We start from the raw sequence: 144179 nt of genomic DNA on the forward strand, positions 1-144179 counted from the left end.
CCTCCAGTTGATCGAGTCGGTTACCGAAGCTTGTGCATTTGTCACGTATTTCTCGTGTCATGGTTTTCATCTCTCATTTCGTTTATGATCTTCTCTGCATTAATTAGTCTAGCTGTCAATTCTTCCACTTTTTTTTCAAGATTTTTAGTTTCTTTGCGCTGGGTATGTAATTCCTCCTTTAGCTCTGAGAGGTTTGATGGACTGAAGCCTTCTTCTCTCATCTCGTCAAAGTCATTCTCTGACCAGCTTTGATCCGTTGCTGGCGATGGGCTGCGCTCCTTTGCAGGGGGAGATGCGCTCTTATTTTTTGAATTTCCAGCTTTTCTGCCCTGCTTCTTCCCCATCTTTGTGGTTTTATCTGTCTCTGGACTTTGATGATGGTGACGTACTGATGGGGTTTTGGTATAGGTGTCCTTCCTGTTTGATAGTTTTCCGTCTGACAGTCAGAAGGACTGTCTGTTGGTCTGTTAGAGATTGCTTGAGGTCCACTCCAGACCCTGTTTGCCTGGGTATCAGCAGCAGAGGTTGCCGAAGATAGAATATTGCTGAACAGCGAGTGTACCTGTCTGATTCTTTCTTTGGAAGTTTCCTCTCAGGGGTGACGCCATCCTGTGAGGTGTGGGGTATCAGACTGCCCCTAGTGGGGTGTCTCCCAGCTAGGCTACTCAGGGGTCAGGGACCCACCTGAGCAGGCAGTCTGTCCGTTCTCAGATCTCAACCTCCGCGTTAGGAGATCCACGGCTCTCCTCAAAGCTGTCAGACAGAGTCGTTCGGGTCTGCAGCGGCCCCGCTCTTTCCCCTAATGGACTGCAGGTGTGCGCTGTCCACAGCGGTAGAGTCTACAGAGACAGGCAGGCTTCCTTGAGCTGCTGTGAGCTCCACCCAGTTCGAGCTTCCCAGCGGCTTTGTTTACCTACTTAAGCCTCAGCAATGGCGGGCGCCCCTCCCCCAGCCTCGCTGCTGCCTTGCGGATAGATCGCCGCAGACGGCTGTGTTAGCAGTGAGGGAGGCTCCGTGGGCGTGGGACCCTCCCGGCCAGGTGTGGGATATATTCTCCTGGTGTGCCTGTTTCCTTAAAGCGCAGTATTGGGGTGGGAGTTACCCGATTTTCCAGGTGGTGTGTGTCTCAGTTCCCCTGGCTAGGAAAAGGGATTTCCTTCCCCCTTGTGCTTCCAGGTGAGGCGATGCCTCGCCCTGCTTCAGCTCACGCTGGTCAGGCTGCAGCAGCTGACCCGCACCGATTGTCCGGCACTCCCTAGAGAGATGACCCCAGTACCTCAGTTGAAAATGCAGAAATCACCGGTCTTCTGTGTCGCTCGTGCTGGGAGTTGGAGACTGGAGCTGTTCCTATTCGGCCATCTTGCTCCGCCCCCCTAAAAGGCATTTTAAATAGATCCAAAAGATTCATTTTTACTTTAATTGCAGCAATTATGGGATTAATTGCAGTCACATCTACAGCCACTGTGGCAGGAGTCGCATTGCACTCTTCTGTTCAGACAGTAAGGTTTGTTGACAATTGGCAAAAGAATTCCACAAGGTTGTGGAATTCACAATCTGGTATCGATCAAAAATTGGCAAATCAAATTAATGACCTTAGACAAACTGTCATTTGGATGGGAGATAGACTCATGAGCTTGGAACATCGTTTCCAGTTACAATGTGACTGGAATACTTCAGATTTTTGTATTACACCCCAAATTTATAATGAGTCTAAACATCACTGGGACATGGTAAGACGCCATTTATAGGGAAGAGAAGATAATCTCACTTTAGACATTTCTAAATTAAAACAACAAATTTTTGAAGCCTCTCAGAGTCACTTAAATATTGTGCCTGGAGCTGAGGCGTTAGATCAAGTGACAAAAAATCTTTATGGATTAAACCCCACGACTTGGATTAAGTCTATTGGAAACTCTACTGCAATAAATTTTGGAATTATGTGTTTCTGTTTAATCGGTTTCTTTTTAGTGTGCTGGACCAGTCGAAGAATCCTGCGCCAAAATCGAGAGAACGAACAAGCCTTCATCGCCATGGCACATTTATATAGAGGGAAAGGGAGAGAAAATGTTGCGGGAAGTCAGGGACCTTAAACGGAGGGACTGGCTGGAACTAGAACAGAAAAACATAAAATATGAATATTTCATGGACATTTTATTACTTCTCCAAAATTTATACTTTTGTAATTTCTTATGTCTGTCTTTAATTTCTTAATCGCACCATTTTCTTTGTAAGCTGAGGAGGATATATGTCACCTCAGGACCCTGTGATGATTGCCTTAACTACACAAATTGTTTGTAAAACATGTGTGTTTGAACAATATGAAATCTGGGCATCTTGAAAAAAGAACAGAATAACAGCGGTGTTCAGGAAACAAGGGAAGTAACCTTAAACTGGCCGCCAGTGAGCCGGACGGAACAGAGCCATATCTTTTCTCCTTTTGCACACAAATAGGAGAGATATCGCTGAATTCTTTTTCTCAGCAAGGAATTTCCCTGAGAAAGAGAATGCGCTCTAAGGGTAGGCCTATAAACGACCCCCTTGGAGGCGTGCCGCCTTTTACAGTTGAAGCCGAAGGGATGAAATAAGCCCCGACCTCCTGTAGTGCTCTCAGGCTTATTAGGAAGAGGAAATTCCCACCTAATAAATTTTTGGTCAGTCAGGTTTTCTGCTCTCAAACCCTATTTCCTGATAAAATGTTATCAATGACTATGCGTGCCCATAATTTCATTAGCAATTTTAATTTTAATTTTAACACCATCCTGTGATCTCATCCTGCCTCCACTTACTTTGTAATATTCTATTACTTTATAAAGTATATAATCTCAGTGTCATGATGACAATGGTAGTTTTGTTGAAAAGAAAAGGGGGAAATGTGGGGAAAAAAGAGGTCAGCTTGTTACTGTGTTTATATAGAAAGAAGTAAATTTAAGAGACTCCATTTGCCTCTGTATTTGAGATGCTGTTAATCTGTGACTCTACCCCCAATCTTGTCCTTGCTAGAGACATCGCTGTGCTAATTAAAGTTGAAAAGATTTTGGGCTGTAAGGAATGTGCTTTGTTAGGCAAATGCTTAAAGCCTGCTTGTGGTTGAAGGTCGGTACCATTCTCTTAAATCTCAGTAAAAGAAAGACATCTGTCTCCTGCCCGTCCCTGGTAAATGGAACATCTCCGTGTATCTGTATGTCTTACTGCTGATTTACTCCCTTATCTTTTGGCAGTAAATACTGAGGGAACTCAGAGACCGGTGCCGGTGTGGGTCCTCTGTAAGCACAGCACCGGCCCCCTGGGCCCCGCTTTTCTTTCTCTATACTTTGTCTCTGTGTATTATTTCTTTTCTCAAGTCTCTCGTTCCACCTAACGAGAAGCACCCACAGGTGTGGAGGGGCAGGCCACCCCTTCACATAGTTAAAACTTTAATTATATTACAAAGGTTGAAAACTCCGTCATGCACAGATCCGTGAAGGGACATTCAGGCACATTTAGGGCTACGCTAAAGAGGAGGTATCTTCAGATAAAAACTGGATAGAAGCTTTGTGAGAAACTACTTTATTTCACAGAAACAAAAGTAAAAAAAAAAAAGCAAAAACAAAAGTAAACCAAAAAAAGTGTTGGGGAAACCCTTTTGGAGAAACAGGTACCAAGGGATATTTGGGAGCATGGTGATGCCGATGGTGGAAAGGGAAATGGCCTCAGACAAAAACTGGATAGAAGCTTTCTAGGAAACTGCTCTGTGATATGTGTAATCATCTCACATAGAAAAAGCTTTCTTTACATTAAGCAGCTTGGAAACTGTCATGGACGGATCCACGAAGGAACCTTCGGGAGCACATTGTGGACTATGTTGAAAAAGGAAATAACTTCAGATAAAAACTGGAAAGAAGATTTCTGTGAATCTGATGTTTGCTCTGTTTACTCATCTCAGATAGATGAAGCTTTCTCTACATTACACAGCTTGGAAGCTCCCTCGTGGATGGAATCTGAGGAAGGACATTTGGGAACGATCCTTAGAATATGGAGAAAGAAATATCTTTAGGTATAATCTAAAAGGAAGCTTTCTGTGAAACTGCCCTGTGTCGTCTTAATTCCTCTCACTCACATAAGCCTCTCTTTTCATTGAGCAGTTTTCTAGCCCTGTGTATGTTTAGTGTGTGCTGGGATATTCGGGAGCACTTTGAGGCTAACAGTGAAAAAGGAAATATGATCAGACCAAAACTGGAGGGAAGCTTTCTGTGGAACTGCTTTGTGACGTGTGCATTCGTACCACCATGTTATACCTCTCTTCTCATACAGCATTGGGGAAACCCTTTTGGAGAAACAGGTAGCAAGTGATATTCGGGAGCATGTTGATGCCTTGGTGAATAGGGAAATAGCCTCAGACAAAAACTGGAAAGAAGCTTTCTAGGAAACTACTCTGTGATACGTGTAATCATCTCACATATATAAAGCTTTCTGTACACTACGCAGCTTGAAAACTGTCATGGACGTATCCACGAATTAACGTTCGGGGGCTCATTCTGGACTATGGTGAGAAAGGAAATATGTTCATAAACACTGGAAAGAAGCTTTCTGTGAATCTGCTTTTTGCTATGTTTATTCATCTCACATAGATGAAGCTTTGCTTACATTACACAGCTTGGAAACTCCCTCTTGGATGGATCATCCAAGGGATATTTGCGATGACATTTGTGCCTATGGTGAAATAGGAAATATACTCAGATAAAAATTGGAAAGAAGCTGTCTGAGAAACTGCTTGGTGATGTGCACATTCCACTCAGGGAGTTATAACTTTCTTCTCATAAGGCACAGTTTGAACACTGTTCCTGTGAAACCAAAAGAGTGATATTCGGAGCACATTGAAGACTATGGCAAAAAGTGAAATGTCGTCCAATAAAAAACAGAAAGAAGCACTCGAAGAAACTGCTCTCTGACATGTCCATTCTTTTCACAGGGTTGAAGCTTACTCTGCATTTCCTAGTTTGAAAGTCGGTCTTTGAGGGTTCTGTGAAGGGATAATAAGTGGCAAACGGAGGCCTGTGTGAGGCAAGGAAATGTCTTAAATCGAAAATCAGGGAGAATCTTTCTGCGCAACTCTTTTGTGATGTTTGTATTCATCTCATAGAGTTAAATCATTGTTGGGATTGAGCAGTTGGAAATCACTGTTTCTGTGGAAGCTGAGAAAGGACATTTGGCAATCCTCCTTAGAATATCCTGAAAAAGAAATAACCTCAGAAAGAAACCAGAAGGAAACTTTCTGTGAAACTGCTCTGTGTCACGTGAGTTCTGCTCACACAGTTAAGCTTCTCTTTTCATTGAGCTGTATCATAACAATGTTTTTGTTTAGTCTCTGAAGGGATATTCAGGAGCACTTTGAGGCTTAAAGTGAGAAAGGAAACAACTTCAGATAGAAACTGGAGAGAAGCATCTGAGGAACTGCTTTGTGACGTGTGCATTTCACTCACAGAAATACACCTTTCTTCTCCTAGAGGATTCCAGAATCCCTTCAGGAGAAAACGCTACCAAGAGATATTCTGGAGTATAGTGACGACTATGGTGGAAAAGGAAATATCCTGAGACAAAAACTGGAAAGAAGATTTCTGTGAAACTGCTTTGTGTTAGATATATTTATTCATCTCACGTAGTTAATACTTTAATTATATTACTCAGTTTGGAAACCCCGTCATGCACAGATCCTTGGAGGGACATTCGGGAGCACATTCAGGCCTATGGTGAAAGAAGAGATATCTTCAGATAAAAAATGGATAGAAGCTTTCTGAGAAACTACTTTGTGATGCATGCATTCCACTAAGGGAGTTTTACCTCTTTTCTCACAAGGCAGTGTTTGATCACTATTCCTATGAAAATGAAAAAGTGATATTTCAGAATGCATTGATGACTATGGCGAATAGTGAAATATCCAGAAATAAAATCAAGGAAGAAGCGTTCCAAGAATCTGCTCTCTGATATGTGCATTCACTTCACAGAGTTAATGCTTAGTCTCTGTTGCCCAGTTTCAAAACTCTGTTTTGAAGAATCTGTGATGGGATATTTATTGACTCCCAGAGGCTTGTGGTGAGCAAGGAAACGTCTTCCGATGAAACCTGCAGAGAATCTTTCTGAGCAACTGCTTTTGATGTGTGTATTTGTCACAAGGAGTTAAACCATTCTTTGGATTGAGCAGCTTGAAGTCACTGTTTTTGTGGAATCTGCGAAAGGACACTTGAGAAAGATCCTTAGAAAATGGAGAAAGGTATATACTCAGGTAAAATCCAGAAGGAAGCTTTCCATGAAACTGCTTTGTGTCATCTGAATTCCGCTCAGTCAGTTCAGCCTCTCTTTTTATTGATCAGTTTTCTAACCCTGTGTATGTTTATCGTGTGATGGCATATTCAGCAGCACTTTGAAGCTTACAATGAAATAGGAAATATGTTCAGAAAGAAACTGGAGAGAAGCTTTCCAAGGAACTGCTTTGTTACAGGTGCATTTCACTCACAGTGTTATACCTCCCTTCTTATACAGCATCAGTGAAACCCTTTTGGAGGAACAGGTACAAAGTGATATTCAAGAGCATGTTGATGCCGATGGTGAAAAGGGAAATAGCCTCAGACAAAAATTGGAAAGAAGCTTTCTAGGAAACTACTCTGTGAGATGTGTATTCATCTCACATAGATAAAGCTTTCTTTACATTACGCAGCTTGGAAACTGTCATGGACAGATCCATGAAAGGACCATCAAGAGCACATTGAGGACTATGGTGAAAATGGAAATATCTTCAGAAGAAAACTGGAAAGAAGCTTTCTGTAAATCTGCTTTTTGCTACGTTTAATCATCTCACATAGCTGAAGCTTTCTTTACATTACACAGCTTGGAAACTCCCTCATGGATGGATCCATGATGGGATATTTGGCATCACATTCGGGCCTATGGTGAAAGAAGAAATATGGTCAGATAAAAAATGGAGAGAAGCTTTCTGAGAAACTGCTTGGTGATGTGTGCATTCCACTCAGGCAGCTATAACTTTCTTCTCATAACGCACAGTTTGAACTCTGTTCCTGCATTGAAGACTATGGCAAAAATCAAATGTCACCCAATGAAAAAGAGAATGAAGCACTCGTAGCAGCTGCTCTCTGACGTGTCCATTCTTTTCACAGGGTTAAAGCTTCCTCTACATTCCCCAGTGTGAAAGTCAGTCTTTGAGGTTCCTGTGAAGGGATAGTAAGTGGCAACCGGAATCCTGTGTCAAGCTAGTAAATGTCTTCCATCGAATATCGGAGAGAATCTTTCTGTACAACTCTTTTGTGATGTTTGTATTCATCTCATAGCGGTATAAGATTCTTTGGATTGAGCAGTTTGAAATCACTGTTTCTATGGAATCTGAGAAAGGATATCCGGAAACGCTATTTAGACTATCCTGAAAAAGGAGTAACTTTGGAGAAAACCAGAAGGAAACTTTCTGTGAAACTGCTCTGTGCCATGTGAATTCTGCTCACAGAGGTAAGCTTCACTTTTCATAGAGCAGTATCATAACACTGTTTTTGTTTAGTCTGCAAAGGTATATTCTGGAACCCTTTGAGGCTTACGGTGAGAAAGGAAACGTCTTTAAAGAGAAACTGGAGAGAAACTTTTTGTGGAGCTGCTTTGTGACATGTGCATTCAACTCACAGAAATATACCTTTCTTCTCATATAGGATTCCGGAATCCCTTTTGGAGAAAAAGCTACCAAGAGACATTTGGGAGTATAGGGAGGGCCATGGTGAAAAATGAAATATCCTCAGAGAAAATGGAAAGAAGATTTCTGTGAAACTGCTTTGTGTTAGATATATTTATTCATCTTGCATAGTTAAAACTTTTCTTATATTACACAGTTTTGAGACTCCGTCATGCACGGATCCACAAAGGGACATTTGGGAGAACATTCAGGCCTATGGTGAAAGAGGAGATATCTTCAGATAAAAAATGGATAGAAGCTTTCTGAGAAACTACTTTATGATGTGTGCATTCCACTCAGGGAGTTATACCTCTTTTCTGACAAGGCAGTGTTTGCACACTCTTCCTGTGAAACCGAAAATGTGATATTTCAGAACACATTGAGGACTACGGCGAATAGTGAAATATACTGAAATAAAATAGAAGAAGAAGCGTTTGAAGAATCTGCTTTATGATATGTGCATTCACTTCACAGCATTAATGCTTACATTTTGTTGCCCAGTTTTGAAACTCTGTCTTTAAAGAATCTGTGAAGGGATATTTATTGACGCCCGGAGGCTTGTGGTGAGCGAGGAAACGTCTTCCGATGAAACCTGCTGAGAAGCTTTCTGAGCAACTGCTTTGCGATCTTTGTATTTGTGTCATACAGTTAAACTGTTCTGTTGATTGAGCAGCTTGAAATCACTCTTTTTGTGGAGTCTGAGGAAGTGTATTTGCGAACGATCCTTTGAATATTGAGAAAGAAATATCCTCGGGAAAAATCCAGTAGGAAGCTTTCTGTGAAACTGCTCTGTGTCGTGTTAATTCCTCTCACTCAGAAAAGCCTCTCTTTTCATTGAGCAGTTTTCTAGTCATGTGTATGTTTAGCCTGTGATGGGATATTCGGGAGCACTTTGAAGCTAACGGTGAAAAAGGAAATTTGTTCAGACCGAAACTGGAGAAAAGGTTTCCGAGGAACAGCTTTGTGACGTGTGCATTTCAGTCACAGTGTTATAACTCTCTTCTCATACAGCGTCTGGGAAACCCTTGTGGAGAAACAGGTACCAAGTTATATTCGGGAGCATGTTCATGCTGATGGTGAAAACGGAAATAGCCTCAGACAACAACTGGAAAGAAGCTTTCTAGGAAACTGCTCTGGATATGTGTAATCATCTCACATAGATAAAGCTTTCTTTACATTATGCAGCTTGTAGACTGTGATGGACGGATCCACAAAGGGACCTTCATACAACATCGAGGAAACTCTTTTGGAGAAACAGGTACCAAGTGATATTCGGGAGCATGTTGATGCTGATGGTGGAAAGGGAAGTAGCCTCAACATAAACTGTATAGAAGCTTTCTAGGAAACTACTCTGTGATATGTGTAATCATCTCACATAGGTAAAGCTTTCTTTACATTACGCAGCTTGGAAGCTGTCATGGACGGATCCACGAAGGGACCCTCGGGAACACATTGTGGACTAGGGTGAAAAAGGAAATGTCTTCAGATAAAACCTGGAAAGAAGGTTTCTGTGAATCTGAGTATTGCTATGTTTATTCATCTCACATAGATGAAGCTTTCACTACATTACACAGCTTGGAAGCTCCCTCATGGATGGAATCTGAGCAAGGACATTTGGGAACGATCCTTAGAATATGGAGAAAGAAATATCTTCATGTAAAATCCAGAGGGAAGCTTTCTGTAAACTGCTCTATGTCGTCTTAATTCCTCTCACTCAGGTAAGCCTCTCTTTTCCTTGAGCAGTTTTCTAGCCCTGCGTATGTTTAGCGTGTGATGGGATATTCGGGAGCACTTTGAGGCTAACGGTGAAAAAGGAAATATAATCAGACCGCAACTGGGAGAAAGCTTTCCGAGGAACTGCTTTGTGACGTGTGCATTCCAATCACCGTGTTATACCTCTCTTCTCATACAGCGTCAGGGAAACCCTTTTGGAGAAACAGGTACCAAGTGATACTTGGGAGCATGTTTATGCTGATGGTGAAAAGGGAAATAGCCTCAGACAAAAACTGCAAAGAAGCTTTCTAGGAAACTACTCTGTGATTTGTCTAATCATCTCACATAGGTAAAGCTTTCTTTACATTACGCAGCTTGGAAACTGTCATGGACGGTTCCATGAAGTGACCTTCGGGAGCACATTCTGGACTCTGGTGAAAAAGGAAATATCTTCAGATCAAAACTGGAAAGAAACTTTCTGAGTCTGCTTTTTCCTATGTTTATTCATCTCACATAGATGAGGCTTTCTTTACATTACCCAGCTTGACAAATCCCTCAAGGATGGAACCTCCAAGGGATATTTGGGATGACATTCATGCCTATGGTGAAATAGGAAATATAGTGAGATAAAAACTAGAGAGAAGCTTTCTGAGAAACTGCTTGGTGATGTGCATATTCCACTCAGGGAGTTATAACTTTCTTCTCATAAGACACAGTTTGAACACTGTTCCTGTAAAACCAAAAGATTGGTATTTGTCCACATTGAATACTATTGCAAAAAGTGAAATGTCGTCCAACAAAAAACAGAAAGAAGTGTGGGGAAAAGAACGAGAGATCAGTTTGTTACCATGTCTATATAGAAGGAAGTAGACATAAAAGACTCCATTTAGTTCTGTATTTGAGATGCTATTAATCTGTGACCTTACCTTCGACTTTGTCCTTGCAAGAGTCATATGCGAAGGTGACTTAAGGTTAAAAGGATTTTGGGCGGTGCAGAATGTGCTTTGTTAAACAAGTGCCTAAAGGCTGCTTATGGTTAAAGGTCATCACCATTCTCTTAAATCTCAAGAAAGAGAAAAACATTTGTCTCCTACCCCTCCCTGGGCAATGGAACATCTCTGGGTAAAACCCATTTTGTGTTTTGTTTACTGAGCAAGGAGAAAACCACCTTTAGGAATAAGGTGGGGATTGCTGGAGCAATACTGCTAAAAGGTTTATGGAGATGTTCGCATATGCATCTCAAGGCACAGCATTTTCCTTTAAACTTATTCATGTTACAAGGATTTTTTGTTCATATGTCTTACTGTTGATTTCCTCCCTACAATGATCCTATTGTCCAGCCTCTCCCTTATCTTTTTGATGGTAAAGATAATTATCAATAAATACTAAGGGAACTCAGAGGCTGGTGCCAGCGTGGGTCCTCTGTAAGCTGAGCGCCGGTCCCCTGGGCCCCGCTTTTCTTTCTCTACACTTTGCCTCTCTGTTTTATTCCTTTTCTCAAGTCTTTCGTTTCCACCTAACGAGAAACACCCACAAGTGTGGAGGGGCAGGCCACCCCTTCAAAGAAGCACTCGAAGAAGTTGCTCTCTGACATGTCCATTCTTTTCAAAGGGTTAAAGTTTACTCCACATTTCCTATTTTTAACGTCGGTCTTTGAGGGTACTGCAAAGGGATCGTAAGTGGCAACCGGATGCCTGTGTGAGGCAAGGAAATGTCTTCCATCCAAAATCCGAGAGAATCCTTCTGGGCAACTCTTTCGTGATGTTTGTATTCATCTGATAGAGTTAAATCATACTTTGTATTGAGCAGTTTGAAATCACTGTTTCTGTGGAATCTGAGAAGGGACATTTGGAAACGCACTTTAGAATATCCTGAAAAACAAATAACCTCAGAGAGAAATGAGAAGGAAGCTTTCTGTGAAACTGCTGTGTGTCACGTGAATTCTGCTCACACACTTAAGCATCTCTTTTCATTGAACTGTATCATAACACTGCTTTTGCTTAGTCTGCGAAGGGATAGTCTGGATGGCTTTGAGGCTTATGGTGAGAAAGGAAACGTCTTCAGATAGAAACTGGAGAGAAGCTTTCTGAGGAGCTGCTTTTTGACGTGTGCATTCCACTCACAGAAATATACCTTTCTTCTCCAGAGGATTCCTTAATCCCTTTTGCAGAAAAAGCTACCAACAGATATTCGGGAGTATAACGACGACTACGGTGAAAAAGGCAATATCTTCAGAGAAAAACTGGAAAGAAGATTTCTGTGAAATTTCTTTGTGTTAGATATATTTATTCATGTCACATACTTTAAACTTTCATTATATTACCCAGTTTGGAAACTCCATCAAGCACAGATCCGTGAAGGGACATTTGGGAAAAATTCAAGCCTAAGTTGAAAGAGGAGATATCTTCACATAAAAAATGGATAGAAGCTTTCTGAGAAACTAAATTGTGATGTATACATTCCACTCAGGGAGTTATACCTCTTTTCTCACAAGTCAGCATTTGAACACTGTTCTTGTGAAACCACAAATGTGATATTTCGGAACGCATTGAGGACTATGGCGAATATTGAAATATACTGAAATAAAATGGAGGAAGAAGCGTTCCAAGAAACCGCTCTCTGATATGTGCATTCACTTCACAGAGTCAGTGCTTACTCTATGATGCCCAGTTTCGAAACTCTGTCTTTGAAGAATCTATGAAGGGATATTTAGTGATGTCCAAAGGCTTGTTGTGAGTGAGGAAACATCTTCGAATGAAACCTTAAGAGGAACGTTCTGAGTAACTGTATTGCGATGTGTGTATTCATCTCATAGAGCTAAACCATTCTTTGGATTGATCAGCTTGAAATCACTGTTTTTGTGGAATCTGAGGAAGGACATTTGGGAACGATCCTTACAATATGGAGAAAGAAATATCCTCAGGTAAAACCCAGAAGGAAGCATTCTGTGAAACTGCTCTCTGTCATCTTAATTTCTCTCACTCAGATAAGCCTCTCTTTTCATTGAGCAGTTTTCTAGCCCTCTGTATGTTTAGCGTGTGATGGGATATTCGGGAGCACTTTGAGGCCAACGGTGAAAAAAGGAAATATGTTCAGACCGAAACCGGGGAGAAGCTTTCTGAGGAACTGCTTTGTGACGTGTGCATTCCAGTCACAGTGTTATACCTCTCTTCTCATACAGCGTCGGGGAAACCCTTTTAGAGAAACAGGTACCAAGTGATATATGGGAGCATGTTGATGCTGATGATGATAAGGGAAAGAGCCTCAGACAAAAACTGGAAAGAAGCTTTCTCGGAAACTACTCTGTGATATGTGTAATCATCTCACATAGATAAAGCTTCCTTTATATTACGCAGCTTGGAAACTGTCATGGACGCATCCATGAAGGGACCTTCAGGAGCACATTCTGGACTATGGAGAAAAAGGAAATATCTTCAGATAAAAACTGGAAAGAAGCTTTCTGTTAATCTGCTTCTTGGTATCTTTATTGATCTCAGATAGATGAAGCTTTCTTTACATTATGCAGCGTGGAAACTCCCTCGTGGATGGATCCGTCAAGGGATATTTGGGATCACATATGGGCCTACGGTGAAACAGGAAATGCAGTCAGATTAAAACTGGAGAGAAGCTTTCTGAGAAACTGCTTTGTGACGTTTGCATTCCACTCAGGGAGTTATAAATATCTTCTCATAAGGCACACTTTGAACACTGTGCCTATAAAACCAAAAGAGTGATATTCGGGGCACATTGAAGTATATGGCAAAATTGAAATGTAGTCCATTAGAAAACAGAAAGAAGCACTAAAAGAAACTGCTTTGTGACATGTCCACTCTTTTCAGAGGGTTAAAGCTTACTCTGCATTTCCCAGTTTGAAAGTTGGTCTTTGAGGGTTCTGTGAAGGGATAATAAGTGGCAACCGGAGATCTGTATTAGGCAAGGAAATGTCTTCCATCGAATATCGGAGAGAAGCTTTCTGCGCAATTCTTTTTTGTTGTTTATATTCATCTCATAGAGTTAACTCATTCTTTGGATTGAGCAGTTTGAAATTGCTGTTTCTGTGCAATCTGAGAAAGGACATTTGGAAACGCTCCTTAGAATATCCTGAAAAACAAATAACCTCAGAGAGAAACCAGAAGGACGCTTTCTGTGAAACTCCTCTGTGTCAAGTGAAGTCTGCTCACACAGTTAAGCTTCTCCTTTCATTGAACTGTATCATAAGACTCTTTTTGTTTAGTCTGCAAAGGGATATTCTGGGGGGCTTTGAGGCTTATGGTGAGAAAGGAAACATCTTCATATAGAAACTGAGGAGAATCTTTCTGAGGAGCTGCATTGTTACGTCTGCATTCCACTCACAGAAATATACCTTTCTTCTCCTAGAGGACTCTGGAATCCCTTTTGGAGAAAAAGCTACCAAGAGATATTCGGGAGATGACTATGGTGAAAAAGGAAATATCCTCAGACAAAAACAGAAAAGAAGATTTCTGTGAAACTGCTTTGTGTTAGATATATTCATTCATCTCGTACAGTTAAAACATTAATTATATCATGCAGTTTGCAAACTCCGTCATGCACAGATCCGTGAAGGGAGATTCGGGAGCACATTCAGGCATATGATGAAAGAGGAGATATCTTCAATTACAAACTGGACAGAAGCTTTCTGTGAAACTAATTTGTGACGTATGCATTCCACTCAAGGAGTTATACCTCTTTTCTCACAAGGCAGTGTTTGAACACTGTTCCTGTGAAACCAAAAAGGTGATATTTCGGAATGCATTGAGGACTATGGCGAATAGTGAAATATACTGAAATAAAATCGAGGAAGAAGTGTTCCAAGAATCTGCTCTCTGATATGTGCATTCACTTCACAGAGTTAATGCTTACTGTATGTTGCCCAGTTTCGAAACTCTGTCTTTGAAGAATCTGGGAAGGGATATTTAGTGATGCCCGGAGGCTTGTGATGAGGAGGAAACGCCTTCCGATGAAACCTGCAGAAAAACGTTCTGAGAAACTGCTTTGCAATGTATGTTTTCATCTCATAGAATTAAACCATTCTTTGGATTGAGCAGCTTGAAATCACTTTTTTGGTGTAATCTGAGGAAGGACATTCGGGAATGATCCTTAGATTATGGAGAAAGAAATATCCTCAGGAAAAATCCATTAAGAAGCTTTCTGTGAAAATGCTCTGTGTCATATTAATTCCTCTCGCTCAGTTAAGCCTCTCTTTTCATTGAGCCGTTTTCTAACCCTGTGTATGTTTAGCATGTGATGGGATATTCGGGAGCACTTTGAGGCTTACGGTGAAAAAGGAAATATGTTCGGAGCGAAACTGGAGAGAAGCTTTTGAAGGAACTGCTTTGTGACGTGTGCATTCCATTCACCGTGTTAGACTGCTCTTCTCATACAGCGTCTGGGAAACCCTTTTGGAGAAACAGGTACCAAGTGATATTCGGGAGTATGTTGTTGCTGAAGTTGGAGAGGGAAATAGCCTCAGACAAGAACTGGAAGGATGCTTTCTAGGAAACAATTCTGTGTTCTGTGTAATCATCTGACATAGATAAAGCTTCCTTTACATTATGCAGCTTGGAAATTCTCATGGACGGATCCATGAAGGGACCTTCAGGAGCACATTGAGGACTATGGTGAAAAGGAAATATCTTCAGATAAAAACTGGAAAGAAGATTTCTGTGAATCTGCTTTTTGCTATGTTTATTCATCTCAGACAGATGAAGCTTTCTTTACATTATGCAGCTTGGAAACTCCCTCCTGGATGGATCCACGTAGGGATATTTGGGATCACATTTGGGCCTATGGTGATTGAGGAAATATAGTCAGATTAAAAACTGGACAGGAGCTTTCTGAGAAACTACTTGATGATGTGTATATTCCACTGAGAGAGTTATAACTTTCTTCTCACAAGGCACAGTTTAAGCACTGTTCCTGTAAAACCAAAACAGTCATATTCAGAGCACATTGAAAACTATGGCAAAAAGTGAAATATTGTCCAATAAAAAACAGAAAGAAGCACTCGAAAAAACTGCTCTCTGACATGTCCATTCTTTTCACAGGGTTAAATCTTACTCTGCATTTCCCACTTTGAAAGTCGATCATTGAGGTTTTTGGGAAGGGATAGTAAGTGGCATCCGGAGGCCTGTGTGAGGCAAGAAAATGTCTTTAGTAGAAAATTGGAGGGAAGCTTTCTGTGCAACTCTTTTGTGATGTTTGTATTCATCTCAGAGTTAAAACATTCTTTGGATTGAGAAGTTTGAAATCACTGTTTCTTTGGAATCTGAGAAAGGACATTTGGAAACGCTCTTTAGAATATCTTGAAAAAAAATAACCTCAGAGAGAAACCAGAAGGAAGCTTTCTGTGAAACTGCTCTGTGTCACGTGAATTCCGCTCACAGAGTTAAGCTTCTCTTTTCATTGAGCTGTATCATAACACTGTTTTTGTTTAGTCTGTGAAGGTATGTTCTGGAGGGCTTTGAGGCTTACGATGTGAAAATAAACTCTTCAGATAGAAACTGGAGAGAAGCTTTCTGTGAAACTGCTTGGTGATGTGAGCATTTTAATCGGGGAGTTTTAACTTTCTTCTCATAAGGCACAGTTTAAACACCGTTCCTGTAAAACCAAAACTGAGATATTCAGAGCACATTGAAGACTATGGCAAAAAGTGAAATGTCATCTAATACTGAAAAGAAAGAAGCACTCGAAGAAACTGCTCTCTGACATGTCCAGTCTTTTCAAAGAATTAAAGCTTACTCCACATTTCCCAGTTTGAAAGTCAGTCTTTGAGGGTTCTGAGATGGGATACTAAGTGGCGACCAGAGGTTGTGTGAGGCAAGGAAATGTCTTAAATCGAAAATCGGGGAGAAGCTTTCTGCTCAGCTCTTTTGTCATGTTTGTATTCAAGTCATAGAGTTAAATCCTTCTTTGGATTGAGCAGTTTGAAATCACTGTTTCTGTGGAATCTGAAAACGATATTTGGAAACTGCCCTGTGTCACGTGAATTCCGCTTACACAGTTAAGCTTGTCTTTTCACTGAGCTGTATCATAACACTGTTTTTGTTTAGACTGTGAAGGGATATGCTGGAGGGCTTTGAGGCTTATGGTGAGAAAGGAAACGTCTTCAGATAGAAACTGGAGAGAAGCTTTATGAGCAGCTGCTTTGTGATGTGTGCATTCCACTCACAGAAATATACCTTTCTTCTCCTAGAGGATACCGGAATCCATTTTGGAGAAAATGCTATCAAGACATATTCGGGAGTATAGCGATGATTATGTTGAAAAAGGAAATATCCTCAGACAAAAACTGGAAAGTAGATTTCTGTGAAACTGGTTTGTGTTAGACATACTTACTTGTCTCGCATAGTTAAAAGTTGAATTATATTACGCAGTTTAGAAACTCCATCATGCACAGATCTGCGAAGGGACATTCGCAAGCACATTCAGGCCTATGGTGAAAGAGGAGATATCTTCAGATAAAAACTGGAGAGAAGCTTTCTAAGAAACTACTTTGTGACGTATGCATTCCACTCTCAGAGTTTTACCTCTTTTCTCAAAAGGCACTGTTTGAACACTGTTCCTGTGAAACTGAAAAAGTGGTATTTCAGAATGCATTGAGGACCATGGCAAACAGTGAAAAATACTGAAATAAAATCGAGGAAGAAGGGTTACAAGAATCTGCTTTCTGATATGTGCATTCACTTCACAGAGTTAATGCTTACCCTATGTTGCCCAGTTTCGAAACTCTGTCTTTGAAGAATCTGTGAAGGCATATTTTGTGACATCTGGAGGCTGGTGGTGAGCGAGAAAACGCCTTCCGATGAAACCTGCAGAGAAAGGTTCTGAGCAACTGCTTTGCAATGTGTGTATTCGTCTCCTAGAGTTAAACCATTCTTTGGATTGAACAGCTTGAAATCACTGTTTTTGTGGAATCTGAGGAAGGACATTTGGAGGCGATCCTAGGAATATGAAGAAAGAAATATTCTCAGGTAAAATCCAGAAGCAAGCTTTCTGTCAAACTGCTCTGTGTTGTCTTAATTCCTCTCATTCAGATAAGCCTCTCTTTTCGTTGAGCAGTTTTCTAGGCCTGTGTATGTTTAGCGTGCGATGGGATACTCGGTAACACTTTGAGGCTAACGGTGAAAAAGGAAATATGTTCAGACCGAAAGTGGAGAGAAGCTTTCCGAGGAACTGCTTTTTGACGTGCACATTCCAGTGACTGTGTTATACCTCTCTTCTCATACAGCGTCGGGAAAACCCTTTTGGAGAAGCAGGTACCAAGTGATATTCGGGAGCATGTTGATGCTGATGGTGAAAAGGGAAATAGCCTCAGAGAAAACTGGAAAGAAACTTTATAGGAAACTACTCTATGATATGTGTAATCATCTCACGTAGATAAAGCTTTCTTTATATCACACAGGTTGGAAACTGTCTTGGGCAGATCCACGAAGGGACCTTCAGAAGCACATTCTGGACTATAGCGAAAATGGAAATATCTTCACATAAAAACTGAAAAGAAGCTTTCTGTGTATCTGCTTTTTCCCATGTTTATTCATCTCACACAGATGAAGCTTTCTTTACATTACACAGCTTGGAAACTCCCTCGTGGATGAATTCACAAAGGAATATTTGGGATCACCTTCGGGTCTATGGTGAATTATGAAATATAGTCACATAAAAACTAGAGAGAAGCTTTCTGAGAAACTGCTTGGTGATGTGTGCATTCCACTCAGGGAGTTTTAACTGTCTTCTCATAACGCAGAGTTTGAACACTGTTCCTGTAAAACCAAAAGAGTGACATTTGGAACACATTTAATACTATGGCAAAAAATGAAATGTCGTCCAATAAATAACAGAAAGAAGCACTCCAAGAAACTGCTCTCTGACATGTCCATTCTTTTCACAGGGTTAAATGTTATGCTACATTTCCCAGTTTGAAAGTAGGTCTCAGAGGGCTCTGCAAAGGGATAGTAAGTGGTGACTGGAGGTCTGTGTGAGGTAAAAAAAAATGTCTTCGATCGAAAATTGGAGAGGAGCTTTCTGCACCACTCTTGTGTGATGTTTGTAGTCATCTCATAGAGTAAAATAATGGTTTGGATTGAGCATTTTGAATTCACTGCTTCTGTGGAATCTGAGAAAGAACATTTGGAAACGCTCTTTAGAATATCCTGAAAAAAAAAATAACCTCAGAGAGAAATCAGAAGGAAGCTTTCTGTGAAACTGCTCTGTGTCACGTGAATTCCCTTCACACAGTTAAGCTTCTCTTTTCATTGAGCTGTATCATAACACTCTTTTTCTTTAGTCTGCGAAGGGATATTCAGGAGCACTTTAGGCTTAAGGTGAGAAAGGAAACAGTTTCAGATACAAGCTGGAAAGAAGCTTTCTGAGGAGCTGTTTTGTGACGTGTGCATTCCACTCACAGAAATATACCTTTCTTCTCCTAGAGGATTCTCCAATCCCTTTTAGAGAAAAAGCTACCAAGAGATATTCGGGAGTATAGAGACAACTATGGCGAAAAAGGAAATATCCTCAGACAAAAGCTGGAAAGAAGATTTCTGTGAAACTTCTTTCTGTTAGATATATTTTTCGACTCGTATAGTTAAAACTTTAATTATATTACGCAGTATGGAAACTGTCATGGACAGATCCAAGAAGGGACCTTCGGGAGCACATTCTGGACTTCAGTGAAAAAGGAAATATCTTCAGATAAAAACTGGAAAGAAGATTTCTCTGAATCTGATTTTTGCTATGTTTATTCATCTTACATAGATGAAGCTTTATTTACATTACACAGCTTGGAAACTCCCTCATGGATGGATCCCTCAAGGGATATTTGGGATTACATTCGGGACTATGGTGAAAGAGGAAATATAGTCAGATAAAAAATGGAGAGATGCTTTCTGAGAAACTGCTTGGTGATGTGTGCATTCCACTCAGGGAGTTATAACTTTCTTCCCATAAGGCACAGTTTGAACACTGTTCCTGTAAAACCTAATAGTGATGTTCAGAGCACTATGAAAGCTATGGAAAAAGTGAAATGTCGTCTAATAAAAAAGAGAAAGAAGCACTCGAAGAAACTGCTCTCTGACATGTCCATTCTTTTCAAAGGGTTAAAGCTTACTCTACATTTCCCAGTTTGAAAGTCGGTCTTTGAGGGTTCTGCGAAGGGATAGTAGTGGCGACCGGAGGCCTGTGTGAGGCAAGGAAAAGTCTTCCATTGAAGATCAGAGAGACGCTTTCTGCGCAACTCCTTTGTGATGTTTATATTCGTCTCACAGCGTTAAATCATTCTTTGGATTGAACAGTTTGAAATAACTGTTTCTGTGGAATCTGAGAAAGGACATTTGGAAACGCTCTTTAGAATATCGTGAAAAAGGAATAATCTCAGAGAGAAACCAGAAGGAAGCTTTCTGTGAAACTGCTCTGTGTCACGTGAATTCCACTCACACACTTAAGCTTCCCTTTTCATTGAGCTGTATCATAACACTGTTTTTGTTTAGTCTGCGAAGGGATACTGCAGAGGGCTTTGAGGCTTACGGTGAGAAAGGGAATGTCTTCAGATAGAAACTGGAGAGAAGCTTTCTGAGGAGCTGCTTTGTGACGTGTGCATTCCATGCACAGATATATACCTTTCTACTCCTAGGGGATTCCAGAATCCCTTTCGGAGAAAAAGCTATCAAGAGAAATTCGGGAGTATAGCGACAACTATGGTGAAAAAGGAAATATCCTCAGAAACAACTGGAAAGATTTCTGTGAAACTGCTTTGTGTTAGATATAGTTTTTCGTCTCACAAAGTTAAAACTTTAATTATATTACGCAATTTGGGAACTCCGTCATACAGAGATCTGCGTACGGACATTCGGGAACACATTCAGCCCTACGGTGAAAGACGAAATATCTTCTGATAAAAACTGGATAGAAGCTTTCTGAGAAACTACTCTGTGATGTGCGCATTCCACTCAGGGAGTTATACCTCTTTTCTCACAAGGCAGTGTTTGAACACTGTTCTTGTGAAACCAAAAAAGTGATGTTTCCAAACGCTTTGAGGACTATGGCGAATAGTGCAATATCCTGAAATAAAATCTAGGAAGAAGCGTTCCAGGTATCTGCTCTCTGCTATGTGCATTCACTTCACAGAGTTAATGGTTATTCTATTTTGCCCAGGTTTGAAACTCTGTTTTGAAGGATTAATGAAGGGATATTTATTGATGCCCGGAGGCTTGTGGTGAGCGAGGAAACGTCTTCCGATGAAACCTGCAGAGAATCTTTCTGAGCAACTGCTTTCGATGTGTGTATTTGTCTCAATGAGTTAAACCATTCTTTGGATTGTGCAGGTTGAAGTAACTGTTTTTGTGGAATCTGTGAAAGGACATTTGTGAATGATCCTTAAAATATGGAGAAAGAAATATCCTCACGTAAAATCCAGAAGGAAGCTCTCTGTGAAACTGCTTTGTGTCATCTTAATTCCTCTCAGTCAGTTCAGCCTCTCTTTCCATTGATCAGTTTTCTAACCCTGTGTATGTTTAGCGTGTGATGGCATATTCAGGAGCACTTTGAAGCTTACGGTGAAATAGGAAATATGTTCAGAACGAAACTGGAGAGAAGCTTTCCAAGGAACTGCTTTGTGACAGATGCATTTCACTCACAGTGTTATACCTCCCTTCTCATACAGCGTCTGTGAAACCCTTTTGGAGGAACAGGTACCAAGTGATATTTGAGAGCACATTGATGCCGATGGTGAAAAGGGAAATAGCCTCAGACAAAAATTCGAAAGAAGCTTTCTAGGAAACTATGCAGTGATATGAGTATTCATCTCACATAGATAAAGCTTTCTTTATATTACGCAGCTTGGAAACTGTCGTGGATTGATCCACGAAGGGACCATTGAAAGCACATTCAGGACTATGGTGAAAATGAATATATCTTCAGAAAAAAACTGGAAATAAGCTTTCTGTAAATCTGCGTTTTGCTATGTTTAATCATCTCACATAGCTGATGCATTCTTTACATTACACAGCTTGGAAACTCCCTCATGGTTGGATCCATGATGAAATATATGGCATCACATTCGGGCCTATGGTGAAATAGGAAATATAGTCAGATAAAAAATGGAGAGAAGCTTTCTGGGAAACTGCTTGATGATGTGTGCATTCCACTGAGGCTGGTATAACTTTCTTCTCATCAGGCAGAGTTTGAACACTGTTCCTGTAAAACCAAAAGAGTGATATTCCGAGCACATTGAAGACTACGGCAAAAAGTGAAATGTCGCCCAATAAAAAAGAGAAAGAAGCCCTTGAAGAAGCTGCTCTTTGACATGTCCATTCTTTTCACAGGGTTAAAGATTCCTTTACATTCCCCAGTTTGAAAGTCGGTCTTTGAGGTTCCTGAGAAGGGATCATAAGTGGCAACCGGAATCTTGTGTCTAGCAAGGAAATGTATTCCATGGAAAATTGGAGAGAATCATTCTGTGCAACTCTTTTGTGATGTTTGTATTCATCTCATAGCATTATATGATTCTCTGGAATGAGCAGTTTGAAATCACTGTTTCTGTGGAATCTGAGAAAGGACATCTGGAAATTCTCTTTAGAATATCCTGAAAAAAGGAATAACTTCAGAGAAAACCAGAAGGAAGCTTTCTGTGAAACTGATCTGTGTTATGTGAATACTGCTCACAAAGTTAAGCTTCAGTATTCATAGAGTAGTACCATAAAACTGTTTTTGTTTAGTCTGCAAAGGGATATTCTGGAACCCTTTGACGATTACGGTGAGAAAGGAAACGTCTTTAAATGAAAACTGGAGAGAAGCTGTCTGAGGAGATGCTTTGTGACGTGCGCATTCCACACACAGAAACATACCTGTCTTCTCCCAGAGTATTCTGGAATCCCTTTTGGAGAAGAAGCAACCAAGAGATATTCGGGAGTATAGTGATGACTGTGGTGAAAAAGGAAATATCCTCAGACAAAAACTGGAAAGAAGATTTCTGTGAAACTGCTTTGTGTTAGATATATTTATTCATCTCACATAAATAAAACTTTAATTACATTACGTAGTTTGGAAAATCCATCATGCACAGATCCACCAAGGGACATTCGGAAGCACATTCAGGTCTACGGTGAAAGAGGAGATATCTTCAGATGAAAACTGCATAGAAGGTTTCTGAGAAACTACTTTTTGATGTATGCATTCCACTCATGGAATTCTACTTCTTTTTTCACAATGCAGTTTTTGAACACTGTTCCTGTAAAACCGAAAAAGTGATATTTCGGAACACATTGAGGACTATGGCGAATAGTGAAATATACTGAAATAAAATCGAGGAAGAAGCGTTCCAAGATTCTGCTCTATGATATGTGCATTCACTTCACAGATTTAATGCTGACTCTATGTTGACCAGTTTCAAAACTCTGTCTTTGAAAGTTCTGTAAAGGGATATTTAGTGACGTCCAGAGGCTTGCGGTGAGCGAGGAAACATCTTCTGATGAAACCAGCAGAGAAATGTTCTGAGTGACTGCTTTGCAATGTGTGTATACGTGTCAGAGAGGTAAATAATTCTTTGAATTGAGCAGCTTGAAATCACTGTTTTTGTGGAATCTGAGGAAGGACATTTGGGAATGATCCTTAGAATGTGGAGAAAGAAATATTGTCAGGTAAAATCCAGAGGGAAGCTTTCTGTGAAACTGTTCTGTGTCGCCTTAATTCCTCTCACTCCGATAAGCCTCTCTTTTCATTGAGCAGTTTTCCAGCCCTGTGTATGTTTAGCATGTGATGGGATATTCGGGAGCACTTTGAGGATAACGGTGAAAAAGGAAATATGATCAGTCCGAAACTGGAGAGAAGCTTTCCGAGGAACTCCTTTGTGACGTGTGCATTCCAGTCAACGTGTTATACCTCTTTTCTCATACAGCATCGGGGAAACCCTTTCGGAGAAACAGGTATCAAGTGATATTTGGGAGCACGTTGATGCCGATGGTTAAAAGGGAAATAGCCTCAGACGAAAACTGGAAAGGAGCTTTCTACGAAACTACTCCATGACATGTGTAATCATCTCACATACATAAAGCTTCCTTTACATTATGCAGCTTGGAAACTGTCATGATCAGATCCATGAAGGGACCTTCCGGAGCACATTCTGGACTATGGTGAGAAAGGAAATGTCTTCAGATAAAACTGGAGAGAAGCTTTCTGTGAATCTGCTTTTTGCTATGTTTATTCATCTCACATAGTTGAAGCTTTCTTTACATTATACAGCTTGGAAACTCCCTCGTGGTTGGATCCGTGATAGGATATTTGGGATCACATTCGGGCCTATGGTGAAAAAGGAAATACAGTCAGATAAAAAATGGAAAGAAGCTTTCTGAGAAATTGCTTGGTGATGTGTGCATTCCACTCCGGCAGCTATAACTTTTTTCTCATAAGGCACAGTTGGAACACTGTTCCTGTAAAACCAAAAGAGTGATATTCGGAGCACATTGAAGACTACAGCAAAAAGTCAAATGTTGCCCAGTAAAAAACAGAAAGAAGGATTCCAAGAAGCTGCTCTCTGACATGTCCATTCTTTACACAGGGTTAAAGCTTCCTCTACATTCCCCAGTTTGAAAGTTGGTCTTTGAGGTTCCTGCGAAGGGATTGTAAGTGGCAACTGGAATCCTGTGTCGAGCAAGGAAATGTCTTGAATGGAAAATCGGAGAGAATCTTTCTGTGGAACTCTTTTGTGATATTTGTATTCTTTTCATAGCATTATATAATTCTTTGGATTGAGCAGTTTGAAATCACTGTCTCTGTGGAATCTGAGAAAGGACACCTGGAAACGCTCTTTAGAATATCCTGAAAAAGGAGTAACCTCAGAGAAAACCAGAAGGAAGCTTTCTGTGAAACTGCTCTGTGCCATGTGAATTCTGCTCAAAAAGTTAAACTTCACTTTTCATAGAGCAGTATCATAACACTGTTTTTGTTTAGTTTGCAAAGGGATATTCTGGAACTCTTTGAGGCTTACGGTGAGAAAGGAAACGTCTTTAAATGAAAACTGGAGAGAAACTGTCTGAAGAGATGCTTTGTGACATGTGCATTCCACACACAAAATCTACCTCTCTTCTCCTAGGTGATTCCAGAATCCCTTTTGGAGAAAAAGCTACCAAGGGATATTCGGGAGTATACCGACGACTATGGTGAAAAAAGAAATATCCTCAGACAAAAACTTTAAAGATTTCTGTGAAACTGCTTTGTGTTAGATATATTTATTCATCTCACATAGTTAAATCTTTAATTATAGTACGCAGTTTGGAATCTCCCTCATGCACAGATCCACGAAGGGATATCAGGGAGCACATACCGTCCTACGGTGAAAGAGGAGATATCTTCAGAGAAAAACTGGATAGAATTTTTCTGAGAAACTACTTTGTGATGTACGCATTCCACTCAAGGAGTTATACCTCTTTTCTCACAAGGCAATGTTTGAATACTGTTCCTGTGAAACCGAAAAAGTGACATTTCGAAACGCATTGAGGACTATGGCGAATAGTGAAATATACTGAAATGAAATAGACAAAAAAGAGTTATAAGAATCTGCTCTCTGATATGTGCACTGACTTCACAGCTTTAATGCTTACTCTATGTTTCCCAGTTTTGAAACTCTGTAGTTGAAGAATCTGTGAAAGGATGTTTAGTGAGTCCCGGAGGCTTGTGGTGAGCTAGGAGACGTCTTCCAATGAAAGCAGCAGAGAAACGTTCTGAGCAACTGCTAAGTGATGTGTGTATTCGTCTCCTAGAGTTAAACCATTCTTTGGATTGAGCAGCTTGAAATCACTGTTTGTTTTGGAAGCTGAGGAAGGACATATGGGAACGATCCTTAGAATATGGGGAAAGAAATATCCTGAGTTCAAATGCAGAAGGAAGCTTTCTGTGAAACTGCTCTGTGTTTTCTTAATTCCTCTCACTCAGTTAAGCCTCTCTTTTTATTTAGAAGTTTTCTAACCCTCTGTATGTTAAGCGTGTGATGGGATATATGGGAGCCCTTTGAGTCTAACGGTGAAAAAGGAAATATGTTCAGACCGAAACCGGAGAGAAGGTTTCCCAGGAACTGCTTTGTGATGTGTGCATTCCACTCACAGTGTTATACATCTTTTCTCATACAGCATCAGGGAAACGCTTTTGGAGAAACAGGTACCAAGTAATATTCAGGAGCATGTTGATGCCGATGGTGAAAAGGAAATTAGCCTCGGAAAAAAACTGGAAAGAAGCTTTCTAGGAAACTACTCAGTGATATGTGTAATCATCTCACATAGATAAAGCTTTCTTTACATTGTGCAGTTTGGAAACTGTCATGGATAGATCCACGAAGGGACCTTTGGAGCACATTCTGGACTATGGTGAAAAAGGAAATATCTTCAGATCAAAACTGGAAAGAAGCTTTCTGTGAATCTGCTTTTTGCTATGTTTAGATGTTTAGATCACCTCACATAGATGAAGCTTTCTTTACTTTATGCAGCTTTGAAACTCCCTCGTAGATGGATCCAAGAAGGGATATTTGGGATGCCATTCGGGCCTATGGTGAAAGGGGTAGTATAGTCACATAAAAATTGGATAGAAGGTTTCTGAGAAACTGCTTGGTGATGTGTGCATTCCACTCAGGGACTTATAACTTTCTTCTCATAAGGCACAGTTTTAACACTGTCCCTGTGAAACCAAAAGAGTGATATTCTTAGCACATTGAAAACAATGGCGAAAAGTGAAATGTCATCCAATAAAAAACAGAGAGAAGCACTCGAAAAACCTGCTCTCTGACAGGTCAATACTTTTCACAGTGTTAAATCTTACTGTACATTTCCCAGTTTGAAAGGCAGTCTTTGAGGTTTCTGTGAAGGGATAGTAAGTGGCGACCAGAGGCCTGTGTGAAGCAAGGAAATGTCTTCCAACGAAAATCGGAGAGACGCTTTCAGAGCAACTCTTTTGTGATGTTTGTATTCATCTCATATCATTAAATCATTCTTTGGATCGAGCAGTTTGAAATCACTGTTTCTGTGGAATCTGTGAAGGGATATTTGGAAATGCTCTTTAGAATATCCTGAAAAAGATATAACCTCAGAGAGAAAGCGGAATGAAGCTTTCTGTGAAACTGCTGTGTGTCACGTGAATTCTGCTCACACAGTTAAGCTTCTCTTTTCATTGACCTGTATCATAACACTGTTTTTGTTTTGTCTGAGAAGATATATTCAGGAGCACTTTGAGGCTTACGGTGAGATAGGAAACGACTTCACAGAGTAACTGGAGAGAAAATTTCTGAGGAACCGCTTTGTGACGTGTGCATTCCACTCACAGAAACATGCCTTTCTTCTCGTAGAGGATTCCAGAATCCCTTTTGGAGAAAAAGCTACCAAGAAATATTTGGGAGTATATCAACGACTATGGTGAAAAAGGAAATATCCTGAGAAAAACTGTAAAGAAGATTTCTGTGAAACTACGTTGTGTTAGATATATTTATTCGTCTCGCATAGTAAAAACTTTAATTGTATTATGCAGTTTGGAAACTGTCAGGCACAGATCCGCAAAGGGAAATTCGGGAGCACATTCAGGCCTATGGTGAAAGAAGAGATATTTTCAGATAAAAACTGGATAGAAGCTTTCTTAGAAACTACTTTGTGTTGTATGCATTCCACTCAGGGAGATATACCTCTTTTCTCACAAGGCAGTGTTTGAACACTGTTCTTGAGAAACCGAAAAACTAATATTTCATAATGCCTTGAGGACTATGGTGAATAGTGAAATATACTGAAATAAAATCGAGGAAGCAGCGATCCAGGAATCTGCTGTCTGATATGTGCATTCACTTCACAGAGTTAATGCTTACTCTATGTTGCCCATTTCGAAACTCTGTCTTTGAATAATCTGTGAAGGGATATTTATTGATGCCTGGAGGCTTGTGGTGAGCCAGGAAACGTCTTCCGATGAAACCTGCAGAGAATCTTTCTGAGCAACTGCTTTCAATGTGTGTATTCGTCTCCAGGAGTTAAACCATTCTTTGGATTGTGCAGGTTGAAGTAACTGTTTTTGTGGAATCCGTGAAAGGACATTTGTGAACGATCCTTAGAATGTGGAGAAAGAAATATCCTAAGGTAAAGTCCAGTAGGAAGCTTTCTGTGAAACTGCTGTGTGTCATCTTAATTCCTCTCAGTCAGTTCAGCCTCTCTTTCCATTGATCAGTTTTCTAACCCTGTGTATGTTTAGCGTGTGATGGCATATTCGGCAGCACTTGGAAGCTTACGGTGAAATAGGAAATATGTTCAGAACGAAACTGGAGAGAAGTTTTCAGAGGAACTGCTTTGTGAAAGGTGCATTTCACTCACAGTGTTATACCTCCCTTGTCATACAGCGTCCGTGAAACCCTTTTGGAGGAACAGGTACCAAGTGATATTTGAGAGCATATTGATGCCAATGGTGAAAAGGGAAATAACCTCAGACAAAAATTGGAAAGAAGCTTTCTAGGAAACTACTCTGTGATATGTGTATTCATCTCACATACATAAAGCTTTCTTTACATTACGCAGCTTGGAAACTGTCATGGATGGATCCACGAAGGGACCATTGAGAGCACATTCAGTATTATGGTGAAAATGGAAATATCTTCAGAAAAAAAACTGGAAAGAAGCTTTCTGTAAATCTGCTTTTTGCTATGTTTAATCATCTCACATAGCTGAAGCATTCTTTACATTACACAGCTTGGAAACTCCATTGAGGATGGATCCGCAATGGGATATTAGGGATTACATTCAGGCATATGGTGAAATAGGAAATATAGTCAGATAAAAAATGGAGAGAAGCTTTCTCAGAAACTGCTTGGTGATGTATGCATTCCACTCAGGCAGCTATAACTTTCCTCTCATAAGGCACAGTTTGAACTCTGTTCCTGTAAAACCAAAAGAGTGATATTCGGAGCACATTGAAGACTATGGCAAAAAGTCCTATGTCGCCCAATAAAAAAGAGAAAGAAGCCCTTGAAGAAGCTGCTCTTTGACATGTCCATTCTTTTCACAGGGTTAAAGCTTCCTCTACATTCCCCAGTTTGAAAGTCGGTGTTTGAGGTTCCTGCGAAGGGATAGTAAGTGGCAACCAGAATCCTGTGTCGAGCAAGGAAATGTCTTCCATCAAAAATCGGAGAGAATCTTTCTGTGCAACTCTTTTGTGATGTTTGTATTCATCTCATAGTGGTATAAGATTCTTTGGATTGAGCAGTTTGAAATCACTGTTTCTGTGGAATCTGAGAAAGGGCATCTGGAAATGCTATTTGGAATATCCTGAAAAAGAAATAACCTCAGAGAGAAACCAGAAGGAATCTTTGTGTGAAACTGCCCTGTGTCACGTGAACTCCACTCACGCATTTAAGCTTCTCTTTTCATTGAGCTGTATCATAACACTGCTTTTATTTAGTCTGTGAAGGGATATTCTGGAGGGCTTTGAGGCTTATGTTGAGAAAGGAAACGTCTTCAGATAGAAACTGGAGGGAAACTTTCTGAGCAGCTGCTTTGTGACTTGTGCCTTCCACTCACGGAAATATACCTTTCTTCTCCTACAGGATTCCGGAATCACTTTTAGACGAAAAACTACCAAGAGATATTCGGGAGTATAGCGATGACTATGGTGAAAAAGGACATATCCTCCGACAAAAACTGGAAAGTAGATTTCTGCGAAACTGCTTTGTGTTAGACATATTTATTCGTCTCACATAGTTAAAACTTTAATTACGTTACGCAGCCTGGAAACTCCGTCATGCACAGATCCGCGAAAGGACATTCAGGAGCACATTCCAGCTTACGGTGAAAGTGGAGATATCTTCAGATAAAAACTGGAGAGAAGCTTTCTGAGAAATTATCTCGTGATGTGTGCATTCCACTAAGGTAGTTATATCTCTTTTCTGACAAGGCAGTGTTTGCACACTTTTCCTGTGAAACTGAAAAAGTGATATTTTGGAACGCATTGTAGACGATGGCGAATAGTGAAATATACTGAAATAAAATCGAGGAATAAACCTTCCAAGAATCTGCTCTCTGATATGTGCATTCATTTCACAGAGTTAATGCTTACTCTATGTTGCCCAGTTTCAAAACTCTGTCTTTAAACAATCTGTACAGGAATCTGCTTTGTGATTTTTGCATTCACTTCACAGGCTTAATGCTTACTCTATGCTGCCCAGTTTCGAAACTCTGCCTTTGAAGAATCTGTGAAGGGATATTTAGTGATGCCCGAAGGCTTGTTGTGAGTGAGGAAACGTCTTCTCATAAAACGTGCAGAGAAACGTTCTGAGCAACTGCTTTGAGATGTGTGTATTCGTCTCTTAGAGTTAAACCAGTCTTTGGATGGAGCAGCTTGAAATCACTGTTTTTGTGGAATCTGAGGAAGAACATTTGGGAACAATCCTTAGAATATGGAGAAAGAAATATCCTCAGGTAAAATCCAGAAGGAAGCTTTCTGTGAAACTGCTCTTTATCGTTGTTATTCCTCTCACTCAGTTAAGCATCTCTTTTCATTGAGCAGTTTTCTAACCCTGTGTATGTTTAGCATGTGATGGGATATTCGGGAGCACTTTGAGGCTTACTGTGGAAAAGGAAATATGTTCAGACCGAAACTGTAGAGAAGCTTTCCGAGGAACTCCTTTGTAACGTGTGCATTCCAGTCACGTTGTTATACCTCTCTTCTCATGCAGCGGCAGGGAAACCCTTTTGTAGAAACAGGTACCAAGTGATATTTGGGAGCATGTTGATGCCAATGGTCCAAGGGGAAATAGACAAAAACTGGACAGAAGCTTTCTATGAAAATACTCAGTGATATGTGTAATCATCTCACATAGATAAAGCATTCTTTACATTATGCAGCCTGGAAACTGTCATGGACGGATCCACGAAGGGACCTGCGGGAGCACATGCAAGACTAGGGTGAGGAAGGAATTTTTTTCAGATAAAAACTGGTAAGAAGCTTTCTGTGAATCTGCTTTTTGCTATGTTTATTCATCTCACATAGAAGAAGGCTTCTTTACATTATGCAGCTTGGAAACTCCCTCGTGGATGGTTCCATGAAGGGATACTTGGGATTACATTCAGGTCTATGTTGAAATAGCAAATATAGTCAGATAAAAACTGGAGAGAAGCTTTCCGAGATACTGCTTGTTGATGTGCATATTCCACTCGGAGTTATAACTTTCTTCTCATAAGACAAAATTTGAACAATCTCCCTGTAAAACGAAAAGAGTGATATTCGGAGCACATTGAAGACTATGGCAAAAAGTGAAATGTCGTCCAATAAAAAACAGAAAGAAGCACTTGAAGAAACTTGTCTCTGATATTTACACTCTTTTCACAGGTTAAAGATTACTCTACATTTGCCAGTTTTAAAGTCGGTCTTTGAGGGTTCTGGGAATGGATAGTAAGTGGAGACCGGAGGCCTGTGTGAGGCAAGGAAATGTCTTCCATCGAAAATTGGAGAGAAGCATTCTGCGCACCTCTTTTGTGATGTTTGTATTCATCTCATAGAGTTAAATCATTCTTTGGATTGAACAGTTTGAGATCAGTGTTTCTGTGGAATCTGAGAAAGGACATTTGGAAACACTCTTTAGAATATCCTGAAAAAGAAATAACCTCAGAGAGAAATCAGAAGGAAGTTTTCTTTGAAACTGCTCTGTGTCACTGAATTCCGCTCACACAGTTTGCTTCTCTTTTCCTTGAGCTGTATCATAAGTGTTTTTGTTTAGTCTGAGAAGGGATACTCTGGTGCGCTTTGAGGCTTATGGTGAGAAAGGAAACGTCTACAGATAGAAACTGGAGAGAAGCTTTCTGAGGAGCTGCTTTTTGACGTGTGCATTCTAGTCATAGAAATATACTTTTATTCTCCTAGAGGATTCCAGAATCCCTTTTGGAGAAAAAGGTACCAAGAGATATTGGGGAGTATAGCGACGAGCATGGTGAAAAGGAATCATCCTCAGAGAAAAACTGGAAAGAAGATTTCTGTGAAACTGCTTTCTGTTAGATATATTTATTCATCTCGCATAGTTAAAACGTTAATTTTATTACGCAGTTTGGAAACTCCGTCATGCACGCATCTGTGAAGGGACGTTCAGGAGCACATTCAGTCCTATGGTGAAAGAGGAGATATCTTCAGAAAAAAACTCTAAGAAGCTTTCTGAGAAACGACTTTGTGATATGTGCATTCCACTCAGGGATTTATACCTCTTTTCTCACAAGGCATTGTCTGAACACTGTTCCTGTGAAACCGAAAAAGTGATATTTTGGAACACATTCAGCACTTTGGCGAATAGTGAAATATACTGAAAGAAAATCGAGGAAGAAACGTTTCAACAATCTGCTCTCTGGTATGTGCATGCACTTTACAGAGTTAATGCTTACTCTATGTTTCCCAGTTTTGAAACTCTGTCTTTGAAGAATCTGTGAAGGGATATTTAGTGACACCTGGAGGCTTGTGGTGAGTGAGGAAATGCCTTCCAATGAAACCTGCAGAGAAACGTTCTGAGTAACTGCTTTGCGATGTGTGTATTCGTCTCATAGAGTTAAACGATTCTTTGGATTCAGCAGTTGAAATCACTGTTTTTGTGGAATCTGAGGAAGGACATTTGGGAACGAAACCTACAATACGAAGAAAGAAATATGCTCAGGTAAAATCCAGAAGGAAGCTTTCTGTGAAAATGCTCTGTGCTGTCTTAATTCCTCACACTCAGATAAGCCTCTCTTTTCATTGAGCAGTTTTCTGGGCCTGTGTATGTTTAGCATGTGATGGGATATTCAGGAGCGCTTTGAGCCTAAGGGTGAAAAATGAAATATGTTCAGACCAAAACTGGAGAGAAGCTTTCTGAGGAACTGCTTTGTGACGGGTGCATTTCAGTCACAGTGTTATATCTCTCTTCTCATATAGCATCGGAGAACCCCTTTTGGAGAAACAGCTACCAAGTGATATTCAGGAGCCTGTTGATGATGATGGTGAAAAGGGTAATAGTCTCAGAAAAAAACTGGAAAGTAGCTTTCTAGGATACTACTCTGTGATATGTGTAATCATCTCACATAGATTAAGCTTTCTTTACATTACACAGGTTGGAAAATGTCATGGACGGATCCATGAAAGGACCTTTGGGAGCACATTCTGGACTATGGTGAAAAAGGAAATATCTTCAGATCAAAACTGGAAAGAAACTTTCTGTGAATCTGCTTTTTGCTATGCTTATTCATCTCACATAGATGAAGCTTTGTTTACATTAAGCACTTGGAAACTCCCTCGTAGATGGATCCACGAAGGGATATTTGGGATCAAATTTGGGCTTATGGTGAAATAGGAAAGATAGTCAGATAAAAACTGGAGAGAAGCTTTCTGAGAAATTGCTTGGTGATGTGTACATTCCACTCAGGGAGATACAACTTTTTTCTCATAAGGCACAGTTTGAACACAGGTCCTGTAAAACCAAAAGAGTGATATTCGGAGCACATTGAAGACTATGGCAAAAAGTGAAATGTCTTCCAATAAAAAACAGAAAGATGCACTCACAGAAACTGCTCTCTGACATGTCCATTCTTTCCACAGGGTTAAAGCTTACTCTACATTTCCCAGCTTGAAAGTCTGTCTGTGAGGGTTCTGTGAAGGCATAGTAAGTGGCAACAGGAGGCCTGTGTGAGGCAAGGAACTGTCTTCCATTGATAAACGGAGAGAAGCTTTCTGTGCAACAATTTTGTGAAGTTTATATTCATCTCATAGACTTAAATCATTCTTTGGATTGAGCAGTTAGAAATCACTGTTTCTGTGGAATCTGAGAAAGGACATTTAGAAACGCTCTTTAGAATATCTTGAAAAAGAAATAACCTCAGAGAGAAAACAGAAGAAAGCTTTCTGTGAAACTGCTCTGCGTCACGTGAAATCCACTCACACCATTAAGCTTCTCTTTTCATTGACCTGTATCATAACAGTGTTTTTGCTTAGTCTGAGAAGGGATACTCTGGAGGTCTTAAGGCTTACGGTGAGAAAGGAAACGTCTTCAGATAGAAAGTGGAGAGAAGCTTTCTGAGGAGCTGCCTTGTGACGTTAGCATTCCACCCACAGCAATATACCTTTCTTCCTCTAGAGGATTCCGGAATCCCTTTTGGAGAAAAGGGTACCAAGAGGTATTCAGGAGTATAGCAACGACTATGGTGTAAAAAGAAATATCCTCAGACAAAAACTGAAAAGAATATTTCTGTGGAACTGCTTTGTGTTAGATATATTTATACATCTTGCATAATTAAAACTTTAATTATATTATGCTGTTTGGAAATTCTGTCATGCACAGATCCGTGAAGGGACATTTGGAGCACATTCTGGCCTACGGTGAAAGAGGAGATATCTTCAATTAAAAACTGGATAGAAGATTTCTGAGAAACCTCTTTGTGATATATGCATTGCACTCAGGGAGTTTTAGCTCTTTTCTCACAAAGCAGTGTTTGAAAACTGTTCCCCTGAAAAAGAAAAAGTGATATTATGGAATGCATTGAGGACTATGGCGAACAGTGAAATATATTGAAATAAAATCGAGGAAGAAGCGTTCCAAGAATCTACTCTCTGATAGGTGCATTCACTTGGCAGAGTTAATGCTTACTATATGTTGCCCAGGTTCGAAACTCTGTCTTTGAAGAATCTGTGAAGGGATATTTAGTGATGCCCGGAGGCTTGCGGTGAGTGAGGAAACGTCTTCCGATGAAACCTGCACAGAAACATTCTGAGCAAATGATTTGCGATGTGTGTATTCGTCTCCTAGACTTCAACCATTCCTTGGACTGAGCAGCCTTAAATCACTGCTTTTGTGGAATCTCAGAAGGATATTTGGGATCGATCCTTAGAATATGGAGAAAGAAATATCCTCAGGTAAAATCCAGATGGAAGCTTTCTGTGAAACTGTTCTGTGTCATCTTAATTCCCCTCACTCTGACAAGCCTCTCTTTCATTATCTAGCCCTGTGTATGTTTAGCCTGTGATGAGATATTTGGGAGGACTTTGAGGCTAATGGTGAAAAAGGAAATATGTTCAGAATGAAACTGGAGAGAGCTTACTGAGGAACTCCTTTGTGACGTGTGCTTTGCAGTCACAGTGTTATACTGCTCTTCTCATACAGCATCGAGGAAAATCTTTTGGAGAAACAGGTACCAAGTGATATTTGGGAGCATGTTGATGCCGATGGTGAAAAGAGAAAAAGTCTCAGACAAAAACTGTAAAGAAGCTTTCTAGGAACCTACTCTGTGATATGTGTAATCTTTACACATAGATAAAACTTTCTTTACATTACGCAGCTTGGAAACTTTCATGGACATATCCATGAAGGGACCTTCAGGAGCACATTCTGGAGTATGGTGAAAAAGGAAATATCTTCAGATGAAAACTGGAAAGAAGACTTCTGTGAATCTGATTTTTGCTATGTTTATTCATCTCACAGAGATGAAGATTTCTTTACAATACACAGCTTGGAAACTCCCTTGTAGATGGATCCGTGAAGGGATATTTGGGATCACATTCGGGCCTATGGTGAAATAGGAAATATACTCAGATAAAAACTGTAGAGAAGCTTTCTGAGAAACTGCTCGGTAATGTGTGCATTTCACTCGGGGAGTTATAACTTTCTTCTCATAAGCCATAGTTTGAACACTACTCCTGTAAAACCAAAAGAGTGATATTCGGAACACATTGAAGACTATCACAAAAAGTGAAATGTCGTACATTAAAAAACAGAAAGAATCACTTGAAGAAATTTCTCTCTCACATGCCCATTTTTTTCACAGGGTTAAAGCTTATTCTACATTTCCCAGTTTGAAAGTCGGTCTTTGAGGGTTCTGTGAAGGGATAGTAAGTGGCGACCAGAGGCCTATGTGAGGTAAGGAAATATCTTTCATCGAAAATCGTAGAGAAGCTTGCTGCACAACTCTTTGGTGATGTTTGTATTCATCTCATAGCGTTAAAACATTCTTTGGATTGAGCAGTTTGAAATCACTGTTTCTATGGAATCTCAGATAGGATATTTGGAAATGCTCTTTAGAATATCCTGAAAAAGAAATAACCTCAGAGAGAAACCAGAAGGAAGCATTGTTTGAAACTGCCCTGTGCCACGTGAATTCTGCTTATACAGTTAAGCTTGTCTTTTCATTGAGCTGTATCATAACACTGTTCTTTTTGGTCTGCGATGGGATATTCTGGAGGGATTTGAGACTTACAGTGAGAAAGGAAACGTCTCCAGATAGAAACTGGAGGGAAGCTTTCTCAGGAGCTGCTTTGTGACGTGTGCATTCCACTCACAGAAATATACATTTCTTCACCTAGAGGATTCCAAAATCCCTTTTGGAGAAAAAGCTACCAAGAGATATTCGGGAGTATAGCAACGACTATGGTGAAAAAGGAAATATCCTTAGACAAACACTGGAAAGAAGAGTTCTGTGAAACTGCTTTGTGTTAAATATATTTACTCGTCTAACATAGTGAAAAACTTTAATTAGAGTACACAATGTGGAAACTCTGTCATGCACAGATGTGTGAAGGCACATTCGGGAGCACATTCAGGCCTACAGTGAAAGAGGAGATATCTTCAGATAAAAACTGGATAGAAGCTTTCTGAGAAACTAATTTCTGATGTATGCAATCCACTCAGGGAGTTATATCTCTTTTCTCACAAGTTTTTGAACACTGTTCCTGTGAAACTGAAAAAGTGATATTTCACAACCCATTGAGGACTATGGCGAATAGTGAAATATACTGAAATAAAATCGAGGAAGAAGCGTTCCAATAATCTGCTCTCTGATATGTGCATTCACTTCACAGAGTCCATGCTTACTCTATGATGCCCAGTTTCGAAACTCTGTCTTTGAAGAATCTGTGAAGGGATATTTAGTGACGCCCAAAGGCTTGTGGTGAGTGAGGAATCGTCTTCCGATGAAACCTGCAGAGAAACGTTCTGAGCAACTGCTTTGCAATGTGTGTATTCGTCTCATAGAGGTAAACCATTCTTTTGATTGAGCAGCTTGAAATCACTGGTTTTGTGGAATCTGAGGAAGGACATTTGGGAACGATCCTTAGAATATGGAGAAAGAAATATCCTCAGGTAAAATCCAGAAGGAGGCATTCTTTGAAACTGCTCTGTGTTGTCTAAATTTCTCTCACTCAGATAAGCCTCTCTTTTCATTGAGCAGTTTTCCAGCCCTGTGTATGTTTAGCATGTGATGGGATATTTGGGAGCACTTTGAGTCTAATGGTGAAAAAGGAAATATGTTCAGACCGAAACTGGAGAGAAGCCTTCCAAGGAACTGCTTTGTGACATATGCATTCCAGTCACAGTGTTATACCTCTCTTCTCATACAGCGTCGGGGAAACCCTTTAGGAAAAACAGATACCAAGTAATCTTCGGGAGCATGTTGATGCCGATGATGAAAAGGAAAGCGCCTCCGACAAAAACTGGAAAGAAGCTCTAGGAAACTACTCTGTGATATGTGTAATCATCTCACATAGATAGAGCTTTATTTATATTACGCAGCTTGGAAACTTCCTCGTGGATGGATCCACGAAGAGATATTTGGGATCACATTCCGTCCTTTGGTGAAAGAGAAAATATAGTCAGATAAAAACTGGAGAGAAGCTTTCTGAGAAACTGCTTGGTGATGTGTGCATTCCACTCAGGCAGCTATAAGTTTCCTCTCATAAGGAAGGCACAGTTTGAACTCTCTTCCTGTAAAACCAAAAGAGTGATATTCGGAGCACATTGAAGACTATTGCAAAAAGTGAAATGTTGTCCAATAAAAAACAGAAAGAAGCACTCGAAGAAACTGCTCTCTGACATGTCCATTCTCTTCACAGGGTTATAACTTACTCTACATTTCACAGTTTGAAAGCCGGTCTTTGAGGGCTTTGCAAAGGGATAGTAAGTGGAGACTGGAGGCCTGTGTGAGGCAAGGAAAAGTCTTCCATTGAAAATCAGAGAGAAGTTTTCTGCGCAACTCTTTTGTGATGTTTGTATTCATCTCATAGCGTTAAATCATTTTTTGGATTGAGCAGTTTGAAATCAGTGTTTCTGTGGAATCTGAGAAAGGACATTTGGAAAGGCTCTTTAGAATATCCTGAAAAAGAAATAAACTCAGAGAGAAACCAGAAGGAAACTTTCTGTGAAACTGCTCTGGATCACGAGAATTCCGCTCACACAGTTAAGCTTCTCTTTTCATTGAGCTGTATCATAACACTGTTGTTGTTTAGTCTGTGAAGGGATATTCTGGAGGGCTTTGAGGCTTACGGTGAGAAAGGAAACGTTTTCAGATAGAAACAGGAAAGAAGCTTTCTGAGGAGTTGCTTTGTGACGTGTGCATTCCACTCACAGAAATATACATTTCTTCTGGTGTTTTAGACATTAAGTCCTTGCCCATGCCTACGTCCTGAATGGTACTACCTAGGTTTTCTTCTGGGGTTTTTTATAGTATTAGGTCTACCATTTAAGTGTCTTATCCATCTTGAATTAATTTTCGTATAACTAGTAAGGAAAGGATCCATTTTCAGCTTTCTAGTTATGGCTAGCCTATTTTCTCAGCACCATTTATTAAATAGGGAATCCTTTCCCCATTTCTTGTTTCTCTCAGGTTTGTCAAAAATCAGATGGCTGTAGATGTGTGGTATTATTTCTGAGGACTCTGTTCTGTTCCATTGGTCTATATCTCTGTTTTGATACCAGTACCATGCTGTTTTGGCTACTGTAGCCTTGTAGTATAGTTTGAAGTCAGGTAGCGTGATGCCTCCAACTTTGTTCTAAATCATGCTGCTATAAAGACACATGCACACGTATTTTTATTGCGGCACTATTCACAATGGCAAAGACTTGGAATCAACCCAAATGTCCATCAGTGACAGACTGGATTAGGAAAATGCGGCACATATACACCATGGAAAACTATTCACCCATAAAAAGGATGAGTTTTCATCCTTTGTAGGGACATGGATGCAGCTGCAAACCATTATTCTTAGCAAACTATCACAAGAACAGAAAACAAAACACCACATGTTCTCACTCATAGGTGGGAATTGAACAATGAGATCACTTGGACTCGGGAAGGGGAACATCACACATCGGGGCCTATCATGGGGAGGGGGGTGGGGGTAGGGATTGTATTGGGAGTTATACCTGATATAAATGACAAATTGATGGGTGCTGAGGAGTTGATGGTTGCAGCACAAGAACGTGGCACAGGTATACATATGTAACAAACCTGCACTTACTGCACATGTACCCTAGATCTTAAAGTATAGTAATAAAAAAAAAAAGAAATATACCTTTCTTCTTCTAAAGGATTACGGAATCCCTTTTGGAGAAAAAGCTACCAAGAGATATTCGGGAGTATAGTGATGACTATGGTTAAAAAGGAAATATCCTCACTTAAAAACTGGAAAGAAGATTTCTGTGAAACTGCTTTGTGTTAGATATATTTATTCATCTCACATAGTAAAAAGTTTAATTATATGACGCAGCTTGGAAACTTTGTCATGCACAGATCCGCAAAGGGACATTCGGGAGCACATTCAGGCCTACGGTGAGAGAGGAGATATCTTCAGATAAAAACTGGATAGAAGTTTTCTGAGAAACTACTTTGTGACGTATGCATTCCACTGAAGGAATTATATCTCTTTTCTCACAAGGCAGTGTTTGAACTCTGTTCCCGTGAAACCGAAAAGTGACATTTTGGAATGCAATGAGGACTATGGCGAACATTGAAATATACTGAAATAAAATCTAGGAAGAAGCGTTCCAAAAATCTGCTCTCTGATATGTGAATTCACTTCACAGAGTTAATTCTTACTTTATGTTGCCCAGTTTCGAAACTCTGTGCTGAAGAATCTGTGAGAGGATATTTAGTGATGCCTGGAGGCTTGTGGTGAGGGAGGAAATGACTTCTGATGAAACCTGCAGAGAAACGTTCTGAGCAACTGCTTTGCGATGTGTGTATTCGCCTCATAGAGTGAAACTATTCTTTGGATTGAGTAGCTTGAAATCACTGTTTTTGTGGAATCTGAGGAAGGACATTTGGGAACGATCCTTAGAATATGGAGAAAGAAATACCCTCAGGTAATATCCGGAAGGAAGCTATCTGTGAAACTGCTCTGTGTCATCTTAATTCCTCTCACTCAGATAAGCCTCTCTTTTCATTGAATAGTTTTCTAGCCCTGTGTATGTTTAGCATGTGATGGGATATCTGGGAGCACATTGAGGGTGACCTTGAAAAAAGATATATGTTCAGACCGAAACTGGAGAGAAATTTTCCGATGAACTGCTTTGTGATGTGTGCATTTCAGTCACAGTGTTATACCTCTCTTCTCATACAGTGTCAGGGAAACCCTTTTTGGGAAACAGGTACCAGGTGATATTCAGGAGCATGTTGATGCCGATGGTGAAAAGAGAAATAGCCTCAGACAAAAACTGGGAAGAAGCTTTCTAGGAAACTACTTGATTCGTTTTTCTAAGAACCACCAGAGCGAGCACAAAAGAACCAGCAGGTAGGCAAGGCTAAAAGCAAAACTGCAAGTTTATTCTTTGGTCATCTAGCTCCAGGAAAAAAAGGTGTGTAAAGTGAAATCTGTCATCCTCCGGAAAAGGAGGCCAAGAGAGTCGCCAGACGGAGTGCCTAATGAAGTCCCGACAAGAGTAAGGGCAGAGGAATCCCACGCAGCACGCTTGCCGGGAGCGACTTTTCTAGGAGTGGAAGGGCAATAGGTGGAGCATGGGCGTGCCGGGGGGGAAGGCTCCGCAGGTGCCACCAGGTAAATCTAGGTCTCTTCGGATTGACATCACCTGGCACATGCCTGGTTGGTCTGCACCTTCCTGGGCACCAGCTGCATTTTCACGCACACGGGAAGAGTTGGTGATGAAGAACCCGGAAATGTGCCATCTTGCCTTCATTCGTCCAAACAGTCCAACGTTTTATTGGTAATAGTGATAAAGGGGCACCGTGATCTGTCTGGCTACTTCCTGCTCTTAAGGGGCATCGTTAAGGTTGAGGCCTATGGTTGGTGTTTGGATGTATGCATGAAGAAGCGTTTGGTTGAAGGTGACACGAGTGATTTCCTGTATGTTGCCATGGAGAAATTTGATCAAAATGGAGGCAAAACATAAAATAAAACACAGTATTAGTATAAGAATGAGGAATGGAAACATTTTTTGGAATATAGACAAAACTCAAAAGGTTGGTCCTGGCAAGGCTGGGGAGTATGAAATAGTTAAGAAAATTTAGTAAGTTTGAGGCGAGTGGGGGAAAGTTGAACTGATTTCCACTGATTGCTTTTGGTGGGGGCCCTTTCCAGCTGGGAATGAGGAACGAGTGCGCAAAGGAGTTGTTGACCAGGCAGCAATTAAGGTGTGGATTGGATGGAAGGCTAGGTCCAGAGAAGGATGGCAAAATAGAATAGATAGCCCCACTGTCAATTAAAGAATTAATTGTCTTACCCACTACCAGGAGAGTTACCCACGGCTCGGCAAAGGTGATGGGGTTCCCCGAGTCTCGGCACCTTCAGTTGTTGTTGTCCAGATGTAGGAGCTGGAAGGAGCTCCCAGGATCCTGGGAAAGGGAGTCACGTCAAGATGTGACACCTGTTCCCAGGGTGGGGCAATCAGACTTCCAGTGTCCTTCCTGTTGGCAAATAGGGCAGGGGCTTGCTGGTGGACGAGGGTTAGGACATTCACTGGCCCAATGTCCTGACGTCTTGCACTTATAGCAAGGCTGCATTGGGGGTCGAGGACCCCGTGGACACCTGTTGGCACAGTGTCCTGCCTTGCCCCACCTGTAGCAGGCCCCTTTTGTAACCTTGGAGTCTGCAGGGTGTGTACTCTCTGATGTGGCGTTACGACTGGGCTGTAAAGCCGCTGCTAGGAGCTGTAACTTCTGTTTGAGGCAAGCCTGTTACTGTGCTTCAGTCATCTCCTCTCTGGAGTTATAGACCATAAAGGCTAATTTAAACAGGTCTTATATTGGTGCCTGAGGACCATCCTCTACCTTTTGAAGTTTTTTACAAATGTCAGGAGCTGATTGCAAAATGAAGGAGGAGTGTGGGGCATGGGTGAGGGTACGTAGACAGAAGGAAACCCTAGGTTCCTTTCTGGCTGAACAGAAAGGATTAAAGACTCCTCTTTTTCGGGTTCCTGTGAGCCAGCGTCCTTGGCAAGTATAACCTAAACTAAAGATCACCAGCTACACAATTCGGGTTGAGAGGGTAAGGCCCAAAAGCCTTCTATGTAATTAATTTCGGACGACTTGCCTAGCCGCTGGCAGAAATTGCTGAGGTCAGTCAGAACATTACGGTCTAAAGTGCCCTCTGGGTCCAATGAGACTGTTTATCTAGTTGGTATTGGGGCCATGCCACAGTGGAAAGGAAAATTAACCGCTGTAAGGTTTTTAAATTGGCTAGGAGGCACCCTAAGGGGGTGCTCTTTGGAAATTTGGACTGGAGGTTTCCCATTTGTTTCTTCCTTACTTACACAATGGAGATCTCTGCCTGGCTTCAAAGCGTCCTTTGAAATCACCAGAGACATACTGGAGGCTCTTGGAGACATGGAAGAGATTACCTTCAGGTGACAGATGTCTCCGTCCTGAACGGGTCTCCTGAGCCACTTGGTGGCTCAAAAGTAAGCCTCGGACCTGTGCAGGATTTTTAGCCGAGGGATGTAAAGAGGAGACAAGGACACTTACCCCAGAGAGGCCATGAGAGTAAGGGAAGCGGGTCTCAGGTCCTGGTCCGTCTGCGACGTGGTGCAGGAGGAGGTTCCTCAACCCTTAGAGGCCAGAAGAGGGGTCCCCTCATGGGTTTCGGCACCAACAGATTTGTTTTTCTAAGAAACACCAGAGCGAGAATGAAAGAACCAGCGAGTAGGCAAGGCTAAAACCAAAACTGCAAATTTATTCTTTGGTCATCTAGCTCCAGGAAAAAAAGATGTGTAAGGTGAAGTCTGTCGGCTTCTGGCAAAGGAGGCCAAGAGAGTCGCCCAGGCGGAGTTCCTAATGCAGTCCCCACAAGAGTAGGGGCAGAGGAAGCCCACGTGGCACGCCTGCTGGGAGCGGCTTTTCTAGGAGTGGAAGGATAATAGGCGGGGAATGGGCATGTCGGGGGGGGGGTAAGGCTCCGCAGGTGCCACCAGGTAAATCTTGGTCTCTTTGAATTGACATCACCTGGTGCATGCCTGGTTGGTCTGCACCTTCCCGCGCACCAGCTGCATTTTCACGCACAGAAGAGTTGGTGATGAAGAACTCGGAAATTAGCCATGTTGCCTCCGTTCATCCAAACACTACTCAGTGGTATATGTAATCATCTCCCATGGATAACGCTTTCCTTACATTATGCAGGCTGGAAACTGTCATGGACAGATCCACGAAGGGACCTTCGGGAGCACATTCAAGGCTAGGGTCAAAAAGGAAATATCTTCAGATAAAAACTGGTAAGAAACTTTCTGTGAATCTGCTTTTTGCTATGTTTATTCATCTCACAAAGATGAAGCTTTCTTTACATTGCACAGCTTGGAAACTCCCTCCTGGATGGATCCACGTAGGGATATTTGGGATCACATTCGGGCCTATGGTGAAACAGCAAATATAGTCATATAAAAACTGGAGAGAAGCTTTCTGGGAAACTGCTTGGTGATGTGTGCATTCCATTCAGGGAGTTGTAACTTTCTTCTCATCAGGCAGAGTTTGAAAACAGTTCCTGTAAAATCAAAAGTATGATATTCAGAGCACATTGAAGACTATGGTAAAAAGTGAATGTTGCTCATTAAAAAACAGAAAGAAGCACTCGAAGAAACTGCACTCTGAAATGTCCATTCTTTTCACAGGGTTAAAGCTTACTCTACATTTCCCAGTTTGAAAGTTGGTCTTTGAGAGTTCTGCGAAGGGATCGTACGTGGCAACCGGAGGCCTGTGTGAGGTAAGGAAATGTCTTCCATCAAAAATCAGAGAGAAGCTTACTGCGCAACTCTTTTGTGATGTTTGTATTCATCTCATAGAGTAAAATCATTCCATAGATTGAGCAGTTTGAAATCACTGTTTCTGTGGAATCTGAGAAAGGACATTTGGAAACACTCTTTAGAATATCCTGAAAAACAAATAACCTCAGAGAGAAAGCAGATGGAAGCTTTCTGTGAAACTGCTCTGTGTCACGTGAATTCCGTTCAGACAGTTGAGCTTCTCTTTTCATTGAGCTGTATCTTAACACTGTTTTTGTTTAGTTTGAGAAGGGATATTCTGGAGGACTTTGAGGCTTGTGGTGAGAAAGGAAACGTCTTCAGATAGAAAATGGAGAGAGCTTTCTAAAAGTGGCTTTGTGACGTATGCATTCCACTCACAGGAATATTCCCTTCTTCTCCTAGAGGATTCCAGAATCCGTTTTGGAGAAAATGCTACCAAGAGATATTCGGGAGTATAGCAACAACTATGGTGAAAAAGGAAATATCCTCAGACAAAAACTGGAAAGAAGATTTCTGTGAAACTGCTTTGTGTTAGATATATGTATTCGTCTGGCATAGTTGAAACTTTAATTATATTACGCAGCTTTGATAGTCCCTCATGCACAGATCCGCGAAGGGACGTTTGGGAGCACATTCAGGCCTACGGTGAAAGAGGAGATATCTTCAGATAAAAATTGGATAGAAGCTTTCTTAGAAACTATTTTGCAATGTATGCATTACACTCAGGGAGTTATACCTCTTTTCTCACAAGTCAGTGTTTGAACACTCTTCCTCTGAAACCGGAAAAGTGATATTTCAGAACGCATAGAGGACTATGGCAAATAGTGAAATATACTGAAATAAAATCGAGGAAGAAGCGTTCTAAGAATCTGCTCTCTGATATGTATATTCACTTCACACAGTTAAGGCTTATTCTATGTTGCCCAGTTTCAAAACTCTGTTTTTGAAGAATCTGTGAAGGGATATTTAGTGATGCCTGGAGGCTCGCGGTGAGCGAGGAAACGTCTTCCAATGAAACCTGCAGAGAAACGTTCTGAACAAGTGCTTTGCGATGTGTGTATTCGTCTCCTAGAGTTAAACCATTCTTTGGATTGAGCAGCTTGAGATCACTGTTTTTGTGGAATCTGAGGATGGACATTTGGGAACGATCCTTAGAATATGGAGAAAGAAATATCCTCAGGTAAAATCCAGAAGAAAGCTTTCTGTGTAACTGCTCTGTGACGTCTTAGTTCCTCTCGTTCAAATAAGCCTCTCTTTCATTGAGCAGTTTTCTAGCCCTGTGCATGTTTAGCGTGTGATGAGATATTCGGGAGCACTTTCAGGCTAACATTGAAAAAGGAAATATGTTCAGACCGAAACTGGAGAGATGGTTTCCCAAGAACTGCTTAGTGACGTGGGCATTCCAGTCACCGTGTTATACCTCTCTTCTCATACTGTATCAGTTAAACCCTTTTGGAGAAACAGCTACCAAGTGATATTCAGGTGAATGTTGATGCCGATGTTGAAAAGAGAAATAGCCTCAGACAAAAACTGGATAGAAGCTTTGTAGGATACTACTCTGTGATATGTGTAATCATCTCACATAGATAAAGCTTTCTTTACATTACGCAGCTTGGAAACTGTCATAGAGGGATCGAAGAAGGGACCTTCGGGAACACATTCTGGACTATGGTGAAAAAGGAAATATTTTCAGATAAAAACTGAAAAGAAGATCTGTGAATATGCTTTTTACTATGTTTATTCATCTCACATACACGAAGCTTTCTTTACATTACACAGCTTGGAAACTCCCTTGTGGATGGAACTGTGAAGGGATATTTGGGATCACCTACAGGCGTATGGTGAAATAGGAAATGTAGTCAGATAAAAAATGGAGAGAAGCTTTCTGAGAAACTGTTTCATGATGCGACCATTCCCCTCAGGGAATTATGACTTTCTTCTCATAAGGCACAGTTTGAACACTGTTCCTGTAAAATCTTAAGAGTGATGTTCAGAGCACATTGAAGATTATGATAAAAAGTGAAATGCCTTCCAATAAAAGAAAGAAGCACTCGAAGAAACTGCTCTCTACATGTCCACTCATTTCACAGGTATAAAGCTTACTCTACATTTCCCAGTTTGAAGGTCGGTCTTTAAGGCTACTGTGAAGGGGTGGTAGGTCTTGAACGGAGGCCTGTGTGAGGCAAGGAAATGCCTTTCATCAAAAATCGGAGAGAAGCTTTCTGTGCAACTCTTTTGTGATGTTTGTATTCAGCTCGTAGAGTTAAATCATTCTTTGGATTAAGCAGTTTGAAATCACTGTTTCTGTGGAATCTGAGAAAGGACATTTGGAAACATTCTTTAGAATATCCTGAGAGAAAAATAACCTCAGAGAGAAACCAGAAGGAAGATTTCTGTGAAACTGCTCTGTGTCACGTGAATTCCACTCACACAGTTAAGCTTCTCTTTTCTTTGAGCTGTATCATAACACTGTTTTGGTTTAGTCTGAGAAGGGATACTCTGAACGGCTTTGAGGCTTACAGTGAGAAAGGGAACGTCTTCAGATAGAAATTGGAGAGAAGGTTTCTGAGGAGCTGCTTTGTGATGTGTGCATTACACTCACAGAAATATACCTTTCTTCACCTAGAGGATTCCGGAATCCCTTTTGGAGAAAAAGCTATGAAGAGGTATTTGGTAGTATAGCGACAACTATGGTGAAAAAGGAATTATCTTCAGACAGAAACTGCAAAGAATATTTCTGTGAAACTGCTTTGTGTTAGATATATTTATTTGTCTCGTATAGTTAAAACTTTAATTATATTATGCAGTTTAAAAACTCCATCGTTCACCAATCCATGAAGGCACATTCGGGAGCACATTCAGGCCTACGGTGAAAGAGGAGATATCTTCAGATAAAAACTGGATACAAGCTTTCTGAGAAACTACTTTGTGATGTATGCATTCCACTCAGGGACTTTTACTTCTTTTCTCACAAAGCAGTGTTTGAACACTGTTCCTGTGAAACCGAAAAAGTGATATTTCAGAACGCATTCAGGACAATGGCGAATAGTGAAACATACTGAAATAAAACCGAGGAAGAAGCGTTCCAAGAATCTGCTCTCTGATAGGTGCTTTCACTTCACAGAGTTAATGCTTACTCTATGTTGCCTGGTTTCGAAACTCTGTGTTTGAAGAATCTGTGAAGGGACATTTAGTGATGCCTGGAGGCTTGTGGTGAGTGAGGAAATGTCTTCCGATGAAATCTGCAGAGAAACGTTCTGAGCAACTGCTTTGCGATGTGTGTATTCGTTTCCTAGAATTAAACCATTCTTTGGATTGAGCAGCTTGAAATCACTGTTTTTGTGGAATCTGAGGAAGGACATTTGGGAACGATCCTTAGAACATGGCGAAAAAAATATCCTCAGGTAAAATCCAGAAGGAAGATTTCTGTGAAATTTCTCTGTGTCATCTTAATTCTTCTCACTCAGTTAAGCCTCTGTTTTCATTGAGCAGTGTTCTAGCCCTGTGTATGTTTCACGTTTGATTCGATATTTGGGAGCACTTTCAGGCTAACGGTGAAAAGGAAATATGTTCAGACCGAAACTGGAGAGTAGCTTTCCGAGGAACTGCTTTTTGACGTGTGCATTCCAGTCACCATGTTATACCTCTCTTCTCATACAGCATCGGGGAAACCCTTTTGGAGAAACAGGTACCAAGTGGTATTCGGGAGTGTGTTGATGCCGACGGTCAAAAGGGAAATGGCCTCTGAGAAAAAAATGGAAAGAAGCGTTCTAGGAAACTACTCTGTGATATGTGTAATCTTCTCACATAGATAAAGCTTTCTTTACATTACACACCTTGGAAATTGTCATGGACGGATCCACGAAGTGACTTTCTGGAGCACATTCTGCACTATGGTGAGAATGGAACTATCTTCAGATAAAAACTGAAAAGAAGCTTTCTGTGAATCTGCTTTTTGCTATGTTTATTCATCTCACATAGATGAAGCTTTCTTTACATTACGCAGGTTGAAAACTCCCTCTTGGATTGATCAAAGAAGGGATATTTGGGATCATATTCGGACCTGTGGTGAAATTGGAAATAAAGTCAGATAAACACTGGAGAGAAGCTTTCTGAGAAACTGCTTGGTGATATGTGCATTCCACTCAGGGAGTTATAACTTTCTTCTCATAAGTCACAGTTTGAACTCTGTTTCTGTAAAACCGAAAGAGTGATATTTGGAGCACATTGAAGACTATGGCAAAAATTGAAATGTCGTCCAATAAAAAACAGAAAGATGCACTCGAAGGAACGGCTCTGTGACATGTCCATTCTTTTCACAGCGTTAAAGCTTACTCTACATTTCCCAGTTTGAAGGTCGGTCTTTGTGGGTTCTGCGAAGGGATAGTAAGTGGCGACTGGAGCCCTGTGTGAGGCAAGGAAATGTCTTCCTACGAAAATCGGGGAGAAGTTTTCTCCACAACTCTTTTGTGTTGTTTGTATTGATCTCATAGCGTTAAATCATCCTTTGGATTGAGCAGTTTGAAATCACTGTTTCCGTGGATCTGAGATAGGACATTTGGAAACACTTTTTAGAATATCCTGAAAAAGAAATAACCTCAGAGAGAAAACAGAAGGAAGCTTTCTGTGAAACTACTCTGTGTCACGTGAATTCCGCTCACACAGATAAGCTTCTCTTTTCATTGAGCTGTATCATAACACTGTTTTTGTTTAATCTGCGAAGGGATACTCTGGAGGGCTTCGAGGCTTATGGTAAGAAAGGAAACATCTTTAGATAGAAACTGGAGAGAAGCTTTCTGTGGATCTCCTTTGTGACGTGTGCATTCCACTCACAGAAATATACCTTTCTTTTTCTAGAGGATTAGGGAATCCCCTTTGGAGAAAAAGCTACCAAGAGATATTCGGGGCTATAGTGACAACTATGGTGTAAAAGGAAGTATCCTCAGACAAAAACTGGAAATAAGCTTTCTGTGAAACTGCTTTATGTTAGATATATTTATTCATCTCGCATAGTAAAAACTTTAATTTTATTACGCAGTTTGGAAACTCCATCATGCTCAGAACCGCAAAGGGACATTCGGGAGCACATTCAGGCCTACAGTGAAAGAGGAGTTATCTTCAGATAAAAACTGGATAGAAGCTTTCTGAGAATCTACTTTGTGATGTATGCATTCCACTAAGGGAGTTATACCTCTTCTTGAGGTATAACTTTTCGAGGTAAGAAGTGATATTGGGGAGCTTGTTGATGCCAATGGTGAAAAGGGAAATAGCCTCAGACAAAAACTGGAAAGAAACTTTCTAGGATAATATACTGTGATATTTGTAATCATCTCACATAGATAAAGCTTTCTTTATATTATGCAGCTTGGAAACTGTCATGGACGGATCTACAAAGGGACCTTCGGGAGCACATTGTGGACTATGATGAAAAAGGAAATATCTTCAGATACAATATGTAGAGACGCTTTCTGTGAATCTGCTTTTTGCTATGTTTATTCATCTCACATAGATGAAGCTTTCTTTACATTACGCAGCTTGGAAACTTCCTCGTGGATGGATCCCCAGTCACAGTGTTATACCTCTCTTCTCATACAGCATTGGGGAATCGCTTTTGGAGAATCAGGTACCAAGTGATATTCAGGAGCATGTTGATGCCAATGGTGAAAAGGGAAATAGCCTCAGACAAAAACTGGAAAGAAGCTTTGTAGGTATTCTGTGATATGTGTAATCATCTCACAAAAATAAAGCTTTCTTTGCATTACGCAGCTTGGAAACTGTCATGGAGGGATCGAAGACGGGACCTTTGGGAACACATTTTGGACTATGATGAAAAAGTAAATATCTTCAGATAAAAACTGGAAAGAAGATTTCTGTGAATATGTTTTTGATACCTTTATTCATCTCACATAGATGAAGCTTTCTTTACCTTACTCAGCTTGGAAACTCCCTCATGGATGAATCTGCAAAGGGATATTTGGGATCACGTTTGGGCCTATAGGAAGCTTTCTGTGAAACTGTTCTGTGCTGTCTTAATTCCTCTCGCTCAGTTAAGCCACTCATTTCATTGTGCAGTTTTCTAACCCCGTGTATGTTTAGCGTGTCATGGGATATTCGGGATCACTTTGAGGCTTACAGTGTAAAAGGAAATATGTTCAGATCAAAACTGGGGAGAAGCTTTCCGAGGAACTGCTTTGTGACATGTGCATTCCACTAATAGTTTTATACCTCTCTTCTCATACACCGTCAGGGAAATGTTTGAAGAAACAGGTGCCAAGTGATATTCGGGAGTATGTTGCTGCCTTTGGTGAAAATGAATTAGCCTCAGACAAAAATTGGAAAAATTCTTTCTAGGAAACTATTCTGTGATATGTGTAATCATCTCACATAGTTTAAGCTTTCTTTGCATTACGCAGCATGGAAACTGTCATGGACGGATCCATGAAGAGACCTTCGGGATCACATCCAGGACTAGGGTGAAAAAGGAAATATCTTCAGATAAAAACTTTAAAGAAGATTTCTCTGATTCTATTTTTTGCTTTGTTTATTCATCTAACATCGAGGAAGCTTTCTTTACATTACGCAGCTAAAAACTCCCTCGTGGGTTGATCCACGAATGGGTATTTGGGATCACATTCGGCCATATGTTGAAATAGCAAATATAGTCACATAAAAACTGGAGAGAAGCTTTCTGAGAGACTGCTTCGTGACGTGAGCATTCTACTCAGGGAGTTTTAACTTTCTTCTCATAAGGCAGAGTTTGAACAATGTTATTGTAAAACCAAAAGAGTGATATTTGGAGCACATTGAAGACTATGGCAAAAAGTGAAATGTCCGCCATTAAAAAACAGAAAGAAGCACTTGAAGAAACTGCTCTCTGACATGTCCATTCTTTTCACAGGATTAAAGCTACTCCATATTTCCCACGTTGAAAGTCCGTCTTTGAGGTTTCTGCGAAGGGATAGTAAGTGGCGACCGGAATCCTGTCTGAGGCAAAGAAATGTCTTCCATTGAAAATAGGAGAGAAGGTTACTGCGCAAATCTTTTGTGACGTTTGTATTCATCTCATAGCGGTAAACCATTCTTTGGATGAAGCAGTTGGAAATTACTGTTTCTGTGGAATCTGAGAAAGGACATTTGGAAACACACTTTAGCATATCCTGAAAAAGAAATAATCTCAGAGAGAAACCAGAAGGAAGCTTTCTGTGAAACTGCTCCATGTCACGTGAGTTCTGCTCATACAGTTAAGCTTCTCTTTTCATTGAGCTGTAGCATAACATAACATAAGTCTGTGAAGGGATACTCTGGAGGTCTTTGAGGTTTATGGTGAGAAAGGAAATGCCTTCAGATAGAAACTGGAGAGAAGCTTTCTGAGGAGCTGCTTTGTGACGTGTGCACTCCACTCAAAGAAATATACCTTTCTTCTCCTAGAATATTCCGGAATCCCTTTTGGAGAAAAAACTACTAACAGATATTCCGGAGTATAGTGAGTTCTCTGATGAAAAAGGAAATATCCTCAGACAAACCTGGAAAGAAGATTTCTGTGAAACTGCTTTGTGTTAGACATATTTATTCGTATCACATAGTTAAAACTTTAATTATATTACTCAGTTTGGAAACTCCGTCATTCACAGATCCATAAAGGGACATTCAGGAGCACATTCATGCCTACAGTTAAAGAGGAGGTGTCTTCAGATAAAAACTGGATGGAAGCTTTCTGAGAAACTACTTAGTGATGTATGCATTCCACTCAGTGAGTTTTACCCCTTTTCTCACAAGGCAGTGTTTGCACACTGTTCCTGTGAAACCGAAAAGGTGATATTTTGAAACGCATTGAAGACTATTGTGAATAGTGAAATATACTGAAATGAAATCGAGGAAGTAGTGTTAAAAGAATCTGCTCTCTGATATGTGCATTCCCTTCAGAGAGCTAATGCTTACTCTACGTTGCCCCGTTTCGAAACTCTGTCTTTGAAGAATCTGTTCAGGAATCAGCTCTGTGATTTGTGCTTTCACTTCACAGGGTTAATGCTTACTCTATGTTGCCCAGTTTGGAGAAACAGCTACCAAGTGATATTCGGGAGCATGTTGATGCCGATGGTGAAAAGGGAAATAGACTCAGACAAAAACTGAAAACCCTTCGCAGAACCCTCAAAGACTGCCTTTCAAACTGGGAAATGTAGAGTAAGCTGTAACACTGTGAAAAGTATGGACATGTCAGAGAGCAGCTTCTTTGGGTGCTTCTTTCTGTTTTCTATTGGACGACATTTCACTTTTTGCCCTAGACTTCGATGTGCTCCGAATATCACTGTTTTGGTTTTTCAATAACAGTGTTCAAACTCTGCCTTATGAGAAGAATGTTATAACGCCCTGAGTAGAATGCTCACATCACCAAGCAGTTTCTCAGAAAGCTTCTTACAGTTTTTATCTGAGTATATTTGCTATTTCACCATAGGCCTGAATGTGATCCCAAATATCCCTTTGCAGATCGATCCACGAGGGCGTTTTAAGCTGTGTAATGTAAAGAAAGCTTCATCTACATGAGATGAATAAACATAGCAAAAAGCAGATTCAAAGAAATCTTCTTTTCACTTTTTATCTGATGATATTTCCTTCTTCACCATACTCCTGAATGTGCTCTCGAAGGTCCCTTCATGGATCCGTTCAAGACAGTTTCCAAGCTGCGTAATGTAAAGAAAGCTTGATCTATTCGAGATGATTGCACATATCCCAGAGTACTTTCCTAGAAAGCTTCTGGGGATAGTAAGTGGTGACCGGAGGCCTGTGTGAGGCAAGGAAATGTCTTCTAACGAAAATCGGATTGAAGCTTTCTGAGTAACACTTTTGTGATGTTTGTATTCATCTCATAGCGTTAAATCATTATTTGGATTGAGGAGTTTGACATCAATGTTTCTGTGGAATCTGAGAAAGGACATTTGGAAACGCTTTTTGGAATATCCAGAAAAAGAAATAACCTCAGAGAGAAACCAGAAGGAAGCTTTCTGTGAAACTGCTCTGTGTCTCGTGAATTCCGCTCACACAGTTAAGCTTCTCCTTTCATTGACCTGTATCATAACACTGTTTTTGTTTAGTCTGCGAAAGGATATTCTGGAGGGCCTTAAGGCTTAGGGTGAGAAAGGAAACGTCTTCAGATAGAAACTGGAGAGAAGCTTTCTGAGGAGCTGCTTTGTGACGTGCGCATTCCACTCACAGAAATATACCTTTCTTCTCCTAGAGGATTCCTGAAACCATTTCAGAGAAAAAGCTACCAACAGATATTCGGGAGTCAACTATGGTGAAAAAGGAAATATCCTCAGTCAAAAACTGGAAAGAAGATTTTTGTGAAGCTGCTTTGTGTTAGATATATTTATTCGTCTTGCGTACTTAAAACTTTAATTATATTATGCCGTTTGGAAACTCCATCATGCACAGATTCACGAAGGGACGTTCGGGAGCACATTCAGGCCTACGGTGAAAGAGGAGATATCTTCAGATAAAAATTGGATAGAAGCTTTCTTAGAAACTACTTTGTGATGTATGCATCAGTGTAAACTCAGGGATTTATACCTCTTTTCTCACAAGTCAGTGTTTGAACACTCTTCCTCTGAAACCAAAAAAGTGATATTTTGGAACACATTCAGGACTTTGGCGAATAGTGAAATATACTGAAAGAAAATCGTGGAAAAAACGTTTCAACAATCTGCTCTCTGGTATGTGCATGCACTTCACAGAGTTAATGTTTACTCTATGTTGTCCAGTTTCGAAACTCTGTCTTTGAGTAATCTGTGAAGGGATATTTAGTGACGCCCAGATGCTAGTGGTGAGCGCGGAAACGCGTTCTGATGAAACATGCAGAGAAACATAATGAGCAACTGCTTTGCATTGTGTGTATTCGTCTCATTGAGTTAAACCATTCTTTGGATCGAGCAGCTGGAAATCACTGTTTTTGTGGAATCTGAGGAAGGACATTTGGGAATGATCCTTAGAATATGGAGAAAGAAATACCATCAGGTAAAATCCAGAAGGAAGCTTTCTGTGAAACTGCTCTGTGTCGTCTTAATTTCTCTCACTCAGATAAGCCTCTCTTTTCATTGAGCAGTTTTCTAGGCCTGTGTATGTTTAGCGTGTGATGGGATATTCAGAAGCACTTTTAGGCTAATGGTGAAAAAGGAAATATGTTCAGACCGAAACTGCAGAGAAGCTTTCTGAGGAACTGCTTTGTGACGTGTGCATTCCAGTCACCATGTTATACCTCTCTTCTCATACAGCGTCGGGGAAACCCTTTTGGAGAAACAGGTACCAAGTAACATTTGGGAGCATGTTGATGCCGATGGTGAAAAGGGAAATAGCCTAAGACAAAAACTGGAAAGAAGCTTTCTAGAATACTTCTCTGTGATATGTGTAATCATCGCACATAGATAAAGCTTTCTTTACATTATGCAGCTTGGAAACTGTCATGGAAGGATCCACAAAGGGACTTTTGGGAGCACATTCTAGACCCCGTTGAAAAAGGAAATATCTTCAGATAAAAACTGGAAAGAACCTTCCTGTGAATCTGCTTTTTGCTGTGTTCATTCATCTCTCATAGATGTAGCTTTCTTTACATTACACAGTTTTTAAACTCCCTCATGGATGGATCCGTGAAAGGATATTGGGATCACATTCGGGCCTACAGTGAAATATGAAATATAGTGAGATAGAAACTAGAGAGAAGCTTTCTGAGAAACTGCTTCATGATGTGAGCATTCCACTCAGGGAGTTGTAACTTTCTTCTCATAAGGCACAGTTTGAACACTGTTCCTGTAAAACCAAAACAGTGATATTCAGAGCACATTGAAGACTATGGTAAAAAGTGAAATGTCATCCAATGAAAAATAGAAAGAAGCACTCGAAGAAGCTGTTCTCTGACAGGTCCATTCTTTTCACAGGGTTAAATCTTCCTCTACATTTTCCAGTTTGAAAGTCAGTCTTTGAGGGTTCTGCGAAGAGATATTAAGTGGCCACCGGAGGCCTGTGTCAACCAAGGAAATTTCTTTCATCAAAAATTGGAAAGAAGATTTCTGCACAACTATTTTGTGATGTTTGTATTCATCTCATAGAGATAATCATTCTTTGGAATGCGGAGATTCAAATCACTGTTTCTGTGGAATCTGAGAAAGGACATTTGGAGATGCTCTTTAGAACATCATAAAAAAGAAATAACCTCAGAGTGAAATCAGAGGGAAGGTTTCTGTGAAACTTCTCTGTGTCACGTGAATTCTGCTCACACAGTTAAGCTACTCTTTTCACTCAGCAGTATTTTAACCCTGTTTTTGTTTAGTCAGTGAAGGGATATTCAGGAGCGCTTTGAGGCTCATGGTGAGAAATGAAACGTCTACAGAGAGAAACTGGAGAGAAGCATTCTGAGGAGCTGCTTTGTGACGTGTGCATTCCACTCACAGAAATATACCTTTTTTCTCCTAGAGGATTCCAGAATCCCTTTTGGGGAAAGAACTACCAAAAGACATTTGGTCGTATAGGGAGGGCTATGGTGAAAAAGGAAATATCTCAGACAAAAACTGGAAAGAAGATTTCTGTGAAACTGCTTTGTGTTAGGTATATTTCTTCGTCTTGTATAGTTAAAACTTTTCTTATATTATGCTGTTTGGAAACTGAGTCATGCATGGATCAACGAAGGGACATTCGGGAGCACATTCAGTCCTACGGTGAAAGAGGAGATATCTTCAGATAACAACTGGATAGAAGCTTTCTGAGAAACTACGTTGTGATGTATGCATTCCATTCAGGGAGTTACACCTCTTTTCTCACAAGGCAGTGTTTGAAACCTGTTTCTGTGAAAACGGAAATGTGATATTTCGGAATGCATTGAGGACTATGGCAAATAGTGAAATATACTGAAGTAAAATTGAGGAAGAAGCGTTCCAAGAATCTGATCTCTGATATGTGCACTCATTTCACAGAGTTAATGCTTACTCTATGATGCCCAGTTTCGAAACTATGTCTTTGAATAATCTGTGAAGGGATATTTAGCAACGCCCAGAGGCCTGTGGTGAGCGAGGAAACGTCTTCTGATGAAACCTGCAGTGAAAAGTTCTGAGCAACTGCTTTGCGATGTGTATATTCGTCTCATAGAGTTAAACCATTCTTTGGATGGAGCAGCTTGAAATCACTGTTTTTGTGGAATCTGAGGAAGGACATTTGGGAACGATCCTTAGAATATGGAGAAAGAAATATCCTCAGGTACAATCCAGAAGGAAGCTTTCTGTGAAACGGCTCTGTGTAGTCTTAATTCCTCTCACTCAGATAAGCATCCCTTTTCATTGAGAAGTTTTCTAGCCCTGTGTATGTTTAGCATGTGATGAGATATCCGGGAGCACTTTGAGGCTAAAGGTGAACAAGGAAATATGTTCAGACTGAAACTGTAAAGAAGCTTTCCGAGAAACAGCTTTGTGACGTGTGCATTCCAGTCACAGTGTTATACCTCTCTTCTCATACAGTGTGGGAAAACCCTTTTGAAGAAACAGCTACCAAGTGATATTCTGGAGCATGTTGATGCCGATGATGAAAAGGGAAATAGCCTCAGACAAAAACTGGAAAGAAGCTTTCTAGGATACTACTCTGTGATATGTGTAATCATCTCGCATAGATAAAGCTTTCTTTACATTAGGCAGCTTGGAAACTCTCATGGATGGATCCACGAAGAGACCTTCGGGAGCACATTCTGCACTATGGTGAAAAAGTAAATATCTTCAGATAAAAACTGGAAAGAAGCTATCTGTGAATCTGCTTTTTGCTATGTTCATTCATCTCACATAGATGAAGCCTTCTTTACATTACGCAGCTTGGAAACTCTCTCGTGGTTGTATCTGCAAAGGGATATATGGGATCATATTCGGGCCTATGGTGAAATAGGAAATACAATCAGATAAAAACCGGAGAGAAGCTTTCTGAGAAACGGTTTGGTGATGTGTGCATTCCACTCAGGGAGTTATAACTTTCGTCTCTTAAGGCACAGTTTGAACACTGTGCCTATAAAACCAAAAGAGTGACATTCAGAGCACATTGAAGACTATGGCAAAAAGTGAAATGTCATCCAATAAAAAACAGAAAGAAGCTCTCAAAGAAACTGCTCTCTGACATGTCCATTCCCTTCACAGGGTTAAAACTTACTCTACATTTTCCAGTTTGAAAGTCGGTCACTGAGGGTTTTGCGACGGGATTAGTAAGTGGAGACTGGAAGCCTGAGTGAGGCAAGGAAATGTCTTCCATCGAAAATCGGAGAGAAGCTTTCTGCGCAACTCCTTTGTGATGTTTGTATTCATCTCATAGAGTTAAATCATTCTTTGGATTGAGCACTTTGAAATCACTGTTTCTGTGGAATCTGAAAAAGGACATTTAGAAATGCTCTTTAGAATATCCCAAAAAAGAAATAACCTCTGAGAGATACCAGAAGGAAGCTTTCAGTGAAACTACTCTGCGTCACATGAATTCCCCTCACACAGTTAAGCTTCTCTTTTCATTGAGCTGTACCATAACACTGTTTTTGTTTAGTCTGTGAAGGGATATTCTGGAGGGCTTTTAGGCTTACGGAGAGAAAGAAAACGTCTTCAGATAGAAACTGGAAAGAAGCTTTCTGAGGAGCTGCTTTGTGACGTGTGCATTCCACTCACAGAAATATACCTTTCTTCCCCTGGAGGATACCGGAATCCCTTTTGGAGAAAAAACTACCCATAGGTAATCGGGAGTATAGCTATGGCTATGGTGAGAAAGGAAATATCTTCAGACAAAAAGTGGAAAGAAGATTCCTGTGAAACTGTTTTGTGTTAGATATATTTATTCATCTTCCATAGTTAAAACCTTAATTATATTACACGTTGGGAGACTCCGTCATGCACAGATTTCCAAAGGGACATTCGGGAGCACATTCAGGCCTACGGTGAAAGAGGAGATATCTTCAGACCAAAACTGGATGGAAGCTTCCTGAGAAACTACTTTGTGATGTATGCATTCCACTCAGGAAGTTATACCTCTTTTCTCACAGGGCAGTGTTTGAACACTGTTCCTGTGAAACCGAAAATGTGATATTTCGGAACGCATTGAGGACTATGGCGAATAGTGAAATATACTGAAATAAAAAGGAGGAAGAACCATTCCAAGAATCTGCTCTCTGATATGTACATTCAGTTCACAGAGTTAATGCTTACTCTATGTTGCCCAGTTTCGAAACTCTGTGTTTTTTAAAAATCTGTGAAGAAATATTGAGTGACGGCCAGAGGCTTTTGGCGAGCAAGGAAACATGTTCCGGTCAAACTTACTTAGAAACGTTCTGAGCAACTGCTTTGTGATGTGTGTATTCGTCTCATAGAGTTCAACTATTCTATGTATTGAACAGCTTGAAATCACTGTTTTTGTGGAATCTGAGGAAGGACATTTGGGAACGATCCTTAGAATATGAAGAAAGAAATATCCTCAGGTAAAATCCAGAAGGAAGTTTTCTGTGAAACTGCTCTGTGTCATCTTAATTCATCTTACTCTGGTAAGCCTCTTTTTCATTGAGCAGTTTTCCAGGCCTGTGTATGTTTAGCGTGTGATGGGACATATCGGAGCACTTTGACGCTTAGGGTGAAAAATGAAATATGTTCAGAGCAAAAGTGGAGAGAAGCTTTCGGAGGAACTGCTTTGTGACGTGTGCATTCCAGTCACAGTGTTATACCTCTCTTCTCATACAGACTCAGGGAAACCCTTTTGGAGAAACAGGTACCAAGTAATATTCGGGAGCATGTTGATGCCGAAGGTGAAAAGGGAAATAGCCTCAGACAAACACTGGAAGGATGTTTTCTAGGAAACAACTCTGTGATATGTGTAATCATCTCACATAGATAAAGTTTTCTTTACATTACGCAGCTTGGAAATTCTCATGGACGAATCCATGAAGGGACCTTCGGGAGCACATTCAGGACTATGGTGAAGAAGGAAATGTCTTCAGATAAAAACTGGAAAGAAGCTTTCTGTGAATCTGCTTTTGGCTATGTTTATTCATCTCACATAGATGAAGCTTTCTTTACATTATGTAGCTTGGAAACTTCCTCATAAATGGATCCGCGAAGGGATATTTGGGATCACATTGGGCCTATGATGAAATAGGAAATATAGTCAGATAAAAACTGTAGAGAAGATTTCTGTGAAACTACTTAGTGATGTGATCATTTTAATCAGGGAGTTTTAACTTTCTTCTCATAAGGCACAGTTTAAACACTGTTCCTGTAAAACCAAAACAGTGACATTCAGAGCACATTGAAGTATATGGCAAAAAGTGAAATGTTGTATAATACTAAACAGAAAGAAGCACTCGAAGAAACTGCTCTCTGACTTGTCCATTCTTTTCAGAGGGCTAGGCATACTGTATGTTTCCCAGTTTGAAAGTCGGTCTTTGAGGGTTCTGCGAAGGGATAGTAAGTGGCAACTGGAGGCCTGAGTAAGGCAAGGAAATATCTTCCATCAAAAATAAGAGAGAAGCATTCTGCACAACTCTTTTGTTATATTTGTATTCATCTCATAGCGTTAAATCATTCTTTGAATTGAGCAGTTTGAAATCAGTGTTTTTGTGGAATCTGAGAAAGAACATTTGGAAACACTCTTTAGAATATCGTGAAAAAGAAATAACCTGAGAGAGAAACCAGAAGGAAGCTTTTTGTGAAACTGCTCTGTGTCACGTGAATTCCGCTCACACAGTTAAGCTTCTCTTTCATTGAGCTGTATCATAACACTTTTTTTGTTTAGTCTGCGAAGGGATACTCTGGAGGGCTTTGAGGCTTATGGTGGAAATGAAACATCTTCTGATAGAAACTGCAGAGACGCTTTCTGAGGAGCTGCTTTGTGATGAGTGCATTCCAATGAGAGAAACATACCTTTCTTCTCCTCAAGGATTCCGAAATCCCTTTTGGAGAAAAAGCTACCAAGAGATATTCGGGAGTACAGAGACGACTATGGTGAAAAAGGAAATATTCAGACAAAAACTCGAAAGAAGATTTCTGTGAAACTGCTTAGTGTTAGATATATTTAATCATATCGCATAGTTAAAACTTTAATTATATTACATAGTTTGGAAACTCCGTCATGCACAGATCCACGAAGGGACATTCGGGAGCACATTCAGGCCTACAGTGAAAGAGGAGATATCTTCTGATAAAAACTGGATAGAAGCTTTTTTAGGAACAACTTTGTGATGTATGCATTATACTCAGGGAGTTATACCTCTATTCTCACAAGTCAGCGTTTGAACACTGCTCCTGTGAAACAGAAAATGTCATATTTTGGAACACATTGAGGACTATGGCGATTAGTGTAATATACTGAAAGAAAATCGAGGAAGAAGCGTTCCAAGAATCTGGTCTCTGTTATGTGCCTTCACTTCCCAGAGTTAATGCTTACTCTATGTTTCCCAGTTTCAAAACTCTGCCTTTTAAGTATCTGTGAAGGGATATTTAGTGTCGCCCAGAGGCTTGTGGTGAGTGAGAAAATGCCTTCCGATGAAACCTGCAGAGAAACGTTCTGAGCAACTGCTTTATGATGTGTGTATTTGTGTCATAAAGTTAAGCCATTCTTTGGATTGAGCAGCTTGAAATCACTGTTTTTGTGGAACCTGAGAAAGGACATTTGGGAACAGTCCTTAAAATATGGAGAAAGAAACATCCTCAGCTAAAATCCAGAAGGTTTTCTGTAAATCTGCTCTGTGTCATCTTAATTCCTCTCACTCAATTAAGCCTCTCTTTTCATTGAGCAGTTTTCTAACCCTATGTGATGGGATATTCAGGAGCACTTTGAGGCTAACGGTGAAAAAGGAAATATATTCAGACCAAAACTGGAGAGAAGCTTTTGGAATAACTGCTTTGTGACGTGTGCATTCCAGTCACAGTGTTATACCTCTCTTCTCATACAGCATTGGGGAAATGCTTTTGGAGAAACAGGTACCAAGTGATATTCCGGAGCATGTTGATTCCGAAGTTGAAAAGGGAAATAGCCTCAGACCAAAACTGGAAGGATGCTTTCTAGGAAAGTACTCTGTGATATGTGTAATCATCTCACATAGATAAAGCTTTCTTTACAATATGCAGCTAGGAAATTCCATGGACGGATCCACGAAGGGACCTTTGGGAGCACATTCAGGACTATGCTGAAAAGAGAAATATCATCAGATAGAAACTAGAAAGAAGCTCTCTGTGAATCTGCTTTTTGCTATGTGTATTCATCTCACATAGATGAAGCTTTGTTTACATTACGCAGCTTGGAAACTCCCTCGTGGATGGATCTGTGAAGGGATATTTGGGATCACATTGGGCCTATGGTGAAATAGGAAATATAGTCAGATAAAAACTGGAGAGAAGCTTTCTGTGAAACTGCTTGGTGCTGTCAGCATTTTAATCAGGGGGTTATAACTTTCTTCTCATAAGGCACAGTTTAAACACTGTTCCAGTAAAACCAAAAGAGTGATATCCAGAGTGCATTGAAGTCTGTGGAAAAAGTGTTATGTCATCTAATACAAAACAGAAAGAAGTACTCGAAGAAACTGCCCCCTGTCATGTCCATTCTTTTCACAGGGTTAAAAGTTACTCTACATTTCCCAGTTTGAAAGTCATTCTTTAAGACCAGAGACAGATAATACCACAAAGATGGGGAAAAAGCAGGGCAGAAAAGCTGGAAATTCAAAAAATAAGAGCACATCTCCCCCTGCAAAGGAGCACAGACCATTGCCAGCAATGGATCAAAGCTGGTCAGAGAATGACTTTGGCGAGATGAGAGAAGAAGGCTTCAGTCCATCAAACTTCTCAGAGCTAAAGGAGGAATTATGTACCCAGCGCAAAGAAACTAAAAATCTTGAAGGAAGAGTGGAAGAATTGACAGCTAGGCTAATTAATGCAGAGAAGGTCATAAACGAAATGACAGAGATGAACCATGACACGAGAAATACGTGACAAATGCACAAGTTTCAGTAACCGACTCGATCAACTGGAAGAAAGAGTATCAGCGATTGAGGATCAAATGAATGAAATGAAGCAAGAAGAGAAACCAAAAGAAAAAGGAAGAAAAAGAAATGAACAAAGCCTGCAAGAAGTATGGGATTATGTAAAAAGACCAAATCTACGTCTGATTGGGGTTCCTGAAAGCGAGGGGGAAAATGGAACCAACTTGCAAAACACTCTTCAGGATATCATCCAGGAGAACTTCCCCAACCTAGTAGGGCAAGCCAATATTCAAATTCAGGAAATACAGAGAATGCCACAAAGATACTCCTCGAGAAGAGCAACTCCAAGACACATAATTGCCAGATTCACCAAAGTTGAAATGAAGGAAAAAATCTTAAGGGCAGCCAGAGAGAAAGGTCGGGTTACCCACAAAGGGAAGCCCATCAGACTAACAGCAGACCTCTCGGCAGAAACTCTACAAGCCAGAAGAGAGTGGGGGCCAATATTCAACATTCTTAAAGAAAAGAATTTTAAACCCAGAATTTCATATCCAGCCAAACTAAGTTTCATCAGTGAAGGAGAAATAAAATCCTTTACAGATAAGCAAATGCTTAGAGATTTTGTCACCACCAGGCCTGCCTTACAAGAGACCCTGAAGGAAGCCCTAAACATGGAAAGGAACAACAGGTACCAGCCATTGAAAAAACATGCCAAAATGTAAAGACCATCAAGGCTAGGGAGAAACTGCATCAACTAACGAGCAAAATAACCAGTTAATATCATAATGACAGGATCAAGTTCACACATAACAATATTAACCTTAAATGTTAATGGACCAAATGCTCCAATTAAAAGACACAGACTGAAAAACTGGATAAAGAGTCAAGACCCATCAGTCTGCTGTATTCAGGAGACCCATCTCACATGCAGAGACATACATAGGCTCAAAATAAAGGGATGGAGGAAGATCTACCAAGCAAATGAAAACAAAAAAAGCAGGGTTGCAATACTAGTCTCTGATAAAGCACACTTTAAACCATCAAAGATCAAAAGAGACAAAGAAGGCCGTTACATAATGGTAAAGGGATCAATTCAACAGGAAGAACTAACTCTCCTAAATACATATGCACCCAATACAGGAGCACCCAGATTCATAAAGCAAGTCCTTAGAGACTTACAAAGAGACTTAGACTCCCATACAATAATAATGGAGACTTCAACACTCCACTGTCAACATTAGACAGATCAACGAGACAGAAAGTTAACAAGGATATCCAGGAATTGAACTCATCTCTGCACCAAGTGGACCTAATAGACATCTATAGAACGCTCCACCCCAAATCAACAGAATATACATTCTTCTCAGCACCACATCGCACTTACAGAAATTATAACAAACTGTCTCTCAGACCACAATGCAATCAAACTAGAACTCAGGACTAAGAAACTCAATCAAAACCGCTCAACTACATGGAAACTGAACAACCTGCTCCTGAATGACTACTGGGTACATAACGAAATGAAAGCAGAAATAAAGATGTTCTTTGAAACCAATGAGAACAAAGACACAACATACCAGAATCTCTGGGACACATTTAAAGCAGTGTGTAGAGGGAAATTTAGAGCACTAAATGCCCACAAGAGAAAGCAGGAAAGATCTAAAATTGACACTCTAACATCACAATTAAAAGAACTAGAGAGGCAAGAGCAAACACATTCAAAAGCTAGCAGAAGGCAAGAAATAACTAAGATCAGAGCAGAACTGAAGGAGATAGAGACACAAAAAAACCCTCCAAAAAATCAATGAATCCAGGAGTTGGTTTTCTGAAAAGATCAACAAAATTGACAGACCGCTAGCTAGACTAATAAAGAAGAAAAGAGAGAAGAATCAAATAGATGCAATAAAAAATGATAAAGGGGATATCACCACTGACCCCACAGAAATACAAACAACCATCAGAGAATACTATAAACGCCTCTACGCAAATCAACTAGAAAATCTAGAAGAAATGGATAATTTCCTGGACACTTACACTCTCCCAAGACTAAATCAGGAAGAAGTTGAATCACTGAATAGACCAATAGCAGGCTCTGAAATTGAGGCAATAATTAATAGCCTACCCACCAAAAAAAGTCCACGACCAGATGGATTCACAGCTGAATTCTACCAGAGGTGCAAGGAGGAGCTGATACCATTCCTTCTGAAACTATTCCAATCAATAGAAAAAGAGGGAATCCTCCCTAACTCATTTTATGAGGCCAACATCATCCTGATACCAAAGCCTGGCAGAGACACAACAAAAAAAGAGAATTTTAGACCAATATCCCTGATGAACATCGATGCAAAAATCCTCAATAAAATACTGGCCAACTGGTTTCAGCAGCACATCATAAAGCTTATCCACCATGATCAAGTGGGCTTCATCCCTAGGATGCAAGGCTGGTTCAACATTCGCAAATCAATAAACGTAATCCAGCATATAAACAGAACCAAAGACAAGAACCATATGATTATCTCAATAGATGCAGAAAAGGCTTTTGACAAAATTCAACAGCCCTTCATGCTAAAAGCGCTCAATAAATTTGGTATTGATGGAACGTACCTCAAAATAATAAGAGCTATTTATGACAAACCCACAGCTAATATCATACTGAATGGGCAAAAACTGGAAAAATTCCCTTTGAAAACTGGCACAAGACAGGGATGCCCTCTCTCACCACTCCTATTCAACATAGTGTTGGATGTTCTGGCTAGGGCAATCAGGCAAGAGAAAGAAATCAAGGGTGTTCAGTTAGGAAAAGAAGAAGTCAAATTGTCCCTGTTTGCAGATGACATGATTGTATATTCAGAAAACCCCACTGTCTCAGCCCAAAATAGTGAAATGTACTGACATAAAATCAAAGAAGAAGTGTTCCAAGAATCTGCTTTCTGATATGTGCATTCTCTTCACAGAGTTAATGCTTATTCTATATTGCGAAGTTTCAAAAATGTGTCTTTGAAGAATCTGTGAAGCGATATTTAGTGACACCTGGAGGCCTGTGGTGAGCAAGGAAATGCCTTCTGCAGAAACCTGCAGAGAAACGTTCTGAGCACCTGCTTTGCAATGTGTGTATTCATCTCATAGAGGTAAACTATTCTTTGGATTGAAAAGCTTGGCTTGAAATCACTCTTTTAAAGGTATCTGAGGAAGGAAATTTGGGAACGATCCTTAGAATATGGGGAAAGAAATATCCTCAGGTAAAATCCAGCAGGTAGCTTTCTGTGAAACTGCTCTGTGTTGTATTATTTCCTCTCCCTCAGTAAGTCTCTCTTTTCATTGAGCAGTTTTCTAACCCTGTTAATGTTTAGCGTGTGATGGGATATTCGAAAGCACTTTGAGGCTTATGATGAAAAAAGAAACATGTTCAGAGCGAAACTGGAGAGAAGCTTTCTGAGGACCTGCTTTGTGACGTGTGCATTCCAGTCACTGTGTTATACCTCTCTTCTCATACAGCATCGGGGAAACACTTTTGGAGAAACTGCTACCAAGTCGTATTCGGGAGCTGAAGGTTGATGCCGAAGGTGGAAAGGGAAATAGCCTTAGACAAGAACTGGAAGCATGCTTTCTAGGAAAAGACTCTGTGATCTGTGTAATCATCCCACATAGATAAAGCTTTCTTTACATTACACAGCTTGGACATTCTCATGGACGGATCCATGAAGGGACCTTCGGGAGCACATTCAGGACTATGGTGAAAAAGTAAATATCTTCAGATAAAAACTGGAAAGAAGCTTTCTGTGAATCTGCTTTTTGCTACGTTTGTTTATCTCAGATAGATGAAACTTTCTTGACATTGCACAGCTTGGAAACTCCCTCGTGGATGGGTCGGCGAAGGGATATTTGGGATCACCTTAGGGCCTATTATGAAATAGGAAATATAGTCAGATAAATACTGAAGGTAGCTTTCTGTGAAACTGCTTGGTGATGTGTACATTCCACTCAGGAAGTTATAACTTTCTTCTCATAAGGCAGAGTTTAAGCACTGTTCCTGTAAAACCAAAACAGTGATATTCAGAGCACATTGAAAACTATGGCTAAAAGTGAAATGTTGTCCAATAAAAAACAGAAAGAAGCACTCGAAGAAACTGCTCTCTGACATGTCCGTTCTTTTCACAGGGTTAAATCTTACTCTACATTCCCCAGTTTGAAAGTCGATCGTTGAGGTTTCTGTGAAGGGATAGTAAGTGGCAACTGGAGGCCTTTGTGAGGCAAGGAAATGTCTCAAAAAGAAAATCGGAGGAAAGCGTTCTGCGCAAATCTTTTGTGATGTTTGTATTCATCTCATACAGTTAAAACATTCTTTGGATTCAGAAGTTTGAAATCACTGTTTCTGTGGAATCTGAGAAAGGACATTTGGAAATGCCCTTTAGAATATCCTGAAAAAAAAAAAAAAAACCTCAGAGAGAAACCAGAAGGAAGCTTTCTGTGAAACTGCTCTGTGTCACGTGAATTCCGCTCACACAGTTAAGCTTCTATTTTCATTGAGCTGTATCATAACAAGATTTTGTTTAGTGTGCGAAGGGATATTCTGGAGGGCTTTGAGGCTTATGGTGTGAAAGGAAATGTCTTCAGATAATAACTGAAGAGAAGCTTTCTGAGGAGCTGCTTTGTGACGTGTGCATTCCACTCACAGAAATATACCTTTCTTCTCCTAGAGGATTCCAGAATCCCTTTTGGAGAAAAAGCTACCAAGAGATATTCGGGAGTATAGCGACGACTATGGTGAGAGAGAAAATATCCTCACACAGAAACTGGAAAGAAAATTTCTGTAAAACTGCTTTGGGTTAGATATATTTATTCGTCTAGAATAGTTAAAACTTTAATTACATTACGCAGTTTGGAAACTCTGTCATGCACAGATCATCGAAGGGACATTCAGGAGCACATTCAGGCCTACAGTGGAGAAGGAGATATCTTAGCTGCTTTGTGACGTAGGCTTTCCACTCACAGAAATATACCTTCCTTCTCCTAGAGAATTCCAGAATCCCTTTTGGAGAAAAAGCTACCAAGAGATATTCAGGAGTATAGCAAGAACTATGGTGAAAAAGGAAATATTCTCAGAAAAAACCGGAAAGAAGATTTCTGTGAAACTTCTTTGTGTTAGATATATTTATGTGTCTCGCATAGTTAAAACTTTAATTATATTATGCAGTTTGGAAACTCCGCCATGCACAGATCTGTGAAGGGACATTAGGGAGCACATTCAGGCCTACAGTGAAAGAGGAGGTATCTTCAGATAAAAACTGGATGGAATCTTTCTGAGAAACTACTTTGTGATATGCATTCCACTTTGGAAGTTTTACCTCTTTTCTCACAAGGCAGTGTTTGAACACTGTTCCTGTAAAACAGAAAAAGTGATATTTCAGAACACATTGAGGACTATGGCGAATAGTGAAATATACTGAAATAAAATCGAGGAAGCAGCGTTCCAAGGATCTGCTCTCCGATATGTGCGTTCACTTCACAGAGTTAATGCTTACTCTATTGCCCAATTTCAAAACTCTGTCTTTGCAGAATCTGTGAAGGGATATTTAGTGACGCCCAAAGGCTTGTGGTGAGCGTGGGAACGTCTTCCGATGAAACCTGCAGAGAAACGTTCTGAGCAACTGCTTTGCAATGTGTGTATTCATCTCATAGAGGTAAACCATTCTTTCGATTGAGCAGCTTGAAATCACTGTTTTTGTGGAATCTGAGGAAGGACATCCTTAGAATACAGAGAAAGAAATATCCTCATTTAAAATCCAAAAGGAAGCTTTCTGTGAAACTGCACTCTGTGGTCTTAATTCCTCTCACAAAGAGGAATGTGAGGAAGGACATTTGTGAACGATCCTTAGAATTTGGGGAAAGAAATATCCTCAGGTAAAATCCAGAAGATAGCTTTCTGTGAAACTGCTCATTGTCGTCTTAATTCCTCTCACTCAGTTAAGTCTCTATTTTCATTGAGCTGTCTTCTAACCCTGTGTATGTTTAGCGTGTGATGGGATATTCAGGAGCACTTTGAGGCTAACGGTGAAAAAGGAAATATGTTCAGACCGAAACTGGAGAGAAGCTTTCCGAGGAACTCCTTTGTGACATGTGCATTCCAGTTACAGTTTTATACCTCTGTTCTCATGCAGCATCGGGGAAATGCTTTTGGAGAAACAGGTACCAGGTGACATTCGGGAGCATGTTGATGCCGATGGTGAAAGGGAAATAGCCTCAGACAAAAACTGGAAAGAAGCTTTCTAGAAACTACTCTGTGATATGTGTAATCACCTCACATAGATAAAGCTTCCTTTACATTACATAGTTTGGAAATTCTCATGGATGGATCCATGAAGGGACCTTCGGGAGCACATTCTAGACTATGGTAAGAAAGAGAATATCTTCAGATAAAATCTGAAAAGTAGCTTTCTGTGAATCTGCTTTTCACTATGTTTATTCATCTCACATAGATGAAGCTTTCTTTACATTACGCAGCTGGGAAACTCCCTCATGGATGGTTCAACGAAGGGATATTTGGGATCACCTTTGGGACTATGGTGAAAGAGGAAATATGGTCAGATAAAAACTGGAGAGAAGCATTCTGAGAAACTGCTTGGTGATGTGTGCATTCCACTCAGGGAGTTATAACTTTCTTTTCATAAGGCACAGTTTGAATACAGTTCCTGTAAAACCAAAACACTGATATTCGGAGCACATTGAAGACTATGGCAAAAACTGAAATGTCGTCCAATAAAAAACAAAGAAGCACTCGAAGAAGCTGCTCTCTGACATGTCCATTCTTTTCACACGGTTCATGTTTACTGTACATTTCCAAGTTTGAAAGTCCGTCTTTGAGGGTTCTGAGAAGGTATAGTAAGTGGCGACCGGAGGCCTCTGTGAGGCAAGGAATTGTCTTCCACCGAAATCGGAGAGAAGCTTTCTGCACACCTCTTTTGTGATGCTTGTATTCATCTCATAGAGTTAAATCATTCCTTGGATTGAGCAGTTTGAAATCACTGTTTCTGTGGAATCTGAGAAAGGACATTTGTAAACGCTCTTAGAATATCCTGAAAAAGAAATAACCTCAGAGAGAAATCACAAAGAAGCTTTCTGTGAGACTGCTCTGTGTCACGTGAATTCCGCTCACACATTTAAGCTTCTCTTTTCATTGCGCTGTATCATAACACTGTTTTTGTTCAGTCTGCGAAGGGATATTCTGGAGGGCTTTGAGGCTTACGGTGAGAAAGGAAACGTCTTCAGATTGAAACTGGAGAGAAACTTTCTGAGATGCTGCTTTGTGATGTAGGCATCCCACTCAGAGAAATATACCTTTCTTCTCCTAGAGGATTCCAGAATCTCTTTTGGAGAAAATGCTACAAACAGACATTTGGGAGCATAGGTAAGGCTATGATGAAAAACGAGTTATCCTCAGACAAAAACTGGAAAGAAGACTTGTGTGAAACTGCTTTGTGTTAGATGTATTTTTTCATCTCGCGTAGTTAATACTTTAATTACATTATGCAGTTTGGAAACTCCATCATGCACAGATCCACGAAGAAATGCTTGTGAGCACATTCAAGCCGACGGTGAAAGAGGAGATATCTTCAGGTAAAAACTGGATAGAAGCTTTCTGAGAAACTACTGTGTGTTGTATGCATTCCACTGAAGGAGTTATAACTCTTTTCTCACAAGGCAGTGTTTGAACACTGTTCCTGTGAAACAGAAAAAGTGATATTTCGCAATGCTTTGAGGACTATGGCGAATAGTGAAATATACTGAAATAAAATCAAGGAAGAAGCATTCCACGAATGTGCTCTCTGATAGGTGCATTCACTTCAGAGAGTTAATGCTTTTCTATGTTGCCCAGTTTGGAAACTCTGTCTTTGAAGAATCTGTGAAGGGATATTTAGTGACACCTGGAGGCTTGTGGTTTGCGAGGAATCATTTTCCAATGAAACCTGCAGAGTACCGTTCAGAGCAACTGCTTTGCTATGTGTGTATTCATCTCCTAGAGTTAAACGATTCTTTGGATTGAGTAGCTTGAAGTCACTGCTTTTCTGGAATCTGAGGAAGTACAACCTTGGAATATGGAGAAAGAAATATCCTCATGTAAAATCCAGAAGGAAGCTTTCTGTGAAAATACGCTGTGTGGTCTTAATTCCTGTCACAAGGTTAGCCTCTCTTTTCATTGAGCAGTTTTCTAGCCCTGTGTATGTTTAGCATGTGATGGGATATTCGGGAGCACTTTGAGGCTAACGGAGGAGAAGGAAATATGCCTTTCTTCTCCAAGAGGATTCCGGAATTTCTTTTGGAGTAAAAGCTACCAAGAGATATTCGGGAGTATTGCGACGACTATGGTGAAAAAGGAAACATTCTCAGACAAAAACTGGAAAGAAGACTTGTGTGAAACTGCTTTGTGTTAGATGTATTTTTTCATCTCGCGTAGTTAATACTTTAATTATATTATGCAGTTTGGAAACTCCATCATGCACAGATCCACGAAGAAATGCTTGTGAGCACATTCAAGCCGACGGTGAAAGAGGAGATATCTTCAGGTAAAAACTGGATAGAAGCTTTCTGAGAAACTACTGTGTGTTGTATGCATTCCACTGAAGGAGTTATAACTCTTTTCTCACAAGGCAGTGTTTGAACACTGTTCCTGTGAAACAGAAAAAGTGATATTTCGCAATGCTTTGAGGACTATGGCGAATAGTGAAATATACTGAAATAAAATCAAGGAAGAAGCATTCCACGAATGTGCTCTCTGATAGGTGCATTCACTTCAGAGAGTTAATGCTTTTCTATGTTGCCCAGTTTGGAAACTCTGTCTTTGAAGAATCTGTGAAGGGATATTTAGTGACACCTGGAGGCTTGTGGTTTGCGAGGAATCATTTTCCAATGAAACCTGCAGAGTACCGTTCAGAGCAACTGCTTTGCTATGTGTGTATTCATCTCCTAGAGTTAAACGATTCTTTGGATTGAGTAGCTTGAAGTCACTGCTTTTCTGGAATCTGAGGAAGTACAACCTTGGAATATGGAGAAAGAAATATCCTCATGTAAAATCCAGAAGGAAGCTTTCTGTGAAAATACGCTGTGTGGTCTTAATTCCTGTCACAAGGTTAGCCTCTCTTTTCATTGAGCAGTTTTCTAGCCCTGTGTATGTTTAGCATGTGATGGGATATTCGGGAGCACTTTGAGGCTAACGGAGGAGAAGGAAATATGCCTTTCTTCTCCAAGAGGATTCCGGAATTTCTTTTGGAGTAAAAGCTACCAAGAGATATTCGGGAGTATTGCGACGACTATGGTGAAAAAGGAAACATTCTCAGACAAAAACTGGAAAGAAGATTTCTGTGAAACTGCTTTGTGTTAGATATATTTATTCGCCTCACATAGGTAAAACTTTACGTATGTTACACAGTTTGGAAACTCTGTCATGCACAGATCTGCGAAGGGAAATTCGGGAGCACATTCAGGCCTACTGTGAAAGATGAGATATCTTCAGATTAAAACTGGATGGAAGCTTTCTGAGAAACTACTTTGTGATGTATGCATTCCACTCAGGGAGTTTTACCTCTTTTCTCACAAGGCAGTGTTTGAACACTGTTCCTGTGAAACCGAAAAAGTGATATTTCAGACGCTTTGAGGACTTTGGCAAATAGTGAAAAATGCTGAAATAAAATCGAGGAAGAATGGTTACAAGAATCTCTTCTCTGATATGTGCATTCACTTCACAGAGTTAATGCTTACCATATGTTGCCGAGTTTCAAAACTCTGTCTTTGAAGAATCTGTGAAGGCATATTCAGTGACACCTGGAGGCTGGTGGAGAGTGAGAAAATGCCTTCCATGAAACGTGCAGAGAAATGTTCTGAGCAAATGCTTTACGATGTGTGTATTCCTCTCACAGAGTTAAACCATTCTTTGGATTGAGCAGCTTGAAATAACTGTTTTTAGGGAATCTGAGGAAGGACATTAGGAGACAATCCTAGGAATATGGAGAAAGAAATATTCTCAGGTAAAATCCAGAAGGAAGCTTTCTGTGAAACTGCTCTGTGTCATCTCAATTCCTCTCACTCAGATAAGCCTCTCTTTTCATTGAGCAGTTTTCTAGGCCTGTGTATGTTTAGCGTGTGATGGGATACTCGGGAGCACTTTGACGCTTACAGTGAAAAAGGAAATATGTTCAGACCGATACTGGGGTGAAGCTTTCCGAGGAACTGCTTTGTGACATGTGCATTCCAGTCACAGTGATATACCTCTCTTCTCATACAGCGTTGGGGAAACCATTTTGGAGAAACAGGTACCAAGTGATATTTGGGAGCATGTTGATGCCGATGGTGAAAAGGGAAACAGGCTGAACAAAAACTGGAAAGAAATTTTCTAGCAAACTACTCTGTGATATGTGTAGTCATCTCACATAGATAAAGCTTTCTTTACATTACGCAGCTTGGAAACTGTCATGGACAGATCCACGAAGAGACCTTCAAGACCACATTCTGGATTCTGGTGAGAAAGGAGCTATCTTCAGATAAAAACTGGAAAGAAGCTTTCTGTGAATCTGCTTTTTACTATGTTTATTCAGCTCACATAGATGAAGATGTCTTTACATTATGCAGCTTGGAAACTCCCTCGTGAATAGATCCGCAAAGGGATATTTGGGATCACATTCGGGCCTATGGTGAAAGAGGAAATATAGTCAGATAAAAACTGGAGAGAAGCTTTCTGAGAAACGGCTTGGTGATGTGTGCATTCGACTCAGGGAGTTATAACTTTCTTCTCATAAGGCACAGTTTGAACACTGTTCCTGTAAAACCAAAGGAGTGATATTCGGATCATATTGAATACTAGGGCAAAAAGTGAAATGTCGTCCAATAAAAAACAGAAAGAAGTCCTCAAAGAAACTGCTCTCTGACATATCCATTCTTTTCACAGGGTTAAAGCTTACTGTACATTTCCCAGTTTTAAAGTTGGTCTTTGAGGGTTCTGCGAAGGGATACTAAGTGGTGAACGGAGGCCTGTATTAGGCAAGGAAATGTCTTCCATCGAAAATCAGAGGGAAGCTTCCTGCGCAAATCTTTTCAGATGTTTGTATTCATCTCATAGAGTTAAACCGTTCTTTGGATTGAGCAGTTTCAAATCACTATTTCTGTGGAATCTGAGAAAGGACATTTGGAAACGCTCTTTAGAATTTCCTGAAAAAGAAATAATCTCAGAGAGAATCCAGAAGGAAGCTTTCTGTGAAACTGCTCTGTGTCACGTGAATTCCCTTCACACAGTTAAGCTTCTATTTTCATTGACCTGTATCATAACACTGTTGGTGTTTTGTCTGTGAAGGGATATTCAGGAGTGCTTTGAGGCTTACGGTGAGATAGGAAACGACTTCAGAGAGACACTGGGGAGAAAATATCTGAGTAGCTGCTTTGTGACGTGTGCATTCCATTCACAGAAACATACCTTTCTTCTCCTAGAGGATTCCAGAATCCCGTTTGGAGAAAAAGCTATCAAGAGATATTCGGGAGTATAGCAACAACTGTGGTTAAAAAGGAAATATCCTCAGACAAAAACTGGAAAGAAGATTTCTGTGAAACTCTTGGTATTAGATATACTTATTCGTGTTGCATAGTTAAAACTTTAATTATATTATGCAGTCTGGAAACTTCATTACGTACAGATCTGCATAAGGACTTTTGGGAGCACACTGAGGCCTACTGTGAAAGAGGGAATATCTTCAGGTAAAAACTGGATAGAAGATTTCTGAGAAACTACTTCGTGATTTATGCATTCCACTCAGGAGTTTTACCTCTTTTTTCACAAGAATGTGTTTGAACACTGTTCCTGTGAAACCAAAAATGTGATATGTTGGAACGCATTGAGGACTATGGTGAATAGTGAAATATACTAAAATAAAATCAGGAAGAAGCTTTCCAAGAATCCGCTCTCAGATATGTGCATTCACTTCACAGAGTTAATGCTTACTCTATTTTGCCCAGGTTCGAAACTCTGTCTTTGACGAATCTGTGAAGGGATATTTAGTGACGCCTGGAGGCTTGTGGTGAGCGAGGAAACGCCTTCTGATGAAATCTGCAGAGAAAATTTCTGAGCAACTGCTTTGCGATGTGTGTATTCGTCTCATAGGCTTAAATCATTCTTTTGATTGAGCAGCTTGAAATCACTGTTTTTGTTGAATCTGAAGAAGGACATTTGGGAACGATCCTTAGATTATGGAGAAAGAAATATCTTCAGGTGAAATCCAGAAGGAAGCTTTCTGTGAAACTGCTCCGTGTGGTCTTAATTCCTCACACTCAGATAAGTCTCCCTTTTCATTGAGCAGTTTTCTAGCCCTGTGTATGTTTAGCTTGTGATGGGATATTCGGGAGCACTTTGAGGCTAATGGTGAAAAAGGAAATATGTTCACACCAAACCTGGAGGGAAGCTTTCCAAGGAACTGCTTTGTGAAGTGTGCATTCCAGTGACACTGTTATACCTCTCTCCTCATACAGCGCTGGTTAAACCCTTTTGGAGAAACAGCTACCAGGTGATATTCGGGAGCATGTTGATGCCAATGGTGAAAAGGGAAATAGCCTCAGACAAAAACTGGAAAGAAGTTTTCTAGGAAAGTGCTCTCTGATATATGTAATCATCTTACATAGATAAAGCCTTCTTTACATTACACAGCTTGGAAACTGTCATGGACAGATCCATGAAGGGACTATCGGGAGCACATTATTGACTATCATGAAAAAGGAAATATCTTCTGATAAAAACTGGAAAGAAGCTTTCTGTGAATCTGCTTTTTGCAATGTTTAATCATCTCACATAGCTGAAGCTTTCTTTACATTACACAGCTTGGAAACTCCCTCATGGATGGATCCACGATGGGATATTTGGGATCACATATGGGCCTACAGTGAAATAGGAAATACAGTGAGATAAAAAATGGAGAGAAGCTTTCTGAGAAACTGCTTGGTGATGTGTGCATTCCACTCAGGGAGTTATGACTTTCTTCTCATAAGGCACAGTTTGAACACTGTTCCTGTAAAATCTTAAGAGTGATATCAGATCACATTAAAGATTATGTAAGAGCACATTAAAGATTAAAGATTGGAAATGCTGTCCAATAAAAAACAGAAAGAAGCACTCGAAGAAACTGCTCTCTGATATGTCCATTCATTTCACAGGTTTAAAGCTTACTCTACATTTCCCAGTTTGAAGGTCAGTCTTTAAGGCTACTGCGAAGGGGTCGTAAGTCGTGACCGGAGGCCTGTGTGAGCTAAGGAAATGTCTTTCATGGAAAATCGGAGAGCAGCTTTCTGCGCAACTCTTTTGTGATGTTTGTATTCATCTCATAGAGTTAAATCATTCTTTGGATTGGGCAGTTTGAAGTTGCTCTTTCTGTAGAATCTGAGAAAGGACATTTGGAAACATTCTTTAGAATATCCTGAAAAAGAAATAACCTCTGAGAGAAACCAGAAGGAAGATTTCTGTGAAACTGCTCTGTGTGACGTGAATTCCACTCACACAGTTAAGCTTCTATTTTCATTGAGCTGTATCATAACACTGTTTTTATTTAGTCTGCGAAGGGATATTCAAGAGTACTTTGAGGCTTACGGTGAGATAGGAAACGAATTCAGACAGAAAATGGAGAGAAGGTTTCTGAGGAGCTGCTTTGTGACGTGTGCATTCCACTCACATTAATATTTCTTTCTTCTCCTAGAGGATTCCAGACTCCCTTTTGCAGAAAAAGCTACCAAGAGATATTCGGGAGTCAACTATGGTGAAAAAGGAAATATCCTTAGTCAAAAACTGGAAAGAAGATTTTTGTGAAGCTGCTTTGTGTTAGATATATTTATTCATCTCACGTACTTAAAACTTTAATTATATTATGCAGTTAGGAAACTCTGTCATGCACAGAACTGCGAAGGGACATTCGGGAACACATTCAGGCCTACGGTGAAAGAGGAGATATCTTCAGATAAAAACTGGGTAGAAGATTTCTGAGAAACTACTTTGTGATGTGTGCATTCCACTGAGGGAATTATACCTCCTTTCTCACAAGGCAGTGTTTGAACACTGTTCCTGTGAAACCGAAAAAGTGATATTTCGGAACACATGGAGGACTATGGCGAATAGTGAAATATACTGAAATAAAATCGAGGAAGAAGCTTTCCAAGAACCTGCTCTCTGATATGTGCATTCAATTCACAGAGTTAATGCTTACTCTATGTTGCTCAGTTTCGAAACTCTGTCTTTAAAGTATCTGGAAAGTGATATTTAGTGAAGCCCGGAGCCTTGTGGTGAGCGAGGAAAGGTCTTCCAATGAAACCTGCAGAGAAATGTTCTGAGCAACTGCTTTGGAATGTGTATATTCGTCTCCTAGAGTTATCCTTTCTTTGGATGGAGCAGCTTGAAATCACTGTTTTTGTGGAATCTGAGGAAGGACACTTGGGAATGATCCTTAGAATACGGAGAAAGAAATATCCTCAGGTAAAATCCAGAAGGAAGCTTTCTGTGACACTGTTGTGTGTCTAATTCCTCTCACTCAGATAAGCCTCTCTTTACACTGAGCAGTTTTCTAGCGCTGTGAATGTTTAGCGTGTGATGGGATACTCGGGAGCACTTTGAGGCTAATGGTGAAAAAGAAAATATGTTCAGTCCGAAACTGGAGAGAAGCTCTCCGAGGAACTGCTTTGTGATGTGTGCATTCCATTCACAGTGTTATACCTCTCTTCTCATACAGTGTTGGGAAACCCTTTCGAAGAAACAGGTACGAAGTGGTATTCGGGAGCATGTTGATGTCGATGGTGAAAAGGGAAATAGCCTCAGACAAAAACTGGAAAGAAACCTTGTAGGAAACTACTCTGTGATATGTGTAGTCACCTCACATAGATTGAGCTTTCTTTACATTACACAGCTTGGAAACTGTCATAGAGGGATCGAAGAAGGAACCTTGAGGATCACATTCTGGACTATGGTGAAAAAGGAAATATCTTCAGATAAAAACTGGAAAGAAGATTTCTGTAAATATGCTTTTGGAAACATTTATTCATCTCACATAGATGAAGCTTTCTTTACATTATACAGCTTGGAAACTCCCTCTTAGATAGATCTGCCAAGGGATATTTTGGATCACATTCGGGCCTATGGTGAAATACGAAATATAGTCAGATAAAACCTGGAGAGAAGCTTTTGAGAAACTGCTTGGTGATGTGTACATTCTACTCAGGGAGTTATAACTTTCTTCTCATAAGGCACAGTTTGAACACTGTTCCTGTAAAACCAGAAGAGTTATATTCAGAGCACATTGAAGACTATGGCAAAAAGTTAAATGTCGTCCAATAAAAAACAGAAAGAAGCACTCGAAGAAACTACTCTCTGTCATGTCCATTCTTATCACAGGGTTAAAGCTCACTCTACATTTCCCAGTTTGAAAGTCGGTCTTTGAGGGTTCTGTGAAGTGATAGCAGGTGGTGACCGGAGGCCTGTGTGAGGCAAGGAAATGTCTTCCATCGTAAATCGGAGAGAAACTTTCTGCCCAACTCTTTTGTGATGTTTGTATTCATCTCATAATGTTAAATCATTCTTTGGATTGAGCAGTTGGAAATCACTGTTTCTGTGGAATCTGAGAAAGGACATTTAGAAACTCTCCTTAGAACATCCTGAGAAAGAAATAATCTCAGAGAGAAACCAGAAGGAACCTTTCTGTGAAACTGCTCTGTGTCACGTGAATTCCGCTGTCACAGTTAAGCTTCTCTTTTCATTGAGCTGTGTCATAACACTGTTTTGTTTAGTCTTTGAAGGGATATTCTGGAGGGCTTTGAGGATTATGGAGAGAAAGGAAACGTCTTCAGATAGAAAGTGGAGAGAAGCTTTCTGAGGAGCTGCTTTGTGACGTGTGCATTCCACTCACAGAAATATACCTTTCTTCTCCTAGAGGATTCTGGAATCCCTTTTGGAGAAAAAGCTACCAAGAGATATTCAGGAGTATGGTGACTAGTATGGTGAAAAAGGAAATATCCTCAGAGAAAAACTGAAAAGAGGATTTCTGTGAAACTGCTTTGTGTTAGATATATTTATTCATCTCGCATTGTTAAAACTTTCATTACGCATTAACTCTTTTCTAACAACGCAGTGTGTGAACACTGCTCCTGTGAAAACAAAAAAGTGATATTTTGGAACGCATTGAGAACTACGGCGAATAGTGAAATACACCGAAATAAAATCGAGGAAGAAATGTTCCAAGAATATGCTCTCTGATATGTGCATTCACTTCACAGAGTTAATGCTTACTCTGTGTTGCCAGTTTCGAAACTCTGTCGTTGAAGAATCTGTGAAGGGATATTTAGTGAAGCCCAGAGGCTTGTGGTGAGCCAGGAAACGTCTTCCAATGAAACCTGCAGAGAAACGTGCGGAGCAACTGTTTTGCGATGTGTGTATTCATCTCCTAGAGTTACACCATTCTTTGGATTGAGCAGCTTCAAATCTCTGTTTTTGTGGAATCTGAGGAAGGACATTTGGGAACGATCCTTAGAATATGGAAAAAGAAATATCCTGGGGCAAAATTCAGAAGGAAGTTTTCTGTGAAACTGCTCTGTGTCGTCTTAATTCCTCCCACTCAGAAAAGCCTCTCTTTTCACTGAGCACTTTTCTAGCTCTGTGTATGTTTAGCGTGTGATAGGATATTCGGGAGCACTTTGAGGCTAATGGTGAAAAAGGAAATATGTTCAGACCGAAACTGGATAGAAGCTTTCCGAGGAACTGCTTTGTGACGTGTGCATTCCAGTCACCATGTTATACCTCTCTTCTCATACAGCGTCAATGAAACCCTTTTGGAGAAACAGGTATCAAGTGGTATTCAGGAGCATGCTGATGCCGATGGTGAAAAGGGAAATAGCCTGAGACAAAAACTATAAAGAAGCTTTCTAGGAAACTATTCTGTGACATGTGTAATCATCTCACATAGATAAAGCTTTCTTTAGATTACGCAGCTAGGAAACTGTCATGGACGGATCCATGAAGGGACCTTCAGGAGCACATTCTGCACTATGGTGAAAAAGGAATTATCTTCAGATAAAACTGGAAAGAAGCTCTCTGTGAATCTGCTTTTTGCTATGTTTATTCATCTCACATAGATGAAGCTTTCTTTACGTTATGCAGCTTGGAAACTCCCTCGTGGATGGATCAGCGAAGGGATATTTGGGATCACATTCAGGTCTATGGTGAAATAGGGAATACAGTCAGATAAAACAGGAGAGAAGCTTTCTGAGAAACTGCTTGGTGATGTGTACATTCCACTCATGTAGTTGTAACTTTCTTCTCTTAAGGCACAGTTTGAACACTGCTCCTGTAAAACCAAGAGTGATATTTGGAGCACATTGACGACTATGGCAAAAAGTGATATGTCGTCCAATAAAAAAGAGAAAGAAGGCCTCGAAGAAACTCCTCTCTGACGTGTGCATTGTTTTCACAGGGATAAAGCTTACTCTTCATTTCCTATTTTGGAAGTCGATCTTTGAGGGTTCTATGAAGGGATAGTAAGTGGCAACCGGAGGCCTGTGTGAGGCAAGGAAATATCTTAAATCGAAAATCGGAGAGAAGCTTCCTGCACAACTGTTTTGTGATGGATTCATCTCATAGAGATAAATCATCCTTTGGATTGAGCCATTTCAAATCACTGTTTCTGTGGAATCTTAGAAAGGATATTTGGAAACACTCTTTAGAATATCCTAAAAAAGAAATAACCTTGCAGAGAAACTAGAAGGAAGCTTTCCGTGAAACTACTCTGTGTCTCGTGAATTCTGCTCACACAGTTAAGCTTCTCTTTTCATTGAGCTATATCATAACACTGTTTTTGTTTAGTCTGCGAAGGGATATTCTGGAGGTCTTTGATGCTTACGGTGAGAAAGGAAACCTCTTTAGATGAAAACTGGAGGGAAGCTTTTTGAGGAGCTGCTTTGTGACCTGTGCGTTCCACTCACAAAAATATACCTTTCTTCTCCTAGAGGATTCCAGAATTCCTTTTGGAGAAAAAGCTACCAAGAGATATTCGGGAGTATATGGAGGGCTATGGTGAAAAAGGAAGTATCCTCAGGGAAAAACTGGAAATAATATTTATGTGAAACTACTTTCCGTTAGATATATTTATTCATCTCGCATAGTTTAAACTTTTCTTATATTACGCAGTTTGGAAACTCCGTCATGCACGGATCCACGAAGGGACATTCGGGAGCACATCCAGGCCTATGGTGAAAGAGGAGATATCTTCAGATAAAACCTGAATAGAACCTTTCTGTGAAACTACTTTGTGATGTATGCATTTCACTCAGGGGATATGCCTCTTTTCTCACAAGGAAGTGTTTGAACACTGTACCTGTGACACCGAAAAAGATATATTTTGGTTCACATTGAGAACTATGATGAATAGTGAAATATACAGAAATAAAATCAAGAAAGAAGCGTTCCAAGAATCTCCTCTCTGATATGGGCATTCATTTCCCAGTGTTAATGCTTACTCTCTGTTGTCCAGTTTCGAAACTCTGTATTTGAAGAATCTGTGAAAGGATATTTAGTGACGCCCGGAGGCTTGTAGTGACCAAGGTAACGTCTTCCGATGAAACTTTCTGAGAAACATTCTGAGCAACTGCTTTGGGATGTGTGTATTCGTCTCAAAGAGTTAAACCATTCTTTGGATTGAGCAGCTTGAAATCACAGTTTTTGTGGCATTTCAGGAAGGATATTTGGGAACAATCCTTAGAATACAGAGAAAGAAATATCGTCAGGAAAAATCCACTAGCAAGCTTTCTGTGAAACTCCCCTCTGTCCTCTTAATTCTTCTCACTCAGTTAAGCCTCTCTTTTCATTGAGCAGTTTTCTAACCCTGTGTATGTTTAACCTGTGATGGGATATTCAGGAGCACTTTGAGGCTTGCAGTGAAAAAGGAAATATGTTCAGACCGAAACTGGAGAGAAGCTTTCCAAGGAACTGCTTTGTGACGTGTGCATTCCAGTCACAGTGTTGTACATCTCTTCTCATACAGCATCGGGGAAACCCTTTTGGAGAAACAGGTACCAAGTGATATTCGGGAACATGTTGATGCCGATGGTGAAAAGGGAAATAGCCTCAGACAAAAACTGTGAAGACTCTTTGTAGGAAACTACTCTCTGATATGTGTAATCATATCACATAGTAAAGCTTTCTTTACATTACGCACCTTGGAAACTCTCATGAACAGATCCCGAAGGGACTTTTGCGAGCACAGTCAGGACTATGGTGAAAAAGTAAATATCTTCAGATAAACACTGGAAAGAAACTTTGCATGAATCTGCTTTTTTCTATGTTTATTCATCTCACAGAGATGTAGCTTTCTTTACATTACGCAGCTTGGAAACTCCCTCATGAATGGATCCGTGAAAGGATATTTGGGATCACATTCGAGTCTATGGTGAAATAGGAAATATAGTGAGATAAAAACTGGAGAGAAGTTTTCTGAGAAACTGCTTCATGATATGAGCATTTCACTCAGGGAGTTATAACTTTCTTCTCATAAGGCACAGTTTGAACACTGTTCCTGTAAACCAAAAGAGTGGTATTCAGAGCACATTGGAGACTATGGCAAAAAGTGAAATGTTGTCTAATAAAAAACAGAAAGAAGCACTCAAAGAAACTGCTCTCTGACACGTCCATTGTTTTCACAGCATTAAAGCTTCCTCTACATTTTCCAGTTAGAACGTCGGTCTCTCAGGATTCTGCGAAGGGATAGTGAGTGGCAAGCTGAGGTGTGTGTCGAGCAAGGAAATGACTTCCATTGACAATTGGAGAGAAGCTTTCTGCGCAACTCTTTTGTGATGCTTCTATTCATCTCATAGAGTTAAAACATTCTTTGGATTGAGAAGTTTCAAATCACTGTTTCTGTGATATCTGAGAAAGGACATTTGGAAACGCTCTTTAGAATATCCTGAAAAAGAAATAACCTCAGAGAGAAACCAGAAGGAAGCTTTCTGTGAAATTGCTCTGTGTCACGTGCATTCCGCTCACAGAGTTGAGCTACTCTTTTCATTGAGCAGTATTATAACACTGTTTTTGTTTACTCTGTGAAGGGATATTCAGGAGCGTTTTGAGGCTTATGGTGTGAAAGGAAATGTCTTCAGATAGAAACTGGAGAGAAGCTTTCTGAGGAGCTGCTTTGTAACGTGTGCATTCCTCTCACAGTAATATACCTTTGTTCTCCCAGAGGATTCCAGAATCCCTTTTGGAGAAAGAGCTACCAAAAGACATTTGGGAGTATAGGGAGGGATATGGTGTAAAAGGAAATATCCTCAGACAAAAACTGGAAAGACGACTTCTGTGTAACTGCTTTGTGTTAGATATGTTTATTCCTCTTGCAAACTTAAAACTTTTCTTTTATCACGCAGTTTGGAAACTCCATCATGCACGGATTTGCGAAGGGACATTAAGGAGGACATTGAGGCCAAGGGTGAAAGAGGATCAATCTTCAGATAAAACTGCATAGAACCTTTCTGAGAAACTACATTGTGATGTATGCATTCCACTCAGGGTGTTATACCTCTTTTCTCATAAGGCAGCATTTGAATACTTTTCCTGAGAAACCGAATATGTGATATTTTGGAACGCATTGAAGACTATGGTGAATAGTAAAATATACTGAAATAAAATCGAGGAAGAAGCGTTTCAACAATCTGCTCTCTGATATGTGCATTCACATCACAGTGATAATGCTTACTCTTTGTTGCTCTGTTTCAAAACTCTGTCTTTGAAGAATCTGTGAAGTGATATTTAGTGATGCCCCGAGGGTTGTGGTGAGTGACGAAACGTCTTCCGATAAAACATGCAGAGAATCTTTCTCAGCAAATGCTTTGTGATCTGTGTATTTGTCTCGTACAGACAAACCATTCTGTTGATTGAGCAGCTCGAAATCACTGTTTTTGTGGAATCTGAGGAAGTATATTTGGGAACGATCCTTAGAATATGCAGAAAGAAATATCCTCAGGAAAATCCAGTAGGAAGCTTTCTGTGAAACTGTTCTGTGCTGTCTTAATTTCTCTCACTCATTTAAGCCTCTCATTTCATTGAGCAGTTTTCTAACCCTGTGTGTGTTTAGCGTGTGATGGGATATTCAGGAGCACTTTGAGACTTAAGGTGAAAAAGGAAATATGTTCAGACCAAAACTGTAGAGAAGCTTTCTGAGGAACTTCTTTGTGATGTGTGCATTCCACTCACAGTGTTATACCTCTATTCTCATACAGCGTCAGGGAAACATTTTGGAGAAACAGGTACCAAGTGATATTCGGGAGCATGTTGATGCCATTGTTGAAAAGGGAAATAGTCTCAGACAAAAACTGGAAACATTCTTTCTAGGAAACTACTCTGTGATATAAGTAATCATATCACATAGATAAAGCTTTCTTTGTATTACGCAGTTTGGAAACTGTCAGGGACGGATCCATGAAGAGACCTTCGGGAGCACATCCAGGACTAGGGTGAAAAAGCAAATATCTTCAGATAAAAACTGAAAAGAAGCTTTCTGTGAATCTGCTTTTTGTTTTGTTCATTCATCTCACATAGATGAAGCTTTCTTTACATTACGCAGCTTAAAACTACCTCGTGGATCGAACCACAAAGTAATATTTGGGATCACATTCGGGCCTATGGTGAAATAGCAAATATAGTCAGATAAAAACTGGAGAGAAGCTTTCTGAGAAATTGCTTGGTGGTATGAGCATTCCACTCAGGGAGTTATAACTTTCTTCTCATAAGGCAGAGTTTGAACACTGTTATTGTAAAACCAAAAGAGTGATATTTGGAGCACATTGAAGACTATGGCAAAAAGTGAAATGTCATCCAATAAAAAACAGAAACAAGCACTCGAACAAACTGCTCTCTGACATGTCCATTCTTTTCACAGTATGAAAGCTTACTCCATATTTCCCAGTTTGAAAGTCAGTCTTTGAGGTTTCTGCAAAGGGATAGTAAGTGGCGACCAGAGGCCTGTCTGAGGCAAGGAAATGTCCTCCATCGAAAATCGGAGAGAAGCTTTCTGCGCAACTCTTTTGTGATGTTTTTATTCATCTCATAGTGATAAATCATGCTTTGGATGGAGCAGTTTGAAATCACTGCTTCTGTGGAATATGAGAAAGGACACTTGGAAACGCTCATTAGAGCATCCTGTAAACCAAATAATCTCAGAGAGAAACCAGAAGGAAGCTTTCTGTGAAACTGCTCTGTGTCACGTGAATTCAACTCACACAATACATCTTCCCTTTTCTTTTGAGCTGTATCATAACTCTGTTTTTGTTTAGTCTGCAAAGGGATATTCTGGAGGGCTTTGAGGCTTACAGTGAGAAAGGAAACGTCTTCAGATAGAAACTGGAGAGATGGTTTCTGAGGAGCTGCTTTGTGACGTGTGCATTCCACTCACAGAAATATACCTTTTTTCTCCTTGAGGATTCCGGAATCCCTTTTGGAGAAAAAGCTACCAAGTGATATTCAGGAGTATAGCGATGACTATGGTGAAAAAGGAAATATCCTCAGAAAAAAGCTGAGATAAAAACTGGATAGATAAAAAGTGGATAGATAAAAACTGGATAGATAAAACTGGATAGAAGCTTTTTGAGAAACTACATTGTGATGTATGCATTTCACTCAGGGAGATATACCTCTTTTCTCACAAGGCAGTGTTTGAATACTGTTCCTGTGAAGCCAAAAAAGTGATATTTCGAAATGCCTTGAGGTCTCTGGCGAGGAGTGAAATGTACTGAAATGAAATCGAGGAAGAAGTGTTAGAAGAATCTGCTCTCCGATATGTGCATTCACTTTACAGAGTTAATGCTTACTCTATGTTGCCCAGTTTCGAAACTCTGTCTTTGAAAAATGTGGAAAGGCATATTTACTGAGGTCCAAAGGCTTGTGGTGAGCGAAGAAACGTCTTCCGATGAAACCTGCAGAGAAACGTTTTGAGCAACTGCTTTGTGATATGTGCATTCGTCTCATTGAGTTAAACCATTATTTGGATTAAGCAGCTTGAAATCACTGTTTTTGTGGAATCTGAGGAAGGACATTTGGGAACGATCCTTAGAATTTGGAGAAAGAAATATCCTCAGGTAAAACCCAGAAGGTAGCTTTCTGTGAAATTGCTCATTGTCATATTAATTTCTCTCAGTCAGATAAGCCTCTCTTTTCATTGAGAGGTTTTCTAGCCCTGTGTATGTTTAGCGTGTGATGGGATATTCGGGAGCACTTTGAGGATAATGGTGAAAAAGGAAATATGTTCAGACTGAAACTGGATAGAAGCTTTCAGAGGAACTCCTTTGTGACGTCTGCATTCCAGCCATAGTTTTATACCTCTCTTCTCATACAGCGTCAGGAAAACCCTTTTGGAGAAGCAGGTACCAGGTGATATTTGGGAGCATGTTGATGCCGACGGTGAAAAGGGAAATAGCCTCAGACAAAACTGGAACGAAGCTTTCTAGGAAACTACTCTGTGATATGTGTAATCATCTCACATAGATAAATCTTTCTTTAAATTACGCAGCTTGGATAGTGTCATGGACGGATCCACGCCTGAATGTGCTCCCGAAAGTCTATTTGAGGATATGTGTGTGACGGAGTTTCCAAACTGTGTAATATGATTAAAGTTATAACTATGCGAGATGCATAAATATATCTAACAGAAAGCAGTTTCACAGAAATCTTCTTTCCAGTTTTTGTGTAAGGATATTTCCTTTCTCACCATAGTCGTCGCTATACTCCCAAATATCTCTTGATAGCTTTTCCTCCAATAGGGATTCTGGAATCCTCTAGGAGAAGAAAGGTATATTTCTGTGAGTGGAATGCACACGTCACAAAGCAGCTCCTCAGAAAGCTTCTCTCCAGTTTCTATCTGAAGAGGTTTCCTTTCACACCATAAGCCTCAAAGCCCTCCAGAGTATCCCTTCACAGACTAAACAAAAACAGTGTTATGATCCAGCACAATGAAAAGAGAAGCTTAACTGTGTGATCGGAATTCACGTGACACAGAGCAGTTTCACAGAAAGCTTCCTTCTGGTTTCTCTCTGAGGTTTTTTTTTTTTTTTTTTCCAGGATATTCTAAAGAGCATTTCCAAATGTCCTTTCTCAGATTCCACAGAAACAGTGATTTCAAACTTCTCAATCCAAAGAATGTTTTAACTCTATGAGATGAATACAAACATCACAAATGATTTGCGCAGAAAACTTCCCTCCGATTTTCTATTTGAGACATTTCCTTGCCTCACACTGACCTCAGTTTGCCACTTACTATCCCTTCACAGAAACCTCAATGATCGACTTTCAAACTGGGAAATGTAGAGTAAGATTTAACCCTGTGAAAAGAACAGACATGTCAGAGAGCAGTTTCTTCGAGTGCTTCTTTCTGTTTTTTATTGGAGAACATTCCACTTTGTGCCGTAGTTTTCAATGTGCTCTGAATATCACTGTTTTGGTTTTACAGGAACAGTGCTTAAACTGTGCCTTATGAGAAGAAAGTTATAACTCTCTGAGTGGAACGTACACATCACCAAGCAGTTTCTCAGAAAGCTACTTTCCAGTTTTTGCCTGACTATCTTTCCTGTTTCACCATAGGCCTGAAGGTGATCCCAAATATCCCTTCGGGGACCCATCCACGTGGGATTTTCCAAGCTGCATAATGGAAAGAATGCTTCATCTATGTGAGATGAATAAACATAGCAAGAAGCAGATTCACAGAAAGCTTCTTTCCAGTTTTTATCTGAATATATTTCCTTTTCACCATAGTTCTGAATGTGCTCCCGAAGTTCCCTTCATGGATCCGTCCATGAGAATTTGCAAGCTGCATAATGTAAAGAAAGCTTTATCTATGTGAGGTGATTACACAGATCACAGAGTAGTTTCCTAGAACTCATAATTACAGCTTTTGTCTGAGGCTACTTCCCTTTCCAACATTGGCATCAACATGCTCCCAAATATCACTTGGTACCTGTTTATCCTAAAGGGTTTCCCCGATGTTGTATGAGAAGAGAGGTATAACACAGTGACTGGAATGCACATGTCACAAAGCAATTCCTCCGAAAGCTTCTGTCCAGTTTCGCTCTGAACATATTTCCTGTTTCACCATTAGTCTCAAAGTGCTCCCAAATATCCCATCACACGCTAAACATACACAGGGTTAGAAAACAGCTCAAAGAAAAGAGAGGTTTAACTGAGTCAGAGGAATTAAGACGACACAGAGCAGTTTCACAGAAAGCTTCCTAATGGATTTTTCCTGAGGATATTTCCTTCTCCATAATCTAAGGATCATTCCCGAATCTCCGTCCTCAGATTACACAAAAAAAGTGATTTCAACCTGCTCAATCCAAAGAATGGTTTAACTCTATGAGACGAATACACACATCTGAAAGCAGTTGCTCAGAACGTTTCTCTGCAGGTTTCATTGGAAGGCGTTTCCTCCTCATCACAAGCCTCTGGGCCTCACTAAATATCCCTTCCCAGATTCTTCAAAGACAGACTTTCGAAACTGGGCAACATAGGCTAAGCATTAACTCTGTGAAGTGAATGCACATATCAGAGAGCAGATTCTTGGAATGCTTCTTCCTCGATTTTATTTCAGTATATTTCACTATTTGCCATAGTCCTCAATGCGTTCCGAAATATTTCTTTTTCGGTTTCACAGGAACAGTGTTCAAACACTGGCTTGTGAGAAAAGAGGTATAACTCCCTGAGTGGAATGCATACATCACAAATTAGTTCCACAGAAAGCTTCTTTCCAGTTTTTATGTGAAGATATATACTCTTTCACCGTAGGCTTGAATGTGCTCCCAAATGTCCCTTCACAGATCTGTGCATGATGTAGTTTCCAAACTCCATAATATAATTAATGTTTTAACTATATGAGACCAATGAATATATCTAACACAAAGCAGTTTCACAGAAATCTCCTTTTCAGTTTTTGTCTGAAGATATTTCCTTTTTCATCATAGTTGTTTCCCAAATATCTCTTGGTAGCTTTTTCTCCAAAAGGGATTCCAGAGTCCTCTGGGAGAAGAAAGATGTATTTCTGTGAGTGGAATGCACACGTCAAAAAGCAGCTCCTCAGAAAGCTTCTCTCCAGTTTCTATCTGAAGACGTTTCCCTTCTCACCGTAAGCCTCAAAGCCCTCCAGAATATATCTTTGCAGACTAAACAAAAATAGTGTTATGATACAGCTCAAGGAAAAGAGAAGCTTAACTGTGTGAGCAGAATTCTCGTGACCCAGAGCAGTTTCACAAAAAGCTGACTTCTGGTTTCTCTCTGAGGTTATTTGTTTTTCAGAATATTGTAAAGAGCGTTTCCAAATGTCCTTTCTCAGATTCCAGAGAAACAGGGATTTCAAACAGCTCAATCCAAAGAATGATTTAACTATGAGATGAATACAAACAACCCAAGAGAGTTGCGCAGAAAGCTTCTATCCGATTTTCGATGGAAGACATTTCGTTGCCTCATACAGACCTCCAGTCACCACTTATTATCCCTTTGCAGAACCCTCAACGACCGACTTTAAAACTGGGAAATGTAGAGTAACTTTAACACTGTGATAAGAATGAACATGTGACAGAACAGTTTCTTGGAGTGCTTCTTTGTGTTTTTTTAAGGATGACATTTCAATTTTGTCATAGTCTTCAATGTGCTCCGAATATCACTCTTTTGGTTTTATAGGCAGAGTGTTCAAACTGTGCCTTATGAGAAGAAAATTATAACTCCCTGAGTGGAATGCACACATCACCAAGCAGTTTCTCAGAAAGCTTCTTTCCAGTTTTTATCTGACTGTATTTCCTATTTCACCCTAGGCCCCAATGTGATCCCAAATATCCCTTCGCAGATCCATCCACGAGGGAGTTTCCAAGCTGTGTAATGTAAAGGAAGCTTCATCTAGGTGAGATGAATAAGCATAGCAAGAAGCAGATTCACAGAAAGCTTCTTTCCAGTTTTTATCTGAGGATATTTCCTTTTTCACCATAGTCCAGAACGTGCACCTGAAGGTCCCTTCGTGGATCCGTCCATGACAGTTTCCAAGCTGCGTAATGTAAAGGAAGCTTTATCTATGTGAGATGATTACACATATCACAGAGTAGTTTCCTAGAAAGCTTCTTTCCAGTTTTTGTCTGAGGCTCTTTCCCTTTTCATCATCAGCATCCACATGCTCCCGTATATCACTTGGTACCTGTCTCTCCAAAAGAGTTTCCCCGACGCTGTAAGAGAAGAGAGGTATAACACTGTGACTGGAATGCACACGTCACAAAGCAGTTCCTCGGAAAGCTTCTCTCCAGTTTCGGTCTGAACATATTTCCTTTTTCACCATTGGTCTCAAAGTGCTCCCGAATATCCCATCACACGTTAAACATGCAGAAGGCTAGAAAACTGCTCAATGAAAAGAGAGGCTTCTCTGAGTGAGAGGAATTAAGACGACACAGACTAGTATCACAGAAGGCTTCCTTCTGGGTTTTACCTGAGGATATTTCTTTCTCCATATTCCAAGGATCGTTCCCAAATATCCTTCCTCAGATTCCACAGAAACAGTGATTTCAAGCTGCTTAATCCAAAGAATGGTTTAACTCTATGAGACGAATGCACCCATCACAAAGCAGTTGCTCAAAAGGTTTCTCTGCAGGTTTCATAGGAAGACGTTTTCTCGCTCATCACTAGCCTTCAGTCATCACTGAATATGCCTTGCCAGATTCTTCAAACACAGAGTTTCGAATCTGGGCAACATAGAGTAAGCATTAACTCTGTGAAGTGAATGCACATATCGCAGAGCAGATTTTTGGAACCCTTCTTCCTCGATTTTATTTCAGTACATTTCACTACTCGCCAGAGTCCTCAAGGCGTTTCGAAATATAACCTTTTCGGTTTCACATTAACAGTGTTCAAAACTGCCATGTGAGAAAAGTGGTATATCTCCCTGAGTGGAATGCATACATCACAAAATAGTTTCTCAAAAAGCTTCTATCCAGTTTTTTTCTGAAGTTATCTCCTCTTTTACCGTAGGCCTGAATGTGCTCCCAAATGTCCCTTCATGGATCTGTGTGTGATGAAGTTTCCAAACTGCATAGTATAATTAAAGTTTTAACTATGTGAGATGAATAAATATATCTAACACAAAGCAGTTTCACATAAATTTTCTTTCCAGTGTTTCTCTGAGGATATTACCTTTATCACCATAGTCATCTCTCTACTCCCGAATATCTCTTGGTAGATTTTTCTCCAAAAGGGATTCTGGAATTTTCAAGGAGAAGAGAGGTATAGTTCTGTGAATGGAATGCACACGTCACAAGCAGTTCTTCAGAAACCTTCTCTCCAGTTTTTATCTGAAGACATTTCCATTCTCACTTTAAGCCTCAAAGCCCTCCAGAATATCCCTTCACACTAAACAAAAACAGTGTCATGATACAGCTCAAATAAAAGAGAAGCTTAACTATGTGAGTGGAGTTCACGTGACACAGTGCAGTTTCACAGAAAGCTTCCTTCTGCTTTCTGTCAGATGTTATTTCTTTTTCAGGATGTTCTAAAGTGTGTTTCCAAATCTTCTTCCTCAGATTCAACAAAACCAGTGATTTCAAACTGCTCAATCCAAACAATGATTTAACTCTATGAGATGAATACAAACATCACAAGAGAGTGCCGCAGAAAGCTTCTCTCCGATTTTCAATGGAAGACATTTCCTTACCTGACACAGGCCTCAGGTCGCCACTTACTCTCCCTTTGCAGAACCCTCAAAGATCGACTTTCAAACTGAGAAATGTAGAGTAAGCTTTAACCCTCTGAAAAGAATGGACATGTCAGAGAGCAGTTTCTTCCAGTGCTTCTTTCTCTTTTTTATTGGACGACATTTCACTTTTTGCCACAGTCTTCAATGTGCTCCGAATATCACTCTTTTGTTTTTACAGGAACAGTGTTCAAACTGTGCCTTATGAGAAGAAAGTTATAAATCCCTGAGTGGAATACACACATCACCAAGCAGTTTCTCAGAAAGCTTCTCTCCAGTTTTTATCTGACTATATTTCCTGGAGAGAAGCTTTCTGAGGAGCTTCTTTGTGACGTGTGCATTCCACTCACAGAAAGAAACCTTTCTTCTCGTGTTTTAGACATGAACCCCTTGCCCATGCCTATGTCCTGAATGGTACTACCTAGGTTTTCTTCTAGGGTTTTTATGGTATTAGGTCTAACATTCAAGTCTCTAATCCATCTTGAATTAATTTTCGTATAAGGAGAAAGGAAAGGATCAATTTTCAGCTTTCTACTTATGTGTAGCCAATTTTCCCAGCACCTTTTATTAAATAGGGAATCCTTTCCCCATTTCTTGTTTCTCTCAGGTTTGTCAAAGATCAGATGGCTGTAGATGTGTGGTATTATTTCTGAGGACTCTGTTCTGTTCCATTGGTCTATATCTCTGTTGTGGTACCAGTACCATGCTGTTTTGGTTACTGTAGCCTTGCAGTATAGTTTGAAGTCACGTAGCATGAAGCCTCCGGCCTTGTTCTAAATCATGATGTTATAAAGACACATGCACATGTGTGTTTATTGCGGCACTATTCACCATAGCAAAGACTTGGAATCAACCCAAATGTCCATCAGTGGCAGACTGGATTAGGAAAATGTGGCACATATACACCATGGAATACTATGCACCCATAAAAAGGATGAGTTTGCATCCTTTGTAGGGACATGGATGCAGCTGGAAACCATCATTCTTAGCAAATTATCACAAGAACAGAAAATCAAACACCACATGTTCTCACTCATAGGTGGGAACTGAACAATGAGGTCACTTTGACTCTGGAAGGGGAACATCACACATCAGGACCTATCATGGGGACGGTGGTGGGGGAGGGATTGCATTGGGTGTTATACCTGATATAAATGGCAAATTGATCAGTGCTGACGAGTTGATGGGTGCAGCACAACAACGTGGCACAGGTATACATATGTAACAAACCTGCACATTGTGCACATGTACCCTAGAACTTAAAGTATAGTAATAAAAAAAAAGAAATATACCATTCTTCTAAAGGGTTCCGGAATCCCTTTTGGAGAAAAGGGTACCAAGAGATATTCGAGAGTATAGCGATGACTATGGTGAAAAAGAAAACATCCTCAGACAAAAACTGGAAAGAAGATTTCTGTGAAACTGCTTTGTGTTAGATATATGTATTCATCTCGCATAGTTAAAACTTCAATTATATTACGCAGTTTGGAAACTCTGTCATGCACAGATCCGCGAAGGGACATTTGGGAGCACATTCAGGCATATGGTGAAGGAGGAGATATCTTCAGATAAAAACTGGAAAGAAGCTTTCTAGGAAACTACTTGGTTTGTTTTTCTAAGAACCACCAGAGCGAGCACAAAAGATCAAGTGAGTAGGCAAGGCTAAAAGCAAAACTGCAAATTTATTCTTTGGTCATCTATCTCCAGGAAAAAAAGGTGTGTAAGGTGAAGTCTGTCGGTCTCTGGCAAAGGAGGCCAAGAGAGTCACCCAGTGGATTTCTTATGCAGTCCCGACAAGAGTAGGGGCTGAGGAATCCCATGCAACACGTCTCCCGGGAGCGGCTTTTCTAGGAGTGGAAGGGCAATAGGTGGGGCATGGCCGTGTCGGGGGTGGAGGCTCCGCAGGTGCCATCAGGTAAATCTTGGTCTCTTGGATTGACATCTCCTGGTGCATGCCTGGTTGGTCTGCACCTTCCCAGGAGCCAGCTGCATTTTCTTTTTTTTTTTTTTTTTTTTGAGATGGAGTCTCGCTCTGTCGCCCAGGCTGGAGTGCCGTGGCCGGATCTCAGCTCACTGCAAGCTCCGCCTCCCGGGTTTACGCCATTCTCTCGCCTCAGCCTCCCGAGTAGCTGGGACTACAGGCGCCCGCCATCTCGCCCGGCTAATTTTTTGTATATTTTAGTAGAGACGGGGTTTCACCGTGTTAGCCAGGATGGTCTCGATCTCCTGACCTCGTGATCCGCCCGTCTCGGCCTCCCAAAGTGCTGGGATTACAGGCTTGAGCCACCGCGCCCGGCCTGCATTTTCACTCACACGGGAAGAGTTGGTGATGAAGAACCCGGAAATGCGCAATCTTGCCTCCTTTTGTCCAAACATTCCAACCTTTTATTGGTAATAGTGATAAAGGGGCACAGTGATCTGTCTAGCTACTTCCTGTTGTTAAGGGGTGTCGTTAAAGTCAAGGCCTATGGTTGGTGTTTGGACGTACGGATGAAGAAGCAGTTGGATGAAGGTGACGCGAGTGATTTCTTGTATCTTGGCATGGAGAAATTTGATCAAAATGGAGACAAAACATAAAAAAAAAACTGAAAAAAACTGCTCTGTGTCATCTTAATTCCTCTCACTCAGATAAGCCTCTTTTTTCATTGAGCAGTTTTGTAACCCTGTGTATGTTTAGCGTGTGCTGGGATATTCGAGTGCACTTTGAGGCTAATGGTGAAAAAGGAAATATGATCAGACCGAAACTGGAGGGAAGCTTTCCGAGGAAGTGCTTTGTGACGTGTGCATTCCAGTCACCATGTTATACCTCTCTTCTCATACAGTTGGGGAAAACTTTTGGAGAAACAGGTACCAAGTTATATTCGGGAGCATGTTGATGCCGATTGTGAAAAGCAAATAGCCTCAGACAAAAACTGGAAAGAAACTTTCTAGGAAACTACTCCGTGATATGTGTAATCATCTCACATAGATAAAGCTTTCTTTACCTTTCACAGCTTGGAAACCGTTATGGATGCATCCGCGAAGGGAACTTTGGTAGCACATTCTAGAATATGGTGAGAAAGGAAATATCTTCAGATAAAAACTGGAAAGAAGCTTTCGGTGAATCTTTTTTTGCTATGTTTATTCACCTCACATACATGAAGCTTTCTCTACATTATGCAGCTTGGAAACTCCCTCATGGATGGATCCACAAAGGGATATTTGGGATGCCATTCAGGCCTATGGTGAAAGGGGAAATATAGTCCCATAAAAACTGGAGAGAAACTTTCTGAGAAACTGCTTGGTGATGTGTGCATTCCACTCAGGGAGTTATAACTTTCTTTTCATAGGGCACAGTTTGAACACTGTTCCTGTAAAACCAAAAGAGTGATATTCGGAGCACATTGAAGACTTTGTAAGCCACAAAGCACTCCTGAATATCCCTTCTCAGGCTAAACCAAAACAGTGTTATGATACAGCTCAAAGAAAAGAGAAGCTTAACTGTGTGTACAGAATTCACGTGACACAGAGCAGTTTCACAGAAAGCTTTCTTCTAGTTTCTCTCTGAGGTTATTCCATAGTCCAGAATGTGCTCCTGAACCCTTCGTGGATCCTTTCATGACAGTTTCCAAGCTGCGTAATGTAAAGAAAGCTTTATCTATGTGAGATGATTACACATATCATAAAGTAGTTTCCTACAAAGCTTCTTTCCAGTTTTTGTCTGAGGCCATTTGCCTTTTCACCATCAGCATCAACATGATCCCGAATATCACCTGGTACCTGTTTCTCCAAAGGGGTTTCCCTGACGCTGTATGAGAAGAGAGGTATAAAATTGTGACTGGAATGCACACGTCACAAAGGAGTTCCTCAGAAAGCTTCTGTCACGTTTCGGTCTGAACATATTTCCTTTTACACCATTAGCCTCAAAGTGCTCCCGAATATCTCATCACATGCTAATCATGCACAGGACTAGAAAACTGCTCAATGAAAAGAGAGGCTTATCTGAGTGAGAGGAATTAAGACAACACAGAGTAGTTTCACAGATAGCTTCCTTCTGGATTTTACCTCAGGATATTTCCTTCACCATATTCCTAGGATCGTTCCCAAATGTCCTTCCTCCGATTCCACAAAAATAGTAATTTCGAGCTGCTCAATCCAAAGAATGGTTTAACTCTATGTGACGAATACACACTTCACAAAGCAGTTGTTCAGGAAGTTTCTGTGCAGGGTTTATCGGAAGACATTTCCTCGCTCACCACAAGCGCCCAGGCATCACTAAATATCCCTTCACAGATTCTTCAAAGACAGAGTTTCGAAACTGGGTAACATAGAGTAAGCATTAACTCTGTGAAGTGAATTCACATATCAGAGAGCAGATTCTTGGAACGCTTCTTCCTTGATTTTATTTCAGTATATTTCACTATTAGCCATATTCCTCAATGTGATCCGAAATATCACTTTTGCAGTTTCACAGGAACAGTGTTCAAACACTACCTTGTGAGAAAAGAGGTATAACTCCCTGAGTGGAATGCATACATCACAAAGTAGATTCTCAGAAAGGTTCTATCCAGTTTTTGTCTGAAGATATCTTGTCTTTCACTATAGGTCTGAATGTGTTCCCAAATGTCCCTTTGCGGATCTGTGCATGACAAAATTTCCAAACTGCGTAACATAATTAGAGTTTTAACTATGCAAGACGAATAACTATACCTGACACAAACCAGTTTCACAGAAATCTTCTTTCCAAGTTTTGTCTGAGGATATTTACTTTTTCACCATATTCGTCGCTATACTCCCGAATATCTCTTGGTAGCTTTTTCTCCAAAAGGAATTCTGGAATCCTCTAGGAGAAGAAAGGTATATTTCTGTGAGTGGAATGAACATGTCACAAAGCAGCTCCTCAGAAAGCTTCTCTACAATTTTTATCTGAATACGTTTTTTTTCTCACCGTAAGCCTCAAAGCCCTCCAGAATATCCTTCATGGACTAAACAAAAACAATGTTATGATACAACTCAATGAAAATAGAATCTTAACTGTGTGAGTGGAATTCACATGACACAGAGCAGTTTCACAGAAAGCTTCCTCTTGGTTTCTCTCTGAGGTTATTTCTTTTTCAGGATATTCTAAAGAGCGTTTCAAATGTGCTTTCTCAGATTCCATAAAAACAGTGATTTCAAACTGCTCAATCCAAAGAATGATTTAACTCTGTGAGATGAATACAAACATCACAAAAGAGTTGCACAGAATGCTTCTCTCTGATTTTCGATGGAAAACATTTCCTTGCCTCACTCAGGCCTACGGTTGTCACTTACTATCCCTTCCCAGAACTCTCAAAGACCGACTTTGAAACTGGAAAATGTAGAGTATGCTATAACCTGTGAAAAGAACGGACATATCAGAGAGCAGTTTCTTTGAGTGCTTCTTTCTGTTTTTTATTGGACGACATTTCAATTTTTTCCACAGTCTTCAATATGCTCCAAATATCACTCTTTTGGTTTTACAGGAACAGTGTTCCAACTGTGCCTTATGAGAAGGAAGTTATAACTCCCTGAGTGAGATGCACACATCACCAAGCAGTTTCTCAGAAAGCTATTTTCCAGTTTTTATCTGACTATATTTCATATTTCACCATAGACACGACTGTGATCCCAAACCCCCACAAGGGAGTTTCCAAGCTGTGTAATGTAAAGAAAGCTTCATCTATATGAGATGAATAAACATAGTAAACAGCAGATTCACAGAAAGCCTCTTTCCAGTGTTTATCTAAAGAATTTTCTTTTTCACCATAGTCCAGGATGTGCTGATGAAGGTCCCTTTGTGGATCCGTCCATGACAGTTTCCAAGCTGTGTAATGTAAAGAAAGCTTTATCTATGTGAGATTATTACACATATCACAGAGTAGTTTCCAAAAAGCTTCTTACCAGTTTTTGTCTGAGGCTATTTCCCTTTTCACCATCGGTATCAACATGCTCCCGAATACCACTTGGTATCTGTTTCTACAAAAGGGTTTCCCTGACCCTGTATGAGAAGAGAGGTATAACACTATGACTGGAATGCACACGTCACAAAGCAGTTCTTCGGAAAGCTTCTCTCCAGTTTCGGTCTGAACATATTTCCTTTTTCACCGTTAGCCTCAAAGTGCTCCCGAATATCCCATCACACGCTAAACATCCACAGGGCTAGAAAACCTCTCAATGAAAAGAGAGGTTTATCTGAGTGACAGGAATGAAGATGACAAAGAACTGTTTCACAGAAAGCTCCCTTCTGGATTTTACCTGAGAATATTTCTTTCTCCATATTCTAAGGATCATTCCCAAATATCTTTCCTCAGATTCCAAAAGTACAGTGATTTCAAGCTGCTAAATCCAAAGAATGGTGTAACCCAATGAGACAAATCCACACATCGCAAAGCAGTTGCTCAGACCGTTTCTCTACAGGTTTCATTGGAAGGCATTTTGTCGCTCACCACAAGCCCCTGGGCGTCATTAAATATCCCCTCACAGAACCTTCAAAGACAGAGTTTTGAAACTGGGCATGATAGAGTAAACATTAACTCTGTGAAGTGAATGCACACATCAGAGAGCAGATTCTTGGAACGCTTCTTCCTCGATTTTATTTCAGTATATTTCACTCTTCGCCATAGTCCTCAATGCGTTCTGAAATTTCACTTTTTCAGTTTCATAGGAACAGTGTTCAAACACTGCCTTGTGAGAAAAGAGGTATAACTCCCTGAGTGAAATGCATACATCACAAAGTAGTTTCTCAGAAAGCTTCTGTCCAGTTTTTATCAGAAGATATCTCCTCTTTCTCTGTAGGCCTGAATGTGCTCCCAAATGTCCCTTCGCAGCTCTGTGCATGACAGAGATTCCACACTGCGTAATGAAATTAAAGTTTTAACTATGTGAGACGAATAAATATATTTCACACAAAGCAGTTTCACAGAAATCTTCTTCCCAATTTTTGTCTTAGGATATTTCCCTTTTCATTATAGTCGTCACTATACTCCCGAATATCTCTTAGTAGCGTTTTTTCCAAAAGGGATTTGGGAATTTTCTAGGAGAAGAAAGGTATATTTCTGTGAGTGGAATACACACGTCACCAAGCAGCTCCTCAGAAAGCTTCCCTCCAGTTTCTATCTGAAGACGTTTCCTTTGTCACCGTAAGCCTCAAAGCACTCCAGAATATCCCTTCACAGACTAAAGAAAAACAGTGTTATGATACAGCTCAATGAAAAGAGAAGCTTAACTGTGTGAGCGGAATTGACGTGACACAGAGAAGTTTCACAGAAAGCTTCCTTCTGGTTTCCCTCTGAGATTATTTCTTTTTCAGGATATTCTTTTTTTTTTTTTTTTTTTTGAGGCGGAATCTTGCTCTGTCACCCGGACTGGAGTGCAGTGGCCAGATCTCAGCTCACTGCAAGCTCCGTCTCCCAGGTTTACGCCATTCTCCTGCCTCAGCCTCCCGAGTAGCTGGGACTACAGGCACCCACCACCTTGCCCGGCTAGTTTTTTTGTATTTTTAGTAGAGACGGGGTTTCACCGTGTTAGCCAGGATGGTCTTGATCTCCTGACCTCGTGATCCGCCCGTCTCGGCCTCCCAAAGTGCTGGGATTACAGGCTTGAGCCACCGCGCCCGGCCTTTTTCAGGATATTCTAAAGAGCGTTTCCAAATGTCCTTTCTCAGATTCCACAGAAACAGTGATATCAAACTGCTCAATCCAGAAAATGATTTAACTCTATGAGATGAACACAAACATCACAAAAGAGTTGTGCAGTAAGCTTCTCCCCGATTTTCGATTTAAGACAATTCCTTGCTTCACACAGGCCTCCAGTCACCACTTACTATCCCTTTGCAGAACCCTCAGAGACCGTCATTCAACTGGGAAATACAGATTAAGCTTTAACCCTGTGAAAAGAATGGACATGTCAGAGAGCAGTTTCCTCGAGTGCTTCCTTCTGTTTTTTATTGGACGACATTTCACTTTTTGCAATAGTCTTCAATGTACTCTGAATATCACTTTTTAGGTTTTACAGGAACAGTGTACAAACTGTTCCTTATGAGAAGAAAGTTATAAATCCCTGAGTGGAATGCACACATCACCAAGCAGTTTCTCAGAAACTTCTCTCCAGTTTTTATCTGGCTATATTTCCTATTTCACCATCGGCCCAAATGTGATCCCAAATATCCCTTCGTGGATCCATCCCCGAGGGAGTTTCCAAGCTGCATAATATAAAGAAAGATTCATCTATGTGAGATGAATAAACATAGCAAAAAGCAGATTGACAGAAAGCTTCTTTCTAGTTTTCTTCTGAAGATATTTCTTTTTTCACCATAGTCCATAATGTGCTCCCGAAGGTCCCTTTGTGCATCTGTCCATGACAGTTTCCAAGCTGCGTAATGTTAGGAAAGCTTTATTTATGTGAGATGATTACACATATCACAGAGTAGTTTCCTAGAAAGCTTCTTTCCAGTTTTTGTCTGAGGCTATTTGCTTTTCACCATCGGCATCAACATGCTTCTGAATATCACTTGGTACCTGTTTCTCCAAAAGGGTTTCCCTGACGCTGTGTGAGAATAGAGGTATAACACTGTGACTGGAATGTACACGTCCCAAAGCAGTTCCTTGGGAAGCTTCTCTCCAGTTTCGGTATGAACATATTTCCTTTTTCACCGTTAGCCTCAAAATGCTCCGAATATCCCATCACACGCTAAAAATACACCAGACTAGAAAACTGCTCAATGAAAAGATAGGCTTATTTGAGTGAGAGGAATTAAGATGACACAGAGCAGTTTCACAGAAAGCTTCCTTCTGGATTTTACCTGAGGATACTTCTTTCTCCATATTCTAAGGATCATTACCAAATGTCCTTTCTCAGATTCCACAAAAACAGTGATTCCAAGCTGCTCAATCAAAAGAATGATTTAGATTTATGAGACAAATACACACATCATAAAGCAGTTGCTCAGAATGTTTCTCTGCAAGTTTCATCAGAAAGCATTTCTTCGCTCACCACAAGCCTCCGGGCGTCACAAAATATCCCTTCCCAGTTTCTTCAAAGACAGAGTTTAGAATCTGGGCAACATAGAGTAAGCATAACTCTCTGAAGTGAATGCACATATCAGAGAGCAGATTTTTGGAATGCTTCTTCCTCGATTTTATTTCAGTATGTTACACTACTTGCATAGTTCTCAAGGCGTTCCAAAATATCACTTTTTCGTTTTCACAGGAACCGTGTGCAAACACTGCCTTGTGAGAAAAGAGGTATAACTCCCTGAGTGGAATGCATACATCACAAAGTAGTTTCTCAGAAAGCTTCTATCCATTTTTTACCTGAAGATATCTCCTCTTTCACTGTAGGCCTGAATGTGCTCCTGAATGTCCTTTTGCATAACTGTGCATGATGGAGTTTCCAAACTGCATAATATAATTAAAGTTTTAAATATGCAAGATTAATGAATATGTCTAACACAAAGCAGTTTCACAGAAATCTTCTTTCCAGTTTTTGTCTGAGGATATTTCCTTTTTCACCATAGTCGTCACTGTATTCCCGAATATCCCTTAGTAACTTTTTCTGCAAAAGGAATTCCGGAATCCTCTAGGAGAAGAAAGGTATATTTCTGTGAGTGGAATGCACACGTCACAAGGCAGCTCCTCAGAAAGTTTCTCTCCAGTTTCTATCTGAAAGCGTTTGATATCTCACCAGAAGCCTCAAAGCCCTCCAGAGAATCCCTTCCCTGACTAAGCAAAAACAGTGTCATGATACAGCTCAATGAAAAGAGAAGCTTAACTGTGTGAGGGGAATTCACGTGACACAGAGCAGTTTCACAGAAAGCTTCGTTCTGGTTTGTCTCTGAGGTTACTTCTTTTTCAGGATATTCTAAATAGCGTTTCAGAATGTCCTTTCTCAGATTCTACAGAGACAGTGATTTCAAACTGCTCAATCCAAAGCATGATTCAACTCTATGAGATGACTACAAACATCACAAAAGTGTTGCACATAAGGCTCCTCTCCGATTTTCAATGGAAGACATATTTTTGCCTCACACAGGCCTCCTGTCGCCACTTACTATTCCTTCGCAGAATCCTCAAAGACTTACTTTCAAACTGGTAAATGCAGAGTAAGCTTTAACCGTTTGAAAAGAATCAACAAGTCAGAGAGCAATTTCTTCGAGTGCTTCATTCTGTTTTTTATTGGACGACATTTCACTTTTTGCCATAGTCTTCAATGTGCTCTGAATATCAGTCTTTTGTTTTTACAGGAACAGTGTTCAAACTGTGCCTTATGAGAACAAAGTTATAACTCCCTGAGTGAAATGCACACATCCCCAAGCAATTTCTCAGAAAGCTATTTTCCAGTTTTTATCTGACTATATTTCCTATTTCACCATAGGAACGAATGTGATCCCAAATATCCCTTGGAGGATACATCCACGGGGGAGTTTCCAAGCTGCGTAATGTAAAGAAAGCTTCATCTATGTGAGATGAATAAACATAGCAAAAAGCAGATTCTTAGAAAGCTTCTTTCCAGTTTTTATCTGAAGATATTTCCTTTCTCACCATAGTCCAGAATGTGCGCCCGAAGGTCTCTTCATAGATCCGTCCATGACAGTTTCCAAGCTGCGTAATATAGAGAAAGTTTTATCTATGTGGGATGATTACCCGTATCATGGAGTAGTTTCCTAGAAAGCTTCTTTCCAGCTTTTGTCTGAGGCTATTTCCCTTTTCAAAATCGGCATCAACATACTCATGAATATCACTTGGTACCTGTTTCCCCAAAAAGGGTTTCCCCAACGCTGTATGAGAAGAGAGGTATAACACTGTGACTGGAATGCACACATCACAAAGGAGTTCCTCAAAAGCTTCTCTCCAGTTTCGGTCTGAATATATTTCCTTTTTCACCGTTAGCCTCAAAGTGCTCCCTAATGTCCCATAACACACTAAACATACACAAGGCTAGAAAACTGTGCAATGAAAAGAGAGGCTTAATTGAGTGAGAGAAATTAAGATGAAACACAGCAGTTTCAAAGAAAGCTTCCTTCTGGATTTTACCTGAGGATATTTCTTTCTCCATATTCTAAGGATCATTCCCAAATGTCCTTCCTCAGATTCCACAAAAACAGTGATTTCAAGCTGCGCGATCCAAAGAATGTTTTAACTCTATGAGATGAATACACACATCGCAAAGCAGTTGCTCAGAACGTTTCTCTGCAGGTTTCATCGGAAGACGTTTCCTCGCTCACCACAAGCCTCCGGGCGTCACTAAATATCCCTTCACAGATTCTTCAAAGACAGAGATTCAAAACTGGGCAACATAGAGTAAGCACTAACTCTGTGAAGTGAATTCACATATCAGAGAGCAGATTCTTGGAACCTTTCTTCCTCTATTTTCTTTCAGTATATTTCACGATTCGCCTCAGTCCTCAATGTGTTCTGAAATATCACTTTTTTGGTTTCACAGGAACAGTGTTCAAGCACTGCCTTGTTAGAAAAGAGGTATAACTCCCTGAGTGGAGTGCATACATCACAAAATACTTTCTCAGAAAGCTTCTGTCCAGTTTTTATGAAGATATCTCCTCTTTCACCGTAGGCCTGAATGTGGTCCCAAATGTCCCTTCACAGATATGTGCATGATGGAGTTTCCAAACTGCGTAATATAATTTAAGTTTTAACTATGCAAGACGTATAAATATGTCTAACACAAAGCAGTTTCACATAAATCTACTTTCTAGATTTTGTCTGAGGATATTTCCTTTTTCACCATAGTCATCACTATACTCCCGAATATCTCCTGGTAGCTTTTTCTCCAAAAGGGTTCCGGAATTCTCTAGGAGAACAAAGGTATGTTTCTGTGAGTGGAATGCACACGTCACAAAGCAGCTGCTCAGAAAGCTTCTCCCCAGTTTCTATCTGTAGACGTTTCCTTTCTCGCCATAAGCCTCAAAGCCCTCCAGAATATCCCTTCGCAGACTAAACAAAAACAATGTTATGATGCAGCTCAATGAAAGGAGAAGTTTAACTGCGTGAGTGCAATTCATGTGACACAGGGCAGTTTCACACATAGCTTCCTTCTGGTTTCTCTCTGACATTATTTCTTTTTCAGGATATTCTAAGGAGAGTTTCCAAAGGTCCTTTCTCATAATCCACAGAAAGAGTGATTTCAGACTGCTCAATCCAAACAATGATTTAACTCTATGAGATGAATACAAACATCCCAAAACAGTTGTGCAGAAAGCTTCTCTCTGATTTTCGATTTTAGACATTTCCTGGCCTCACACAGGCCTCCAGTCACCACGTATTATCCCTTCACAGAAACCTCAAAGACCGACTTTCAAACTGGGAAATGCAGAGTAAGCTTTTACCCTGTGAAAAGAATGGACATATCAGAGAGCAGTTTCTTCAAGGGCTTCTTTCTGTTTTTCATTGGACGACAGTTCACTTTTTGCCATAGTCTTCAATATGCTCAGAATATCACTCTTTTGGTTTTACAGGAACAGTGATCAAACTGTGCCTTATGAGAAGAAAGTTATAACTCCCTGAGTGGAATGCGTACATCACCAAGCAGTTTCTCAGAAAGCTTCTCTCCAGTTTTTATCTGACTATATTTCCTATTTCACCATAGGCACGAATGTCATTGCAAATATCCCTTGGAGGATCCATCCATGAGAAAGTTTCCAAGCTGTGTAATGTAAACAAAGCTTCATCTATGTGAGATGAATAAACATAGCAAAAAGCAGATTCACAGAAATCTTCTTTCCAGTTTTTATGAACATATTTCCTTTCTCACCATAGTCCAGAATGTGCTCCTGAAGGTCCTTTCGTGGTCCCGTCCATGACAGTTTTCAAGCTGTGTAATGTACATTAAGCTTTATATATGTGAGATGATTACACGTATCACAGAGTAGTTTCCTAGAAAGCTTCTTTCCAGTTTTTGTCTGAGGCTATTTTCCTTTTCACCATCGGCATCAACATGCTCCCGAATATCACTTGGTACCTGTTTCTCCAAAAGGGTTTCCCTGACACTGTATGAGAAGAGAAGTATAACACAGTGATTGGAATGCACACGTCACAAAGCAGTTCCTCAGAAAGCTTCCCTCCAGTTTTGGTCTGATCATATTTCCTTTTCCACCGTTAGCCTCAAAGTGTTCCCGAATATCCCAGCATATGCTAAACATACACAGGGCTAGAAAACTGCTCAATGAAAAGAGAGGCTTATGTGAGTGAGAGGAATTAAGACGACACAGAGCAGTTCACAGAAAACTTTCTTTTGGATTTTACCTGAAGATATTTCTTTCTCCATATTCTAAGGATCATTCCCAAATGTCCTTCCTCAGATTCCATCCACGAGGGAACTTTCAAGCTGCGTAATGTAGAGAAAGCTTCATCTATCTGAGATGAGCAAACTTAGCAAAAATCAGATTCACAGAAACCTTCTTTCCAGTTTTTATCTGATGATATTTCCTTTTTCACCCTAGTCCACAATGTGCTCCCAAAGGTCCCTTCGTAGATCCGTCCATGACAGCTTCCAAGCTGCGTAATGTAAGGAAAGCTTTATCTATGTGAGATGATTAAACATATCACAGAGCAGTTTCCTAGAAAGATTCTATCCAGTTTTTGTCTGAGGCTATTTCCCTTTTCACCATCGGCATCAACATGTTCCCGAATATCACTTGGTACCTGTTTCTCCAAAAGTGTTTCCCCGATGCTGTATGAGAAAAGAGGTATAACACTGTGACTGGAGTGCACAGGTCACAAAGCCATTCCTCAGAAAGCTTCTCTTCAGCTTCGGTCTGAACATATTTTCTTTTTCACCGTAAGCCTCAAAATGCTCCCGATTATCCCATGACATGTTAAACATACACAAGGTTAGAAAACTGCTCAATGGAAAGAGAGGCTTAACTGACTGAGAGGATTTAAAACGACACACAGTAGTTTCACAGAAAGCTTCCTTCTGGATTTTACCTGAGGATATTTCTTTCTCCATATTCTATGGATCGTTCCCAAATGTCCTTCCTCAGCAGCCACAAAAACAGTGATTTCAATCTGCTCAATCCAAAGAATGATTAAAGTCTATGAGACCAATACACACATCGCAAAGCAGTTTCTCAGAACGTTTCTCTTCAGGTTTCATCCGAAGGTGTTTCCTCACTCACCACAAGCCTCGGGCTTCACTAAATATCCCTTCACAGATTCTAAAAGACAGATTTTCGAAACTCGACAACATAGAGTAAGCATTAACTCTGTGAAGTGAAGGCACTTATAAGAGAGCAGTTTCTTGGAATGCTTCTTCCTCGATTTTATTTCAGTATATTTCACTATTCGCCATAGTCCTCAATGCGTTCCGAAATATCATTTTTTCAATTTCACAAGAACAGTGTTCAAACACTGCTTTGTGAGAAAAGAGGTGTAACTCCCTGAGTGGAATGCATTCGTCACAAAGTAGCTTCTCAGAAAGCTTCTATCCACTTTTTATCTGAAGATATCTCCTCGTTCACCACAGGTCTGAATGTGCTCCCGAATATCCCTTCACAGATCTGTGCATGACAGAGTTTCCAAACTGCGTAATATAATTAAAATTTTAACCATGCGAGATGAATAAATATATCTAACACAAAGCAGTTTCACAGTAATCTTCTTTCCAGTTTTTGTCTGAAGATATTTCCTTTTTTACCATAGTCATCGCTATACTCCCGAATATCTCTTGGTAGCTTTTTCTGCAAAAGGGATTCCAGAATCCTCTAGGAGAAGAAAGGTATATTTCTGTGAGTGGAATGCACACGTCACAAAGCAGCTCCTCAGAAAGCTTCTCTCCAGTCTCTATCTGAAGGCATTTACTTTCTCACCATAAGCCTCAAAGCCCTCCAGACTATCCCTTCACAGACTAAAGAAAAACAGTGTTATGATACAGCTCAATGAAAAGAGAAGCTGAAAGGCGTGAGTGCAATTCACGTGACACAGGGCAGTTTCACAGAAAGCTTCCTTCTGGTTTCTCTCTGAGGTTATTTCTTTTTCAGGATATTCCAAACAGCATTTCCAAATGTCCTTTCTCATATTCCAGAGAAACAGTGATTTCAAACTGCTCAATCCAAACAACGATTTAACTCTATGTGATGAATACAAACATCACAAAAGAGTTGAACAGAAAACTTCCCCCCGATTTTTGATTTAAGACATTTCCGTGCCTCACACTGGCCTCTGGTCACCACTTACTATCCCATCGCAGAACCCTCAAAGACCAACTTTCAAACTGGGAAATGTAGAGTAACCTTTAACCCTGTGAAAAGAATCGACGTGTCAGAGAGCAGTTTCTTTGAGTGCTTCTTTCTGTTTAGAATTAGACGACATTTCACTTTTTTCCATAGCCTTCAATGTGCTCTGAATATCACTGTTTTGGTTTTACAGGAACTGTGTTTAAACTGGGCCTTATGAGAAGGAAGTTAAAACACCATGATTAAAATGCTCACATCACCAAGCAGTTTCACAGAAAGCTTCTCTCCAGTTTTTATCTGACTACATTTCCTATTTCACTCTAGGCCCAAATATGATACCAAATATCCCTTTGCGCATCCATCCACGAGGGAGTTTCAAAGCTCGTAATGTAAAGGGAGCTTCATCTCTTTGAGATGAATAAACATAGCAAAAAGCAGATTCACAGAAAGCTTCTTTCCAGTTTTTATCTGAAAATATTTCCTTTTTCACACTAGTTCTGAATGTGCTCCCGAAGGTCCCTTTGTGGATCCGTCCATGAGAATTCCCAAGCTGCGTACTTTAAAGAAAACTTTATCTATGTGAGATGACTACACATATCATAGAGTAGTTTCCTAGAAAGCATCATTACAGTTTTTGTGTGAGGCTATTTCCCTTTTCACCTTCGGCTTCAACATGCTTCTGAATATCACTGGGTACCTGTTTCTCCAAAAGGGTTTCCCAATGCTATATGGGAGAAAGGTATAAAACAGTGACTGGAATGCACACGTCACAAAGCAGTTCCTCCGAAAGCTTCTCTCCAGTTTCGCTCTGAACATATTTCCTTTTTCACCACAAGCCTCAAAGTGCTACCGAATATCCCATCACACGCTAAACATACAAAGGGTTGTAAAACTGCTCAATGAAAAGAGAGGCTTAACAGAGTGAGAGGAACTAAGATGACAAAGAGTAGATTCATAGAAAGCTTCCTAATGGATTTTTCCTGAGGATATTTCTTTCTCCAAAATCTAAGGATCACTCCCGAATGTCCTTCCTCAGATTACACAAAAAAAGTAATTTCAAGCTGCTCAATCCAAACAATGGTTTAACTCCATGAGACGAATACACACATTGAAAGCAGTTGCTCAGAAAGTTTCTCTGCAGGATTCATCGAAAGACGTTTCTTTGTTCACCAGAAGTCTCTGCACATCACTAAATTTCCATTCACCGATTCTTTAAAGAAAGAGTTTCGAAACTGGGCAACATTAATTCTGTGAAGTGAATGCACATATCAGAGAGCACATTCTGGGAACGCTTCCTCCTCGATTTTATTTCAGTATATTTCACTATTAGCCACAGTCCTCAATGCGCTATGAAATATCACTTTTCGGTTTCACAGGAACAGTGTTCAAATGCTGCCTTGTGAGAAAAGAGGTATAACTCCGTGAGTTGAATGAATACATCACAAAGTAGTTTCTCAGAAAGCTACTATCCATTTTTATATGAAGATATTTCCTCTTTCACTGTAGGTCTGAATGTGCTCACGAATGTTCCTTCATGGATCCTTGCATGACAGAGTTTCCATACTGCGTAATATAAAATTAAAGTTTTGACTATCAGAGATAAATAAATATATCTAACACAAAGCAGCTTCACAGAAAGCTACTTTCCAGTTTTTGTCTGAGGATATTTTTTTTCTCCATAGCCCTCCCTGTACTTCCAAATGTCTCTTGGTAGCTCTTTCTCCAACAGGGATTCCGGAATCCTATAGGAAAAGAAAGATATATTTCTGTGAGTGGAATGCATGCGTCACAAAATAGCTCCTCAGAAAGCTTCTCTCCAGTTTCTATCTGAAGATGTTTCCTTTCTCATCATAAGCCTCAAAGCACTCCTGAATATCCCTTCTCAGACTAAACAAGAACAGTGTTATGATACAGCTGAATGAAAAGAGAAGCTTAACTGTGTGAGCAGAATTCACGTGACACAGAGCAGTTTCACAGAAAGCTTCCTTCTGGTTTCTCTCTGACGTTATTCCTTTTTCACGATATTCTAAGGAGCATTTCCCAATGTCCTTTCTCAGAGTCCATAGAAACAGTGATTTCCAACTGCTCAGTCCAAAGAATGATTTAACTCTATGAGATGAATACAAACATCATGAAAGAGTTGCACAGAAAGCTTCTCTCCAATTTTCGACGGAAGACATTTCCTTGCTCGACACAGGCCTCCGGTTGCCAATTACTATCCCTTCACAGAAACCCCAAAGACTGACTTTCTTTTTTTTTTTTTTTTTTATTATACTTTAAGTTCTAGGGTACATGTGCATGACTTATATCATGTATAACTCCCCAATGCAATCCCTCCCTCCTCCCCCCTCCCCATGATAGGCCCCAGTGTGTGATGTTCCCCTTCCCGAGTCCAAGTGATCTCATTGTTCAGTTCCCACCTATGAGTGAGAACATGCGGTGTTGGTTTTCTCTTCTTGTGATAGTTTGCTAAGAATGATGGTTTCCAGCTGCATCCATGTCCCTACAAAGGATGCAAACTCATCCTTTTTTATGGCTGCATAGTATTCCATGGTGTATATGTGCCACATTTTCTTAATCCAGTCTGTCACAGATGGACATTTGGTTGATTCCAAGTCTTTGCTATTGTGAATAGTGCCGCAATAAACATACGTGTGCATGTGTCTTTGTAGTAGAGTAATTTATAATCCTTTGGGTATATACCAGTAGTGGGATGGCTGGGTCATATGGTACATCTAGTTCTAGATCCTTGAGGAATCGCCATACTGTTTTCCATAATGGTTGAACTAGTTTACAATTCCACCAACAGTGTAAAAGTGTTCCTATTTCTCCACATCCTCTCCAACACCTGTTGTTTCCTGACTTCTTAATGATTGCCATTCTAACTGGTGTGAGATGGTATCTCATTGTAGTTTTGATTTGCATTTCTCTGATGGCGAGTGATGATGAGCATTTTTTCATGTGTCTGTTGGCTGTATGGATGTCTTCTTTTGAGAAATGTCTGTTCATATCCTTTCCCCACTTTTTGATGGGGTTGTTTGTTTTTTTCTTGTATATTTGTTTGTGTCCTCTTTGATTTCACTGAGCAGTGGTTTGTAGTTCTCCTTGAAGAGGTCCTTTACATCCCTTGTAAGCTGGATTCCTAGGTATTTGATTCTCTTTGAAGCAATTGTGAATGGAAGTTGATTCCTGATTTGGCTCTCTGCTTGTCTGTTACTGGTGTATAAGAATGCTTGTGATTTTTGCACATTAATTTTGTATCCTGAGACTTTGCTGAAGTTGCTTATCAGCTTAAGGAGATTTTGGGCTGAGACAATGGGGTTTTCTAATATACAATCATGTCATCTGCAAACAGGGACAATTGCTTTCTTCTTTTCCTAACTGGATACCCTTGATTTCTTTCTCTGCCTGATTGCCCTAGCCAGAACTTCCAACACTATGTTGAATAGGAGTGGTGAGAGAGGGCATCCCTGTCTTGTGCCAGTTTTCAAAGGGAATTTTTCCAGTTTTTGCCCATTCAGTATGATATTAGCTGTGGGTTTGTCATAAATAGCTCTTATTATTTTGAGGTACGTTCCATCAATACCAAATTTATTGAGCGTTTTTAGGATAAAGGGCTGTTGAGTTTTGTCAAAAGCCTTTTCTGCATCTATTGAGATAATCATGTGGTTCTTGTCTTTGGTTCTGTTATATGCTGGATTACGTTTATTGATTGCGAATGTTGAACCAGCCTTGCATCCCAGGGATGAAGCCCACTTGATCATGGTGGATAAGCTTTTTGATGTGCTGCTGAATCCGGTTTGCCAGTATTTTATTGAGGATTTTTGCATCGATGTTCATCAGGGATATTGGTCTAAAATTCTCTCTTTTTGTTGTGTCTCTGCCAGGCTTTGGTATCAGGATGATGTTGGCCTCATAAAAAGAGTTAGGGAGGATTCCCTCTTTTTCTATTGATTGAAATAGTTTCAGAAGGAATGGTACCAGCTCCACCTTGTACCTCTGTTAGAATTCAGCTGTGAATCCATCTGGTCCTGGACTTTTTTTGGTGGGTAGGCTATTAATTGTTGCCTCAATTTCAGAGCCTGCTATTGGTCTATTCAGGGATTCAACTTCTTCCTGGTTTAGTCTTGGGAGAGTGTAAGTGTCCAGGAAATTATCCATTTCTTCTAGATTTTCTAGTTGATTTGCGTAGAGGCATTTATAGTATTCTCTGATGGTTGTTTGTATTTCTGTGGGGTCGGTAGTGATATCCCCTTTATCATTTTTTATTGCGTCTATTTGATTCCTCTCTCTTTTCTTCTTTATTAGTCTAGCTAGCGGTCTGTCAATTTTGTTGATCTTTTCAAAATACCAACTCCTGGATTCATTGATTTTTTGGAGGATTTTTTGTGTCTCTATCTCCTTCAGTTCTGCTCTGATCTTAGTTATTTCTTGCCTTCTGCTAGCTTTTGAATGTGTTTGCTCTTGCCTCTCTAGTTCTTTTAATTGTGATGTTAGAGTGTCGATTTTAGATCTCTCCTGCTTTCTCTGTGGGCATTTAGTGCTATAAATTTCCCTCTACCACTGCTTTAAATGTGTCCCAGAGATTCTGGTATGTTGTATCTTTGTTCTCATTGGTTTCAAAGAACATCTTTATTTCTGCTTTCATTTCGTTATGTACCCAGTAGTCATTCAGGAGCAGGTTGTTCAGTTTCCATGTAGTTGAGCGGTTTTGATTGAGTTTCTTAGTCCTGAGTTCTAGTTTGATTGCACTGTGGTCTGAGAGACAGTTTGTTATAATTTCTGTTCTTGTACATTTGCTGAGGAGTGCTTTACTTCCAATTATGTGGTCAATTTTGGAATAAGTGCGATGTGGTGCTGAGAAGAATGTATATTCTGTTGATTTGGGGTGGAGAGTTCTATAGATGTCTATTAGGTCCGCTTGGTGCAGAGATGAGTTCAATTCCTGGATATCCTTGTTAACTTTCTGTCTCGTTGATCTGTCTAATGTTGACAGTGGAGTGTTGAAGTCTCCCATTATTATTGTATGGGAGTCTAAGTCTCTTTGTAGGTCTCTAAGGACTTGCTTTATGAATCTGGGTGCTCCTGTATTGGGTGCATATATATTTAGGAGAGTTAGCTCTTCCTGTTGAATGATCCCTTTACCATGATGTAATGGCCTTCTTTGTCTCTTTTGATCTTTGATGGTTTAAAGTCTGTTTTATCAGAGACTAGGATTGCAACCCCTGCTTTTTTTTGTTCTCCATTTGCTTGGTAGATCTTCCTCCATCCCTTTATTTTGAGCCTATGTATGTCTCTGCATGTGAGATGGGTCTCCTGAATACAGCAGACTGATGGGTCTTGACTCTTGATCCAGTTTGCCAGTCTGTGTCTTTTAATTGGAGCATTTAGTCCATTGACATTTAAGGTTAATATTGTTATGTGTGAACTTGATCCTGTCATTATGATATTAACTGGTTATTTTGCTCGTTAGTTGATGCAGTTTCTTCCTAGCCTCGATGGTCTTTACATTTTGGCATGTTTTTGCAATGGCTGGTACCGCTTGTTCCTTTCCATGTTTAGGGCTTCCTTCAGGGTCTCTTGTAAGGCAGGCCTGGTGGTGACAAAATCTCTAAGCATTTGCTTATCTGTAAAGGATTTTATTTCTCCTTCACTGATGAAGCTTAGTTTGGCTGGATATGAAATTCTGGGTTGAAAATTCTTTTCTTTAAGAACGTTGAATATTGGCCCCCACTCTCTTCTGGCTTGTAGAGTTTCTGCCGAGAGGTCTGCTGTTATTCTGATGGGCTTCCCTTTGTGGGTAACCCGACCTTTCTCTCTGGCTGCCCTTAAGATTTTTTCCTTCATTTCAATTTTGGTGAATCTGGCAATTATGTGTCTTGGAGTTGCTCTTCTGGAGGAGTATCTTTGTGGCGTTCTCTGTATTCCTGAATTTGAATGTTGGCCTGCCCTACTCGGTTGGGGAAGTTCTCCTGGATGATATCCTGAAGAGTGTTTTCCAACTTGGTTCCATTTTCCCCCTCACTTTCAGGCACCCCAATCAGACGTAGATTTGGTCTTTTTACATAATCCCATACTTCTTGCAGGCTTTGTTCATTTCTTTTTCTTCTTTTTTCTTTTGGTTTCTCTTCTCGCTTCATTTCATTCATTTGATCCTCAATCGCTGATACTCTTTCTTCCAGTTGATCGAGTCGGTTACCGAAGCTTGTGCATTTGTCACGTATTTCTCGTGTCATGGTTTTCATCTCTGTCATTTCGTTTATGATCTTCTCTGCATTAATTAATCTAGCTGTCAATTCTTCCACTTTTTTTCAAGATTTTTAGTTTCTTGCGCTGGGAACGTAATTCCTCCTTTAGCTCTGAGAGGTTTGATGGACTGAAGCCTTCTTCTCTCATCTCGTCAAAGTCATTCTCTGACCAGCTTTGATCTGTTGCTGGCGATGGGCTGCGCTCCTTTGCAGGGGGAGATGCGCTCTTATTTTTTGAATTTCCAGCTTTTCTGCCCTGCTTCTTCCCATCTTTGTGGTTTTATCTGTCTCTGGTCTTTGATGATGGTGACGTACTGATGGGGTTTTGGTATAGGTGTCCTTCCTGTTTATAGTTTTCCGTCTGACAGTCAGAAGGACTGTCTGTTCGTCTGTTGGAGATTGCTTGAGGTCCACTCCAGACCCTGTTTTCCTGGGTGTCAGCAGCAGAGGTTGCCGAAGATAGAATATTGCTGAACAGTGAGTGTACCTGTCTGATTCTTTCTTTGGAAGTTTCCTCTCAGGGGTGACGCCATCCTGTGAGGTGTGGGGTGTCAGACTGCCCCTGGTGGGGGATGTCTCCCAGCTAGGCTACTCAGGGGTCAGGGACCCACCTGAGCAGGCAGTCTGTCCGTTCTCAGATCTCAACCTCCGCGTTAGGAGATCCACGGCTCTCCCCAAAGCTGTCAGACAGAGTCGTTCGCGTCTGCACCAGCCCCCGCTCTTTCCCCTAATGGACTGCAACTGTGCGCTGTCCGCAGAGGTAGAGTCTACAGAGACAGGCAGGCTTCCTTGAGCTGCTGTGAGCTCCACCCAGTTCGAGCTTCCCAGCGGCTTTGTTTACCTACTTAAGCCTCAGCAATGGCGGGCGCCCCTCCCCCAGCCTCGCTGCTGCCTTGCGGATAGATCGCCGCAGACGGCTGTGTTAGCAGTGAGGGAGGCTCCGTGGGCGTGGGACCCTCCCGGCCAGGTGTGGGATATATTCTCCTGGTGTGCCTGTTTCCTTAAAGCGCAGTATTGGGGTGGGAGTTACCCGATTTTCCAGGTGTTGTGTGTCTCAGTTCCCCTGGCTAGGAAAAGGGATTCCCTTCCCCCTTGCGCTTCCAGGTGAGGTGATGCCTCGCCCTGCTTCAGCTCACGCTGGTCAGGCTGCAGCAGCTGACCAGCACCGATTGTCCGGCACTCCCTAGACAGATGACCCCAGTACCTCAGTTGAAAATGCAGAAATCACCGGTCTTCTGTGTCGCTCGTGCTGGGAGTTGGAGACTGGAGCTGTTCCTATTCGGCCATCTTGCTCCGCCCCCCTCTTTTTCAAGATATTCTAAAGAGCATTTCCAAATGTCCTTTCTCAGATTCCACAGAAACAGTGATTTCAAACTGCTCAATCCAATGAATGTTTTAACTCTATGAGATGAATAGAAACATAACAAAATAGTTGCACAGAAAGATTCTCTTCGATTTTTGATTTAAGACAATTCCTTGCTTCACACAGGCCTCCGGTTGCCAGAAGGTATTTTTTCCCAGAACTTTCAAAGACCGACTTTCAAACTGGGAAATGTAGAGTAAGCTTTAACCCTGTGAAAAGAATGGGCACGTCAGTGAGCAGTTTCTTCGAATATCCTGAATATTTCTTCATAGATTTTTCTCCAAAAGGGATTCCAGAATTCTCTAGGAGAAGAAAGGTATATTTCTGTGAGTGTAATGCACACGTCACAAAGCAGCTCCCCAAAAGCATCTCTCAGGTTTCTATCTGAAAACGATTCCTTTCTCACCGTAAGCCTGAAAGCCCTCAAAAATATCCCTTCGCACTCTAAACAGAAACAGTGTTATGATACAGCTGAATGAAAAGAGAAGCTTAACTGTGTGAGCGGAATTCACGTGACACAGAGCAGTTTCAGAGAAAGCTTTCTTCTGGTTTCTCTCGGAGATTATTTGTTTTTCAGGATATTCTAAAGAGCGTTTCCAAACGTCCTTTCTCAGATTCCACAGAAACAATGATTTCAAACTGCTCAATACAAAGAATGATGCAAGTCTATGAGATGCATACAAACATCGTGAAAAAGTTGCCCAGAATGCTTCTCTCTGATTTTCAATGGAAGACATTTCCTTGCCTCACACAGGCATGCCTTCGCCACTTACTATCCCTTCGCAGAACCCTCAGTGACCGATTTTCAAACTGCGAAATGTAGAGTAAGATTTAACCCACTGAAAAGAAAGGACATGTCAGAGAGCAGTTTCTTGGAGTGCTTCTTTCTGTTTTTATTGGACGACATTTCACTTTTTGTGATAGTCTTCAATGTCTCTGAATTTAACTCTTTTGGTTTTACAGGAACAGTGTTCAAACTGTGTCTTATGAGAAGAAAGTTATATCTCCTTGAGTGGAATGCACACATCACCAAGCAGTTTCTCAGAAAGCTTCTCTCCAGTTTTTATCTGACTATATTTCCTCTTTCACCATAGTCCCGAATGTGATCCCAAATATCCCTTCGCGGATCCATCACGAGGGAGTTTCCAAGCTGCGTAATGTAAACAAAGCTTCACCTATGTGAGATGAATAAACATAGCCAAAAGCAGATTCACAGAAAGCTTTTTCCAGTTTTTATCTGAAGATATTTCCTTTTTCACCATAGTCCAGAATGTGCTCCCGAAGTTCTCTTCATGGATCCATCCATGTCAGTTTCCAAGCTGCGTAATGTAAAGAAAGCTTCATCTATGTGAGATGATTACACATATCACCTAGTAGTTTCCTAGAAAGCTTCTTTCCAGTTTTTGTCTGAGGCTGTTTACCTTTTCATCCTTGGCATCAACATGCTCCCGAATATCACTTGGTACCTGTTTCTTCAAAAGGGTTTCCCCAAGCTGTATGGGAAAAGAGCTATAACACTGTGACTGGAATGCACACGTCACAAAGCAGTCCCTCGGAAATTTCTCTCCAGTTTCGGTCTGAACATATTTCCTTTTCACCATTAGCCTCAAAGTGCTCCCGAGTATCCCATCACACGCTTAACATACCCAGGGCTAGAAAACCGCTCCTTCCTCAGATTCCACAAAAACAGTGATTTCAAGCTGCTCAATCCAAAGAATGGTTTAACTCTAAGATACGAATACACACATCGCAAAGCAGTTGCTCAGAACGTTTATCTGCAAGTTTCATCAGAAGACGTTTCCTCGCTTACCACAAGCCTTCGGGCATCACTAAATATCCCTTCACAGATTCTTCAAAGGCAGAGTTTTGAAACTGGGCAACATAGAGTAAACATTAACTCTGTGAAGTGAATGCATATATCAGACAGCAGATTCTTGGAGTGCATCTTCCTCAATTTCATTTCAGTGTATTTCACTACTTGCCATAGTCCTCAATGCATTCCGAAATATCACTTTTTCGGTTTCACAGGAACAGTGTTCAAACACTGCCTTGTGAGAAAGGAGGTAATGCGTAACGAAAGTTATAACTATGTGAGATGAATAAATATATCTAACACAAAGCAGTTTCACAAAAATCTTGTTTCCAGTTTTTCTCTGAGGATATTTCCTTTTTCACCATAGCCATCCCTATCTTCCCAAATGTCTCTTGGTAGCTTGTTCTCCCAAAGGGATTCCGGAATCCTCTAGGAGAAGAAAGTTATATTTCTGTGAGTGGAATGCACACGTCACAAAGCAGTTCCTCGGAAAGCTTCACTCGAGTTTCAGTCTGAACATATTTCCTTTTTCACCATTAGCCTCAAAGTGCTACCGAATATCCCATCACATGCTAAACTTACACAGGGTTAGAAAACCGCTCAATGAAAAGAGAGGCTTAACTGAGCGAGAGGAATTAAGATGACACAGAGCAGATTCACTGGAAGCTTTCTTCTGGATTTTACCTGAGGATATTTCTTTCTCCATATTCTAAGGATCATTCCCTAATGTCCTTCCTCAGATGCCACATAAACAGTGAATGCAACCTGCTCAATCCAAAGAATGGTTTAACTCTATGTGGTGAATACAAACATCGCAAAGTAGTTGCTCAGAAAATTTCCCTGCAGATTTCATTGGAAGACGTTTCCTTGCTCACCACAAGCCTCCAGGAGTCCCTAAATAGCCCTTCACAGACTCTTCAAAGACAGAGTTTTGAAACTGGACAACAAAGAGTAAGCAATAACTCTGTGAAGTGACTGCACATATCAGAGAGCAGATTCTTGGAACGCTTCTTTCTCGATTTTCTTTCAGTATATTTCACGATTCGCCTCAGTCCTCAATGTGTTCCAAAATATCACTTTTTTGGTTTCAGAGGAACAGTGTTCAAGCACTGCCTTGTTAGAAAAGAGGTATAACTCCCAGAGTGGAGTGCATATGTCACAATGTAGTTTCTCAGAATGCTTCTATCCAGTTTTTATCTGAGGATATCTTCTCTTTCACTGTAGCCCTAATGTGCTCCCGAATATCCCTTCGTGGATCCGTGCATGATGGAGTTTTCAAATTGCGTCATATAAGAAAAGTTTTACCTATGTGAGATGAATAAATATATCTAACACAAAGCAGTTCCACAGAAATATTTCCAGTTTTTGTCTGAGGATATTTCCTTTTTCATCATAGCCGTCCCTGTACTCCCGAATGTCTCTTGTTAGCTTTTTCTCTAAAAGAGTTTCCAGAATCCTCTAGGAGGAGAAAGGTATATTTCTGTGAGTGGAATGCACATGTCACAAAGCAGTTCTTCAGAAAGCTTCTCTCCAATTTCAGTCTGAACGCATTTCCTTTTTCACCGTAAGCCTCAAAGTGCTCCCAAAAATTCCAGCACACTCTAAATGTACACAGAGTTAGAAAACTGCTCAATGAAAAGAGAGGCTTAACGGAGTGAGAGGAATTAAGGCGACACAGAGAAGTTTGACAGAAAGCTTCCTTCTGGATTTTTCCTGAGGATATTTCTTTCTCCATATTCTAAGGATCGTTCCCAAATGTCCTTCCTCAGATGCTACAAAAGCAGTGATATCAAGCTGCTCAATCCAAAGAACGGTTTAACTCCATGAGACGAATACACACATCACAAATCAGTTGCTCAGAAAGTTTCTCTGCAGGTTTCATCGGAAGACGTTTCCTTGCTCACCACAATCCTCTGGGTGTCACTAAATATCCCTTCACAGATTCTTCAAAGACACAGTTTAGAAACTGGGCAACATTGAGTAAGCATTAACTCTGTGAAGTGAATGCACATATCAGAGAGCAGACTGCTGGAACACTTCTTCCTCGATTTTATTTCAGTATATTTCACGATTCGCCTCAGTCCTCAATGTGTTCCAAAATATCACTTTTTTGGTTTCAGAGGAACAGTGTTCAAGCACTGCCTTGTTAGAAAAGAGGTATAACTCCCAGAGTGGAGTGCATATGTCACAATGTAGTTTCTCAGAATGCTTCTATCCAGTTTTTATCTGAGGATATCTTCTCTTTCACTGTAGCCCTAATGTGCTCCCGAATATCCCTTCGTGGATCCGTGCATGATGGAGTTTTCAAATTGCGTCATATAAGAAAAGTTTTACCTATGTGAGATGAATAAATATATCTAACACAAAGCAGTTCCACAGAAATATTTCCAGTTTTTGTCTGAGGATATTTCCTTTTTCATCATAGCCGTCCCTGTACTCCCGAATGTCTCTTGTTAGCTTTTTCTCTAAAAGAGTTTCCAGAATCCTCTAGGAGGAGAAAGGTATATTTCTGTGAGTGGAATGCACATGTCACAAAGCAGTTCTTCAGAAAGCTTCTCTCCAATTTCAGTCTGAACGCATTTCCTTTTTCACCGTAAGCCTCAAAGTGCTCCCAAAAATTCCAGCACACTCTAAATGTACACAGAGTTAGAAAACTGCTCAATGAAAAGAGAGGCTTAACGGAGTGAGAGGATTAAGGCGACACAGAGAAGTTTGACAGAAAGCTTCCTTCTGGATTTTTCCTGAGGATATTTCTTTCTCCATATTCTAAGGATCGTTCCCAAATGTCCTTCCTCAGATGCTACAAAAGCAGTGATATCAAGCTGCTCAATCCAAAGAACGGTTTAACTCCATGAGACGAATACACACATCACAAATCAGTTGCTCAGAAAGTTTCTCTGCAGGTTTCATCGGAAGACGTTTCCTTGCTCACCACAATCCTCTGGGTGTCACTAAATATCCCTTCACAGATTCTTCAAAGACACAGTTTAGAAACTGGGCAACATTGAGTAAGCATTAACTCTGTGAAGTGAATGCACATATCAGAGAGCAGACTGCTGGAACACTTCTTCCTCGATTTTATTTCAGTATATTTCACTATTCGCCATACTCCTCACTACGCTCCGAAATACAGTTTTTTAGATTTCACAGGAACAGTGTTCAAACACTGCTATATGAGAAAAGAGGTATAACTCCCTGAGTGGAATGAATACATCACAAAGTTGTTTCTCAGAAAGCTTCCATCCAGTTATTATGTGAAGATATCTCCTCTTGCACCGTAGGCCTGAATGTGCTCCCGAATGTCCCTTCATGGATACGTGCCTGATGGAGTTTCCAAACTCCGTAATATAAGAAAAGTTTTAACTGTGCGAGATGAATAGATATATCTAATACAAAGCAGTTTCACAGAAATTTCTTTCCAGTTTTTCTGAGGATATTTCCTTTTTCACCATAGCCATCCCTATCATCCTGAATGTCTCTTGGTAGCTTTTTCTCCAAAAGGGATGCCGGAATCCTCTAGGAGAAGAAAGGTATCTTTCTGTGTGTGGAATGCACACGTCACAAAGCAGCTGCTCAGAATGCTTCTCTCCAGTTTCTATCTGAAGACGTTTCCTTTCTCACTGTAAGCCTCAAAGCACTCCTGAATATCCCTTCACAGACTAAACAAAAACAGTGTTATGATACTGCTCAATGAAAAAAGAAACTTAACTGTGTGAGCGCAATTCACGTGACACCGAGCAGTTTCACAGACAGCTTCCTTCTGGTTTCTCTCTGATGTTATTACTTTTTCAGGATATGCTAAAGAGCGTTTCCAAACGTCCTTTCTCAGATTCCACAGAAACAGTGATTTCAAACTGCTCAATTGAAAGAATGATTTAACTCTATGAGATGAATACAAACATCACAAAAGAGTTGCGCAGAATGCATCTCTCCAATTTTCCATGGAAGATATTTCCTTGCTCGACAGAGGCCTTCGGTTGCCACTTACTATCCCTTCACAGAACCCTCAAAGACCGACTTTCGAACTGGAAAATATAGAGTAAGCTTTATCCCTGTTAAAAGAATGGACATGTCAGAGAGCAGTTTCTTCGAGTGCTTCTTTCTGTTTTTTATTGGACGACATTTGACCTTTTGTCATTGTCTTCAATGTGCTCTGAATATCACTCTTCTGGTTTTACAAGAACAGTGTTCAAACTGTGCCTTATGAGAAGAAAATTATAACCCCCTGAATGAAATGCACACGTCACCAAGCAGTTTCTCAGAATGCTTCTTTCCAGTTTTTATCTGACTATATTTCCTTTTTCACCATAGGCCCAAATGTGATTCACAGGTCACAATGCTGTTTCTCAGAATGCTCCTTTCCAGTTTTTATCAGAGGATATTTCCTTTTTCACCACAACCCTCACTGGGCTCCCAAATATTACTTTGCAAATTCCACAAGAACAGTCTTAGCATACCACTTCATGAGGAGCAAGGTGTTACTCTGTGAGATGAATTCACAGATCGCAATGAAGTTTGTCAGAAAGTTTCTTTCTCATTTTTATCAGAATATATTTCCTTTGACCCTATAGTCTTCAAACGGATCCAAAATGTCATTTCTCAGATTCCACAAAAACAGGGCTAGCCAACAGCTCCACGAAATACAGGAGTAACTCAGTGAGTTGAATTCACACATCACAGAGCAGTTTCTCAGAAAGCTTCTTTCATGGTTGGCTGAGGTTATTTGTGGTCTCAGAGCGCCACCGTGTGTCTTATTGCAGTTTCTGCGAAAACACTGTTAGCAAGCTTCTGAATGAAAACAATCATCTAACACTGTGAGCTGAATTCACCGACAACAAAGAAGTTTCTGAGAAGGCTTCCCTGCAGATTTGTCTGAAGATATTTTGTTATTCACCATGGGATTCATCGATAACCAAGACTTCACTTCTGAGCTTCCACAAAGTCAGTGCTAGCAGACTCCTCCATGAAAGTGTGGTGTAACACTTTGAAATGAATTCACACATCACAAAGCAGTTTCTCAGAAAGCTTCATTCCATTTTTTCTCACAGGATATTTCCTTTTTCACCATATCCCTCAATGAGCTCCCAAATATCACTTTGCAGAATCCAAGAAAACAGTTTTAGCACACTGCTACAAGAAGGGAAAGGTGAATCTCTGTGTGATGAATTCACACATCAGAAAACAATTTCTCAGAAAGATTCTTTCTAGTTTTTATCTGAGGATATTTCTGTTTTCACCATGGGCCTCAATGCTCTCCCAAATATCACTTTGCAGATTCCACAACAACAGTGTTAGCAAACTGCGTCATGAAGACAAAGTTGTAACTCGCTGAGATGAATTCACATATCTCAAAGAAGTTTCTCAGACAGCTACTTTCTAGTTTTTATTTGAGGATATTTCCTTTGTCACCGTCAGCTTCATTGCGCTAAGAAATATCCCAATGCAGATTTCAAGACAAGAGTGTTAGCAAACGGATCAATGAAAAGGAAAGTGTAACTCTGTGAGTTGCATTCACATGTCACAATGCAGTTTCTCAGAATGCCTCTTTCCAGTTTTGATCTGAGAATATTTCCTTTTACACCATAGCCCTCAATGAGCTCCCAAATATCACTTTGCAGAATCCACGACAGCAGTGTTAGCAAACTGCTACAAGAAGGGAAACGTGAATCTCTGTGTTATGAATTCACACATCAGAAAGCAACTTCTGAGAAAGCTTCTTTGTAGTTATTATCTGAAGATATTTCCGTTTTCACCATAGGCCTCAATACACTCCCAAATATCACTTTGCAGATTCCACGAAAACACTGTTAGCAAACTGCTTCATGAAGACTAAGTTGTTACTCTGTGAGATGAATTCACATATCACAAAGAAGTTTCTCACAAACCTTCTTTCACGTTTTTAATTGAGGATATTTCTTGTAACAGCGTAGGCATCAATGAGATCCAAGGTAGCCCTTCTCAAGTTCCTCAAAGATAGTGTTAATCGACTGCTCCATGAATCGTAAGTGTAACTCTGTGAGATGAATTCACACATCACAAAGAAGTTTCTAAGAAAGCTTCTTTCTAGTTTTTGTCTGATGATATTTCCTTTGTCACCATAAGCCTCATTGCACTCAGAAGTATCCCATTCCAGATTTCAAGAAAACTGTGTTGGCAAACTGATCATTGAAGAGGAAAGTGTAACTTTGTGTGATGTATTCACACATCGAAATGCAGCTTCTCAGGATGCTTCTTTCCGGTTTTTATCTTAAGATATCTTTTTTTTTCACCATAGGCTTCAATGCGCTCCCAAATATCACTTTGTAGATTCCACGACAACAGTGTTAGCAAACTGGTTCGTGAAGACAAAGTTGTAACTCGGTAAGATGAGTTCATATATCACAAAGAAGTTTTTCACAAGGTATTTTCTAGTTTTCATTTGAGGATATTTCCTTTGTCGATGTAAATTTTATTGTGCTAAGAAATATCCCAATGCAGATTTCAAGAAAACAGTGTTAGCAAACGGATCAATGAAAAGGAAAGTGTAACTCTGAGTTGCATTCACATGTAACATTGCAGTTTCTCAGAGCCCTTATTTCCAGTTTTTATATAAGGATATTTCCTTTTCACCATATCCCTCAATTGGCTCCCAAATGTCATTTTGCAGAATTCCTGTAAACAATGTTAGCAAATTGTTACAAGAAGGGAAAGGTGAATTTCTGTGTGATGAATTCATATGTCAAAAAGCAATTTCTCATAAAGCTTCTTTTACGTTTTTAATTGAGGATATTTCCTTTATCAGCGTAGGCCTCAATGCGATCCAAATATCCTTTCTCTAGTTCCCTGAAGACAGTGGTACTAGACTGTTCCATGAAATGAACGTGTAACTCAGTGAGATGAGTTCACACATCACAAAGAAGTTTCTAAGAAATCTTCTTTCTAGTTATTATCTGAGAATATTTCCTTTTTGACCATGTGCATTAATGTGCTCCCAAATATCACTTGGCCAATTCCACGAAAATAGTGTTAGCAAACTGCTTCATGAAGACTAATTTGTACCTCTGTGAGATGAATTCACATATCTCAAAGAAGTATCTCAGAAAGCTACTTTCTAGTTTTTATCTTAGGATATTTCCTTTGTCACCCTAAGCTTCATTGCGTTAAGAAATATCCCATTGCAGATTTCAAAAAAACAGTGTTAGCCAACGAATCAATGAAAAAAAAAAGTATAACTCTGTGAGTTGCATTCACATGTCTCAATGCAGTTTCTCAGAACGCTTCTTTCCAGTTTTTATCTGAGAATATTTCCTTTTTCACCTTAGCCCTCAATGGGCTCCCAAATATGACTTTGCAGTTTCCACAACAACAGTCGTAGCGAATGGCTTCATGAGGAGAAAGGTGAAAATTTGTGTGATGATTTCACACATCAAAAAGCGATTCTCAGAAACCTTTCTATTTATTATCTGAGGATATTTCCATTTTCACCATGTGTGTCAATGAGCTCCTAATGTGACTGTGTAGAGTCCACGGAAACAGTGTTAGCAAACTGCTTCATGAAGACTGAGTTGTAACTCTATGAGATGAATTCACATATCACAAAGAAGTTTCTCAGATATCTACTTTCTAGTTTTTATCTGAGAAGTTTTCCTTTGTCACTGTAAGCTTCATTGCACTAAGAAATATCCCAATGCAGATTTTAAGAAAACAGTGTTAAGCAACGAATCAATGAAAATGAAAGTGTAACTCTGTGAGTTGCATTTACATGTCACAATTCAGTTTCACAAAATGCTTCTTTCGAGTTTTTATCTGAGGATATTTTGTTTTTCACCATAGAGCTCAATGGGTTCCCAAATATCACTTTGCAATTTCTATGAAAACAGTCTTAGCAAAAGGCTTCATGAGGAGAAAGGTGTCACTCTGTGAGATGAATTTGCCGATCACAAAGAAGTTTCTCAGAAAGCTTCTTTCAAGTTTTTATCTGAGGATATTTCCTTTGTCCCCATAAGCTTCATTGTGCTAAGAAACGTCCCATTGCAGATTTCAAGAAAACTGTGTTAGCAAAGTGATCAATGAAAAGTGTAAGTCTGTGAATTGCATTCACACATCACAATGCAGTTTCTCTGAACGCTTCTTTCCAGTTTTTATCTGATGATATTTCCCTTTTCACCATAGCTCTCAAAGAGCTCCCAAATATCACTTTGCAGATTCTACGAAAACACTGTTAGAAAACTGCTACAAGAAGGGAGAGGTGAATGTTTGTGTGATGAATTCACGCATCAGAAAGCAATTTCTCAGAAAGCTTCTTTCTAGTTATTATCTGAGGATATTTCCTTTTTCACCATAGTCCTCAAAGTGCTCTCAAATATCACTTTGCAGATTCCACAAAAACAGTTTTAGCCAACTGTTTCATGAAGACTAAATTATAACTCTGTGAGATGAATTCACATATCACAAAGAAGTTTCTCAGAAAGCTTCTTTCATGTTTTTAATTGAGGATATTTCCTTTATCAGTGTAGGCCTCAACATGATCCAAAGTATCCCTTCTCACTTTCCCCAAAGAGAGTGGTAATAGACTGCTCCATGAAACAAAGTGTAACTCGGTGAGATGAATTCACACATCACAAAGAAGTTTGTCAGAAAGCTTGTTTCCAGTTTTTTTCTGAGGATATTTCCTTTGTCACCGTAAGCTTCACTGTGCTAAGAAATATCCCATTGCAGATTTCAAGAAAACAGTGTTAGCAAACGGATCAATGAAAAGAAAATTGTAACTCTGTGAGGTGCATTCACGTGTCACAGTGCAGTTTCTCCGAATGCTTCTTTCCAGTTTTTATCTGAGGATATTTCCTTTTTCACCATACCCCTCAATGGGCTCCCAAATATCTCTTTGCAAATTCCACGAGAACTGTCTTAGTGAACGGATTCATGAGGAGAAAGGTGTAACTCTGTGAGATGAATTCACAGATCATAAAGAAGTTTCTCAGAAAGTTTCTTTAATGTTTTTATCTGAGGTTATTTCCTTTGTCACCATAGGCTTCAATGGGATCCAAAATATCCATTTGCTAACAAAATTCTCCATGAAAAGAAAAGTATAACTCTGTGAGATGAATTCACGGATTCCAGTTTCTCAGAAAGCTTCTTTCTAGGTGTTCTCTGAGGATTTTTTCCTTTGTCAACTTAAGTTTCAATGCACTCCATACATCCCAAGGCAGATTCCAAGAAAACAGTGTTAGCAAACTGTTTAATGAAAATAACAGTGTAACTCTGTCAGATGAATTAATACATTGCAAAGCAGTTTCTCAGAAGGCTTCTTTTCCATTTTTACCTGAGGATATATCCCATCTCACCAAAGCTTCAATACGCTCCCAAATATCATATTGCAGTTTCCACCAATACATGGTTATCAAAGTGCTCAATGAAAAGAATGATGTAACTCTGTGAGATGAATTTACACCTCACAAAGCAGTGTCTCAGAAAGCTTCTTTCTAGTTTTTATCTGGGGATATTTCCTTTTTCACTGTAGGCCTCAGTGTGCTTTGAAATATCCATTTGCAGTTTCCACAAAAACAGTGTTAACAAACTGCTGATTGAAGAGAAAGGTGTAACTCTGTGAGATGAATTTACATGTCACAAAGAACTTTCTCAGAAGTCTGCTTTGTAGTTTTTATCTGAGGAAATTTACTTTGTCACCCTATGCTTCAATGAGATCCAAAATATCCCTTCTGAGATACCCCAAAAACAGTGCCAACAAATTGCTCTGTGAAAAGTGTCCTGCAACTCTGTGAGATGAATTAACACGTCACAAAGTGGTTTCTCAGGAAGAGCACTCCAAAGTATCTCATTTCAGATACCAAGAAAACAGTGCTAGCAAACTGCTCAATGAAAAGAACAGTGTAACTTTGTGAGATGAATTGACACATCACAAAGCAGTTCCTCAGAAAGTTTCTTTCTACTTATATCTGAAGATATTTCCTTTCTCACTGTAGGCTTCAATGCACTCACAAGTATCACTTTTCAGATTCCACAAAAACTGTTAGCACTGCTCCATGAAAAGACATATGTGACTCTGGGGGATGAATTCACACATCACAAAGAAGTTTTTTAGAAAGCTTCTTTCTAGTATTTATCTGAGGACATTTCCTTTGTCACCATATGCATGAAGGCGATCCAAAACGTCCCTTCTCAGATACCCCAAACCAGTGCTACCAAATTTCTCCATGAAAAGGAAGGTGTTACTCTGTGGGATAAATTCAGAAATCAGAAAACAGTTTCTCAGAAAACTTCCTTTTAGTTTTTGTCTGAGGATATCTCCTTTGTCACCATAAGATTCAATGCATTCTGATATATCCCAATGCGGATTACAAGAAAACCGTTTTAGCAAACTGTTCAATGAAAAGATCATTGTAAAACTGTGAGGTAAAGTCACAGATCACAAAGCAGTTTCTCAGAAGGCTTCTTTTTGGTTTTTATCTGAGGATATATCTTTTGTCACCATAGGCTTCAGTGTGCTCCCAAATATCCTATTGCAGATTCCACGAAAACAATGTTATCAAATTTCTCAATGAAAAGAACAGTGTATCTCTGTTAGATGAATTTACACATCACAAAGCAGTTTCTCAGAAAGCTTCTTTCAAGTTTTTATCTGAGAATATTTCCTTTTTCACTATAGGCCTCAAGGTGCTCAAAAACATTGCATTGCAGAGTCCAGGAAAAGTGTGTTAGCAAACTGCTTGCTAAAAGAAAGGTTTTGCTCTGTGAGAGAATTCTCATAACACAAAGTACTTCCTCAGAAAGGTTATTTCTGGTATTGATCTGAGGATCTGGTATTGATCTTTGTCACTATAGGGTTCAATGTGATTCAAAATATCCCTTCTTAGATTCCCCAAAAGCCGTGCTACCAAACTGCTTCATGAAAATAATCTTTTATCTCTGCGAGATGAATTCACAAATCACAAAGTGTTTTCTCAGAAAGCTTCTTTCTAGATTATGTCTGGGAATATTTTCATTGTCACTATAAGCTTCAATGTGCCCCAAAATATCTCAATGCTGATTCCAAGTATACAGTGTTATCAAACTGCTCAATGAAAGAACAGTGTAACTCTGAGAAATGAATTAACACATCACAAAGCAGTTTCTCAGAAAATTTCTTTTTTGTTTATCTCAGAATATTTTCTTTGTCACCATTGGCTTCAATGCACTCAGGAATATCCTATTGCAGATTTCTTGAAAAGTGTTGCCAAACTGCTCAAGCAAAGAAAGGTGTAGCTCTTTGAGATGAATTCACACATCACAAGGTAGTTTCTCAGAAAGCTTCTTTGTAGTTTTTATCTGAGTATATTTAATTTTTCACTATAGGCATCAATGCGCTCCCAAATATCCCTTTGCTAATTCCACGAAAGGAATGTTAGCAAACTGCTCAATGAAAAGAAAGTTGTAACTCTGTGAAATGAATTCACACATCACAAAATTTCTCAGAAAGCTTTTCTCTACTTGTTATTTGAGGATATTTCCTTTATCACCTCAGGCTTAATGCAATCCAAAATATCGCTTAACAGATTCCCCAAAAACAATGCTACCAATCTGCTCCATGAAAACAATCTTGTGACTCGGTGAGGTGAATTCACAAATCAGAAAGGGGTTTCTCACAGAGCTTCTTTCTAGTTTTTCTCTGAGGATATTTCATTTTTCACTATAGGCCTCAATGTGCTCATGAATATCCCTTTGAAGATTCCACGAAAAGAGTGTTAGCAAACTGCACAAAGAAAAGAATAGTGTAACTCTGTGAGATGAATTAACACATCACAAAGAAGTTTCTCAGAATTCTTCTTTTTGGTTTTATCTGAAGATATTTCCTTTTCCACCAGAGGCTTCAAAGTGCTCCCAAATATCCCTTCTTGGACACCACAAAAGCAGTGATGCTAAAGGGCTCCCTCAACAGAAACATATAGCTCTATGAGTCAAATGCACATATCACAAGGAGTTTCTCTGAAAGTTTCTCTCCAGTTGTTACCTGAAGAATTTTCTTTTTTCACCTCATGCCCCTGTGCACTCCAAAATATCCCTCTGCAGATTCCACAAAAACAGTGCTAACAAATTGCTCCATGAAAAGAATGATGTAACTCTGTGAGATAAATTGACTCATCACAGAGCAGTTTCTCAGGAAGTTTCTGTGTAGTTTTTATCTGAGGATATTTCCTTTTCCACCATAGGCTTCAATGCGCTCCCAAATATTCCTTCTCTGACACCACAAAAACAGTGATGCCAAAGTGTTCCCTTAACAGAAACATTTAGCTCTATGAGATGAATGCACACATCACAAATGAGTTTCTCCAAAAGCTTATCTCCAGTTTTTACGTGAAGAATTTTCTTTTTTCATCTTAGGCCTCTATGTGCTCCCAAATATCACACAGCAGATTCCACAAAAACAGAGCTAACAAACTGTGCAATGAAAAGAATGGTTTAACTCTATGAGAAAAATTCACCCATCAAAAGTAGTTTCTCCAAGAGCTTCTTTGTAATTTTTATCTGAGAATATTTCCTTTTCCACCATAGACTTTATTGCATTCCCAAATATCCCTTCTAAGACACCAGAGAACTGTGATGCCAAAGTGCTCCCACAACAGAAACATTTAGCTCTATGAGATGAATGCACATCACCAAGGAGTTTCTCAGAAAGCTTCTCTCCAGTTTTTAACTGAAGATATTTTCTTTTTCGCAATTGGACTCTATGTGCTCTAGAATATCCCTGGGGAGTTTTCAATAAAACAGTGCTACCAAACTGCTCAATGAAAAGAAAGGTGTAATTCTGTGAGATGAATTCAACCAGCACAAAGCAGTTTCTCAGAAGGCTTCTTTCTAGTTTAAATATGAGAATATTTCCTTTTTCACCATAGGCTTCAATTTGATCCCAAATATCTCTTCTCAGATACCACAAAAACTGTGATACCAAACTGCTCAATCAACAAAAAGTTTAAACTCTATGAGATGAATAGACCCATAAAAAAATCATTTCTCACAAGCTTCTCTCCAGTTTTTATAGGAAATTATTTCCTTTTTCACTGTAGGCCTCTAGGAGCTCCTGAATATCCCTTTGTAGATTCCATAAAAACAGTGCTACCAAACTTCTCAAAGAAAACAAAGGTGTAACTCTGTAATGAATTCACCCATCACAAAGAAATTTCTTGGAAAGCTTCTCTCTAGTTTTTATCTGAGGATATTTCCTTTTCCACCATCTGCTTCTTTCTAGTTTAAATCTGAGGATATTTCCCTTTTCAACATTGCAGATTATGTAAAAACAGTGTGATCACTCTGCTTCATGAAAAGAATCATGTAACTCTGTGAGATAACCTAAAAAATCACAAAGAAGTTTCTCAGAAAGCTTCTTTTTAGTTGTAGTCTGAGGATAGTTCCATTGTCACCATAGGCTTCCATGCGCTTCAAAATATCGTATTGCATATTACACGAAAACATTGTTACCAAACTGCTCAATGAAAAGAATGGTTTAACTCTGTGAGATGAATTCACACATCACAAAGCAGTTTCTCAGAAAGATTCTTTCTAGTTTTTATCTGAGGATATTTCCTTTTTCACTATAGGCCTCAATGCATTCCCAAATATTCATTTGCAGATTCCACGAAAACAGTGTTAGTAAACTGCTCCATGAAAAGAAAGGTGTAACTCTGTGAGATGAATTCACACATCACAAAGAACTTTCTCAGAAAGCTTCTTTCTATTTTTTATCTGAGGATATTTCCTTTGTCACCAAAGTCTTCAAAGTGATCCAAAACTTCCCTTCTCAGATTCAATAAAAAAGGTTCTTTCTAGTTATGGTCTGAGGATATTTCCTTTCTCACCATATCCTTCAATGCGATGCAAAATATCCCATCCATCTCCAATTCCCCAAATACAGTGCTAAAAAACTGCTGCATGGAAAGAACGATGTACCTCTGTGAGATGAATTAACACATAACAAACAGTTCCTCCGAATCCTTCTTTCTAGTTATTATATGAGGATATTTCCTTTTCCACCACAGGCTTCGATGCACTCCAAAATATCCCTTCTCAGACACCACAAACACAGTGATGCTGAAGTGCTCCCTCAACAGAAACGTTTAACTCTATGAGATGAATGCACACTTCACAAAGGAGTTTCTCAGAAAGCTTCTCTCAAGTTTTTACCTGAAGATATTTAATTTTTCACTGTTGGACTACATGCACTCCAAAATATCCCATTGCAGTCTTCATAAAAACAGTGTTACCAAAATACTCAATGAAAAGAAAGGTGTAACTCTGTGAGATGAATTCACTTATCACAAAGCAGTTTCTCAGGAAGCTTCTTTCTAGTCTTTTTCTGAGGATATTTCCTTTGTCATCATACGTTTCAATATGCTCTGAATTAACCCATTGCAGATTCCAAGAAAACAGTTTTAGCAAACTTGTCAATGAAAAGAACATTGTAACACTGTGAGATGAATTCACACATCACAAAGAAGTTTCTCCGAAGGTTTCTTTCTAGTTTTTATCCGAGAATATTTCCTTTTTCACCATAGGCCTAAATGCTCTCTCATATATCCCTTTGCCGATTCCATGGGAACAGTGTTAACAGACTGCTACATGAAAAGAAATGTGTAACTCTGTGAGATGAATTCACAAATCACAAAGCAGTTTCTCAGGAAGCTTCTGTCTAGTTTTTTTCTGAGGATATTTCCTTGGTCACCATAGGCTTCAATGTGATGTGAAATATCACTTCTGAGATTCCCCAAAAACACTGCCACAAAATTGCTCCATGAAAAGTATTGTGTAACTCTGTGAGATGAATTCACACATCACAAAGCAGTTTCTCAGAAAGCTTATTTTCAGTTTTTACATGAGGATCTTTCCTTTGTCACCATAGGCTTCAATGTGCTCCCAAGTATTCTATTACAGATTTCACGAAACCAGTGTTATCAGACTGCCCATTGAAAAGTATGATGTAACTCTGTGAGACGAATTTACATATCACAAAGCAGTTTCTCAGAGAATTTCTTTCTAGTTTTTATCGGACGATATTACCTTTTTCACTGTATTCCTCAATGCACTCCAAAATATCCCATTGCAGATTCCACGAAAACAGTGTACGCAAACTGCTCCACGAAAAGAGAGATATACTTCTGTGAGATGAATTCAACACATCACAAAGAACTTTCTCAGAAACACTCTTTCTAGGTTTTATGTGAGGATATTTCCTTTGTCACCATAGGCTTCATTGTGATCCAAACAATCCCTTCTCAGATTCCCCAAAAACAGTGCTAACAACTGCTCTGTGAAAAGAATCATGTAACTCTGTGAGATGAACTCACACATCACAAAGCAGTTTCTCAGAAAGCTTCTTTCTAATTTTATATGCAGATATTTCCTTTAAACCATAGACTTAAATGTGCCCCCAAATATCCCTCCTCAGACACCATAAAAACAGTGATGCCACAGTGCTCCCTCAACAGAAACATTTAGGTCTATGAGATGAATGCACAAACCACAAAGGATTTTCTGTGAAATCTTCTCTCCAGTTTTTACTTTTAGACTTCCCTTTTTTCATCTTGGTCCTCTATGTGCTCCAAATCATCCCATTACAGATTCCAAAAAAACAGTGTTACCAAAATGCTCAATGAAAAGAAAGATTTAACTCTGTGAGATGAACTCACCCAACTCAAAACAATCTCTCCGAAAGCTTCTTTCTAGATTTTATCTGAGGGTATTTCCTTTTTCACCATAGTCTTCTCTGTGCTCTGAATATACCTTTGTAGATTCCACAAAATCAGGGTTAACAAACTGCTCAATGAAAAGAGTAGTTTACCTCTGCAAGGTGAATTCACCCATCACAAAGAAGTTTCTTGGAAAGCTCCTTTCTAGCTTTCATCTGTGCAGCATATTTACTTTTCCACCGTCAGCCTCAATGCATTACCAAATATTCCTTCTCAGACACCAAAAAAACATTGATGCCAAACTGTTCAATCAAAAAGTGGTTTATCTCTCCGAGGTGAATACACACATCACAAAACAGTTTTTCAAAGACCTTCTTTCCAGTTTTTATCTGAAGATACTTCCTTTTTAACCATGATTCTCTATGAGCTCCCAAATATCCCTTTGCAGATTTCCCAAATACAGTGCTACCAAACTGATCCATGAAAAGGATCATGTAACTCTGTGAGATGAATTAACACATCACAAAACAGTTTCTCAGAGAGCTTCTTTCTAGTTTTTCATTTATCACCACAAGCTTCAATGCGCTCCTAAATATCCCATTGCAGATTCCAAGAAAACTGTGTTAGCAAACTTCTCAATGAAAAGAAGAGTGTAACTCTGTGAGATGAATTTACACATCAGAATGCAGTTTCTGAGAAGGCTTCTTCTAAATTTTATGTGAGGATATTTCCTTTTTCACCATAGGCCTCAAGACGCTCACAAATATCGCTTTGTGGATTCCAAAAGAACAGTGTTAGTAAGCTGCTACATGAAACGAAAGGTGTAAATCTGTGAGATGAATTCACAAATCTCAAAGCAGTTTCTCACAAAGCTTCTTTTTTGTTTTTGTCTGAGGATATTTCCTTTGTCACCAAAGGCTTCAATGCACTCGCAAATATCCTATTGCAGATTCCGTGAAACAGTGTAATCAAAGTGCTCAATGAAAACAACAGTGTGACTCTGTGAGCTGAATTCACACAGGATGAAGTAGTTTCTCAGAAATCTTCTTTCTAGTTTTTAATTGAGGATATTTATTTTGTCACCATAGGCTACAATGTGCTCCCAAATATCCTTTCTCAGACAGCACAAAAACAGTGATGTCAAAGTACTCTCTCAACAGAAAGCTTTAGCTCTATGAGACAATTTCATAATCACAAAAGAGTTATCAGAAACTTTCTCTCCAGTTTTTACCTGATGATAATTCCTTTTTCAACATTGGACTCTATCTGCTCCCGAATATTCCTTTGCATATTCCACAAAAACAGTGTTAAAAAACTGCTAAATGAAAAGAAAGATTTAACCACTTGAGATGAATTCACCCATCACAAAACAGTCTCTCAGAAGTCTTCTTTCTAGTTTTTATCTGTGCATATTTACTAATCCACCATCAACCTCAATGCATTCCAATATCCCTTCTCAGACACCACAAAAACAGTGACGCCAAACTATTCAATCAACAAAATGTTTCATCTCTATGAGGTGAATGCACATATCACAAAACAGTTTATCAAAAACCTACTCTCCAGTATTTATCTGAAGATAATTCCTTTTTCACCATATTCCTCTATGAACTCCTGAAAATCCCTTTGCAGATTGCCCAATAACAGTGCTACCAAACTGCACAATGAAAAGAAAGATGTAAATCTGTGAGATGAATTCACACGTCACAAAGCAGTTTCTCAGAAAGCTTCTTTATAGTTTTTGTCTGAGGCTATTTCCTTTTTCACCATAGGCCTCAAGGCGTTCCCAAATATCCCTTTACAGACATCAGGAAAGCAGTGTTAGCAAACTGTTCCATGAAAAGAAAGTTGTAACTGTGTGAGATGAATTCACACATTACAAAGAACTTTCTCAGAAAGCATCTTTCTAGTTTTTATCTGAGAATATTCCTTTGTCACCATAGGCTTCAATGTGATCCAAAATATTCCTTCTCAGATTCCCCAAAAAAAGTGCTACCAAACTGATTCATGAAAAGAATCGAGTAACTGTGTGAGATGAATTAACACATCTCAAAGCAGTTTCTCAGAAAAATTCTTTCTAGTTTTAATATGAGGATATTCCCTTTGTCACCATAAGCTTCAAAGCACTCCGAAATAGCTATTGTGGATTCCAAGAAAACAGTGTTAGCAAACTGCTGAGTGAAAAGAAAGGTATAACTCTGTGTGATGAATTCACAATCACAAAGCAGTTTCTCAGAGAGATTCATTCTGGTTTTTATCTGAGGATATTTAGTTGTTCACCCTAGGCCTAAAAGCTCTCAAAATGTCCCTTTGCAGATGCCACGAAAACAGTGTTTGCCAACTGTTCCATGGAAAGAAAGGTGTAACTCTGAGTTGAATTCACACATCACAAAGAACTTTCTCAGAAAGCTTCTTTCTAGGTTTTATCTGAGGATATTTACTTTGTCACCATAGGCTTCAGTGTGATCCAAAATATTACTTCTCAGCTTCCCCGAAAACTGTGCTACCAAACTGCTCCCTGAAAGTAATGGTGTAACTCTGTGAGATGAATTCACACACCACAAAACTTTTTGTAAGAAAACTTCTTTCTAGTATTTATCTGAGGATATTTTCTTTGTTACCATGCGCTTCAATATGCTCCCAAATAAGCTATTGCATATTCCACAAAAACAGTGTTAGCAAAATGCTGAATGAAAAGAACAATGTAATTCTGTGAGATGAATTCACACATTACCAAGCAGTTTCTCAGAAAATTTCTTTCTAATTTTTATCTGAGGATATTTCTTTATTCACTATAGGCCTCAATGCACTCCCAAATACTCCTTTGCAGATCCCACGAAAACAGTGTTAGCAAACTGCAAGATGAAAAGTAAGGTGTAACTCCATGAGAGAAATTCACACATCACAAACCACTTCTTCAGAAAGCTTCTTTCTACTTTTCATTTGAGGATATTTCCTTTTTCCACCATAGGCTTCATACAATCTCAAAAATCCCTTCTCAGACACTACAAAAACAGTGATGCCAAAGTGCTCCCTCAACAGAAATGTTAGCTCTATGATATGAATGCACAGAAGTTTCTCAGAAAGCTTCTCTCCAGTTTTTGCCTGAAGATATTTCCTTTTTCACCATTGGACTCTATGCACTCTTGAATATCTCTTTGCTAATTCCACAAAAACAGTGCTATCACACTGCTCAATGAAAAGAAATGTGTGATGCAGCCTTGAACTACTGGCCTCAGGCGAGCCTCCTGCTGCAGCCTCCCAAAGCACTGAGATTACAGGTGTGAGCCACAGAACGCGGCCTTTCTCTATCCTTCTTTAAGAATGATCATTTGGAGGGGCGGAGCAAGATGGCCGAATAGGAGCAGCTCCAGTCTCCAACTCCCAGCGCGAGCGACACAGAAGACCGGTGATTTCTGCGTTTTCAACTGAGGTACTGGGGTCATCTCGCTAGGGAGTGCCGGACAATCGGTGCTGGTCAGCTGCTGCAGCCTGACCAGCGTGAGCTGAAGCAGGGCGAGGCATCGCCTCACCTGGAAGCGCAAGGGGGAAAGGATCCCTTTTTCCTAGCCAGGGGAACTGAGACACACAACACCTGGAAAATCGGGTAACTCCCACCCCAATACTGCGCTTTAAGGAAACAGGCACACCAGGAGAATATATCCCACACCTGGCCGGGAGGGTCCCACGCCCACGGAGCCTCCCTCACTGCTAACACAGCCGTCTGCGGCGATCTATCCGCAAGGCAGCAGCGAGGCTGGGGGAGGGGCGCCCGCCATTGCTGAGGCTTAAGTAGGTAAACAAAGCTGCTGGGAAGCTCGAACTGGGTGGAGCTCACAGCAGCTCAAGGAAGCCTGCCTGTCTCTGTAGACTCTACCTCTGCGGACAGCGCACAGCTGCAGCCCATTAGGGGAAAGAGCGGGGGCGGTGCAGACGCAAACGACTCTGGACAGCTTTGGGGAGAGCCGTGGATCTCCTAACGTGGAGGTTGAGATCCGAGAACGGACAGACTGCCTGCTCAGGTGGGTCCCTGACCCCTAAGTAGCCTAGCTGGGAGACATCCCCCACTAGGGGCAGTCTGACACCCCACACCTCACAGGGTGGCGTCACCCCTGAGAGGAAACTTCCAAAGAAAGAATCAGACAGGTACACTCGCTGTTCAGCAATATTCTATCTTCGGCAACCTCTGCTGCTGATACCCAGGCAAACAGGGTCTGGAGTGGACCTCAAGCAATCTCCAACAGACCAACAGACAGTCCTTCTGACTGTCAGACGGAAAACTATCAAACAGGAAGGACACCTATACCAAAACCCCATCCGCACGTCACCATCATCAAAGTCCAGAGACAGATAAAACCACAAAGATGGGGAAGAAGCAGGGCAGAAAAGCTGGAAATTCAAAAAATAAGAGCGCATCTCCCTGCAAAGGAGCGCAGCCCATCGCCAGCAACGGATCAAAGCTGGTCAGAGAATGACTTTGACAAGAGAGAGAAGAAGGCTTCACTCCATCAAACCTCTCAGAGCTAAAGGAGGAATTACGTACGCAGCGCAAAGAAACTAAAAATCTTGAAAAAAAAGTGGAAGAATTGACAGCTAGATTAATTAATGCAGAGAAGACCATAAACGAAATGACAGAGATGAAAACCATGACACGAGAAATATGTGACAAATGCACAAGCTTCAGTAACCGACTCGATCAACTGGAAGAAAGAGTATCAGCGATTGAGGATCAAATGAATGAAATGAAGCGAGAAGAGAAACCAAAAGAAAAAAAGAAGAAAAAAGAAATGAACAAAGCCTGCAAGAAGTATGGGATTATGTAAAAAGACCAAATCTACGTCTGATTGGGGTGCCTGAAAGTGAGGGGAAAATGGAACCAAGTTGGAAAACACTCTTCAGGATATCATCCAGGAGAACTTCCCCAACCGAGTAGGGCAGGCCAACATTCAAATTCAGGAAATACAGAGAACGCCACAAAGATACTCCTCCAGAAGAGCAACTCCAAGACACATAATTGACAGATTCACCAAAATTGAAATGAAGGAAAAAATCTTAAGGCAGCCAGAGAGAAAGGTCGGGTTACCCACAAAGGGAAGCCCATCAGAATAACAGCAGACCTCTCGGCAGAAACTCTACAAGCCAGAAGAGAGTGGGGGCCAATATTCAACGTTCTTAAAGAAAAGAATTTTCAACCCAGAATTTCATATCCAGCCAAACTAAGCTTCATCAGTGAAGGAGAAATAAAATCCTTTACAGATAAGCAAATGCTTAGAGATTTTGTCACCACCAGGCCTGCCTTACAAGAGACCCTGAAGGAAGCCCTAAACATGGAAAGGAACAAGCGGTACCAGCCATTGCAAAAACATGCCAAAATGTAAAGACCATCGAGGCTAGGAAGAAACTGCATCAACTAACGAGCAAAATAACCAGTTAATATCATAATGACAGGATCAAGTTCACACATAACAATATTAACCTTAAATGTCAATGGACTAAATGCTCCAATTAAAAGACACAGACTGGCAAACTGGATCAAGAGTCAAGACCCATCAGTCTGCTGTATTCAGGAGACCCATCTCACATGCAGAGACATACATAGGCTCAAAATAAAGGGATGGAGGAAGATCTACCAAGCAAATGGAGAACAAAAAAAAGCAGGGGTTGCAATCCTAGTCTCTGATAAAACAGACTTTAAACCATCAAAGATCAAAAGAGACAAAGAAGGCCATTACATCATGGTAAAGGGATCAATTCAACAGGAAGAGCTAACTCTCCTAAATATATATGCACCCAATACAGGAGCACCCAGATTCATAAAGCAAGTCCTTAGAGACCTACAAAGAGACTTAGACTCCCATACAATAATAATGGGAGACTTCAACACTCCACTGTCAACATTAGACAGATCAACGAGACAGAAAGTTAACAAGGATATCCAGGAATTGAACTCATCTCTGCACCAAGTGGACCTAATAGACATCTATAGAACTCTCCACCCCAAATCAACAGAATATACATTCTTCTCAGCACCACATCGCACTTATTCCAAAATTGACCACATAATTGGAAGTAAAGCACTCCTCAGCAAATGTACAAGAACAGAAATTATAACAAACTGTCTCTCAGACCACAGTGCAATCAAACTAGAACTCAGGACTAAGAAACTCAATCAAAACCGCTCAACTACATGGAAACTGAACAACCTGCTCCTGAATGACTACTGGGTACATAACGAAATGAAAGCAGAAAAATAAATGTTCTTTGAAACCAATGAGAACAAAGATACAACATACCAGAATCTCTGGGACACATTTAAAGCAGTGTGTAGAGGGAAATTTATAGCACTAAATGCCCACAAGAGAAAGCAGGAGAGATCTAAAATCGACTCTAACATCACAATTAAAAGAACTAGAGAGGCAAGAGCAAACACATTCAAAAGCTAGCAGAAGGCAAGAAATAACTAAGATCAGAGCAGAACTGAAGGAGATAGAGACACAAAAAAACCCTCCAAAAAATCAATGAATCCAGGAGTTGGTTTTTTGAAAAGATCAACAAAATTGACAGACCGCTAGCTAGACTAATAAAGAAGAAAAGAGAGAGGAATCAAATAGACGCAATAAAAAATGATAAAGGGGATATCACCACCGACCCCATAGAAATACAAACTACCATCAGAGATACTATAAACACCTCTACGCAAATCAACTAGAAAATCTAGAAGAAATGGATAATTTCCTGGACACTTACACTCTCCAAGACTAAAACAGGAAGAAGTTGAATCCCTGAATAGACCAATAGCAGGCTCTGAAATTGAGGCAACAATTAATAGCCTACCCACCAAAAAAAGTCCAGGACCAGATGGATTCACAGCTGAATTCTAACAGAGGTACAAGGTCGAGCTGGTACCATTCCTTCTGAAACTATTTCAATCAATAGAAAAAGAGGGAATCTCCCTAACTCTTTTTATGAGGCCAACATCATCCTGATACCAAAGCCTGGCAGAGACACAACAAAAAGAGAGAATTTTAGACCAATATCCCTGATGAACATCGATGCAAAAATCCTCAATAAAATACTGGCAAACCGGATTCAGCAGCACATCAAAAAGCTTATCCACCATGATCAAGTGGGCTTCATCCTGGGATGCAAGGCTGGTTCAACATTCACAAATCAATAAACGTAATCCAGCATATAAACAGAACCAAAGACAAGAACCACATGATTATCTCAATAGATGCAGAAAAGGCTTTTGACAAAATTCAACAGCCCTTTATGCTAAAAACGCTCAATAAATTTGGTATTGATGGAACGTACCTCAAAATAATAAGAGCTATTTATGACAAACCCACAGCTAATATCATACTGAATGGGCAAAAACTGGAAAAATTCCCTTTGAAAACTGGCACAAGACAGGAATGCCCTCTCTCACCACTTCTATTCAACATAGTGTTGGAAGTTCTGGCTAGGGCAATCAGGCAAGAGAAGAAATCAAGGGTATCCAGTTAGGAAAAGAAGAAGTCAAATTGCCCTGTTTGCAGATGACATGATTGTATATTTAGAAAACCCCATCGTCTCAGCCCAAAATCTGCTTAAGCTGATAAGCAACTTCAGCAAAGTCTCAGGATACAAAATTAATGTGCAAAAATCACAAGCATTCTTATACACCAGTAACAGACAAGCAGAGAGCCAAATCAGGAATGAACTTCCATTCACAATTGCTTCAAAGAGAATAAAATACCTAGGAATCCAGCTTACAAGGGATGTAAAGGACCTCTTCAAGGAGAACTACAAACCACTGCTCAGTGAAATCAAAGAGGACACAAACAAATGGAAGAACATACCATGCTCATGGATAGGAAGAATCAATATCGTGAAAATGGCCATACTGCCCAAGGTGATTTATAGATTCAATGCCATCCCCATCAAGCTACCAATGACTTTCTTCACAGAATTGGAAAAAACTGCTTTAAAGTTCATATGGAAGCAAAAAAGAGCCCGCATTGCCAAGACAATCCTAAGTCAAAAGGCCAAAGCTGGAGGCGTCACGCTACCTGACTTCAAACTATACTACAAGGCTACGTAACCAAAACAGCATGGTACTGGTACCACAACAGAGATATAGACCAATGGAACAGAACAGAGTCCTCAGAAATAATACCACACATCTACAGCCATCTGATCTTGACAAACCTGAGAGAAACAAAAGAAATGGGGAAAGGATTCCCTATTTAATAAATGGGCTGGGAAAATTGGCTAGCCATAAGTAGAAAGCTGAAACTGGATCCTTTCCTTACCCCTTATACGAAAATTAATTCAAGATGGATTAGAGACTTAAAGTTAGACCTAATACCATAAAAACCCTAGAAGAAAATCTAGGTAGTACCGTTCAGGACATAGGCATGGGCAAGGACTTCATGTCTAAAACACCAAAAGCAACGGCAGCAAAAGCAAAAATTGACACATGGGATCTAATTAAACTAAAGAGCTTTTGCACAGCTAAAGAAACTACCATCAGAGTGAACAGGCAACCTACAGAATGGGAAAAAATTTTGCAACCTACTCATTGACAAAGGGCTAATATCCAGAATCTACCAAGAACTCAAACAAATTACAAGAAAAAAGCAAACAACCCCATCAAAAAGTGGGGAAAGGATATGAACAGACATTTCTCAAAAGAAGACATCCATACAGCCAACAGACACATGAAAAAATGCTCATCATCACTGACCATCAGAGAAATGCAAATCAAACCACAATGAGATACCATCTCACACCAGTTAGAATGGCAATCATAAGAAGTCAGGAAACAACATGTGTTGGAGAGGATGTGGAGAAATAGGAACACTTTTACACTGTTGGTGGATTGTAAACTAGTTCAACCATTATGGAAAACAGTATGGCGATTCCTCAAGGATCTAGAACTAGTGTACCATATGACCCAGCCATCCCACTACTGGGTATATACCCAAAGGATTATAAATTACTCTACTACAAAGACCGCACACGTATGTTATTGCGGCACTATTCACAATAGCAAAGACTTGGAATCCACCCAAATGTCCATCTGGACAGACTGGATTAAGAAAATGTGGCACATACACACCATGGAATACTATGCAGCCATCAAAAAGGATGAGTTTGCGTCCTTTGTAGGGACATGGATGCAGCTGGAAACCATCATTCTTAGCAAACTATCACAAGAAGAGAAAACCAAACACCGCATGTTCTCACTCATAGGTGGGAACTGAACAATGAGATCACTTGGACTCGGGAAGGGGAACATCACACACTGGGGCCTATCATGGGGAGGGGGGAGGAGGGAGGGATTGCATTGGGGAGTTATACATGATATAAACGTCATGCACATGTACCCTAGAACTTAAAGTATAATAAAAAAAAAAAAAAAAAAAGAAAAGAAATGTGTAACTCTGTGAGATGAATCATCCATCACAAAGCAGTTTCTCAAAAAGCTTCTTCCTAGTTTAAATCTGAGGCTATTTCCTTTTTCATCATAGGCTTCAATGTGCTCAAAAGTAACTCCTCTCAGATACCACAAAAACAGTGATACTAAACTGCTTAATCAACAAAAACGTTAAACTCTTTGAGATGAATAAATACATCACAAAACCGTTTCTCACAAAGCTTCTCCCTAGTTTTTATCTGAAGTTATTTCCATTTTCACCATAGGCCTCTAGGAGCTACAGAACATCCGTTTGCAGATTCCATAAAAATAGTGCTACCAAACTGATAAAAGAAAACAAAGATGTAACTCTGCATGATGAATTCACCCATCACAAAGAAATTTCTCAGAAAGCTTCTTACTAGTTTTTTCCTCGGGATATGTCCTTTTCCACCATTGGCTTCCATGCACTCCCAAATATCCATTCTGAGACACCAGAAAAACAGTGATGCCAAACTGGTCTCTCAACAGAAAATTTTACCTCTATGAGATGAATGCACACATCACAAAGTAGTTATCAGAAACTTTCTCTATAATTTTTACTTGAAGATATTTCCTTTTTTAACATTGGACTCTATCCACTACCGAATATCCCTTTAAATATTCCACAAAAACAGTGTTACCAAACTGCTCAATGAAATGGATGATTTATCTCTGTGAGATGAATAGTAACATCAGAAAGTAGTTTCTCAGATACCTTCTTCCAAGTTTTTATCTGAAGATATTACCTTTTCCACCATAGGCCTCAATATGCTCCCAAATATCCCTTTGCAGATTCCACAAAAGCAGTGTTAGCAAACTGTGCAATTAAAAGAAAGGTGTAAAACTGTGAGATGAATGCACACATCACAAAGAACTTTCTCAGAAAGCTTCTTTCTAGTTTTTATGTGAGGATTTTTCCTTTGTCACCATAGGCTTCAATGCTATCTAAAATATCCCTTCTCAGATTCCCCAAAACAGTGCTACCAAACTGTTCCATGAAAAGAATGGTGCAACTCTGTGAGATGAATTCATATATCACTATGTTCTTTCTCACAAAACTTCTTTGTAATTTTTTTTGTTTCTTTGAGATGGAGTCTCTCTTTGTCACCCAGGCTGGAGTGCAGTGGCCGGATCTCAGCTCACTGCAAGCTATGCCTCCCGGGTTTATGCCATTCTCCTGTCTCAGTTTCCCAAGTAGCTTGGACTACAGGTGCCTGCCACCTCGCCAAGTTAGTTTTTTGTAATTTTTAGTAGAGATGAGGTTTCACCGGGTTCTTTCTAATTTTTATCTCAGGATATTTCCTTTTTCACCATATTCTTCAATGCGATCTCGAATACCCTATTGAAGAATAAACGAAAAAAGTGTTAGCCAACCTCTCAATGAAAATAACGGTGTAACTGTATGAGGTGAATTCACACATCACAAGATCACTTCACAGAAAGTTTCTTTTTGTTTTTTATCTGAAGACAGTTCCTTTGTCACCATAGGATTCCATGCACTCCCAAATATCCTATTGCAGAATCCTCAGAAAGAGTGTTATCAAACTGCTCCATGAAAAGAAAGGTGTAACACTGTGAGATGAATTAACACATCTCAAAGAACTTTCTCAGGAAACTTCTCTCTAGTTTTTAATCTGAGGATATTTCCTTTTTCACCATACACTTCAATGCTATCCAAAATATCCCTTCTCAGATTCCCCAAAAACAGTGCTACGAAACTGCTCCATGAAAGGGATCATGTAATTTGGTGAGATGAATTCACAAACACAAATAAGTTTCTCAGAAAGCTTCTTTCTAGTTTCTGTCTGAAGATATTTTCTTTGTCACCCCTAAGGTTCAATGTTCCCCAAAAAATTCCAATTGCAGATTCCAAGAAAACAATGTTAGCAAACTGTTGAAATGAAAAGTACAGTGTAACTTTGTGAGTTGAATTCACACATCACAAAGCAGTTTCTCCAAAAGCTTCTTTTTGATCTTTCTATGAGGATATTTCCTTTGTCATCATAGGCATCAATGCGCTCCCAAATATCCTATTGCAAATTCCATGAAAACAGTGCTAACCAACTGCTCCATGAAAAGAACGGTGTAATTCTGTGAAATGAATTCACACATCACAGGGAACTTTCTCAGAAAGCTTCTTTCAACTTTTCATCTGAGTACTTTAAATTTGTCACTGTAGACATCAATACAATGGAAAATATCCCGTCTCAGATTCCCCAAAAGCAGTGTTACCAAGCACTACATGGGAAAAATTCTGGAACTCTGTGAGATGAATTAACACATCACGAAGCAATTCCTCAGAAAGCTTCTTTATAGTTTTTACATGAGGTTATTTTCTTTGTCACCATAAGCTTCAAAGTGCTCTGAAATATCAGATTGCAGATTCCAAAAAAAGCAGTGTAAGCAAACTGCTCAATGAGAAGAACAGTGTAACTCTTTGAGATGAATTTACCCATCACAAAGCAGTTTCTCAGAACACATCTTTCAAGTTTTATCTGAAGATATTTCCTTTTTCAAAATAGGACTCAAGGCACTCCCAAATATCCCTTTGCATATTCCAGGAAAACAGTGTTAGCAAACTGCTCCATGAAAACAAAAGTGTAACTCTGTGAGGTGAATTCACACATCACAAAGAACTTCCTCAGAAAGCTTCCTTCTAGCTTTTATCTGAAGATATTTCCTTTGTCACCATAGATCTCAATGTGATGAAAAAATCCCTTCTCAGATTCCCCAAAAACAGTGCTACCAAACTGATCTATGAAAATAATCATGTAACACTGTGAGATGAGTTAACACATCACAAATGAGTTTCTCAGAAAGCTTCTTTCTGCTTCTTGTCTGAGGATATTTCCTTTGACACCATTGGCTTCAATGCACTCAAAAACATCATATTGCAGATTCCATGAGAAGAGTTTCAGCAATATGCTCCATGAAAAGAATCATGTAACTCTGTGAGATCAATTCACATATCACAAAGAAGTTTCTTAGAAAGCTTCTTTCTAGTTTTTATCTGAGGATATTTTCTCTGTCAACCTAGGCTTCAATGCGATCCAAAATATCCCTTCTCAGATACCAAAAAAACAGTGCTACCACCCTGCTCCATGAAAAGAATGGTGTAACACTGTGAGATAAATTTACACATCCCAAAGTTGTTTCTCAGAAAGCTTCTTTCTAGTTCTCATCTGAGGATATTTCCATTTTCACCATATTCCTCAATACACTCCTGAATATCCAATTGCAGATTAAATGAAAAAAGTGTTAGCAAATTTCTCAATGAAAAGACCTTTGTACTCTACGAGATGACATCACACATCACAAAGCAGTTTCACAGTAAGCTTCTTTTTGTTTTTTTTCCTGAGGATATTTTCTTTGTCAACATAGACTTCAATGTGCTCCCAAGTATACTATTGCAGATTCCACGAAAACAGTGTTAGCAAACTGCTGAATTAAAAGAACAATGTAACTCTGTTAGACGAATTCTCACATTACAAAGTGATTTCTCAGAAAGCTTCTTTCTAGTTTTTATCTGAAGATATTTCCTTATTTGCTATAGACCTCAATGTGCTCCCAAGTATTCCTTTGCATATTCCATGAAAACAGTGTTAGCAAACTGCTCCATGAAAAGGAAGGTATAACTCTGTGATATCAATTCATACATTGCTAACAGCTTCCTCAGGCAGCTTCTTTCTAGTTTTTATATGAGGATATTTCCTTTTCCACCACAAACTTCATGTGCTCCCAAATATCCCTTCTCAGACACCACAAAAACAGTGATGCCAAAGTGCTCTCTCTTTTTTTTTTTTTTTTTTTTTTTTTTTTTTTTTTTTTTGTTGAGACGGAGTCTCGCTCTGTCGCCCAGGCTGGAGTGCAGTGGCCGGATCTCAGTCACTGCAAGCTCCGCCTCCGGGTTTACGCATTCTCTCGCCTCAGCCTCCCGAGTAGCTGGGACTACAGGCGCCCGCCATCTCGCCCGGCTAATTTTTTGTATTTTTTTAGTAGAGACGGTGTTTCACCGTGTTAGCCAGGATGGTCTCGATCTCCTGACCTCATGATCCGCCCGTCTCGGCCTCCCAAAGTGCTGGGATTACAGGCTTGAGCCACCGCGCCCGGCCTCCCAAAGTGCTCTCTCAACAGAAATGTTTAGTTATATGAGAGGAATGCACACATCACAAAGGAATTTCTCAGAATGATTCTCTCTGGTTTTTACCCAAGGATATTTCCTTTTTCGCCGTTGGACTCCATGAGCTCCCATATATCCCTTTGCAGTGTGCACATAAACACTGTTACCAAACTGTTCCTTGGAAAGAAAGGGGTAACTCTCCAAGATGAATTCACATATAATGAAGAAGTTTCTCAGAAAGCT

The sequence above is a fragment of the Trachypithecus francoisi genome, unplaced genomic scaffold, assembly GCF_009764315.1.
Source record: "Trachypithecus francoisi isolate TF-2019V2 unplaced genomic scaffold, Tfra_2.0 Contig00240, whole genome shotgun sequence".
Taxonomy (NCBI): domain Eukaryota; kingdom Metazoa; phylum Chordata; class Mammalia; order Primates; family Cercopithecidae; genus Trachypithecus; species Trachypithecus francoisi.